General features: G+C 42.8%; 3 protein-coding genes across 3 annotated transcripts in view; 2 read left to right on the top strand and 1 right to left on the bottom strand.

The window, feature by feature from the left end:
* Nucleotides 1-36429: 36429 nt before the first annotated feature.
* Nucleotides 36430-51022, top strand: ATP1B1 (ATPase Na+/K+ transporting subunit beta 1). Its single transcript, XM_061453858.1, has 6 exons — nucleotides 36430-36706; nucleotides 39314-39442; nucleotides 46220-46375; nucleotides 47104-47288; nucleotides 48918-48998; nucleotides 49616-51022. The coding sequence occupies exons 1-6, from the start codon at nucleotides 36607-36609 to the stop codon at nucleotides 49880-49882; spliced, it is 918 nt and encodes a 305-aa protein (XP_061309842.1). The 5' UTR covers nucleotides 36430-36606; the 3' UTR covers nucleotides 49883-51022.
* NME7 (NME/NM23 family member 7) lies at nucleotides 50834-125177 on the bottom strand. The gene is made up of 11 exons (XM_061453856.1): nucleotides 125046-125177; nucleotides 121876-122042; nucleotides 116978-117088; nucleotides 113153-113203; nucleotides 110553-110760; nucleotides 107210-107315; nucleotides 91468-91532; nucleotides 90452-90520; nucleotides 86556-86657; nucleotides 68208-68315; nucleotides 50834-51096 (listed from the first exon to the last, which is right to left on the bottom strand). The coding sequence occupies exons 1-11, from the start codon at nucleotides 125046-125048 to the stop codon at nucleotides 51064-51066; spliced, it is 1023 nt and encodes a 340-aa protein (XP_061309840.1). The 5' UTR covers nucleotides 125049-125177; the 3' UTR covers nucleotides 50834-51063.
* Nucleotides 125178-143168: 17991 nt separating this feature from the next.
* BLZF1 (basic leucine zipper nuclear factor 1) overlaps nucleotides 143169-144179 on the top strand; it is an 11631-nt gene continuing 10620 nt past the window's right edge. Inside the window, exon 1 of the mRNA XM_061453854.1 lies at nucleotides 143169-143296. The gene's annotated coding sequence lies outside the window, so the exon portion shown is untranslated. The remainder of the gene's footprint in view (nucleotides 143297-144179) is intronic.

Here is a 144179-nt window from a genome sequence, read left to right as displayed (position 1 = left end):
GACAGAAAGAGGTTGCTTGGGTTCTGTAAAAATTATTTATCTTTGTGTTAACAGAGCCTAATTAACATATCTCCTCCAAAGAGATTAAGATTGGAGTATCTGAAAGTCCTGTCTAAAGTCCTCAGTGGTGAAAGGACCACGCTTTGTCATGTTCCCATTGTTAATGGCTTGAAAGGATGGACTGTTTAGCCAGGTTGGTGTGAATTGATAAGCCTCAGTACAGCTCACAATAGACTGTGGTTGGTCTCACAGCTGTTCCACATGAACACCCTTGCTGAGTGAGAGTCTCATTCTGAAAAACCCTCAGGCTGGGAGACTTAAAACTGAGGCAGCGTGCTAAGGCTGCTAGCCGGCCAAGGATTACAACTCCAATTCCAGACTCCTGCATCCTGTGTTGTAATGTGATTAGATAGATGATATTTTTCTAGGAGTCCCCTAGATACAGCAGGTGGATGTGACTTCTGAGCTGTAAAGACATCATGAGAAATGTACTTCATAAGCGCCTTCATGGGATGTTCTTAGCACAGGTATAACTATTGTAAAGATAAACTATGTTGCTACTTCTTTTCAGATTACAGTTATTGTAATTGTTGCTCCCTGCTACTTGGTCTCTCTCCTGTTTTTTCTGTCCCTTCCTTCCCTAGCTAACTCAGATCTGAAAACAGCACTTTGTGGCCTAGCAGTGCATAAAAATAGTTGTACTGCATCTGCATTTAAACTGGGTACATCAGCATAGCAGCATGCTGCAGGGATCTGTGGAGGAGCCTTGGCACAGCTCAGCCCTGTCAGGAGTATCTCTGTCCCATACTCCACAGTATAGTGCAGAGAAGCCCAAACCTGATGTGAAATCCACAGACCAAACTGTTTCAGAGTTCAGATCCAGCCTAGGGTCTGGATGTTTGCCACCACTTGTCTGCCTATCACACCTTTGTTCAGCATAGCCCAGAAATTAATTATGCAGAAGACTATTTGAATAACATGGCCTCTGCTTGCTCTCAAGTTTCTCAGATGAGCAGTAGTTTGCTGTAACACACTGCAGCACCAGTAATACATCTAGGACTATTTTTCATCCTTTTCTTGCTTCAGAGTAGCAGGTCTTGGATCACTGAAAAAGATTAATGAAAATGCAGAACAACATCAAGTACAGAGCTACTGCCTTAGAAAAATGGAGACCCCCTGTTTTCTGCCTCCCCCATGCAAGCTGCATAGCCTGGATCTGAAAGCTGGTTAGGCCAGCCTTGCTGGCGGTCAGCTCTTCGCAGTTCATCAATCCGAAAAGATCTAATTTGGTGCAGAGCTATAAGGCCATGCACAGATGGTTACTCAGAACCCAACCAACACAAGGTGTTAACAACTGAGAAGGAAAACCACTGGTCTTTCACATACACTTGCAATTCTCCACTATTTGCTCTCCTCCCTATTCTCTCCTCCTTCCATAGCCTCTTGGTGTGTAAAATAATCGTCCTTACATTGCGTAACTTATGGTGTGGATGCATCTGTGGAATTTGGTGCTTGGCTGTTGGATTTTCTTCTTTTTTTTTAACGAGATGTAGTGATTAGAATCAAAGCAGTGATCATAGCTTTAAAACTTTTGTAAGTATGTGCTTGTGTCCAGATTTTCTTTGTGTTTGTTCAGTATCTGATTCAGAACACTTATCATGACTTCAGAGAATGAGTGGCTATAGAGAAGCATGGGGTTGAAGTTTGGATTTTAAAAGCCTAGTCAGATGACTTAAGGGCAGCAAATTTGTATTGTAGGGTAAGGCACTTTATTTCTTAGGATATTGACAACTGGAAAATGGCTGCCAGAAGAAATACGATCTCACAAATATTGATAAGGAGGCACGGTGTCTTTTCATTTAATTGGTGAATCAAAGCTAGCCCAAGGCTAGTGAGAACTATTTGCATTGAACTTGCTGGGAACTGTGAAAGAAAGGCTCAAATACGAGTGCCTGGGTTCCTAAACACCAGGTCACCAGCAAAGGATCAGGAATCGGTGTCCGCCTTTCCTTTACTTATATGAGATGAGGAGGGGTCTCAGGAAGAGGAATGAGGAAACTGTAGCTTAAGTGAATCTGTTTCTGTACATCTAATTTATCTGCTTATGTGGAGATGAAATAAAGTGTCCCACTGCGGAAAGTAGGCTAGGTCACATGAGGAGGGAAGCCTATCCTTCTGTATGTATTTGATATGTTCAGTTCTGGGGGGCTGTATTAAAACCACACACCCCAGGAAGGAGAATTTTAAAAGAGCTGTTTTTCCCATTAGGCTAAAAATAGTATATCTCATGTTTCATTTTGGTGATGCCTTTCCTTGTCATGTCTGGCTCTGCCTGCAGTTGTACTTATTCCAGACAAGGAGTGCCTTTCTCTGGTTTAAGGTAAGTAAGTCACTTCTGTACTAGGTTATAGGTCCTATTCAGTGTTATCTTGATGGATCTCTTCAGTACTGTTCACCTTTTTAATGACCATCTTGTCTCTTCAGGTCTCCTCTCTTAGGGCTGACAGTTTTCTTTCTCTGCGCCTGCACAGTCCTTGGAAGAGCCTCTTATCATGACAAAAAGAAACGGTATTTTTGGCCATTTCCCAGCATGCATTCCTGGGCACATGCAGCAGGTATGCCCTTGGGAGCTGTCAACTCAGAGCCCGCATTTCAAAATGTGTTCTGGGACACATTGTTCATTCTGGAGAAACCATCAACAGGTATTTCTCAGACACCTATACCTCGTTTATCAGTTCAATGTCATTTGACATTTTCTTTCATCCTTTCACCAGAAAGAAAAAAGGAGTGCACACAAAAGGGTCAATGTTTTTGAAAGGTCAGTAATTCCAGATGAAATGCAAACCTAAGGCTTTTAAAAAAAAATAATCTTGGTTGAGCAATAAAGCACTTAGAGTTTGACTTTGTTATGCAAGAGAGAAACTTTCCAGCTGGCTGGCAGTGGTTCCAAAGGGTGTCTGTGTGGTTATTGATTAATTAAGTCTATTGTTACTCATGTCTTTCATTAATCCAAGTGTTTTCTCTTCACTTGTGTCCCTGCACAACCTTGTTTTAAAGACGTGGAGTCTGTCAGAGACAACTGCTTTGAATATCAGGTTGCTTATTTGAAATGCTAACTCTTCCTGTCTCAGAAATTTCTAGGTGTGGCATTTTAGACCTCAGAAAAATAAGAAAGCTGCTTGAAGTTGAAGGTGTCTTCAGCCTCCTGTTCAGACCTGGAACTCTGTCCATGCATAACAGAGAGGAAGCTGCAAAAGGCTAGATCAGAGAGCTGGCTCTGCTGCTTTCTGCTCAGTTCCAGTGCCGAAACACAAATCTTGTAGGGGATTCCCTGCTGAAGTGAGGGGCAGCTGCCTCTAGTGGGTTGACACTTGCTGTTTGGGATTATAGATCTCTGGTGGAGTTGTGTGGATGGAAAAACAGTATCAGGAAGCCAGCGGTACAGTTGTTCTTCTCTGTATGCTCACCTCAGCCTTAATATTTTCATTAGCCTTCCAAATAGCCTTATACCCATGCAGTCCTCTGCTCATGGTTTTGGTTATTACCAAACCCCCTGAAAAGCATTGCTGCCCCAGCTATAGGAGGCTATGTCTAAAACCCCAGAGAAGAACCCAGCATTTGCCAAGCCACCCAGTCCCTGGCATCTGTTTGCTGTACTGAGGGTGCTTTGTTCTCTGGTCACTGGCCCAGTGCCGCTGACTCATGTCACAAAGGAAGCTGAACTCTTGCCAGCTGGGAACTGCTTCTGGTCACTATCTCCAGTCATCAGTTCTTGATTGGAGCCTGTTAATCAGGCTTCTGACCTGCCAGCCTTGCAGGTCCCAGGCATTTGCTTTCCCTTTCAAGCCCTTGAGATAGCAGAATCTGTTCTACCAGGATGAATGCATTTAGGAAGTGCCAAATCTGAACTAAGCACCGTTGGGTACCAGGAATTTTTAGCTTCAGGACTTCAATCCTGAGTGGAAACACTTGCCAGAAACTAGGATGGACTGAGTTCAAGACCAAGAGTAGAGCAGACCTCTTTGATAAATCTTCCCCACAACACTGATGCTCATTAAGAGATTCCTTATCGCAGCAGCCACAAGTCATTCTTGCTTCCTTCCTGCTGTACACCACTGTTATTTCCAGTGAAATGCAGGGGTCATTTCAAGGGTAAAACTGCAGCCATCAGTCAGGTCAAGAGAGCACCATCTCCACCTTTCTGAAGCAGGGAAAGGGAGGAGATGCTTTCAGTTTGTGACTACTTGGCTGCTTTATAGTTTTGTTTGGTAGAACATTAAAGAGATATGGAAATTTCAGAGGGCTATTTTAGGAAATCCTTCGCAAGTTCCTTTAGAAGAAGGGCTTTACCTTAGGAATTCAACTAATTACAATTAGTCACTTGATCCTGAAAGCAGAAGGAAATTGTATCATGCATATTTCATACAGGATTTACTTAAGTATTCTGTTTTCTGGCTCTTTAGCACCTGCTGCTAGTCCTTTTGCCTGTAATTTCAGCTGGCAATACTGAACCTTTTGTACCAGACGAGTGGGCTTCCTCTTCTAAAACACTTAACAACAATAGTGTTTGCTGGTAAGCTCAGTTCTTGTAAAAATCAGATGCAAACGGAATATGCATAGGTTTGTCTTCCAGTCCAGTCAGATACACAGAAAACATTCATGCCTGGGGATGTCCTTTCCCCATCAGCTATATTGGTGGGCACCCCAGATTACCCTGCTGGTAACAGTAGATTGCCCTGGTTAGAGGAGTCCTGCTAATAAACACTACAGTAAACCTTCATGCAACATTGTGCAAGGAAGGCCCTCTAATTCCCTAAAGCATTCAAATATTGACTTTTTAACCATTTCCTAGCCACAGCAATGTGTTGGCCATTGTGAGAATCCCTCCAGGGGAGCTGAGGCTGTGGATGGGGGCTCGCACAGCAGATGGGGGGAGCAGCTGCTGACTTGTTTAGCTTGTGTGCCTCGCAGTATAAATGTGTCGAGCGCTGAGGAAAGTAGCAGTCAATTTGATGTAAACAAAATAATATATTTCAGCATAATTGCAGTAATTATTCAGGGACACTGCTTTTAACTAACCAGCTGTTACCTTTTTCTGATTCAATTAAATAGTTATAAGCTTCTAAGGCTTGCTATTACTCTTTCTTCCTTTCTTGCTTAAATCCTTTTCCTGTTGTCTGTTTTATCAATCAGTGATTATGCCTGAGGATTTTGCAGTGTCTCTCTTAGTCAGATTAGAAATGTTTGTGGTGTCTTGCTTTCTAAAGCCTTGTGCATACAGGGTAAGTTCCCTGGAGAAGTTCCTCAGCCACCTCAGAAGTGCCCTTGTGCAGCCTGTGCTGTTTGTGGAAGGACTGATTCTGGAAATCAGTTTATCCTGATCTGAATAAGCCTGTCAGTAGAAGCAACCGATGCTTTGCTACTCATAACGCAGTATCTAACATGTAAGAACGAAAGCTCAGCATTTCCCAGAATGGAGTGGTGCTTAACCTGCTTTTGCAGTTGTGTTAGCGCAGTGTAAGGTGCTAAGACCAAAGCAGATTTAAGCAAAACCATTTAACTTTGTACTATATCAGCTGAAGAATTTGACTATTACCATCTTCTAAAGAGCCACCAGAAGCAGTGGCATGGGTATTAATGTTCACAAACTGCACTGCCTGGTAGCCAGGGGGTAGCAGGAGTGTCCCTTCCAGCCTTGTGTCCCTTCAGATAATTTTCCCTTGCTTTCTCTTTCAATGTTTTCCTCATTGCACTCTTCAAATATACCTTTGTTGGTATTTCAGGTCACCTTAGTGAAGCTGGAATAAAAACTACTTCCAAAGGAGCAACAGCGATAGTCAGCTCAGCAGCACGACTCCTGTGTACTCAACTACACTGGATTCCCTCGAACACAAGTGCCTGGCTCCACCTGACCCATGGCCCAAGCAACCCTGTCTTTGTATTGGCTTAAATTTGCTGCAAATAGGCCACCCTATCCAAGAAGGACCATAAGAAAAGAATCCTAAACATTTTAATTCACAGGCATTTCTGAACTGGCAATACTCTTGGACAGTGCACAGTAGAGCTTATAAATAGCACTTCGAGTGTCCGTGATGTCACAAACCACAAGATCATCTGACCTGTGATTTATTACATGAGATCATGGCTTGTAACCTGCATCTTATTTACAGTCACTACACCCACTATTATTCCTGAGCCATCCCAGTGTTGAGCAGATACATAAACGCTGCCTGGAACTGAAACAGTAAACAGCCAATTAAAAGTTTAACCTCTCCCTTTCCAATCTCTTCCTATATTATTAACTGAGGATACTGTTGCTTAAATTAAGGTTGTGTCAGATAATGACAAATAGGTGTTCATTCATTTACCTGTATATCACATTTGCACAAACAATACTCATAGATTTTGTCAGCATTTATTATTCAAAAATAGTTTCTCATTGAAACTGCATTTATTTGAAGACATGTTCTTTCCTTCAGTGCAAGATTGTTGTTTTACAAGATTTCCTAGAATAAAATAGTGAAAGTCCATTTCTAGCATTTAATGAAAGAATAATTTTAGTTCTCTTTATAGCTCTTGACACTGCACACATATGCCCATAAATTGGTTTACCTTAACAGCAGTTTGCAAAACCAGAGTTGGACAATGTAACTAGAAAGCAAAAAGCTTGGAATTCAGATTAGTTAAACTAAGTAACGTTCAAATTTTATGTCACAGGTTACTGTAGAGCACTCATAAATGTATCATTGTGATTTAGTCCCTCTTTTAAAAAAATACCTCATGTAAGTATAAGGCTATAGGATAAGAAAAGTAGTTAGTAGTACTAATGTCCTGTAAAATATCTCAGTCTATGCCCTGCAGTTTCATTGTCTGTGATCTTAAAAGCATAGCCTACGCTCTGAGATCAGAAGCTCCTTTTATATTCTCATGGGACAAAGTACCCTAAAGCAGCTAGTTGAACAAGATCAAACACTGCACATCAGTGTGATCTGCAAGAGGGACACAAAGGAAACTCTTCTGTAGCCGGCTGGTTCTTTCTAAACATTCATTTCTATTAATTAAAATATCTGCAACGTTAGCAGCCCTCACTGGAGTTGGGACAGAGTGCAGATAAGATGGTTCAAGGTGCATGAGAAATCTGGTTTAGTGCAGTCTTTTCTGTACAGGTTTTATGTTTTATATCTAGCCTTGCTTTGTAAACAGTGAGTTGGCTAGGAAAGGTGTAGCGGTGGCCGTGAAAGAGAAATCTACTGCACAGCATGTCAGCAATATTACTTCTAGCTGGGCTTACACACATCTGTGGGTGGCCTCAAAGCTGTTCTTTATTTGTATTTTTACCGGACTTGCTTTTGAATATGAGTGTTTTCAGACTTTTGCTGAGGTAGGCAGAGGGTTTAGTGGAGACTCTGGGAGCACTGTATGGTTGCTGTCTCTGAAAAGAAGAGCCAAGGTGACTTCAATGTCAAGAAAAATGCTAATCTTTGTTCAAAGGAAAAATATTTGTGTGTACTGCTACTAACCTCAGGTATTCAGCCATCAAGGAAGATGCCTTCAAATTTAGAAATCAATGGATTATTAAAGAATAAACGGGGGGGGGGGGGGGGGGGGGAATCCTCTTTTATGACCTCTGGTTATGAGTGCATTGGTGTACAGAGAAGTTCTGTTTTCAGGCTTTTCTATGCAGTTGTGACAGTTCAAATCCTATTTCCCTTTGACCAAAGAACCAATGCAACCCTTTGATACCAGGAACTGCAGCTTTAAGCAAAACATTGCAAAACTTTCTCTATGAAAGTATGCAGATTTTTTGTAATGTTTATCATTCAGTTCCTGGTACACTGCCACATGCACAGGGTAATGCTGGAGGCTGACTGGGTGCCTTCAGCAATTCCGAGTGTGTCTTTTCCTGTGTCTTACCACCTCCCTGGACATGTAGTAGCAGCCACTGTCAGAGCCAGAGCAATGGCGACATAAGCCTTTGCCCTGCTCTGCTGGGACCCTTCTTATGTCTTATGTTGTAAGAGTTAATCAACACACAGATTCATTTTTCATGCTCTCTAATTAGATCCCAGAGGGAAAATGCCACAAGCCTCAACTACGTCCTTAATCTCCTGAACAATAGAAACTGTATTAAAACCACCTAACTGTCTTCCTGGGAGGGGTGGATGCTACTCAGTGACCCAGAGCTGGGTTTCTGGTGTGAGGCTTGCACAGGCTGGCCAGGGGCAGTGAGTGTGGCGGCCTGAGACTGTGGGGGCACCTTCTGCTTAGCTGGGCTGGGCTGGGCTTCTGACAGGCAAGTATCTGTGGCCCCAAAACTGGCAGGGCGCTTTGCAGTGGTATGGAGAGGCGTCGGGGAAGGGGGACCTTGGCAAGGCGGGCAGGCAGCTTGCTCACCTCTGCAAGAAGTGGCTTTCTTCCAGGTCAGGAGTGCTTTGGCAGAGGGACAGGGTGGACGAATGCCCCGTGCTTGCCCAACTCAGCTTCTGGAGAGGTGCCTTGCCTCTGCAGGTCTGTCAACTCCCCAGCACTAAAAATACTTCTCTGAAACGTGCCCTTCTCTGCATGCAGCTGTGCAGAGAGCCTCAGATGGGCTGGCAGAAAGCAGTCTCCTGGGGTTTTCTGTGCACTTCAGGAAGGGCACAATCAGTTGTCTGGGACCATTATCAAAAGAATTGGGACAGAGCTGCACACCCAGCCTCTCCTCTCTTCCTCCTCCCTCTGACTCAACAAGGGGTGTAAGCTGTACACAGCAACCTTTATTTTGTCCTTTCAATTGAAAAGATCTTAATGAGCACAGACTGTTATAAACAGCTGTTCCTGCCTCATACTAGAGCTCATCTCCACCATAGTAGCTCTGCTGAAAAAAAGGAAAGTGATTTCCTGGTGTGGGTTCAGTCCTGTGTGAGCTTTTGCTCTACTTTCTTCTGTGGGACTCTTGTTCCTTGCCCAGAATGGGCAGCCTGCCTTTATCTACCTCCCATCTGCCCTGGGATGTCCTATGTTACTGCAATCAATGACATGACGTAGCCTTATCTTGTATTAGAAAATTATAGAGCTATTAGAAATGTGGAAAGTACTTTTTCTCTCCCTCTTCTCCCACCAGTCAACCGCAATCAGTACAAGCATTAATGTAAATGCAGTAGAGGCAAAAGCAGCCTTTTTACTGGTGTGGCTTATGATTACTCTCTGAGAAAATAAGGTACTAATGCAAAACTGCAGTTTGCTAGTGGCAGTGCCCCTGTGACTGTAGCTTGTTTGGTGAAGACAAAGAATGAGATTTGAAACTGTGCAACTGGTGAGGCAGGAAAGTATTTTATTAAAAGCTGCAGCACGCTGAGGAGCAAAGATACTAAGTTATAGGCACCTAAGAAAAGCATTCGATAATCTTTTCAGGACATCCACATGCACATAGGGCCTTTCTAATGGGAGCTTCACAAAGATTCATGTGTGTGGCCTCTCATCACATCTTGCCTCTGCTGGGATACCATCAGGCCTTTCTTTCAGAAAGGAACTGACTGCAGTAAGTGGCTGACTCAGTTTCAGCCTGGTGGCCTCCTAAAACTCTCAGATGTGCTAGATGTAAGGAGCTCTTCATCATGCAGGTATCTCCAAAGAATCAAATTGAGGCCAGCATATCCTGGCATGCAGAGTACTAATCAATCCTGGCATGCAGAGTACTAATCAGTCCTCTGAGGCTGAGTCACCACCCATTCTCACCAGACCAGGTTTTGAATCAGGTCAGAGGATCAGTTGTTTATTATCAAAATCCTTAAGCTCTCTATCTCCCTTGCCAGTAAAGCTATTTAGCTTTCTGCTGCTGTTTCAAACTGTTACTCGTCCGAAGTGGCCTGTGCTTGACTTAATGCTGCTCTCTGGAGAGAAGCAAACACAGCGTCACCCTTGGTCAGGGCTGGGTGCCCTGTGTCCATGACCTTTACCATGCTAACCTGCCCTCATCCTGACTGACACCATTAACTGCCTCTTAGGGCAAGTTTGTCCCCAGCTCGGGGAGGTTAAGACAGACAGCTCATGCTTCTGATAGTTAGGGACTAGTAATAGCCAATTTGGCAATACCAGAATGAGAGAAGGAGAGGCTAGTAATACCCCTGCTTCAGTGCCCCATTAGAGTGAAGGAATCCTCAAAATGTGGGTTAGTTTCAGCTGAACCCATTTCCTCACTGGCCTAGGCTCTTCCTCATCTTCTGTTTCAGCTCTGCACCACAACCCATGTGAGGAGAGCGTGATGCTATTTATTCTTGTTTCCTCCCTCTCCGGGGTCCTATCAGAAACACCAGTCTGAGTCAGACTAAGAGGCTGTGGCTGAAACAAGAGAGAAAACTCGGAAATGTACAGATTTCAGCCTAATGCAGCTACCCCAGCTCTGTGAAGGAAAACTGGGCCTCAGAGAATGTGTGAGATACTCAGCAAAATAGCAGCTAAATAAAGACTATGTGAATTAGAAACTGCCTAGCAAGCAGCACAGAAGGAGTGGCTGGCTTGTCATGGGTAACGAACAGACTCAGAAGAGTGTTATAGCATGGGTGTTACGTGACCTTCTACCCTCTTGCAGTATCTGCTATTTTTGGACATTTGCTGAGAAGAATCCCTCCAAGATCACTCTTTTGTTCTATTGGGTGGTGATACCTGCATTTTCCAGCACAAACAGAACTGTGCTACAGTGAGAAGTTTCCAGCAGGGATACTTTTTCACACGCATTTGGATGAGAAGTCATTAAAAAACCTACTCTCTGCATTTGGCAGGTAGGGGCAGGGTACCACAAACCAGTAACTCATGACAAAATATTCTAGTCACAGACATGTAAATCTAGCTTCTTGCAGTGTGTTCCTGTTGTACATTAAACAGCACAGATCTGGAAGTATCTGGAAATACCTTCCATATCCAGATCTCCCCAGCAAGAACCATGTCTTAGGCAGATCGCATTTTTATTGCCTTCACTACCTTGCTCAGATATCCCAGTGCTTAAACTGAGCTGCAGGAGTAATTGGACTTCAGTATAATGGAGCCATTCGCTTCTGCCCAAGTGAACTGGTGCTTAATGGCCTGTACACTTATATGACCTCTGGTTGCAATCTGATCAGATATCACAAACTAAATGGAGTCTTGCTGATTATTATGGGAGGAGAATGGAGAGTCTTAGGAGGAAGGGTCAGGATCTGGGGTATTGCCCAAAGTAGGGACAACTGGTCAGTAGGTGGCAATCTTATATCTGAAGCGGGAAAGGCCCCACAGCGCTAGAAAAACTCATGGTACCCCACTACCTACCATGTCTTCAGTGAAATGTGTAACTGTAGGTCTGAACACTTTGTGTGCTGGTTCTAAACACATAGATTTATTTTTTCTTAAGTTCCAGATGTTACAGTTTAGTTTCCAGTCCCTCAATTCTTCTGTGCTCTATAGTTGCACATCTGATAGGTTATATATAGCCTTCTCCTTTCCCACACATCAGTATGGAGCGAGACATGTAGCATTACTGTTTGCAGCTAGTAAGCTGCAATGGAATGGAACGGATGCACCATGCAAGAGTAAGTCATGGATTATCATTAACCAAATCTGCCATTCAGATGTATGAGAGGAGAGCACCTCGGTCCTTACAGAGATGAATGACTTACAGACTTTGCTGGCCTGGATTGTCCGTGAAAGTCAGCCAACTGCAGCAGTTTGATCAACAACCTCCTTTAATTTAACACTGCAGCTTAGGCATCTTTGCTCATACAGTGCTGACTTGAGAAATGCTTTCATTTGGGGCGTTTTATTACATGCAGAAAAAAGTGCTTCAAACCACTTCCAGAGCATTTGACCTCATTTTCAGCCTGTCAAGTGGGAGAGAGGCTGTGAAGCATAAGGAGAGTGGTTGGGATCAGGCAGGGAGTATGCCATATTTATGACACGTTATCCTAACAACAGCAGCCTTCTCTAACCCCAGATTTCCTGTGTTAAGATCTTGAGGAATTTTCAGGTATGGCCTGTTACTTGAAAGGCGCTTTATGAACTTGTGGAGAGGGAGGAGGCGAGAAAAAACCCTCATGATGCTGCTTTAAAAGTGAATTTAGCAGTGCTGAGAGTAACCTGTTCACAGCCACAGAGCCTAAAGCTTTGTTTTACCCACAGGGCATGGGAAAGAGGCAGGGCTGGAGCAAACACTCCTGTCCTGCATTTGCTCTAGGTGTACTGGGACCTTCCATCCACGACAGTGCAGATGAAGTCCTGCAGGAAAAGGGCAGGTGTTAGTTCTAGCCAGTTCTTTCTTGTGGAGCCTTCTGGGATGTCTGTCAGTGTCCTGGGTTCAGCAGTAGCAGTCATTTTTCTCCTCCTTAGTAGCTGGTGCAGTGCTGTGTTTTCAACTTCAGTCTGAGAACAAAGCTGATAACATACCGATGTTTTAGTTGCTGCTCAGTAGTGCTTACCCTGCTCAAGAACTTTTCAGTCTCATGCTCTGCCAGTGGGGAGGAGCACAAGAAGCCAGGAGGAAGCAGAGACAGGACGCCTGACCCAAACTAGCCAAAGGGGTATTCCATACCACTGCACATCATGCCCAGTATGTAAACTGGGGGGAGTTACTCAGAAGGCCCAGATCACTGCTGGGGTCGGGCTGGGTATCAGTCATCTGGTGGTGAGCGGTTGTATTCTCTCCCCATGTTATTTCCCTTATCATTATTATTATTGGTGGCAGCAGTAGTGATTTGTGTTATACCTTAGTTACTGGACTGTTCTTATCTCAACCCGTGGGAGTTACATTCTTTTGATTCTCCTCCCCATCCCTCCGGGAGCAGGGACGGAGGGAAAGAAGAGGGGGAGTGAGTGAGTGGCTGCATGGTTTTGAGTTACTAGCTGGGCTTAAACCACAACAGTCCCATATAATGGCCAAACTTCATGCAAGCCTCAGAATAAAGCCCTCAGTACCTTGCAGAAACAGTGCTTACCCTGATTTCAGGAACACAAGGTGAGGAGGTGACTTGGGCATGGTTATGTGACAGGTTTGTGGCTAGGCAAGCAGTTATGCCAAAATCTCCCCACATCCTGGCTCTTTCTCTTGCGTTAGAGCAGTTACAGTTGCCTGTTCAGATCTCAGCCAGACAGCTAATTTGGGCCCATTGCAAGTGAGGTGTGAACCACTGAGTCCTAAACCTCATTTTTTTCAGCCTGCCAGCAGCCACTGACTGGAATTCGACTGCTAAGCACTACTAGTCTGTGCTTGATTTAAGCTGGCAGTATTCTTGCTGAAGTCAAGGTCAATGGGAGTAGCACGGGGAGGTGAAGAGGCTATGACAGCACACAGGAGCCACCCAGGCACTCACAGGGGGTTTCGTTTCTCACCCCTTCTGTTGATTGGTTTTCACAATGCACATCCACAGATTTAGGTTAATAACCCCAAAAGTGTTGCAACAAGTTTCGGCTTGCAGAACTATTTGCAATGTTTGTATGGTCTGCCTCAGGAGCAGCTAGGGCTGTCCCAAGTACACCACCAGCAATGCAGACTGCAACAGCTGGATGGAGCTCCCAGGTAGTGAGCTGGGCTTTACCTCCTGTCCCACTGTACAGTGAAACTGAGACCTCCCTACTGGGGTGTGCGCTCCTCACCTGAATGCCTAGGGCCTTTGCCCATTGAGCTTTGGACACTGCAGCAGTACAAATCAGTGGTGCATGGGAAGAAAACAGTAAGCACCAGAGCTGCGTTGGCTTGGGTGGCTGCTCACACCCTGCCCAACAAAGCAGTGATCTACATTCAGAATCCAACCTGAACCCCAGCCTGCTGGGGTTTCCAGCAGGCAAATACTCAGTGAGCTGCAGGCCATGGCAAACACATTGTCAAAGCAGTGTTGCCAAATGTTTGTGTCATTTGTACCAGAGGACAATTTTCTCTTTCTGAACATAATGAAAATGGAGGGGAGGAGGGGATAGGCATGGTTGTGACTTTAATACGCCAATTATGAATGGGAATGTGTGCCTGGCATAAAGCCAGTTTGATCAGTAATGCTTATGTTGCTTTTATGCTTGTAAAAACTTCCCAAGTGGATCACCAGCTAGAAAAGGTTAGAGGCCTTTGCTTCAAGAGAAGGGCTTTGACCTGGTGGTGTGAAATTCCTGTGGTTTTAATATTTTGCCTTCATATCAGACATCTGCTCTGCATCTACCCAGGAGCTCTGACCCAAGCAAAAGTCTCTCATGAAAGTCAAGCTCCCATCACACCTAAGCACAAGTAGAGGATATAATATTTTCTTTCATAAGGATGAGGAGGAAAAGCTGTGACAAACACAACAACTGATAGGAAAAAAATCACTCATTGTAAACCAGATCTCTTCCAGCCTGAGGAGCGGGTGCGTGGCTCACCATGGAGTGGGGTAGTGCTGGGATGTACAAGGGAGTTGAACCACACACCGGGCCTGGTCCTTCTCACTTCTGGTAAAACACTAGTTGTTTCTCTCTGAAAGACATTTGCTTTCTACCCACCGACTGTATCAGTCCTCAGAAAAGCTTGCTTTGGAAAAAAATGCCTGGTCATTAGCCTGGTAAGTCAGGCTTCAAGTCTCCTCTCCCAACTTTGTTTCCAGACAGAAACACATTTGTGGCAGCGCCCCAGAGTCCACCACTGAAATCTCTGCTTTGCCTTCCCTGGAGCCTGGAAAAAAAGTAGAGCATTAGAATAGGGAAATGAGATGATGGTGCAGGGAGGTATCAAAAAAATGGCTAGAGAAAAGGAGATCAATGTGTGATCCCTTCCTACAGGAGAGCTATGTGAAGGAAGGAAGGCACAGGGCTTTTGTCCATGTTGGAGAAGTTTTAAAGGGAGCTATCTGTGAGTCAGGGGAACTTCTACTGGACAGGTCTCCAAGGCTGAAAGATGTCAAAATGCTGTTAGGAGCAGGGAGACAAAGCTATTCATCTTGAAAAATGGGAGGCATGGGGATACTTATGGCCGTATGGAGGGAGGGCTTCACATTTATTTCTTTAGGCGGCCCTTGCTTAACTATGCTGTGTACCAGTACTTACAGCATAGCCTTGCTTATGCTACAGCTTCAACCTGCAATGTTGGCAAGCAACTGTAATGGCTGGTCCCAAACCACGGGGACTGAGGTGCCACGTGGCTTTCTTTTTTGGATAGCACCCAAGACAGAGCTGTAGCAACTCCATAGGTCCCATCCCCACCCCGTCTGGGGCCTGGAGGCCTCCCTGTGTCCCAGCCAGCTCAGCATGGGGGCTGGGAGGACAGGGGTGCTGGTGTAACTGGTTTGGTCAGCATACCATACCAGACCAGAGCAAGTGCCAGACAGCACTGCTCCAGCCCTGGGGCTGCTCCTCCAGCACCTCCTCAGGGCACAGCAGCAGCAGCAGCAGGGTACCAGCACCCTGCACCTTCTTGGGCACAACGTCGGGGCCATTAAGGCAAGGGAGAAGGTTTTTACTGATGAAGGGCCCTGTGCAGGCGCACGGGCGGTGGAAAGCCAGTGGGGCATCAGAAAGCGCAGGAAAGAATATGTACTGGTGCTGAGTCCAGCTGCGGGTCAGCCTGGGTGACCGGCCGGGCAGCAGCACAGCTATAGCACATGAGGTGCCTCCGCAGGGCCGGGTGGGAGGACGGAGGTGCTTTACGTCAGCCTCCAGCCGCGTGCACATGGGGTCAGAGCACGGCACGGCCCCGGCACGGTCACAGGTTTGCAGGGGAGCGGTGTCCTTGCAGGAAAACGACACTCACTTTTGCTGTCCCAAGTTGCCCTTAAGGCTAGTGGAAAAAGCCGAGCGGGAAGTCCTGTTCTGCAGCATTTTCTCCTTGAACTCCAGAAAGAAAGTTGATGTTGTAAATGCAGCAACACATTTCGCCACTGGGGCATTTCTGTGTGGCTGACAGGGATTTTGCCTAAATGTCACGCAGGAGGCCACAGATACGTGGTCCTAGCCTTTTCCTGCTTTTCCTGCCCCTCCTGCTCAGAGGACTGGCATGAAATGATGAAAAGGGCATCAGGCAAGGACAGCTAGCCCCTGTCTTCTACCAGCTGAGGTATCAACAGGAGATTCTAGAGGTCGTAAGTCAAGGAAGCCTCCTTGAAACAAGCAGCAAAATCCTGGTGATGACCAAATCCTAAGCCTTGAGCTGAGACTTGGTCTTCACCATTATCAGGCTGGAAGGACAAAGTCAGACTGGAAGATTTCCTTTTGTTTTCTTAATTCCTTTTGTCTCAAGGCCCAGACGCTGTGGAGAAGAGTATGAAACTTCCCTTGGGGCCTCTCTTCTTTGGGCTTTTTTCCATGCTGCCTGTATTCAAGGAGCAAGCAAACTTCTCACCCCTCTCACTACGGATTGTATTTTTTTAACCCCTGTTTTGTGCAATGCATTCCAGTGAGAGACGTGTCCTGTAAGCTCATTGTCTTAGATCATCCTGTCCTCCACAAGCCAGGACTTGTGGAAAGGAAATCTATTTGGGCCAGGAATGTGTTAACCGTTGCTGCCGGCTGTCCCATCAGGGGCTGTGTGCTGTGCTGGGGATTTTCCACCGGCTCTGCCTGTTCCAGCTTTTCAGCTGGGTGCATTTTCCCACAAAGACTGGCCTCAGAAGGGCCATCTTCATTGTTTAGTCACTCAGGTAAAGAAAATGGTTAGAGCATGGTTCTCAAACAGTCTCGTTCCTACCAGGCACTTGGCTTTGTCTTGCATTATAACTGAGACTAAATCTTTTTTAAAAACTATGTGTCAGCACTGAATTATTTATAGCCATGTCAAGCATTCCTGAGTATACGGGTAAAACCCAGGGTAAAGTATCCTGGTAGGCCACTGATGACAAAGACATGTTTTGCCAGTCAGAGAGCTGATAAAGATGTGATGTAGACAAAGATGTTTTTGCCAGTCAGAGAGGGGAGGTTTATTGTAACAAAGTCAAACCATATGTTGTATTTTATGATTATCTTAATAATCACATATATAATAAGTTGGGGCTTTTTGTCAGCAGCAGATTGCAGCAGGAGATTAAAGCCTAGAATTAGTTTGTGAATGTGACTGGAGAAGGTTGCAGTCTGTTCCCAGGCCATGTTTGTTCTCTTCACCAAAGAAAGTGTTACTTAAATAGAAGGCTGGAAACACTGTGCTGCAGCTGAACTCTGACCCTTTAGAAATGCCTGAGAAACTGCAATTAAAAACTCCAGAAATTTTATACAATTTCTCCCAAATAAAAGTGGGGGGAGGAGAGGTAACTGTATTGGGACATCAGTTACGAATACAGATCTTGCATTGTAGCTGCTCATTTTCTTGCCCTTTTTTAAAGACTACCACAGGCCTTATCCATGTGCATATAAAGTGTGCAACAGTGCATGGTTATTCTGCTTGTCCTTTATTAATATTATATTTAAAAATCTCCCAGCATTTGGAGTGCTCATCTTCGTATTCAAAAATTGCTTGGCCTTAGTGGCTGCTCTCTTCTATTCTCAAAATAAGTAAGACCTCCACATCTCTAAATTTTTAATCTCATTTTTGTCTATGTTCTGATGGATATTGACCAGCCCACTCTCACTGCCCTCCACTAGAGGAACTGTCATTGATAGTTCATGCCTTTGGTTAGAGAAGGTCCTTTGAGCCTCTCACCATGGCCATTCAGAAATTCTTACTCCCTGCTTTGTTGTTGAGTTCTCAGTGCATTGCTCACATAAATGGATTGGACACTTGTCAAAGGAGTGGTTAAATTTCAGCCAGGCCTGAGAGGATTCAAGTGAAGTCTCCAAGGACAAGGAATAACACAGCCTTTCAGCCATTTTGGTCTTCTCAGTCTCATCATAGCTATATGTGCTTTCTTGGTCACCCCCTTTTGAAAAAGTCAGTCTGCTGAAAAACCTTCAGTTTGCTCTAAGTTTAGGCAAAACTGATCATGATTCCTGGACTGTAGAAATGCACGCATTTCTTTCCACCTTTCAGTTAAGAAAGAGCAAATCTGTCTGTAATAGTGTAATATTTTACATGTCTGATTAATAGACAGCTAGAGCAGTGAGGGAAAGCTATTTAACCTGGGTCTTCAGCTAGATTCCAACAACCCTGTATTTCCTTGGAGATAAATTTATGCATTGCTGACAAGTCACTGCTGGGGAGTCCAGGCACTGAGGGATGCGCAGCTGCTTTGCTGTCCTGTAGAGTTTGCAGATTGGATTGTGATTTCTTGATGGGTTTAGTTCATGGGTATAAATGTATTTTCTGGTAATGCTTTGACAGAGGTAGAAACTTCCCAATTATAAAGGAACCATTGGCATCCTCACGTTCCTGAGGGCTGCGGACAGACCGCTGAATGGCAAAGTTAAATAAAGGCTGGAAAAATCAGAGTTACTGTTGCTGGCTCTTCAGCAGAGCTGTGTGGCTTCTCACACTGACCTGAATGCTTTCCCCTGGGTTTGTTTTTCCCTTTCTAAAGGATAATGGTGATATCGATAATTGCATATAGATAGTTTTGCATTGAAAACTTTTGTCATCTGTGTGGGCTATACTGTTTGGGAGTATATGGAAGAACACACAATCAAACCCATATCAGTGCTGGCCCTAACATAATTTCAATTATGCTTGCAAAAAGGAAAAAAAAAAATATATAGCTTAGTCTATTTAGGTAGCTGAGAAAATAACTCCTTCAGTGGTATGAATGGCATCTCTGTTACTGAAATATTTTTGTCATAGCTCCAGCAATGTATATATACATGTGCTGGAAAACTCCTGTTAGTGTAGACACACCCTAGGGGAACTGGGTGTCCAGGCTGCTGAGAAGGTCACCTAGGTACCTAACATTTAAGTCACATTTCAAATCACTACCTAAAACCTATTTTTAACTTCTGAAATGATGGTTTAACACATTTCTCCATGTTCCCCTTCTCCCCTGTGAGGTTTTTATGAACAATGTGGTATCATCTTCCCTCAATCCCAAATCCAGCCCACCTGTTGGTCACCCTGCCTTCAGTGCTGCACCTCAGACATACCCCAGACAGCAAAGCTAGGGGAGGAAGCCTGGGCTGGGCTGAGGAGAAAGTGGAAGCGTAGTACTAGGCTTGTCTACAACAGGCAGCAATGTTTTTAACTGGCAAATAGAGGGACATTTCCCTTTAGCGAATAGACCTGCCCCTGTGATGTAAATAAAGTGGAAGATTTGCAGTGTTATACCAGTGGGTGTAGATTTCACTTGTTTTAAGATGCACAAATCCTAAGCCTATTTTTCTCCTTGCCTCTGGAGCTAATGTGTTTAACTCTCAAAGAAGAGACAGCTGGTTGTTAGCTTCAGCTTCTCTTGATGTTCATTTTCTTTCTAAGTGAGCTTGCATATTATCCGAGCTTAATTAGATCTTTCTGCAGATAAAATCCTTGGAAGGGGTCCACTCCCCTCCCTCCATTCTGTTAGGTTCTTGCTCGATTTCTTTCACATGTCCCTTACCCAGTGACTATATCTGAATGTTATGTGGTGTTAATTAAGGATCTCAATTGCATATTCCTCTTTGGAAAGCTTGCCAGTGTGTACAGGCAACTGTGATTGATTGACAGTACATGAAGAACAATGGAGAAGCCTTAACAAGTCTTGGCAAAGCGATACAGTGGTGAGCATGCAGAGGGGAAGAGCTTCACACAAAGACTTCAGGAAAATCTGTGCTTGTTGACTTTTCTTTCTTTAATCAACAGGAGGAAACAGTTCAGCCCTGCTGCAACTGGTGATAAAGTAGCTTGCCCAAAGCCCACCACTAGATGAAGTAACCACATGGCCTGAGGTAGAACAAGCTGTTCTGGAACATACAGTTGTATGGCTATTCAGGGAAGTCTTAAGAAACTGTAGTTCTTCCCAGCAGTGGCGTGGTGCTGGGACATTTTGGTATTGGGCTCTGCAGCTGTGCCAGGACAAGGTGTTTGTGATGCTTGTACAGAGTCCTGACTAGCTGACCCACAGTTACACAGGTCAGCCATCTATTCTGCTGCCATTCTAAGGCAAAGTTTGGGCAGAGGGGAAGTGACAAAGCCTGGATGTACCTCAGCACATGCAGGAGGTCCTCCATAAGCAAAGCGATCTTCAGTTGCAGCCACCTGCCTTAGACTTCAGGGGAAAAGCTCTGTCTGTCCAGTTCTGTCTCAGTTCTGTCCAGCAGGCATCATCCATGGGGCTCACCTGTCTTACATGCTGTGGTGGTCTCTAGTACCAACAAATCGGAGCATCTCACAGCTTCTCTCACATCTTTGTGTTCTCCTCATGTTCCTAAGGGGTTAAAAACAGCTGCAAGCCCTGCTTTACAGAAGAGAAGCTGAAGCACAGAGATGTCACCTCCTCAGTTTTCCTAAGCAACGATGAAAAATCATATGGTAGAACCAGGAATTAAACCTGGTTTCCCATTGGCAGTCCTTGGGGAGTTGCCACAGTGATTTCCTATGCACAGGGACAGGACTAATGCCTGGTAGCGCATACTAAGAGGGTGCAGTGGTTCAGGCAAGACTCTGGGGAATCACAGCGGTCTGGGATCTGTTACATTTGGGAACGATAGCATTAGAAACTCTTTTGTCTCCATCTGTTATGACTGGAGTGGCATTTACGCAGGCAGATCTTTATGCCAAAGGGTCATGTTACAGCACAATTCTCTGCTTAACCATGTTACTTCATGTTTCTGCCTCACCTGTGTACGCAAGTCCAATCCATGTTAGAGCTCCAGGAGCTTGCTAAAACAGAGTTTGACCTTATGCATACCATCAGTAATAACCACTACTGCAGCAGGATTCCAAGGCACTTTGGTTTTCCGTGTGGAGAGGACTACCTACACCAATGAAGGAGGCTGCCAAAATGAGGTGTGCACTGTAAACTTTAGTGGGAGATGATGTGCAGACCTATAAAAGTTTGCAATATCCTTTTAGCCAACTGCATAATTGTTATTTTTCACTTATTTTATCACCTCCTCCCTGTCCTGCACTTGTCTCCTGAGTTGAGAAGCAAAACAGATCAGGTGTTTGGGCACCAGCAAAGCACTCTGGAGACCTGGAATCAGTACCTTTGCCTGCTGCAGTCCTTTGTGTCTGAGCTGGATGAACCCTTTAGGGCATGTCTGAACCAGGTGAACTAAGTGCTTGAGAAGTTCTACCTTCTTGTAAGTAAGAGCTGGATAAATTAATCCAGGGAGAACATGGCCTGACTATCTCCCTACCAGTTCAGACCTTGTCTCTCTCTTGAAGTGGTTGTCTGGGCTGCAGGGTGGCTCAGCTGCTTATGAAGCAGTTGGTGAACCACTGCGGTTGACAACCCTCGTCATTAAGGTGAATGAGCACATACACAGAAAGTTTTAAATGATAAATAGTCATATTGAATCACTCTAAACATGGCTAGTCTACTATCCACTCTTCATTGGTGGTCAGGAGCAGATGCTTAAACCATATGAGAAAGGCAAGCATGTAGTGGTAATTCTGTGATGTATTTGCCAGGCTGTGGGTTCCTGAAAGCTTCCTAAAATCTTGCTATTTAATAGTGCTTAATAGATCTGTCCACAGCTTTGTCAAATCATTTTTCAAAATCTATCTTTGGCATTCGCAGCACTGTTGGCAGCAAGCTCCAGAATTTAATTAAGCATCTGATGAAGCATTTCCTTTTGTTAGCTTTTTTCATTAGATTTGGTGAATCTGCCACCTTGTAACTTCATTTTATCCTGTTTCTTCTGCATAATCTGCCATGTTACCAAGCCACATGGAAGTCTTTCCTTAGGCTACTGTCTGAGTATAGTTGCATGCCTGCACAACTGTTGTGACTATGTGTATGTGTCAGGGGGAGTTTGGTTTTCACTTAACCAAGTCCATACCAATATAACTTCCAATTTTAAATTTAATTACAATAGCCTGAATAGGCCTGCTATTGATTTAACTCTTCTCTCATCTGGGAAGTGAAAGCTTAGACAATGTAAAGAACTGATTTCTGAGTGTGACCACACTCACTCAGTGTGCAGGTGTAGTCAAAAGAGCCTGTCTTTCATCCACAGCTTTATTACAAATGCTTTTCCAGCCCTAGTGAGTTTTACCAGGTGGCTGTCTCTGCTGTGGAGATAGATAGTGTGTTGTCAAAGCTGTGCTCCATACCAGCCTGTAACCCACAGGCACAAAACAGGGTTTTGCTGCAAGCGTGATGCCAGCAAGGCAGCTCACCCCTTTTCTGTCCAGACCAGTATGTCCACAGAGGTCTTCAGTGATGCAGCCTTTGGGAATAAACCAGCTTGACAGGATGCAAAGCTGTCCCTCAAGTCATTTGAGAGAAAGAACACGAATACCCTCATGATGTCCCTTCCTATACTAAGAAGTCTCCCCACTCAGTAAGTGTACTAATGACACAGTATTCACTGAAGGCCTATGCATATGATTTGCATAAAAACCTATGTCTCCAAGACTGTATCTGACAGTGTGATAAAAGACTTGATTTTTCAGGAACCCTTGAGTTTCTATTAAAAACAGTGAGAGAGATTGTGAGTTCACTCACTGGAAATTCAAGTCATTTACTCAGAAGTCTAAATATGGATTTGGACTTTCATTTTATTGTATATTTCCCTTTACCTTGGGCTGTTGTAAAGCAAACTTGATAAGCTAACAACTGGCATAAAATTTTCAACTACTTTCTAAATGTTACAGCAGCAGAGAACAAAGCAGAATTACCAAGAGGTCTAAGGCATAGATTAGAAACATCATTAAGAAATGGTAAGAATTGCAAATAAGTTTTAGTGTCTTTGTTTTATTACTTCCCTGTCTCAGTCAGGTCTGCAAACACAATGATTCACGTTTAACTGAACAACAGCTTCATTGTGAAACCTGCCATTCTTAGCTCCAGTATTGAAAATATCTTCAAAAACACCACCCCCACTTTCTAACATTGTTCAGACAAAGAATTACAGCTCATCTGCCATAGCATATACACTACAAATAGCATCATCTTCCTTAAGTCTCGTTTTCTCCATCATATGTGGTGTGACAAACAGCAGTCTGAGAAGCTGCGTGCTGTGTGTACCTCTGTGTAAGGTCTGCCTTGCTGACAGCCTGCAACAAGCCCTCTCCTTCCCCCACCACCCTCCCACTCTTCACGCTCCTTAGTCACGACCAACCTCCTTTGGGCCAGTGTTCCATAGCTGCAGACTAGGGCAAGGCAGGCGATGCTGAGTGGAGATGTGCAAGAGTGACCTCCACTTCCAAGTTCCTAAAGCCTTGTCCATGGTCTGGGTTGTGCACAAGAAAACATGCCTTCCACTTCCCTGAAAACAGCACAGGATGTTCTGCTTCCTTTGCCCATGGGCTATGTATGCTGCAACATTTGCTACATATGATCAATCATATGTATTTGACTGTTCTCATTCAAATAAAAAGGATTAGCTGGCTCAGAGCATTTGGCCTACATTTCACCATTTTGGACATGAAGATGAGCTGGATAGGAGAGTGAAAAAGAACCCAGAGCTTGTGAAAGCCCTGGTGTTGACACAGTTATGTCAAAAATTTTGTCTGGGCAACTTACTTCCTTTTGAGGGATGTGCTCCTTTGGTGCTCTCCTTCCACTGCTGTACTGCCAAGCCCTACCTCAAGTAGATCATGCAGTGCATGGATGATAGGGTGTGCGGTCCAGCTTGACTGTGACTCAGGCTGTATAGTGCCAGCAGCCGCTCAATCTAGGTAGTAGTCTGATGACCTTGGTGCAACTCCTAGGAGAGGTATGCACCTATTGCAAAGTCTAGGCTTGTGAAGAACACGTGAGAGGCTTCTGATCTGCCTGTAATTGAGGACACTGCAGCCTTGTGCTCAAGAGTGCATTCACTTCAGCTTATTTCAGTGTTCACTGACAACACACAGGGCACGGTGCAGTGGAAAATGCAGTGGTTTGGAGGAGAATGGATGAACCTTTAGGACAGATGAAAGATGCAAGCATATATTCAAGATGCCCCATGCTATGTAATACATGCCTTTATCTTCCTTAGACCATGTGAGATTTCACAGGTCTAGTGTCACCATAATGTTAACTCTAAATTGACTTAACCAAAGCTAAAATTGACAGCTCAGTACAGATAAGCCCTTCATTTTTAAATTGGTTATTTACATTAGATCAGCCTGTGTGAGTCACAGCATCTGACCTGAACAGCCCATTGCACTACCTTACAAAAGTAAGGATTTGCCTTTTTTAAACTCCTTGTGCAGTCAAGACTGGTAGAAGGAGGCTTGAAATTTCTCTGGAATGGTGGCGCCTTCCTTCCTGCTCTCAGTTATAACCTTTAGTCATTTAAGTTTCAGCCAAAATTGCTGAAAGCCCTTTCCTCCCAATCTGTGCACTAAAGATTATGAAATACTAATGAGAAAAGCTAAAACTCATTTGCTCAGAAAGAATAATTCCAACTGTCTCCTGTGCAAATGCGAAAATTAGACAAACATAGCACATTTGTCATAGACTCAGATGAATACACTATGTTTTATTCAGCTTCCTGTAAGGGTACTGTAATAAAGTCTCTGACAGGTTAATGATGACTCCAACATTGTTTCTTCAGGGCTTATCAGAGCGCTGTAGTTTTCCAGGTAGAAGACTGGCAGCCTGAGGAAGCCTTGTCTGGAGCCAAGGGATCCTGGCAATAGAGAAGGTGGGATGGGTGGGTATCCATGAATGTTGCAAGAGAAGATCATATCCACAGATCTCTACCTAGTGACTGTACCCAGCTCTGCTTTGGCCAGATGGGTCTGTGAATCAGGGTGCCAGACATATTTAACTGTCATTTGACTTATGGGTGTTACCCCTAGTTCTCTAATAAACACCTGTCCAGTGTGACCAAGGTCAAGTCACTTTTCCCATTTCTCAGTTTCTGCCTCAGGAAAAGGAAACAAATAGTCTTGTCTTTAGTATCATGTTAACATCCAGCACTGGAACATTTCTTATATATATATGTTCTGAACATTACTGATGATCTCAGAAGGCTGAGACAGTGCAGAGTAGTAAGTCTAGTTTAATAACACTAAAATATTTGTGAGTGAATTACCTATCCTATAGAGGCTGTTCTCCATTTTTCTCTCTTGATCACTTTATGCTTTATTTATACTTTAGTCTCTCTGGACTGCCCAACTGCATGCTGCCATTTGGGTAGGGGAAGAGAAAAAGCTAAATTCGTGGCCTTTGAAGCTCCCACCAGTTATCGTTTTGGCTACTGTAGAGTGCCTGAGGCTGCAAACACCTGTAAAGCTCACAGGTTTTGGTGTTCCTGTTCCAGCTGCTTTGCTGACATGGTGAGGTGGACAAATGGAGCCACTGTATGTCCTCAAAAAACTAGATATAGCAGTGACTATAAGAGACAGGTATTTGAGCTGAGGAGAAATCTGCGTTCATGCTGGTGCAATAATTCCAGACCCCTGGAAAGGAATAGGGTTTTGTACTCTTTTTTTTTTCTGTTTAAGCTGCTATAGACCAGAGCTGCATCCCTGAGAAAGCAATGACTATGGATTTGCACAGAAACAGTCTGTCAGAGGGGAAAAGATTATAAGAAAGTAGTTTACTAAAATGAAAATTGGTTTCAATGGAAAACATGCATCCATCAGAATGCCTGGAACAATCTAACTGCAGCAAATACCTGACTTCGTGCTTCAGTCAATGATAAGCTATCAGGCTGACTGAGGAAGTAATGGAATGAAATTATACTGTCCCTGTTAAGCCGGAAGGGCAGAATGAATGATCCCCAGACTTTGCAGTCTCAAAGGGCTGTGTCATTTTCATGAATTTTCTATGCAGTGTTGCTTGGAGCCAGAGGAGACACCTGCTAGCTCGCTGTTCATGTCTGGCCTCTGCTGTTCGGGTCTCTTGCAAAGCCTCGTGTGGTAGGGGTAGAAAAATGGTGCAGTAAGGCTACATCTGCAGAAAACATTTCCAGCAGTGATAGAAAGGCAGTGGAGAGAAAAGCTGCTTCTCTGAATACTGTACTCCGTGTATGTCTGGGCTCCCCTACTTCTGCTCCTGGCACTCACATGATCCTAAACAAGTCCCTCTTCTCTCTCTTGTATGGCTTCTTTACAAAGGAAAACTGAGGAAAAAGTCATCTAAGTGAACTAAAAGCATAAATTTCAAATAGATGAATCAACTGCATTAAAGTGGACACCTTTAGTAAGAATTAGGGTGAGCTAAATAAAGTGTTCTACAATTTGCTTTGGAAGTATACTGCAGAAATAAATAAATCTTTACGTTAAAATGCCCATGTGGGGCTTTAATATGATTTAATTAAGTTTTTAGAAGTTTGGTTAGCTTGCAGAGTTCATTCAGATTGGGTTTCCAGAGCATCTCTGTGAAGGCGAACCCATACTTTCTCCCACCGATAAAATGGGGACCTTTCTGTCTTAGACAAGTGGTGCAACTGGACTTAGTCTACCTAGAAAGCACTTTGCCCTGTGGGAGGCATGAGGCCAGACGTGCACAGTTCTCTCTTGGGTGCAGCAGACACAGGCTGTGGGTAGCTGCATGTTGCTCTGTGTGAGGCTCCCAGCTGCAGCCTGCTCCCAGGTGCCTGCCAGCTAGCAAGGACAGTGCCATCATCTGCGCAAAGTGCACACCTGAGGCAGCAAAGCACTGCTTCTACTCTTCCTTGTGCCAGCAGCTTCCCATGGATCACACATACCCACCAGCTAGAAATGGGGCCATCACAGTGTATATGCGTTTACTCTTTAATGTGCTCTGAAGCTGAGAGAGGGGAGGGGGGTTCTCAGGCCTGTTGTGAGCACGTGATGTGGGTGACTTTCATCTGCCATTTCATTATGGGAACTCAACTGCAGCAGATTCCTGGAAACCTGATCCCTGAGATAAATGTGGGAGAACTGAAACAGCAGTATCTGTCCAGTGCTCCAGACTTTCAGTTCAGAGGCAGGTCAGAGCCTCCCTGACCTAGAACAAGGCTGTCAGTATAAAGATAGCTGCTCTCAATGACAAGCACCCAGTGGGCCTAGGAGGAGGCAAAAGTTACATTAAACAGCCATGCTGCTTTCAGAGTCACATGAGACCTACTGACATGCATTTTCTAAGAGACTGATGATATTTAAAGCTCTTCAAGTAAACTATTTGCTTTACATTTATAGCAGGATATTCATCCTGCTGCTTGTCACTGGAATGAAGGACACTGATCACCATACCAATGACCAAACATTTGCCATCTCAAAATTACTCTCCTGGAAAATAAAATATATATATCTTCATCATTAAATTCTGCCTCATCAGTAGTGCTGAGACAGATTCTCTTACAAAGGTATCAGGTTTAAGAGAGCACCCATCTTACTAACCACACAAGCCTTTTTCCAGATGGCATTTTGCATACAATATAGACAGGTGTTTTGCTAACCAATCCATTATTCAATTAATTAGACTTATACATTAAGTATGTGCCTAGCAGAGTGTGTCTTTCCATGTGGCAAGCCTCTTATAGTGTAGAAGGAAGGACAGTGAGTCAGTGCTGCCCAGAGGTGACATGCAGGCCACCTCAGTAGGTCATCTCAACTGAAAAATGATAGGCAATTCCCATGTGTTAGGAGGCTGCATCCGAAGAAGGAGGCCAAAGATTCAGAGCTCTTTGTATACCCTTATGTTACAGGCTAGTATGCTGTTTGGTGGTGTTGACATGTGGGTGACTGCTCAGATACCACCATGACAGTAAGACGAACATGCAGCTCTCTCATCAGATAAACCACTGTGTCTCCACTGAAGTCTTATGGTCCACTTGTTACTTCACTCCCCATGGGAAGGCTGATCTGTGGGACCCCTGAGGCTGGTGGTGACTTACATAGCAAGACTGGAGACTGCTTTAAACCATCTTGCTGAACCACGATGAAATGCCTCAGTGCAGTCAGCCCAGTGCAGACAGTAGCTGTTCACGTGAGACCTGCCCTCACCTCTGCACAGTTGCTGGCCTCTAAAGCTCACTCAGGTGAACTTGCAGAGGCTGTAGTCATGCTGCTAAGCTGGAGGGTGAGGTGCAACATGCCGGATACAAACTGCCTCTCCAAAGTGAGATACAGATTAGGTTTGGGACTACGCCCGGTTTATTTAGCTGTCAGTGTACTCCCTGGCTTGGGAGATCACAAGGTGGCAGGCTGCTGGCACCTGGGAGGTCACATTGGTCACTCTGTACTTGACCTGTTCTTAGGCTCTTTTTCTAAACGCTTGTTACTGGCCACAGCTGGAGAAAACATATTGGATGAAACGGACCTTTGGCATGATCCAGGTGTAGCCTACAATTGTTCCTACAATTGACAAAACTAGCTAGTAATGAAACAGGTTAGTTGAGCCTGTTTTGGTATTCAGTGCTTTGAACATCAGGTGACAGTAGCTAATCTTCGATTACCAGCAGTGACTGCTTTTGTCAAAAGGAAATATGGGTGGGGAGGAAAGGGAATTTCTGTTCAGTTCACAATCTCGGTTGCCTGGGGAATACTTTTAACACGCAGAAGAACAGATCTGCATGTTGGTATTCTGGGGATGTTTCCCATGAGAAAAGAAGTGTAACTCAAAACTCTAGCTGACTTGGGGGTCTTGTCACGATTATATCCTCCAAGGGTTTGTGTTTATTAAGCTGATAAATAGGGTTTAGATAACAGAAAAAAAAAGGCATTGCCTTATATAAATGACAGCAGCATCACCACATGCGCTGTCTTCCTCTACCTGTCCCGCTGTTAGACAAGACGTAATGATTTCCTCATGGTGTTCACTTCCTTTTGCCTGTAACTCGTGTTGTCTTATTCAGCCAGAATTGAGAAACACCTGGTGTATGTGTGGGCACCAGTGACACGAGTGCCCAGCTCCCATCATGCCTTTGCAGAACGGATGTGCTTTGATACAGGTCTGGTACAAATGTCCATGTCAAATGTACCCTGGCTATCTGAGCAGAAAGGCTGAACTGTGGAAAGGCAAAGCAGATTTTCCAATGTACACAAGCATCTAAAAACACAAACTGAGGCCCATCCAGCTTTTCACATCAGCCATACGAGTCAGGACCTTAACTTCTCCTTGTTGTAATGAGAAAGACTTCAGTGCATTTTAAACTCCTGTTAGATGTGTGTCTGGCCTACATGTGAATGCCTCTCAGGCTGTGTGATGTGCTGTGGTCCACAGGGCTGGTTAAAAGAGAAAAGGGAATTTCAGCCTCCAGCGTGGTTACCACAGCACCAAGTTTATGTCAGGAGAATGAAGGCTGACAGTTCCCATCACAGCTGCATGATGTCTTTCATCACCGCAACTGGATGTCGAAGACTTGGAGAGAGATTCTCCAGCGAAAACATGGTTGTTTTCACATGCATTGTGTTACTGTGTTGCGGGGGAGGGTGCTGTGCTGGTCACCGCAGGATGTTGCAGAGGAACCAGACAACCCAAACCAAAGCAGAGACCACCAAGAAGTCCACAGTGGACGGCAGGCTTCCTGGCTTGCAGAGTCATCTACCTTCAGTTGGTAAAAACCATTACTGTGGACAATGCTGGAGTAATCTTAAAAATTATCACAGACATCTGTGAGTGGTTTTTAGGGAAAGGACTTCCCATGAGGACAAGGAGAAACGCCTCTGGCAGGCACTGTAAATCATGTAGCATCCCACTGTGGCCCTGGCTGAACAACTGAAAGATGTTTAGGAACAAGTCGAACCCTAAGTTACCATTCCCATTGCCAGCTCCTGTGTGGTGCTGCTTAGATAAGTCTTGCTCCAGATGGCTAAAGATAGAAACGTTTTTCCACTCTGATTTTGTTTTCCTTTTTAAACCCTATTAGAGCTGGATCCAAAATAGTTTTGGAATTTATTTAGTTCACGTTCTTTGACTTGGTTTCACACTGGATGTCCCAGACTGACTGGCCCTGGAGACAGAAGAGCTCTAACTGGGGCAGCCGAGCAGGCTCGTGCCCAAGTACAACCTGCCATCAGAAATGCCTTACAAACCATGGTTAGGAGTGAGTGGAGAGTGAAGCCTTGTGATCTTGCTGCCAAGACAGAAAACCATTTTAATGGTGCATAGTGCTGCTATACCCAATAGAAACTGAATGGGGACCATTTTTTTTTTGACCAACAGGGTTGAAGCCAAAGCAGTCCCCCAGGCTTGCAGCTGCAGGGTGCATCAGGAGGTCATGTAGCTGCCTGAGCTTGGTGACTGCTACTCCCGCATGGGCTCCAGGTGCCCATTGTCACAAAACGTGCTGCTTCTTGCCAGCTTCACAGCTAGTTTCTGGGTAATGCTGCTTCCCTGTGTGGTGGTCATTTCCAGATGTGCCAAGGAAAACAGGGTGGATTTCATGCAAGAAAGTATTTTCTTATTGTTTTCAGCAAGGAGATGAGAATAATCTTTCCTGCATCAGCCAAAAAGAGAAATTTTGGCAATATGACTTGACTTCTGCTGCTTTCCCAAGTTGCCTCTGCTTCCATTAAAACTGGTGGCTGTGCTCAGCCAGAGGAACTCTATACTGTCCAGAAGTACATATCCCAGTTATCAAACACCAGGAATACAGCATGTTGTCTCCATTGCACATGCCCCTTTCCTGCTTCTATCTGCCAGCCAGCCCACCTCAGAAGTCCCTTGTCCTGCACTTAGTCTCCAGTTCAACATGAAGTGAATCTTTTCCCGCTGAGCGTATAGGCCTTCTTCCAGGATTGGTAAAATCTCCTATCAGTTGGTCGTTGTTGAAGGGAAAATTGGCTCAGCTCACGTAGGTTAAACCAAATCAGGATTGAAATGGTTTATTGATTTATTAAGGACATGTAATTAACTGACAATCAGTGAACTATACATTCAGGATCTGTGTCAGCAGTTCAACCACATTAGATACTTAGAAAACACTAATAAATTCCTGCAAGCTTCTAAACACCCTTCTGTAACTAATACCCAGAAGTTCTCTTCCTACACATGCAGGCACTTACCCCTCTCTCATTGGCAGGGGGATCACTTATGAAATGTGGGTCCCCACGCTTAAGCCCAGCTTCCACTCAGATCACGGCTGGGCCAGCTCTAGGGGTGCTTGTGCTATTCCCTTCAGTCAGCTAATGCACCCACTTGTGGGAAGGCATCCAGGCAGGTCTCCCCCCAGCCTCCAAAGTGTGGGTCCCTACATGCTGCTCCCCACAAGGTCAGGCCATGTGCTGGGTGTTGGCTGCTGACAGTGTCCTATTGATGGGAAAGCTGCTGCATCTGGTCTCAGCAGAGGTTGTAATGTGCCAGACTGGGTTTGGACTGCTGCTTCATTGCCAGTCTGAGGCTTCTCCCTGCTTCATTACAATTTTTTGTGCTTCTTTTATACAGCTTTTCAGACCAATTGATTCTTAGTTTCATAATTGTCTTTGCCATTCCTTGGTTACCGTTTAATCCAGCTGATGGCTGCCGTCCTCTTTAGCATGACCAGCTGAGGACTGATGGTCGTTCCCCTCTTCAGCAAGATCAGTTTTGGGCAAATGCCCTCTCAGACACTTGGGGTTTTCCACCTACACATGCTGTTTACACTTACTTACCTATCTTAACAACTGTTGTTTTCCACATCATTTTGCCAAGAGTGAGCTGTGCAGGCACCCCCACATGTTATACATACAGCTGTGTAGATATTACACAACTATCAAACAGATACTAAGGAAAAGAACACTGGCCCCGTGGCTGGATTTAGGGGTAGGTTATTTCAATATATATTTAGTTTCTCAGTGCCTACCAGTTCACTTTTTTTTTTAACTTGGTTACCTCATCTTGCGTAGCTATATGCAATTATTCTGTCATTGTGCTGAGGGGACTAGCCACATGTATCTATAAGCTTAATCCCTGGTGCCCCACATCTGGTGGCGGGTGGGTGACACAGGACAAGAAGGAGAAGGAGAAGGAGGAAGGCTTGAAAGCTATTTTTGTTATACTATGTCCTGGAGACTACACACCCTGCTTAAGCCAGTGTAATGTGCAGCGGTCCTGAGTGGGCTCCGTTTCTCCTGAACTTCCAAGGCAGAACATCGGAGGACAGCGCAGAGGCATTGCACTGCAGGACCAGGGAGCTGGCATGGGGACCAAAGGCTGGCACCCGCCTTTCTGGGACAGTTCTCAAGGGTCACTCCTCTCCCCTTTGCGGTGCCTTGCAGCTCCCAGAGGAGTGTACAATGCCCATGTGCTACCCAGCCTCTCACTTACAGTCTGCAGGGCCACAGCAACTCCCGTTGCCCGTTTTGTTCCTCGCCCTCCCTCACCTGTTGTGTGTAGGGCAGGCTTGGTGCCAAGGAGCTGCCCTTTCCCAGCTCCCAGCATGCCAGCCTGAGGAGGCCCAGCCTCAGTTATTTGCAGTGGCAGCCCACGAATAGTAACTACTTGAGGCCATTTTGCACACTTCTGTCATCTTGTAATTACCACTTGGTCCCTCAGTCTGTGAGTCCCTGCCCACTGGCATGCCTCTCTCCTTCCTCTGCTGCCTATCACAGCATCATCCACAGCCACTTTCAGATATGTTTCTAGATCACACGATACCCAAAGTTCCTGCCTGTGACTGTCAGCTGCTGAGTCTCATTTCCCCCCACAAATGGAATTAATGTGCAAAACAGTCACCAAGCTGTACAAATCCTCCCTTTGCTCTGCTCTGTATCAGGCACTTCTCTTTCACTGCTTACACCAAAAGTAGCTGTCCGCCATCCTGCACCATAGTGAGACACCTCTCCTTGCCCTAGATGCTTTCTCCCAGTCCTTCAAGGCAGGAGAAAAAAAGGAAGCAGGGATCTCATTGGTAACTATACCCAAACCCACCGCAGAAAATCAGAATGCTCTTCACATGCCAGCTCCTCAGGGCAGCAAGACAAACCCTTAGCAACCTCCATCCTGCAGGTTGTTCCTACCTAGGTGCTGGTGTGCAGCTTTCCCCGGCCCTGTACTTCCTCCTGCAGCTGATCTCCTGGGCATGGATTGCTTTGCACATTTTGTTCTTGGCAATTTCAAATGTTGCCTCAGGGCCTTATCGCCTTAAAAAATCAGAGCATATAGTGGTGGCCTTAGAGGCAGCCTCATTGATATCTAGGCAGCCAAACAAACAGCATATTTGAATAAAATTTGGTACCTTGTTAGTGCTGCCGATTCATTGACAGCAAGTGCGTATCCTGAGCATTCATGGGACTGAGGCTTTGACTGTCTAAAAGGGGTTCCTGGAATGGTGCACAAAGCCCCTTTTGCTCATTCCAAATCTCGCACCCTCCATCCTCTGCAGTCACAGGGATTCGGTATCACTGGCTGCTGCCAAACAACAGGACCTCTCTGTGTATGTACACAGAAATACAGACGCTTGCAGGAAGAGGAGAGAGTTTCCCGGTGGTCCTTGAACAAACGCCGATGAAGCCAGGAGCTCCTGCAGCTCAGCTTCCACCAGCACCACTAGAGCTTGTAGCAACCATGAGAACATACTCGGAGGAAGGTACTGTTTCTGGGTGGTCATTTACTCTGTAATCGTGATACAATTATTCTGATATCTATAGCTGCCTTCTCCAAACTCGTTCTCTATGGTTTTATGAAACAATGCGGTGGGAGAGTGTGCTCCCATTCAAATCTTCCCTGATTTGAATATTGCCATGAACCTGCCGCCATATCCCATGCCTGCTTTATTTTGGATGACCCCATTGCTCAGGCAGAAGGCAAGGAGGGGAGGGCTGCACCACTGCTGCTGTTGCATGTGCCCTGAACCAACTTGTGTGGTGCTTTCCTCTGCAGACTAGGTGGGCTGAGTCCTGGCCCATGGATAATGCCAGAGACAGCATCCAAGGGGCAGGCCAGCTGATGTGTGGACTTCATGCTTGGGTGACAGCACCGCAACACCTACACACAATTTCCAAACTGCTGCCCTTTGTAGGGTAGCATACATGGGCTGTGAATCACATCCAGGGCAGTAGGAGAAGATCTGGTTCAGTTCCTCAGTGGCCAGCACAGACCTGGTGGCCCAGAAGCCAAGAGAAGCTGCCTAGCTGGCGACTGCAGCAACTGTGCTGAGGTCTGGGAGTTAAAAATGGCTGTTTTTTCCTCCAGCGGTGCCTGTGTGTTTATTGGCTTGATTGTAATCACAGCCGCCTTAACTTGTAACTGATACCACCCTCCCTGCAGCACAGATGATGTTCGCTTGGGTATCAGATACTGCTGTCTGTGTTTGCATTTGTTATCACCCACCATCAGCAGGTCTCTTTTAAAAGACCAGCTCTGACCAGACACCAAGGAGAAACTAGAGATGCCATTTACCCTCTTCCCTCTAGCCCATCTTTCCCCGTCATATAAATGCCATGGAGAGCTGATTCTCCTGACTTAGGAGGAAAATCCATGTGGCAGACCTGGATCCCGTTGATCAGGAATAATATATTGCAGAGTGTTCAGCAAACCGGGCACTCCCAATTAAACACACACAGCCTTCTAGGCACATGACTTCTCTGTACTTCCTGTGTGACACCTGTCCTCTCCCTAACCCACAGCCCTGCAAGGCTTTGAGAAAGAAACCTGGTTGCATGCCTCAAGCTCAGGAGGCCATGCCCAGCAGCTGCCACCAGCAGTGGTGTGACATGGAGGGTATCTGGCCTGTGTGGCACCAGCAGGCCAAGGCCAATGGCCTAAGGAGCAGGTCTGCCAGCCGGCTGCCTTGGGGGCTGGTTCTGGGCTGTAGCCATGGATCACTTGGAGAAAGGTGCCATGTTATGACTTATCCCCTGGTTGGGAGCTTAATGGCTTAGGGAGGGTAGGAGGTAATAGCGGCCAGACTGCTTTTCTAAAGGTCATGGCATGGTGACATTGGTTGGTTGGGTGGTCCATGACTTCAGGCTTAGGTCATTCTTGCAGGTAACATCCAGAACATGCATCTGCTGGGTGGTACCAAGGGAAAGCTCACCTTATATGCATTCATCCCGATTCCATGACCAAAATAAAAAAGGATAGACTTGAGAGAGCCTGACAGTAATTTAAGGGCATACTGAATTTCCTATTTGGTTTCAATATTGTTACATGAGTAAATCCAAGTATGCTTGGGTTTATTCATGTAACTTTAACTGTCCCATAATGGGGGTCAAGGCATGTTAGCTATCGAGCAGATTAATGAGGGTGCATTAAACACCCTTTTTCTCTTTTTTCCTGTTTTCCTGCAAGGTACAAGCGTAAGATTGGTGAGACTTGGGCAGAAGAAGTTCCCGGGTTGAGATGCAAGGCCCCTCGCGTTCTGACCCCCCTCACCTCCTTGTCAGGATATAAGGTAACCCCGTATACACCCCACAGCCCCGGGAGAGTGGTGCTGGGCTCTGGAGCGCTGTGCAGCTGCGGCTTCATTGCCCGCGAGGTTGCAAGGCAGACAAGGGAGCCGCAGGTCTCTTGCACAGGCGGGAGGTCGAGGCGGCTCCGGAGGCCTCACCTGGGCAGCCCCGGCGAGGGCCCGCCGGAGTTGGAAGCAGGGGCAGACGGGTGGGTATCCCCCCGGGTCTGTGCCTCTCTGCCTCTCCCCGCGGGGACTTCGGCTGCGCTGCAGCTGGGCTCCGGCCTCCCAGCAGAGGTGTCCCCGCGGGGAAACGGCAAACCCCACCGGGCCCGGCTGGCTGTTGTGCGCCGCTGGGGCTGCGCTGCCGGCAGGCGGGTATCACGGCCCGGGGGGGGGGGGGGGGGGGGCAGGGGTTGTGCACCGCCCTGAAGGTCACCGTGCAAGGGCGGCTGCAGCCTCTTGCTTGTGCCGCCCCCCGCCCCATCGCTGCTGCAGCTCCCCGCGGTAGGTATGCGGGCGGCCAGTTTCTGCCACCACGGCGCCGGCCGCGCCCCGGGGAGCCCCTGCCCGCCCGCCCGCCCATCTCTCCCTGCAGGTGCTGCCGGCGCTGGGAAGGAGCGCTGTTTGCACTAAGTATGCCGCAGCCGCCTTACACGTGAACCACGCAGAGCGTGGCGGGGCCGGTGCGGGTCAGCGGCAGCAGCGGGAGGCGGAGGGGGGAACGCAATGCTCCGCTCCCGGGCGACTGTGCTCGGCGGCGGGGCTGTTAACGGGGCGATGCGGCCCCGGTCCCGCAGGGAACCGGAGCGGGAGCCGGGGGGGCGTCTGACAGTGCCGGGCGGGGCCTCGCCGCGCCGCGCGCGCACCCGGGCGCACAGGTGTGCTGGCGCGTGCGGAACCACCTTGCACGCGCGCACATGCGCACGCGCACGTGCATGCGGTTGCGGACGGGCAGCGGGGGCGCGCTCCCGCCGTGTCCCGTCCCGGGGCAGCGGCACAGAGACCGGGGACGCGGCGGGACCGACACGCGCGGGCCCGCGCCGCCGGCTGCCCGGTGCCGCATCTCCGCCGCTCCCGCGGCCGGCGCGCCCCCCGCCGGGCCCCGGCCGGCCGCTCGGCCCCGCCCCCGAGGCCCTCTGGTGGCGCCCATTGGCGGAGGCGGCGGCGGGGCGGAGGCGGCGGTGTATATGAAGGGGCGCGGCGGTGGGGGAGTGCGGTTTTCTGTACCGTGTGTGTCTCGGTCGGTGCCCTCCGCCGCTCCCGCCGCTTTCCCCTACGACACCGCCGGGTCAGCGCCGCCGGCTGCCCCGCAGCGCGGGCGGGCGCGCACGGACCTCCCCGGTGCCACGGGGCAGGGTGTCCGGCCGGGGCCTGCCCGCGCCTCCCGCCGAGGGCTAGACTTCTCCCCGCCGCTCGCCCGCCCGCCCGCTCGCCATGGCCCGCGGGAAGGCCAAGGACGGCGACGGGAACTGGAAGAAATTCATCTGGAACTCGGAGAAGAAGGAGCTGCTGGGCCGCACCGGGGGCAGCTGGTGTGAGTGCCGGGACGGGGGCGGCGGGGCCGGGCCAGGGAGCGGCGGCGATGCGGTGGGCGCTGCAGCACGGCCCGCGGCGCCCCGCCTTCGCCGGCTGCGGCGGGGCTGCGGCCCCCGGGGAGGGGGCCGGGGCAGGCGCGTACCCGCGGGGTGAGGGCGGGCGGTCCGTCCTTGTCCGTCCTCTCCTGGTGTCCTGTGGGGGCCGGGGGACGCTGCCCGCGGAGGTGCGGCTGCAGGTGGGGCTGGGGGTGAGGCACGGTAGGTCCTCGGCCCCGGGATGGAGCCTGGGGCGGCCCGACCTTGGCGAGGGCGCCTCGTCCTTGGGTCTCCTTACCCGGCGGCTGGCCCGGACCTGGAGCATCGCCGTCGGGGAAGCCTGCCTTAGGCTTCAGGGTGGCTTTTTTTCCATTTTCTCTGGAGAAAGGAAACTGAGCTAATGTTACCTCTTCCAAGGAGAACAATTGGCTTTTAACGTCCCTGCAAGAAGGAAATGGCCATATGTGCATTTGTGATTAAATGTTCATGATGTATTTATTAGGTGCTGTAAAAATAGCACTTGCATCAAGATGCTTGTAACATTTTCTCTACGCAAATATCCAGACTTGTAGTTGCTGCCAAGCTCAGCCAGCGTGTTGAGCCACCCTTGAGATGTTGAATCCGGCTGCTGTTGTAACAGATCGGCTGGAGGTGCCACATCCGGAGCTCTAGCTCTGGCGGGTGGACTAGAGCAGGCTTCTGCTGTATTTTTACGTGAGCAGAATTGGGCTGTGGGTGCGCATGGATAGGTACTTCTCCTCCTGAGGCACCAGGCAGCTGCGCAGTGCTTCAAACAGAGAGGCTGAACGAGGTCTTGCCAGAGTGCCCGTACCTATCCACCTAGGACCGATTTCCATCTGCAGGCTGATGATCATATTCCTCTGTTATAAGACTACCTGTTGCGGGAAGCTTCTTGTTCAACCCTGGGGTGTTGGGTTGCCAGACCCACTGTGCATTTTCTGAGACCTTGGAGTGGTTTTGACCTTTAAGTTGTCTTTGGCGTTAAGAGCATCCTGGCTGGGAACCTGATTAAATAAACCATCTCCCAGCATTTGGCTTTTGATGTTACAAAACTCACAGGCGTTACGCTGCAGACAACAGCATTAGTGTTTGGTTTGTTACAACAGCACCTCCTATGACCGTGCTCTGGAAAAAATTTCCACACGTCCCTGACGTCACGGCCATTTGCTTTACGCTGCCTGGATACCAAAGAGTGCTTTTAACTCCTGGAGCACCACATTACGGCACCCGTTTCTGCCCTCCAGCCCTGGCTACCTCCTGTGCGCATGAGGAAGACAGATGAGAGGATGGAGCTCCTTTCTGACAGCATCGCTCAGCCTCCCTGTCACTGACTATCCCTCTTCCTGCTCACCTCTGTCTTTCATAGACGTAAAAAGAAAACCAGAACCTCCTGCTTTTATCAGGAGGCTTCTCCAATTATGGAGTTTTTTCATGATGGGACTAGGGAGCAAGGAGGAATACTTCCATCTGCTGCTTCGTCCTTGTCCTTTGTGGTTTGTCACTAGAAGTCCTTCAGATAAGCTGCCTTATTTTTTTTTTTTGTTTGTGATTAGATGAGGACAGTCTGAGATCAAGTGGGCTCTCTTTCAAGTTCTTCTTGGCCTTTGCTTGCTCCCGCAGCCTGATTAGCATATAGTTGCTTGGCATGGGCTGGCTTACCCTTCTGTAGACAGCCTGGTGATGCCTAGTACAGCATGTTACCGTGCAGTTAATCAGCTGAGATAATCCTTGTAAACTGGTAACTGATACCCAGTGTGAGCTATGCTGTGTCTCCAGGCTCTTCTCCACTCCGTCTGTCCCAGTCGTCATTTTCCCCCCCCCCCAAAGTTTATTCTAGACATCTCCCTTTAGACTGAAACTAAATTCAACCTTTCATTATTATGTAATTGACTTTTTAATTGATATGAGCAGTGCTGGAGTGCCTTTGCTGACACAAGGCTGCTAAATGTGCAGTACTGTGACATGGCTGAGTACTTTTCCTACATTTGAGATGGAGCACTGGAACTAATTTGGGCCTGAATTCTGTTCCCATTGTCTTTAATGGAAGTGAGGAGAGATCAGACTTTACAATCGCTTGTAAACCTGAATGGAACATTAACTGTAGACTTTCCTGGAAACAGATCTGAGGCCCAGAGCTTTGTGGAATCTGTGTCCTTCAGAGCACACCCTTAGTACAGCTTCTTGCTGCTGGGCACTTTCTTCACTGCAAGTCTGTCACCTGTAAAAGCATGTGATGGTAGTGCAGGGTCAGCCAAGGGGTCCTTTAAAATATGGAAGAGCATGGTTTAATACTCATGTACATACATCCCAATTCATCCATTTTAAATTTTTTTTAGGGGCTTATGCTTCCAGCCCCCCAAGCAACTGGGATGATTACTTTGCATCAGGGTGTAATCTTGCTGTTAAATACATGCCTCTGCAGCAGGGCTTGCATCTGAATTCGGTGCACTGGGCTCTTCCTTGTAAGTGGCAAAGGTTGGAAATTTTGTCCTGGAATGTGACTGCCTTGAGGGCTTGTTTTGATTCCTCTTTCTGTTTTTCTCTTGCAGTTAAGATCCTCCTCTTCTATGTCATCTTCTATGGTTGCCTGGCAGGTATATTCATTGGGACCATCCAAGTGATGTTACTCACTGTCAGTGAATTTGAGCCCAAATACCAGGATCGAGTGGCACCTCCAGGTAACTAAATAGGAGGCCCGTGTTTGACTCGGTGCAAGCTGTTCTGGGGAGGTGGGTTGGTTATTCGCCTCAAGAAGGAGGATGAAATAAGCATGTCGTTGCTGCAACACATATTTGTAGGGGGTGGGTATGTTCGCAGCCTTCTGGGGCTTGAAGGCAATCCTGCGAGTATTAAAGGTTGCATCACATAAAATATGTCTCCTGCCCGAGAGGAGCTCGGACCTGGGTAGTTCTTCTTCCCTTCCCCTAAACTGAAGCAATGGAGTGAGGCTTAAGAGGCTTCACTTGGTAATGAGCTGTATGAAAAAGCTGGATTCAGTTTTTCTTCATAGCCACTGTGTTCCCACGGGTAAGTGAAGGAATAACATAAAATGATAGCTTTGTCTGTGAAACTGGGTGCACAAGGAGAAAGGGGACACTACCGATTCTGGGTGAGCTTGAATTGTATTAGCCAATGCTGACTTACACTATGCTCTTGAGGAGGTGGTGGCATTTACTAATGGGCATTTCAATTTAATGTGCCTTGGGAGGCTAAAGGTGGGTCTTGTAGCTGCTGATACACGATCTACCCTTAACTAGACAAAGTAAATCTCTGCTCAGGATTGAAATGATCACTTGACTGCCGTCTGTGGCCAGCCTGCCTTGGGCAGGAGCAAACGGAGTACCCAGCCCTTGCAGCAGGTTCCCCCCTCTGCTGCGCCATCTGATTGCCAACGCCGCCCGCGGCAGCTCAGAGCGCGGTGGGGGAGCTGCACAACTGCCGCTTTCCCACATTGCGGATGACCTTGAGGCTGCTTGGCACTGGCGATGGTAACGATCTGTCTCCAGTTGCTCTGTAAAACAGTTCAAAAGCTTTTAATAACGGTGGTATTTAAGTGACAATTGTGAGGCTGATGATGGCTTGTAGCTACAGGAGTTGGCTCTGGTGTTGCACAGTGTTTTACCAGCCCCACTGTCTGCAGCGCTATGCTGCAGTTATTGCCTGCTCTAACAGCACAGGGAATGTTACCATCACCAAATGGTGTTATGTCTCAGCAAAGAATAATCTTTTTCAGATAATTGCTCTTCCACTAGCACTTTCCAGAGACAGAATAGAAAATGGAACTGCAGTGTCGGTGTGTGGCACTTCCTAATCTACCAGCACTCTTAAGCACTGGAGGTGGCTGCTGCTGTCTCTGCAACAGGCTCTGACATTTGCAGGAAAGACTAAACTGTTGCTGATTACTGCCCAGAGCCATTAGCTGCATCTGGAAACCCACCATGGCTAATGGGGGAATAGTTATTTTTTGAATAATGTGTTTTTCCCTGGCTGGAGCGCAGTGGTCTCACCAGATGTGAAATGAGTGAAGAAGCCCATGGATCTTGGGTCACATCCAGACAGACCTCCTGTTTAGCCTGATGTCACATAATTACTCATTCTAGGTAAACAGTTTGCCTTCTGTTTAATAGCAGTTTGGGATCCAATTTCAAAGCAAGTCTGTAGTAGAATTTCTGTGTGAGATTTCAGCCTGCAGAGGATTTTTATTTGCCTCTCAATTGCAGACTGCACCAGGTTTTCTGGGGCTTACCCTTTTATTTCTAAGCAAAAAAGGAACTGAATCTCAATGCTCTTGGAGTGTGTACTGTGGAAATCGAAATGGAGGAAGAATGAAAAGGTCATCAGGGCTTTCAGGACATATTCTGAAATCAAGGGGAATGGAAATCCACCTCCTTGAATATATGACAGTGGGCAGCCAATAAATAAGGGTTTGAACCAAGCCCCGATGAAGCACGCACACACAACTTCAAGGAAACAGTTACCTGTTAGTAGCACACAGTGCTTTGCAGGGCATCATGTGAGAGTGCTTTCTGCAAATGTGGACAAGCAGCTGGTGAGGTGTGGTGGAGGCTGGCTCTTTACATCAAGTCCATTTCTTGTCCTGTAGCAGCCATTAGACCGTGAATCGGTGTAGGGTTTCCAAGAGGGGGGGATGCTGTAGTGAGCTGCTGTGCTTCAGAGGTCAGCAATTCCATACTCCTCTGCTGTGTAGGGCTCTTTCCTGCGCTACCAGCACAGCTGCTCTTCTGACAGCAAACACACGTGGGCATGTTCACCCCTGCTCTTGGTGAGCATCGAACTGTTTGTGTGGTCTGGGACCCCTGCAGACCATGAGTTACATACAATACGGTGTTGTGCAGTTCTTACTCCTGATTCTTGTGGGAAGACTTGCAAGCCATGTACATTGGCAGCTTGATAGAGACCTGGGTTTTCTAGGAAGCTAGAAAACCTGATCTTATTCTTGTTACAGTGCTCTGTCCTCGGGCAAGTCACTGTTGTCAGTGCAAAATGGCTGGGAAAGGGAAAGCTATGCTTCTCTTCAGGATTTGCAGGGGAAAATGCTGAAGGGTCTGCCATTATATCATTTTTGTTCTGAAATGCAACAGCTTTCATAACAACAACCTACAGGATGTTTTATTGAATTATTGACATGGATGTAACATTGAAAGCCAGAAAGGGCTATTTTTATAGCCAAGTGTCATTAATATGCTAATTGGTTTCTGCACTGAACACAGCAGGAATGTGATCCAGGGCTTCAGGCCACGCTGAGGTTTGTACCTTTCCATGATAGTATTTTTTTTCCTCCTCTTTTGTCTTGGGGCGGGGGAAGAAACTGTGCAGCTCACCTTGTCCAGCCTTGCCATTGCGACAGCCCCAGCTCCACTTGTGCTGCAGGCTCTGACTCTGCTTTAAGCACAGAGGAGCTACCCTGCTAACAGGGAAGGATGAGGATATGGCCACTTAAACACAGCGCACTGAGTGTTTGAAAAATACTCCATTCTCCTCCTCCCCTTTCCCACCCCAATATAAATTGGGCTGTGTATCCTGCCATCTTGTGGTGTGCATCCCGTGAAACACAGCATCCCATCGCGACGGCTGGTGAGGGGCCAGAGTGCCTGCTGCTGCCTAAGGCTCTTCTGGAATGTCAGCTGGAAGGAATAATCCCTGTTCAGGCTGGGGGATTTCAGGTGTCCCAGCTTCAAGTGCTGCCTGGCTGTGATGTGCCTGGGCAGTGAGTGTGTGTCATGGCAAAGGCTGCTCCGCCATATATTCCCCGCTTGGCTTGTTTAGCTTGGAGAGCAGCAGGGAGGTGGCAGCAAGGGCCTGTTTTGGGGATGAGGTGTAGAGTGACTGGAAGCTTGTAAGGGCATTGCTCGATATGGAGACTTACAGTCTATCGTCATTTGGGGGGGTGTAAATAGGAGCAGAGTAGTGATCACTCCGTTTTTGTGTGTCATCCCAGGAGTGTTCAGACTCGCTCTGAAACAAGATTACACTGTCCTTGGAAATATGCATTGCATGATGAAGCAAGAGTGGTTTCTATGGACTTCCACAGCCATTACTAATATCAAGCCCGACTTCCCATTTCTAGTTTCTTCCTCTTCACCCTTGGGACACCATTTTTCCTGAAGCATACAGTGATAAAGGCTATCTGGAAAACTTGGTTTTAAATGAACTTGAATAAATGCAGTTTTAATCTGCAGTGATGTTTTGGAAGTGGAATTGTGGCTGGAAAAACAATCGATGACTTAACCAAAAGGCAAAAAATAAAGACATGTACCTTTGTACACTTACGGAGCTGGAAAGCCAACAGAAGGTGGTGTCTGTTACCGAGTCAATACATCACTCATCATTTATGTGGACAGTGTCAGTCAAGTGCAGACAGGAATTGTAGCTCCCAGCAATGACTCTTAAGAGCCAGTTGCAGAAAATTTCTAAAGCCTTTAATCATCATTTTAGCAATCAGTTACTTGATTCTTCCACATGTGAGGAACAGCATCACCACACATGACACCATGGTGCATCTCTGTGGTAACAGCATGAGACACAGAACTGTGGCAAACAGGTTATAGTCTGAAGCTGGGGAGAGGGTTGGGTTGTTTGACTCCTGGCTACGAAAGCACTTGGGACCTTATTTCTTTTTTCCCATGTGATTTCCTTATGAATGGCTTCTTCATGTACAAGAAGCCCCGAAGAGGCTTTATTCATGTCTGTAACTTACTGGAGCCACACACTCCCTTGGGTGGCTAGCAACCCATGGTAGGTAGCACTGGAGTGCTAGTTTCAGTTCCCTAATGGGGATGAGAGGTTTCAGAGGAGTTCTGCAGGGGTCACCTCCTCCTGTTGCACCAAATCAACACACTTCTTTTTAAACAGGATTGCCTAAGAAGGATTCGGTGATAGTGCTGCTCTGACAACAGCACTTGAGCTTTTACTTTGGATGCGGGATGTACAGATGGAAAGCAAAGAAGGAAATGATAGATCTGTGTTGAGGGCTTTGAGCCTGGTCAGTTGCAGATACGTGAGAATGGAGGTTGTCGTGGAAGCCAGTAATACATTTTTAATCAGGATAAAACTATTTTTCATAGCAAGTCTCTCATCTCCACGAAAATTACTTCCTTGCTTCATAAGTGGGAAGATTGATCTCCACTTTTCTCTGTTCCTGAACAAAGAAAGTGCCTGCTGTACCAAAGCCCGGTGCAGTCTGGCTCAGCCAAGTACCTGCAAATGCCCACAGTTAGGCTGAAAGCAATCTATGGCTGCAGGCCAAGGCTGCCTGGCAGGAATGGCTGTTCTCTTGTGCTGGCCACTGGAACAGCTGCACGGAGGTGCTGCTTGCACGGGGTACTGCCTGGGCTTTGGTGCTGTTCTGCAAAGATCTGCAAGACAAGGAAGCTTTGGGATGGGAGTCACTTCTCCTAGCCAAGTCACTCATCTCATGGTTGGAGGGTTGGCTTTGGGCTGTATATATCGGGGCCAGGCTGTCCTAACCAGAGAATGGGGATATTCTGCGAGGTGGCTTTTATACACCACAGGGTGCCTGTTGCTGACCTTTCCGTTTCCTTTGCCACCTCTGCATGGGTACTTCTATGCATTACCTTGGATAAGACAAAAATCAGGTGGAGAGTTCCTTCGTCATAGAGGTCCTGAGCAAAGCTTGACAAGCCTGCTTGATTCCTGTATGCGCACACTTGAATGACCCATCTGTAACTTGAACTCAGAGAAAGGCAGACCCAGGAGGGGAACCAAGGCCTGGCCTGCCTTTGCTGCAATTCCAGATAGCCGCTTCAGGTGACCCTGAGCCCGCTAAGCAGAGTGGTAATGTGAGGAGGGTTTGGCAGGATGAGTTTGAAGTCCCTTATTAAAATGGAACGCAGCTTATTTTAGATATATTTATTGATAACAATTTGTGAAGCAAGAAATCAGGTGATTGTTCAAAATTGGGATGAAAGCCTCTGCCTTTGGAGGGTAGGATGTAATTCTGCTAGTGGAGTAGTAAGTTGCTTCTAAACTAGTAACACTCAGCCTGGTCAGTTTGTACCAGAGGGAGTCTTGAGCAGTTAAAGCTGCTTCCTGGAATAAAACTTGAAACCCCTGAGCTGGTCGCTGGATGTCTCGCAATCTTTGGCGACCAGGAGCTGCGTTAAGGGGAACAAAGCTAATCTTTGTCCTAGGTTACAAATTCCAACCTGGTGGGGGGTGGGGGGGGGGGGGAGTGGTGAGCTGGCTTGAGGAGGGACTAAGCAGAAGCACTTAAGTGGCTTTGGAAAAATTGCTGGAGTCACAAGCTCTTGTGGCTTCGAGCCAGCCAGCTAAGCTGCCTGAGTTTTGCACCAGGGAAACTTGTTTGCAACAGGCCCGCTCCGAAAGCTGTCAGAGCAAATGCTGCTCCCCTGCTCCTTTTTCTTGTTCTTGTTAAAATGAGGATGACAGACTGAACAGGAGTTACGACCTCAATCGTTACAGTGGCCGCCCCAAAAGCAGCATGAACTGTAGTTCCCATTACTTAAGTCTGAAGTGTTAGTCATGCATTGATGCATTCAATTAAAATGTGACCTGGACATTGTGAGGAGCAACTATTTCCAACTCCCATAATGAAGAGCAAAGGGGTTAGTACTTTGCATCATCTGTAGGCATTACTTGTACCTAGTCCCTTCTCCGTGTGTTCTTTTTCTATTCATCCTCCTAAATTCCAAAGCGGGGCTAGTTGTACAGCTCAGAATCTAGGAAGGTCTTTAAAATCTCTTCCCTAAGGTGGTATTTCCTACTCACCTACTCGGTGATGAGCTTCTGATTAGCGAGCTCAGAAGGCTCTTCCTGCAATGAGAAATACCTGCTTATGGAGTGAAAAGACCAGAGAATGTGATCAGGCTGATAACTGAGTGACAAAACGTCTCCTGCCCTGCATCCTACAAGGGTGATGTGGATTACAACCAGCAGAGTGTGACTATACCTGGCTTGGGGAACCTCTCTCATCTTTTATTGCAAGGGTTCACAAATGGACAGCTCTGCTGTATCTCAACACACAGCATGTTTTGCAGACTTCCGAGGCAGCCTACTGGGGATACCTGCATAAGAGTAGGCAGCTGTGGGACTTTATTTCATGCCATTAGTCTCACAGCTTCTCTTCTGCCCTTGAGGAGGAGGCAGAAGTTGGTAGAGGACCTGTGGCTGACTGTTTTTCGTGGGGAAAGCCTTGGCTTACAGCTTCTCCTTTCAATATTTGTCTGCTTAGCAATGCAAACATCATGACAAATACTCTGGGCTGTTGTCGGAAAGAGGAGACAAGAGCCCATCACAGCCTCCCCTCTAGGGAGCTTAAGCTGTTTTGTGCAAGTTCTGAGGTTTGAAAAATAGATACTAAAATGATTCCCATTCTTGGTATGTGCTGCATTGCCCGGAGGCTGTGCAGCTCTGAAGTGTACTTAATGTTTGCTTCTTGATTTTGCTTTTCTTAGGACTGACTCAAGTCCCCCAGGTACAAAAGACAGAAATCTCCTTTACTGCCTCTGATCCCAAAAGCTTTGAGGTGTACATGAAGAACATTGAGAAGTTCTTAAATGACTACAAGGCTGATCAACAGACTGAAAACATTATATTTGAGGAGTGTGGGGGTAAGTCTCGATTGCGTCCTGCAGCTGAGGGCTCTGACCACTGCCGCTGCGTCAGGTCCATCAGAAGCTGAGGGTGAGCAGTGGTGTTGGTCTCTGTCTTAGGCTGCTCCTTTTATTTTTTATGTTATTTATATAAATATTATAATTTGTGTTCATATAAATATTTATATAGTGGCGTATTGGTAAACTGTCAGGCTCTGGTTTCAGTCATACGGGTGCTCATGAAATCAGTTTGGTCAGAGCAGATTTGGCCAGGGATGTATCTAGAAGCTTATGGTGGAGGTTGTTGTTGGGAATTCCCAGATTTCACTTGGAGAAAGTTCCAGCTGACTGTCAGAAGCACATGGCACTGACCTTATCCTATCTGAAAGCCCTGGGGGTTTTACTGATGACTAAAGATAGTGTTGATCCTCTTGATGTAATGCAGCAAAACATCTGGGAGGTACTGACTTTTAAGAGGTTATATGTAATACTGTAAATGGGACTATCACTTTGTAATACGTGCATGTAAAATCTGAGGGCAACCCACTTGTCCTCTGGAAGAATCCTCAGTTAAAAACCAAAAGCGCTGCAGACTTTGGGACCACGGTGGGGAAGGCTGGGCTCAGGTCTGGGGTGTCATCTGTTTGGAATGAGGGGGAAATCCAAACTACACAGTGAAACATAAGTGTTGCTGTTCCTGACACACAGAAGATCATGGTTGTCTTTTCATCCTTCCGCCATGACAGACATTCCTGCTGATTACAAAGAGAGAGGACTATATAATGATGCCCAGGGCCAGAAGAAGGTCTGCAAATTCAAACGTGAATGGCTGGAAAACTGTTCTGGAATAAATGATCCCACCTTTGGGTACGCTTATGGCAAACCATGCATCCTCATCAAGCTCAACAGAATTATCGGCTTCAAACCTAAGGCAAGTATCTCTTCCCGTTCTAGCAGCAGCTACTGAGGAGGAGGAGGAATTGGCTGCAGATTTGCTGTTCCTGCTTTTGTGTCTCAGGAGAGAGATCAGTATTAAAGCCCTTCTGCAGAGGCGAAGCTGTGAGATAAATTGAGCAACTGGCTTTAAAAATACTCTTCACTAAAAAGCAATGAGAACTGCACCCCACAAGTTGGTAGCAGGTAGCAATGATTGCAAACTCCTGCTTATTTGTCTGCTAACTTCAGAGCCTGCCAAGTGAATTGCTGTAATGGAGGATTTTCTTCAAATGAGAAAACCCATTTTAAAGTTCCTGTGTGTTTCAATGGGATCATCCAACTCTATCTGTAGTAAGATCAGTACACTGTGTCACGCTCCAGCCTACTCCGTTCTTTCCTCAGGCAGTATGGAGCTGCTAAAGCCACTTAATGAAATGAAGTAGTGCTAATATTAACTATCAGCCTGAAACACAGGCTATAAAGTGTAAATGACATCTGTGTCAGGCACAGCTCTTACTGCAAGGAAGGTGAGGACATCTTTAGTTATTTAACACAGTTTCTCAGATGCTGTAGGATGTCTGTCACCCACTCGCTCCATGCTGCACCTGAAGGCATGGTTGCAGTGATGCTGAAGAGTGTCAGTCTGGACAAGAGCTGCTTTTATTTCTAGTTTTTTTTCAGTTGAATAAGATGGTGTGCAAAACCTGCCCCTCCATCTTCTGGATGCTAAGCAGTGCAAACGGTGTGCTAAGGGCCTTCACCACTGTCCGTCAGTGCAGCTGAGGACAAGAACTGATGCTGTCTAATGAATTGTTAGGAACATTTTTCTTTGAAGGGAACCTGTCTGCTAAAAGAAATGAGGTGAATTGTGGCTCATCTGATCCAGGGTGGAAACAGTGGGCACATTTTAGCAGGAACTGGTATGTGGTGGCTGTGGGATGACATAAGATGTGCAGGTTTGGTGACTGGGGAGGAGATTGGCTTGGTGTGTTCCCCTTTTCTTTGCCACAGAGCTCTGAAGAGCTCCAGGCTGCATTGAACAGAAGGGCCTAGTCAAGGGACGATTTTACATGTTTCCTTGAGCAGTGACAAGTGTATCCAAGGCTGTATTTTTTTTCCTTATTCCACACTCCAGCAGAGACCCTGTGGCTCTTGTTTTGGGCAGGGTGCATGTAAAGCAGTATCGAGGCTTGCAAAGTTGTGAGGCAAAGCTGCTGCATGTGTTTAGAGACCAGTTACAAATGCTGGAATTGGTGCTTCTACCTTTCCCCGACATGCTCAGACCCTTTGTTGTTCCCTGCGGTCGTGTCGAAGTTCAGCAACGTCAGGGTGTGACTGCTGCTCTTTGTTCTGTCCTGTGGCTTTCCAGTCCTCGCTCATGCACCTGGCAGGCAGCTGGCAAATCCTTCCTGCCACTGCCTGGCTTTGCACGGGTGACACCACGAAATTAAAACTACTCTGATGTGCTTGCCTTGGTACCCACAGCAGTAAGGCTATAAAGAACAGACAACAGCTCTGCTTGGGTTAGGTTCCCCTGCTTCTAGCTGTGTCACCGCTGCTCTTCTGTCACCACCGAGAGCTGCTGTCTGCTGTATAACATCTCTTTGCTTTGGGTTTCTTCTAGGCTCCAGCAAATGAGAGCCTCCCTTCAGATGTTATGGCAAAATATCACCCTTATCTCATCCCTGTCCACTGCACTGCCAAGGTAAGTTGAAATACACTAGAGCAGAGCTGGGAAGCTGCAGGGGAAGGCTGAGTCTTTGTCTGAGTGTAGCTGGTCCCTCTGCCTTCCTGCAGGCAGTGGGGGTGGTTCTTACTTAGGATATCTCCCCCTTTGGGACAGGAGCTTCTGAAAACTCCACTGATGATGTCACATAGCACAGTGCTGCCCTCACAGGGAGGGGTAGGAGCAGGGCCCGGTATTAGAAGGTATCCTCAAAAGTAGACATTTCTGCTTCCAAGCACAGATGGCTGAAAGAAGGACTGTTTTACTTAGCACTGGTGAAGCAGCAAACTGTTTTTTAGCCAGAGCTAGTGCACTGGTGTGACAGGAAGCTGTGGTGGTTTCTGAATGCGTAAAGGGGTTGAGGTTTCAAATAAAGAGAAGTCATTTTCTTGGCTGATGTGTGCTGGAAGGTGTTTCATGTGCAGCTACTGGTTAGACAGTGCTATGTGTCCTCCCTGTCCCTGGAATGCCCTCATGCTGTTGAGGTGAGGGTCAGCAATGGCCAAAGAGAACAACTGATGCTGTGAGGAAAAATGGCTGCAAAAGGTAGAGTTTGGGTGAATACCGATGTTTTTTATTCCTTTTCCCGCCTCTAGCGAGAGGAGGATGCAGACAAAATAGGCACAGTGGAGTACTATGGGATGGGTGGCTACCCTGGCTTTGGCCTGCAGTACTACCCCTACTACGGGAAGCTCCTGCAGCCACGGTACCTGCAGCCGCTGGTGGCAGTGCAGTTCACCAACCTGACCTACGACATGGAGGTGCGTGTGGAATGCAAGGCCTACGGGCAGAATATCCAGTACAGCGACAAAGACCGCTTCCAGGGACGCTTTGATATTAAATTTGACATAAAAAGCAGCTGATTGTAAGCACAACTCTGTCCTCCCCCTCCCCCCTTCCTCCTAGCCATTTTAAAAGGTTAAAAAAAAAAGAACAAAAAAAGAACAAAAAAGAAAACCTACTAGTCTTGAACAAACTGTCATACGTATGGGACCTACACGTAATCTATATGCTTTACACTAGCTTTCTGCATTTACTAGGTTAGAATGTAAACAAAGTGTAGCAATAGCGACAAATATTTATTCTACTGTAAATGACAAAAGAAGACAAAATTGAGCCTTGGGACATGCCCATTTTTACTGTAAATTATGATTCCATAACTGACTTGTAGTAAGCAGTGTTTCTGGCCCCTAAGTATTGCTGCCTTGTGTATTTTATTTAGTGTACAGTACTATAGGTGCATACTCTGGTCATTTTTCAAGCCATGTATTGTATCTGTTTTCTATTTCTCGTGAGCAAAGACTTTTGCTGTCCAAGGTGTAAATACTCAGTGGGACTAGAACTGGCATGATACTTCTCATCATTTTGTTCCTTTTCCAAGAAAGGCCCACCTGTAAGACTCTGTTTAACAGCACTCCATAAGGCTTCTGACTCTTCTGTGGTGGTAGGGTGTTTTATTTGGAGGGGTGGCAGGGGAAACTGACTGAAGTGACACTAAAGAGACGGTTGGATACTGTACTGTGCTCGGTAGTGAGTGCTGTCTCTCCACCTCTTCCCTCATGCTCCAGTACGTCATGTGAGAGACTGGGTCAGGCTATCGCTCTCCTCAGTGACAGGCGTAACTCTTTGCTTTGTATATTTTCTTTTTCTTCTTTTATTCTTTTCCTGCTGGAGGCATCGCACACTGTGGTGCTAATGTCTTTATTGAATGTTTTAACCATTTTCATGGTGGAAGAATTTTATATTTATGCAGTTGTACAATTTTATTTTTTCTGCAAGAAAGTGTAATGTATGAAATAAACCAAAGTCACATGTTTGAAAATAAATCTTTATTTTAAACTTTATAAAAGCAATGCAGTACCCCATAGAATGGTGTTAAATGTTGTCTAAAGTGCAAAACTCTATGTTCTAACATGTAATAATAGCCAGGAGTACAGTGCTCTTGTTGATCTTGTATTTCAGTCAGGTTGAAACATTGGACAAATAAATAAATGAACACACCATTATGTCTGCATGTCTTGTGAGTGGGTTGGGACAGAGGCTGTCAGTTGTCCAGAATCTTGAAGAAGTACTGCACCTATTACAAACAGAAAACAGGCCTTGATCATTCCCAGGACACCTTGGCTGACGGTGGCTAAAACATGCACTGGGGTTGCCTGGCAGTGCTGCTCCTCCTGCCTGTGAGCAGTGGTGTTTGTTACACCCAGCTCCAGTGCAGCGTGCTTTGGTGTTACCTGCCTCCCCCTGAGCTACATGAGAGGCTCCTGAGGCCCACCTGCCTCTGGACACATCAGTCATGAACCCAGAAAGTCTTCAGTGTATCCACCATTACTGCAAGTCCTCCATGGCTAGAGGCTCAGGCCATACATGCAGTAGTAGCTGCAGCTGAAGTGGTTTATCCTTAGTGTGGATGAAAGCATCCCCCAGCAGCACACGCTGCAGGTCCAGAGGGAGGCTGCACGCTTGGTGTCACAAGCAGAAGAAATGGGAGTTTCATGGCAGTGACTTGCTCTGTGCTTCTGCTGGGCCAGCAGCATGGTGCTGAGGCCAGGCCCTGCCTGACAGGGCTGCTCAGCCTGACGGGATGTGGCAGCTGCCTTCCTGTGAGAGTCAAGATCACTTTAGGCTATGTGACACGGGCTACGAGGGGGAACTGCTCTGTGGTAAGGTGACTTAACATAAGTATTCTAGAGCAAGCTGCTTGATAAAGCCTGCCTCATCGGAACGCGTGATACTGGAAAAACAGCTGCTAAACTTCTTCCCATTTGCTAGAAGGAAAAGCTCAATCACAGTACGCTGTGGCAGCCAGTGCACACATTTGGCTGTTTGACACGGCTCCCTAGGAGCAGAAATTTCCCTTTCTACTGTTCCATTTGCTGCTGCATGTTTGCAGTGAGGCAAGGAATTAACAAAGACGCGTGATTAAAGTGCTAAAATACTCCTTGAAGGAAGCTCTGCCTGCACGAGGGTTGCAGGAACACTGAGCTGCCAGCAGTTGCTGGGTGCCCTACTGACACTACCCTGGGGGGGGGGAGACGGGGGTGGCAGGGGCATGGCTCAAGGTTCAATAGGATCGACTGCCCCTGCTATTTGCGTCTTGGGTGCAGGGCTTGTGACAGTTTAAAAACAAAACCAAAAATCCCCACCACCACTAAAACCTGCCCCCGAACTGCTTCACTTATAAAAGGCCCAAGTCACAGGTAATTTATCTCAATTTACTATATGAGAACAAAGTCCGAGTATGAACTAGTAATAAAGATAACAGCTTAGTGCAGGGGTTGGGACAGCCACTGTAGAAAACTTAATGGTGCCCATGCTGGCTCCATGGAGCCACGTCTAAAGAGGTCCCCATACTGTACTCTTGGCAACCGCATCTGACACAAAGCAAAACCAAACCTTTACCTGCCCCAACACTTTCTAGCACCAAAGCAGTGAAAGCTGGGGGGCCTGCACTGACCGCTAATTAACTCCTCAGCAGTAATGGCAATAGCTACCGTGGCCCTGCACCCTGCAGCCATCAACTGCCAAGACCCCACTATTCACAGGCCTCATGACCACGCTGTAACAAATGGGCTGTGCCCCACCAACCCCCCAAAAAGAAGCCAACACAACCCCCATAGCCTGACACATCCCCTCTCCCATTAGAAATGCAGCTGTAATGTGTCAGACCAAGGGACTGCATTAAAAGGCTCCAGGAGAGTTAAAAAAAACCAGCAACCAACCAAACCACCAAATGCTGCTACCGCAGCCTTGCTCTGCTTCACGGCTGGTCACTGGCTGGGGGCAAGCAGGGGAAATGGTCAAGCTGTCACATCTCATCAACCCAATGTAAAAGTTGCACTGCTTTCCATTTTATTTTTATTTTTTTTACTGTTTTAAATCTGTGCTGTACTGCCCATGGAAAACCTGCTCTCCTCAGGCAGGCACCGCTCTCCTTACTGCCTGGTAGGACATTATGTTATAAACTGCCAGTGCGAACATGTTGTTCTTTCTGCCAGATTGGCTCAACGTAGTTAAATATAATTGTAGCCATTAAGGAGAATTTTATCTCCCTTCTTGTTGATACAGGACAGCTACATTTCAAGGTCAGAGACACACAAAAATGCTAACCAAAAGTGCAGAGACAGACACGCACAGACACATTTAAGGCCCAGGCCCTTTAAGGCTGTGTCCGCATGAACGCCTGCACTAACAAGCAACCTGTTTTACAGCTCTGAGCGCTGGCACTTGCAGGCTTCTGTTCACAGCCTTGCTCCCAGCCTGGCTGAGAGCAGCCGGCACGGGGCAGGCATGACACTCAGCGTGTGTGGTAACCTGCGCCACGGTCACAGCACAGGCTGTCCTTTGCGGGTCCTAACCCTGGGTCCAGCCTCAGCCTGGGGTGCCCACACAACTGCTGCCACCACAGGCCCCACGTCCCTGCCATGGGGCACTTTCAACGGAGCCGTGCCTACTTCCACTGCTTCCTCTTGGCTACCTTGGCAAAAGCAAGGGTTCAGGAATGGTCCACCCCTGCGGCACACACTGATGCATGCGAATGCTGTCCTCACCCAACTCCCGCTCCCTGGCTGTTAGCAAGAAAAGGCATTACGCTGTTTCAGTCCTTAAAATCCCCTGATTTTATGCAGCTGATTATCCCAGGCCAGGCTGAACAACCTCAGCCTGCTCACAACCTATGGGAAACCCCTTTCTCCTCAATTAGCTTTTATTGGATTGTTGAAGGTCCACGCAGACAGTACTGGCAAGGCTTGGACATCAGAACAAACATGCTACGTATTGTATAACATGCAAAACTAGGTGCCGGTATGTTCTCTCTGTGTATAATTATCTTTATGTGGGTCAGCTGCCACCCAGCTCCCAGTAAAACCAGTTAAGAACTGGCATGTATGTGGTACACAAGAAAGATCTCTCTAACAACCTCACCCTTGGGAGTATGGCATTGCTGGACAAGAAATATCAAAAATAAGGGCCATCTGTTAGTCTGCTCACACGACAATACTTACGATGCTTTGCAAGGATTTCAGCACTACCAACAGTTTTGGGGTGCCACTATTTTATGAAGCCCCAGATGGAGACACCTTGAAGAATCGCATTCTAAAAGCACCAGGTCCTTTTCCAAGGGGATCCAGGACCTGGAGGTACTTGCACCAACCAAGCATCCAGATGGGGGTTAGGTATTCCAAAGCCCTCTGTATTTTAGGAAGTCCAATTACTCACTTTCCCAGGCTCCGAGTACACTATAAACCACCAAAAAGTAAGCTGCGCTTGTACAAAACATCTCAACAAGACCCATGGCAAGGTCAGCTTCTCAGAGCCAAGTACACCTCTGATCTCTTTACAGGACCCAAAAGTGGCAGAGACAAACCCACACAGGAACTGATCTGAAATGAACCAAACACATTTCACAGGCGCCACCCAAATGTCCTTCAAATGATGCCAACATTCAGGTGTGCTCACTCCTTTCCAAGGATGAAACAGGATTAAATTTAACATCAGTATGTTACAGATCCCAGGAACCATCTACCTGCTTTATAGCATGCAGCTATGCCTGCTCTAGCGCCTGGTCAGGAACAAACAACAATAATGTTCAGGAAGTAATAACGGGTGAATAACTATAACCTCCTGGCTCTGGCCAGAACTGCTTCACAGGAGAAGCTGAGAGCTGCTCTAGCTCCGTGAAGTTTCACTTCAGTGACACAAGTTCCATGCAAAACTCACGTTACTGAACTGGTTGCTCCCTCCGTGTGCTTCCATGCATTACCACTAAGTTTCAGTGGTTAATACAGCAGGCAACAGCAAAATCCAGTTTAACGGCCTGGCTGAGCACAAACTATTGTCATCTGAACAATGTGGGCCCTAAGAGCATGGAGAGGCCAGGCAAAATGGGAAGCAAATCAAGTGAGGAGCCAGTCTTCCATAGGAGAGCAAAAAGATCTTGGTAATAACACAGGACCCAGCGCAGGCACAAAGTGAAGATTTCAAGTATAAGAATTACAGACGCCTACAATTTAATTCTCCTTCTGCCCAGAGAAGCAGTGCTGAAGAGAGGTGCCAGCTGAGCAGCTCTGGAGTCAGAACTTTTGTCTACAGAAGAACAGACCCAGGTATGCGCTGAATGGTATCAGCCTGAATGGTCCTACAGGCACAACTACAGCTTGCCTCAAAGAAAACCCTGTCACTGAAAGGGACCTCAACATTCATGGTCCACTTCCCCTGTTCCCCTGCGCTGTTAGTTTTCAACAAGAAGCCCTGTTAGAATCATTCACAGCAGAAGCAAAGGGGCTGATGGGAAGACATACTGGTAGGAAATGCTGAGATCACAGATTCAGTTCTCATCAACCACCAGAATGATGACAGCAATTTCAGTCCTTCCTCACCTCTGCTGAACCAAAATTGGCAGCTGGGAGTTAGAAGGCTTTTTCACCCCTGTATTAATTTAGAGCCTGACAGTCATCTCAGTGCCTTTCATGCACCTGGACACGTCCTCACCAGTACACTCTCCCCAAAACTACCACAAAACTGTAGCTCCTTGGTTGAGCACAGGTATCTAGGCATATGATCCAGAGAGTCTTTGCTGACCTCCAGTTTCAGCATCACTGCGCTCTCCCTGAACACTTAAGCCTTATAATTTTTTACATGTTATCTCAGTTTGAGGTCTCTAGTAGGAGCCAAAAATCTCTCCTTGCCCATTAATCTTGGTTTGTACATCATCATAAACCTGCCAACTCTGTTAGCAAGTGCACTTGCTAAAACCTAAAATGTATTTCAGCTACAGTTCACACTCAACTAAATAATGACTAAATCACTGGGTTAACACACTGAAACCCCATGGATTCATACCATCCTTCCAGCCACAAGCAGTCCACAGACATAAAAAATGGTTGTCAAAGAAGAGGGTCTACTTACTCACTGTTTTATTCTGAAAAGAATTATTTTCCCACATTAATCTGAGGAGGGTTTAGTCTTGGGAAGTTTGTTCAGAAAACAAAAAAGGAAAGTCAGTCACCCCTGCCTCTCCCTCAAGCGTCACGCACTGCAAGAAATGAAGCCGGTCAGGCTGCCCAAGGCAGAACAATGTGTACACATGCACTTCAACTGTCCAAGGTAATTTCTTAAGTACAAGTAGGACAACCCCCCAATACACACCAAAAAATAAAACTTTGCAATGGAAGGTTTTATTAAAGAAACACAACAGGCTAACACGTCCTGCTTTTACGCCATGTGCTGTTAACGCAGTCACCTCAAACACTGCATATGGTTAAGATCAACCCTGAAAATACAGTGAAAGAGGACAAGGGAAGCGCCTTGAAAATTTTACCATAAAAAGATTAGAGAAATCTCAATTTCAAACAGGATGTAAACGAGAGGACAAGACAGTAATTTGTTACAACACAATCAAAACACCAAGAAAGTGAGTTTTGTGCTATTTACTTCGTTACATCACAAGAAAATTAAGTGAACTTGAAAACTCACTGAAAATAACAAAGTGTTGTTTTTACATCATACATAACTACTGTGCTGACTCAGACTACTGATTTATGAAGTACAGATACTTGGAGATTTAAAAAGAAGGTACATGTTCACTGAATCTCCCCATTCCATGGCATAAGCCAACTGCTCAGTAGCTGGGGCTGAACACATTAGCCCAGGATGCTCCCACCTAGAAACTCTACTCCTCCTTTAGCAATGCCTTTGGTCATCATCAGAAGAGATCACTGGCCTGGCAGAGCTACTGGAATGAAATAAAATGAAAGGTCCTGGCTCCTATCACACATGAAAAACTACAACATGACAGTGAGTACTGCTTTCCCAATGATCCCTCTGAGTCAGCAGGATCACTGCCTCTGCACATTATGCTCATGTTGAGGGACACTTGTCTGTCTCAAAATCAGGAGCTCCTGTGGAGCTCTTGTAGGATGCCCCTGAACCAGTCAGATGATAGGTACAGACAAGACACTATGGAAGTCAATGTAAGCTGCAAGCATGTCCTGAACACTGGATAAAAACACTGAAAAGGGCCCCTGCTGAAGAAAAGCCTGGTCTGAATGTGTTCATACAAGCCACAGGCATCGTGGAGGCTCCTCACCAATGCTGCGCTAAGGCTCTCCAGCCTGCTCAGAGTGCACTGACAGTCATGGTCCTCACAGGCTACCAGATTATGGCCAATAGAGGTTGGCTATAAGTGGTTGTAGAAAGAGACAAGAACGTGTTTCCACCCACATCACAGATTCATGCAACCATGGAAGCAACAAGCAAATATAGGAAGTAGAAGGCAGCCAGCATCTAAAGCTCTTCCTGAGCAATACATATGTTCAGCAGGGTACTATTCGGCCAGGATACCCAACAGGCTGTACCTGGCAGCAGGGTAAAAGTTGTGACAGCTAAGACAGTAACAAAGTATCCTGAAAAAAACCCCAACCAACTAAGCAAAAGCATCACCTGGCCCACCACTAGTGGCCTTGCAGGCATCATCACAAGCCCCTGTGTAGACTGTAGCTCCCTGTGCTGTCAGGAAATATCCCACCAAACCAGCAGCATAAATTCCCCCAGCACAGTGCTCAAACTTCCTTCTAAGCAACATCACTCAACCTAGAAAGCTCCATCCCCCCGTGGAATGGGTCAGTGTTAAGGGGCCAAGAGTTCAAGTCTGAGCAGCCCTCTGCAATTTCCACACTCCTGCTGTGTACTAAACTATGTATTATCATGGCAGGACTAGACTCTTGACACCTGAGTGACCAAGTTTCTCTTCAATACCTGGACTGAGTAAGGCAGCTACTAGAGAAAGCCCACAGTCCCTGGTTTGTGGCTGGATAGCCCCAGCATACAGTCTCTGCCCAACAGCACAGCAGTAACTACCACTGATGACAGCATGGAAGGAAACTTGCACACTTAGCAACTCTGGCCACTTAAGGCCTTTTGCTCAGACTTGCCTATATATCTTGGTATATCTCAGATATACTTGTAGACATATCATTCCTGCCTATACGCCAATGCACTTAGGGTTAAAGACAAAGAGGAAGGATCCAGCTCTTCCTGAAACCAGAAGATGCTTGACTTCAAGGAGCCCTAGACTACAGCCAACACCCCTTCAGGTGACCCTTGCTATCTTGCTCTGCGTTTGCTGCTAGCACAAGATCATCACAGCCAGTGTCTAAGCCCTCGGTATTACCACAATGGAAAAGCAATACTGGTATGACCCTACACTTGGAATAATTACTACTTATGAAATAAGAGGCTTCTAGAGCTTGAAAAACTCTTAAGATATCCCATGGTGTTGATGTCCTATGAGTGAAAGGAAATCTTGTTCACAGTCTTCTATCCATATTAACACATTCGACTTTGTTTTTTTCCTTCTATGTTCCATACACATTTCAACACATGTATGCGGATAGCAGACTTAAATTCTCCTCTTAATTACTGCTGGTTTACAGTAGTCAGTCAAGGAGGTTGCACTGATGAGGGAAGGGGTAAACCTGACACAGGAAATACTGACATAGCTAATCATTTGCCTATTCCACCTCTGAGAGAGAGGTGGGAGCTGTAACTGATTGAGGTCAATAATAGGAATCCACAAAAAAACGCATGTGCATGCCACAGCAATGTGTGCTACACAACAACCACGCTTCCCTTATCCCCAGTAATGGTGTGGGACCCCTTGCTCAAGAAACAAAAGGAGATTCTGAGCATGACTGTGCAGCTGCAGTGCCCCCTCCCCTTACTGCTTCTGCTGTATAAGCTATTCCCTTGGGATTCTTTTCTCTTCTTTGCTTCAGTCTACCCACCATGCAGCTCAGTTGCAGCTAAGTTGTTGCTATTCTTAAGCTGGAAGAAGGGGGGTAATGGAAAGAGGGTCTGGGCTTTTTGGTTCAAAATGAGATCATGCTGAGGGAAAGAAAGAAGGCAGTAGCCTCAACTCAAACTGGGCCTCAGATGAGTTATCAAGAAGTGTCACGCCTTCCCTCTGCCTTGACCTCCCCTCCACAAAATTACCGTGTTCAGCGCAGCACAAACACATGCCAAAAGCCAAGCCCTGTTTATCACATAGGTTACCTTCAGGATCAGGTGAAACTAAAAGAGCTTTGGAAGCTGCTTGGTTCACACTTGTTAACTTCTCTCTGGCACTTGTAAAGCTCAGACTTGGCAGATCAAGGGGCAATTGGACCTCAGATCTTACCCAGAAGTGGAAGCACAAGAGCTGAACTATTTCACAACTCTGTTTAAACAAATTTCTAGTTTAGTTTGCCTGTCTGGCCAACAGGTATAATAATTATGCAACTTGTGTTCAAAATTAGGCTGTGAGTGACCTAATAATACCATGATTTATTTTTTTAAAAAAGTCACCACCTTTTTTGTTCAAAATCCATCCCTCTATTACTGCTATCTTTAATCTTCTCTTCAGATAGGCCTAGGCAAACATATTACTTATTTCTCTGTACAAGTGTATATACAGCATCAGGCAACATTGTGAGACAGTGCTGGCTAACATCCTTTGATATGCAAAACCACAACCAAATAGGATGAAATTTTCCCACACTCCAGATTCTTTCCAACCTGTTCCCACAGCTGTTGGATAAAAAGTCTCAGAAAGTTAAAATGGAGAAGCACTCGAATCATAATAACCATTATCTGACAGATCTCTCTAGAAATCATTTTGTACCAGAAGGAACTGAAATTTCTAACTGACAGCTAAAGATAGCTCCTGCTTTGATGAAAACTTGCAGAAAAACCCCGCCAAAAATCAACCTCATCCAAACCCTCCAATTTTTTATTTCTTTTCACTGGAGATGATTAAAAGCATCTTATCCAGGATTATGCAGCTCAGTATGGGCCCCTAATAAAAGACTTCATGGCAAAATTGCTGTATGACTGAGTGAAACAGTGGCTTCTTTATTAATATTTTAAAGACTCCTGAGGGAAATGCTGTACAGCTGAAATGCCCTCAGTGAAAGGTTCATTGCCATGCTATGCACTTCTGCTGTGTAATGTTTTACAAGCTGCACTATCCTGTGAATGAGGAGAGTTAGTTCTCAGCTGGTAGAGGCAGCTTGCATAATACCAGACAAGTTAATCGGTAACAAGCAATGCAGGAGACCTTTGTTCCGAGTGTGACATACACAAATTCCACACTAAGCACATTGACGCTTCTAAGAGTTACTCATTGACATGCTCTATTAAACTGCTTGTACTATATGTTGATGCACAAAAAAGATTAACAGAGCTGCATCCTTCTGATGCCTTCGACCCTAAACTGCTGCAGTATAACCTCAATCCGAGGCTCAGATCACTTCTGGTAAGAAAGCATGGGTGGATGATAGGAAGCTCCTTGCAGCATGCCCATGTGTCAAGACAATGCAGGCAGACAAGGAAGCAGCAAACAGAAAAACTCAAGTTGTCAGCCAGTGGGGAGCTTCTGTAACAGGATTCTCTCCTTACGGAAACGGTTATGGGAAGTATTTGTCGTGTGCCCTTGCTGCGAGGTGAGTGCTCCCCTGTCCACTCTGAACAGCTTGCTAAACCACCACCCTCTCCCCAGCCTTCCCAAATAAAGGCAAAGGGAAAGGAGTCATAACACATGCTTCTCCTGGCACTAATTGGAATGCCAGACCAAGGACAGCTGGCTTCTAGCAGGTGGAAGAAACGCTGCACCAAAAGCTGGGGACCAGCACAGCCCTTAACGCTCATCAGAGAGTTTAATTAATACCAAGTCTGAGGAAAAGGATGCTGGTTTTCCTTGTCCAGCACCTGCCCAGACAAAAACATCCTCTGAACTGGCCCACCCTGTCACAGCTTATCGTACAACAGCACCTCCCATCTCCCCAAGGCTGGATCCAGCCAGCTGAACTTTCAGTGTCAGAACTGGTGCAAGTCTCCCTCTGTCAGACTGCCACAGCTGATCTGTACAGGTAGATGATGCTACTTGTTTGTTTAAATGCCTCAGAAGCAGTAAGCCAGTCTCACCACTGGTGCAAGGCTGAGCAAGGGGAAGAGCTTCCAGTAGCACATTGTACAGTCTGCCAGTCCCCAGCCTTACTTTTAAACACTAGTGAACATTTGAAATTCAAAGGAGTGATAGGGAAAAAACCATCCATCATGACAGCTCTCTCAGAAGAGAAAACCCACTCTTTGATAACAGCAAAATCATCTCCCTTAAATAGGTTATTTTCATGTCTATGGATGCTACAAATAGCTCTGAGACAAGGGAGAAGGCCAGCAAATGATACTCGAGGAGGACCTTGCTACTGCCTGGCTGGAAAGCTGCCCGTGACACTGAAAACTGACACATCTCCCTCCACACAGTCCCAATGCCCAAGGCAGAGCCTGACGGCACCCAGCAGCCATGCACAGGCACACCCGGCACACACGCTGCACCCTGAGGAGTCAGTGGAAAGAGCGCCCATGGGGATGCAAGGCTGGGAAGGCAGCTGGCACATCCCGCAGTCCTGTGAAAACTGGCTTTAAGAGCCCACCCCCCTCTGCAGTTCCACACATAGCCTACCAGACACGCAAAAGCATGTGTAAGGACATTCCTGAAGCATTTCATAGAATAGTTAGGGTTCGAAAGGACTTTAAGATCATCTAATTCCAATCCCCCCACCACATTACTGTCAGCTAGAAGAATTAGTCACTTAATAACTGCATCTTCCTTGGCATGAGGGAGAAGGTTATTTCACCCAGAACTCAAATTTTACGCATCTCACAGCAAATCTTTTTCATGCATATCTTGCTGAGGGCAGCATCTTCTCCCTCAATATGTAAAAACACATACATATACATGTATGGTTATTAAGCATTTTTTAATTATGCAAATAAACCCCATAAGACTGACTGGTTGTCCAAACACCAAGGCACAGGAAGATAGAGCTAGCATGGGTGCCTCAGACACAGCAGGCTGCACCTCAACAGCCTGTCAGGCTATCCCAGATGTGTGCAGTCTGTCATCCCGGAATGTTTTACTACAGTACAAATGCCCTTACAGAACTGCTAGCAAAAAAAGTACACCTTGAACTGCCCAGTATGAGCCACAATTTACAGGCAGAGCATGCCAAACCTCAGTTATATTGGTTTTGTTATAACTGCATGGCTAGGCTACCAGCTTTTTAATGGGTGCAAATAATGTGAATTCCTGCATAATCTGAAAGGTACTCAGCCACTTGAGACCCAGGGAGCTGAGGTGCGTGTACAGCACCACCTCCTGTGGAAAATTTTACTCACTGTACTTTCAGTGACGTGAACAAGTGGTGAAGGCAAATTTAAGGAAGCACATAGAATCATAGAATAATTAGGGTTGGAAAGGACCTTAAGATCATCTAGTTCCAACCCCCTGCCGTGAGCAGGGACACCTCACACTAAACCATCTCACCCAAGGCCTCGTCCAACCTAGTCTTGAACACTGCCAGGGATGGAGCATTCACAACTTCCTTGGGCAACCTATTCCAGTGCCTCACCACCCTAACAGGAAAGAATTTCCTCCTTATATCCAATTTAAACTTCCCCTGTTTAAGTTTTAACCCATTACCCCTTGTCCTATCACTATAGTCTCTAATGAAGAGTCCCTCCCCAGCATCCCTATAGGCCCCCTTCAGATACTGGAAGGCTGCTATGAGGTCTCCACGCAGCCTTCTCTTCTCCAGGCTGAACAGACACAACTTTCTCAGCCTGTCTTCATACAGGAGGTGCTCCAGTCCCCTGATCATCCTCATGGCCCTTCTCTGGACTTGTTCCAACAGTTCCATGTCCTTTTTATGTTGAGGACACCAGAACTGCACACAATACTCCAGGTGAGGTCTCACGAGATAAACCATGAAGTCTGGTTGCCACAGCACCTTGCATCAAATATTTCCATTAAAACTACTCCAGAAATGACTAATGTCAAGGAAACTTGTTTTGTCTAAAGAATGATGATTCATAAGATACAATGGTTTGCAAGCTCCTGTTTCAACAAGGTATTTATCAGAAATGTTTCTCAGATCAAAGACAGCGAGTTGAGAAACAGAGTCATCTTTCACCATGTGTACATGAAAGACACAAATGTAAAAGTATCTCTAGTCTATTAAATAGAGCACTCACTTGGCATATATAAAACATGCAGGTTCCAGTCTTTGCTCTACCTGACTCAGAAGGAATGTAAATGCAGGTGAGCAGCGTAACTGTTTGCTCCAAATAGTACCTGCTTTATATAAAATAGAAAAAAAACCCTGATGAGAGGTACAGCAATACCTGCTTTGGATGTTGGAAACAAATGCAAACCTGTGCTCTGAATGAATGTCCTACACAGCATCAGTTGATCAGAAAAAAATAAGAAACTGTTGGCTTAGCTTTCGCTCATGAAACACCATCATCTCATAAACAGTCCGTCACTATCAGACCCCCTTCTTTACTTCCTCCTTTCTTTCCTCTCCTCATTAAAATGAGAAACTGATGACAAGGCTGAGGAAACGGACTGTCCTGAGCTATTCATGCCTATCTATTGTCACTTGTGAAAATACATTTTGTACTGAATTGAAGACATGCAAGTCTATGAAGTTAATAAATAAATGCCTTACCCAGTAAGTCACAGAGCTCATCCAAGAGGCTTCAGGGCAATATTCACCCTCCTCTTGCATCACAAAATTGGCAATAAAAGCAGCAGTTAAAGCTTTACAACTGAAAATACACTGATTTTCCCATTGCAGTTTACACTCAACTGCATCTCCCTCCATTGAGCCAAAGTGAGTTATTAATCATGGTGTGCTCCAATCACTGCCTGAAATTTAAGTAGTTTGTAGAACACGGACAGGAGTTAAGGGTCAAACTGGTGGGAGCAAATGCCAGTGTTTGCTTTTGGGGTTTGTTTGTTTGTTTGTTTGTTTGAGGGTTCTTTAAGACCAGAAGTGAACTTTCCTTTTTCCAGATGCATGGAAAAGAGGTCTAATAAACAAATATGGAAAAACTGCTGTACTACATTAATTAAACAGAGTGTTCTAAAGCTAGGTGCACAAACTCATCCTTATCTAGTTAATTAGTCCTTGTCCCTGAGACAGCATTGTTCTCTGTCCTTTCCCCGAGTACTCCTTGGTCATGATTTTGGGGAGAAAGGTCACTACCTTGCCCTTCCTAGTGACTGTCAGCTGAGTATGAGCCACCAAAGTCACCTAGGGTTTGGTTATTAACTTCAGCAAGCATCTGATGTAGCCCTCAGTTACCTGTCTCATCTCCTCTATGAAGTCTCCATTTGCTGACAATCAGACAGCAGTTGCCATTACAAACACTTTTCAAATTTCAGTTTGATCATTAACTATGGGTCATTAAAACTGCAGAGAAGGGTGGAGAAAACATAAGCACTACCTGCCACTAAGGACACCTAACTGAGCCCTCAGGAAAGCACTGGTGTGTTCTCTTCTACAAAGGAGCACACCTTTATTGTGGTTCCAGTAATACTGTGCATTTAAGGCCCATGATGGGATAGATCAATCAGATATCTTCCCATCTCTGTTTGATTCTGGAAGTTCAAAAGTCACAATTAACACACAGACCAACCTACTCTGCTTTTTTCCACAAAACGGCAACAGTTCCTCCATCTTGCCTCCAAGGTTCTTTGGGCACTGCTGACCCTGCCTGCAGATGTGCTCACAGAACATGCAGCCACAACAGAGTCAGGACTGTGACAGAGACCTCTAAGAAGCTGCTTTAGCATTAACAACATAAGTGCTCCACATGCCAGCCAACAGACACAGCTAAGGCTTTCTTTGTAGGAAGCCACTGGGCTCAATTCAAGCTCAGAAATACTGGGACTTCCACTCTGCAGCACTTAGACCTGTACAGAGAGGCTGCATTGGAAATGGGATGGATTTCCATCTCTGGAAAAGGATGGTTCAGCTATCAAACATGGTCAAGGTTGTACAGAAGTTTTGAATCAAAGACGGTAAACAACTTTATTCACGGTGTAACACAGTGGCTCTGCCTGCTTTTGGGCTGTAACAGTTCCCTGAGGCCCACCTCTCTGGTTTTCCAAGAGTTTCAGAAATCTTACAGCATCCTCTCTCCAAGAAAGCTTACTGGGTTTCAGAAGAGTAACTAACTGAGCTATGTTCTATTCTGGAAAAAAAAACCAACCCAAAACCAAAACACCACTACCACCAAACAACTCAAAGCCAACCAAGCATGCAAAAAACAAACCAAAACAAAAAAATCCCCACAAAATGCCAAAACCAACCAGCCCACCCCTCAAAAAACCCCACCAACATATATGTAGCAGGAAGTAGGGGGTGGGGGAAAGTGCGAGAAATCTTGTAATAATTTGTAAGAATGATTCTGCAATTTGCTTTCTAAAATCTGTTGCATTTAGTATTTTATTTTGGAGAAGATAAATATAAATCAGAACATATTCATACAGAATTTCAGAGCCAAACACTTTAATGCCAAAATTTGCAAAGTGGCTTAACCAAGCTCAGATAAAATCAGCACGAGAGATAGAAATGAAACCCTGGAGTTCCTAGCTCTTGTGCCTGAATTCAGATTGCCAGACTTGCCTTTCATCGGCAAAACACAAGTGCAAGAATTTGCATATAGGCTGGGTTTTGGAGCTATACTGGGTAGTAACTGCAGCAGAGTATTAACACTGTACAAAAACCAGTGCCACCTGAAGACAGCAAAGAGACTGCTAGGGATGAATCAATTTTCTTTGGGGCTTTAAAAAGGATCCTTCACCTTTACAGTATAAATCTACTAGAGTCAGATTTCTCTCTGAAATTTACTCCAGACTCCTCCTCTACTAATCAGTTGTCCTACAACAATACTGTAAAGCTTTTATAGCAACTGCAGCATTACCATCTCAGCAACATCTCCTACCAGAACATGGACATAATGAACACACCTAACTCCATATGGAAACAAGAAAGTTCCCCTGTGCTACCACAGGCAAGGTCATTCTCCTCAATGACAAGTGCCCTGCCTATCTCTGAATTCACTTGAATTCCTCCAAGGCTGAGAATAATTGCTCTTTTGAAGGCAGTATATTAGAATATTGTTATCCACTGAAGAATGAAAACATTCACTATCATTTACTGAACAGCATACTTCTTAAAAATGTCTGCCTTAGTTTCCTTGTACGGTTATCTTGGATGTCACACAGTCACTCTGCTCTAGCCCAGCACATACAGTGCTGTTACAGTTACTGGGGCTGAGGTAGGGGAAACATCTGGTAACTGCTTGCCGGCAAATGAAACCTCTGTAACTGGGTTTGAGTTCTCTTACAGAAAAGCTTAACAAGGAAAAAGTCCTTCCCAAGAGTGATCTCCGTGTATAATGTATCATTTCTTTTCCATCAGCTGTGACAGACCCCTGCACTAAGGCAAATCCAGAGGTTCTTGCTTTTTGATTTTGTATTTTTGATTCTGCTTACCTACATTTTCAGGCAACTACATTTCTTACAGAACACAAATCTAAAGATACTCCAAGAATTAAAGTGCTAGAAGTAAAAAAGTTTCTATAGTTTACATTATAATGCTTATCTGCCAAACAATCAGAATGAAACATTCACTTCTTTATTTACTCATTAACGAACGTTAGCCAATGTCCTTTACAACTTCTGGAATGTTATAAAAGAAACTACAGATAAAGGGCCACATTCTGTGTACACTTATGCCAGGGGAAAAAAAGTATTTTACACACACACCACCACCCACCCCCCAAAAATACAATCAACAAATGACTGCTAAAATGACCAGCCTGCAATGGAAACTCCAAAATGTGTAGCCGATGTAATACTAGATCAAGAACTTAGCTTATGATTCAGCTGTGGGATTTAAAGGACAAACATATGTAGTGGAGACCTTAAGAAAAAACTCCAGTCTCAATTTTTATTTTGGAGAAGCAATCCAAATGCTTTGTTCCACCCACCTCAATTATAGTAGCTGTGAACTCAAATTGAACAACAAAACCAATTTAAAACCCCAGCAATATGGACTTACACCTGCTTTGCATCAGCATAAGAGACAGATTGTGGACACGTGCAAGAAAGAATTCTGCTAAAGTTCTAAAATGCTTTTATTTTTTCCCCTGTAGGATTTGCCTTTTTTTTTCTGCTGCCACTAAAAAGCCATGACAGAGGGAGCTTAGGCATGTTGTGACAAATACTTGCTTGTTTATTTGAATCTAGTCCCTTTGGGCATAAACTAAAAGTTATCATCTATCTTCTAACGGCAGCTTGGAAGCGATTTAAAAAGCTGCAACTTTGTTGATACTGGCTGCCATTCTCAGCGTTGGATTTCAGTAAACCAGATGCAATTTCCTGGGAAACAGCACTTTAACCCACAGATGGGATTTTATTTCATGAAGGGAGATGGCAGTGCAGTTAGCTCTTCCTCTCCCCTCAAAGAAAACACCATTTTGGCAGTGTAAAAGTATCCAAGCCGGGAAAATTCTTGCTGCTCCATCATTCTGCTATCAGCAGTCTGACAACAAAGCACTCACAAATACATGTAGACAGTAAAACAGAAGCTATGCATGTCCTGGAAAAACATCTGCATTGATGCAGAGATCCATCCAAGATACATTTACACACTGCATCAACACCCTTGTACAGACCTTAGTCTTGAGGCACAGAATTGAGTGAGCTCGTTCTGGTTTTCACAGTATTTCTGTCTTTCTAAACTCCCTTAATTTAACATTTTCCCATTTTATTGGACTTTAAAGAAAGACTACAAAACCAAAATCAGATAATAATTAGTAAGTTAATATAAACCACAGGAAGTATCAACTGATGTGCATAATTATGAGTGTCTACAAATAAACCTGGACCCTATCTGGAGAATTTGAATTCCTGCGTCTATAATGTTCCAAGTCCCACACAAGCTCACTGTAGAGACAATCCAGATCATGGTGGTTATCCAAGAAAGGGCTAAGAAGTTAGGAGCTGATATGCAGTCTCAAGGACACATTTGGCCAAGAGAAGACTCTTGACTTCCATCTCATTAAATACTTCCTTATACTTTATTCACTCAAGGAAACTTGCATGAGTGAATTTTACAGTATCATAATTAATTGAGTTAAATACCCTCAATAAATTCTTTGCTTTTGTTTCTCAGCTGGTCTCCAATACAGCTACTCCACATATAAAACACGTCCACAGCTTAAAAAAGTGTCAAGTATAGCTTTTCACTTTAAAATTTTCAATGACAGAAAACCACATGTTTTTCTAGCAGGTCTTACCTCCAAAAGTCCATCTTCAGGTAGGTCTGTGCAGTGTACAGCATTCTGAACCTTGTTCTTCCCAAAGAGAGCACGCAGAGTTCCAGGTCGGAGATGACGAGCTATTTCCTATTGAACACAACAAAACCAGAAGACTGTTTTGAACCACACTCTTCCTTTATATTGTGAATGCAATGGAGTCTTATAAAGTAAAACATTACCGTGCTATCAAAATATGTGTAGTACACTATAAAAGAAAACGAAGAGAGAAATTCCAGCTTGCATTACACACATACACAGCTGTTGAAAAATCATGACCAAGACTGTGAAAACTAACTGCTTGAAACTGGCTAATCAAGCCACCGCGGTTGACATGCAGGACCCTTCATATTACAGATACAACTTCCTGTTACTTGTATTAATACAATTAGCTCATGTTAACACCTTTCCAGCTCTCAACAGAATGTCTGCCCTTGGGGAGCAGACACAAGTACACCACCTCCCCAGCACTGAACTATTTGCTTCAGAACCTGATATTTGTGAAGCCCAGCTGCTGAATAGACTCTTGGTCTTCTCCTCTGCAGTGATTTTCTGAGACTGTGACTAGCACCAACATCTGATCCCTCCTGAGGATCAGTCCAGACTCTCTCTACCTTTTTCTCTGTTCTTTGAAGTTGACATTTCAATACTCTTCTTCATCAACAAATATGTCCTTGACCTCTCTGTGTTTCTCTTACTGCAGCAGATACCACTCATAAGATTCTTCCCCTACCTCTCTGTGATGGCTTACCTCCTATTTTATGCCACAGAGGACTGCCTTCATTGGCTCTCCTGTCCACCATGCTCTTTCTTTTAAGGCAAAATGCAGTTCTGCTGTAATTCTCCGCACATGTATTGTTGTCTTTTAACCCCTTTTCTGTGCCAACTGTGCTATACCTCGTGGGCCTCTCTTCCCAACACCCTGAAACATTTCTCCAAGCCTACCTCATACACAGTGTGCTTCCTATTAACATTCAGTGGTGATGGCATTAACCCAATTTTCCCTCCTTAAAACCATTAGGACATTCTTCAGTGAGTGCCTCCTGAGCACTGCTGCCTCTGAGGGGTCAGGCTCACAACAAGCTCATGCTACAGCTACTGAATTGAAAAAAAAAGAAGCATTTTTCCTTGCTAACAGAACCTACATCAGCCCCTTTCTGAAGGGGCACTGGGGACATCAGGGTGTAATCACTTTGGAAGTGGCCAGCTGGGTTTCACTGTGCCACTCCCAGATGTTTGTTTTGATGTCACAGCTGGAGGTTACCGTCCTCACAGCTGAGTCACCAGCCTGGATCATCCAAGCATTTCTTAACTGCCAGTGTCAGATGGGTTCAAAGTGACTTCAGTATTGGCTCCTGGCTCAGCTGGAAAGCTTTGCACAGGTACAGGTGAGAACCACTTGCATGATGCCCACTCTCTTCTGCGATGGCAGTGAATGTTTGAAGCTAGTCCCAAAAGCATTATCTGACAACACCCTTTGCCCACTTTCCAGCTTCACCCACTTGTCATGTCTCGTAACTAAACTAAGACAATTGGATTTTCAAGGCAAGATCTTATTTTAGCCCAGCAAGTCCTAGATATTTTCCTGTAATAACAATTAACAGTTATGGTGATTTGTTACCTAGTAACCTAGATCTGTTACCTGTGGTGATCTGCTACCCACCAGGAAGACAATTAAACCGCTTTCATGCTTGAAGTATGTCTAAACCAAAACATGCTGTGAGCAGAAGTTTCAGTTCCCCATTGTTACTGCGGGTATGTCACAGGTTGTACAGGATCTTTAGATATGGATGTCAAGCATATTTGAATAAGATACACTCAATATCAAACAGGACAGTTCAAGAGTTTGACTTTCAAAAAAAAAATCCTCAAGGAGAAAAAAACCCTCCTCTACACGGTCCTTATAAAGGCTTGTGATAAGAAAGTCTGCTGGAGAAACAGAAGTCACATGCCAGTTAACTATAGCTATGTGACACTTTAATCAAGTCTTCCTTGAAACAACTCTTGATTCCTGTAACAACTAGGTGTTGGGAAGCCGGCGATAGCACTCGGCTTCCAATTACTTTAAAGAAAGTTTGGGCATATTAGAAAAAATTATTGTGACTATAAACTCTTTGGGAACAATTTAGCAAGAAACAGCTCAGATCTAAAAAGCTTAACCTTGGTATTTCATACTCTGTTTATTTCCCATCCATCACACTCTTTTGTTCAAACTGTTCCATCCTTCAACAAGGCCAAAAATTCTGCTTCTTATGAAACTTTCCCAAATGCAGCTATGGCCTCGTGACCTATAATTTTTCCTAAGCTCTCATTTCTGCTTCATGACTTCTTAACAGAAGACCTCATGCTTTTTCTCTGAGACTCACTCTACCCCACTAACACTGGCAAAAACTCCTACTGTTGCAGTTCCTTCAATTGTTCAACACGGGTTGCTACACATTCTCTTGCCTTCCTGAAACTCATCAGACATCTTGTACAAAAAGGGACTCATTCTGTTCTGCATAGGATTGCATTAGATCAGAAGTACACAAAGGTAGGTTGTCCAGCTCTCCACACTGTTAGCACCTGCTTAGTAAGAATCTAAAGAAATCTTTCTTGTCCTTAGTTAACAAACTGGACAAGAGGTAAAGCAGTCTCTGCTTATATTCACACAGCCAAACAAAGGACAATAATTGCCAATTCCAAAGTTTTTCTATTCCATTGCTTTCTTACTAGGCTAATGAGGAACCCTCAGGGAACAAGGCCTCTGTAAATGATGGAGATACAAAGAGTTGTATGGATCAGCCACAACTGTCCTTGGGTATGTACAGGGTTTCATCTGCAACAACATGGAAATGCAAAACCTCTTTTTCCTAAGCTTTCCACTATGTTTATTTTCTGGAGTATGTGCTTTGTGCATCAGTTTTCAAAAACTTTTTTGAAAGGAGAGTGGGATGATGCAAGAGTTAAGAGCAGCTACAGCTCTATCAGATGCATGAGAGGAGGGTAACGTCTGCACTGGAACTTCACGTGCAGGTATAAATGGAGGTGCCACAAACTTGAACCTCACAAAGAATACACTGTCTGCAGTAAAACAAACCAGTGTTGCTGTACCAAAAGGCTTCATATCCACTTTGGTCTTTTTCAGCAGGCTATTTGATCACACCCTACAGGCTGGGCTTTGATCTTCACCTAGCCCTTTGAAGATCCTTGCCCTACACAAGTTACAGATATATTTCATGTATCTATCACTCTATAGCTGTGCACAGTGCAATACTACCTGTATGAAGTACTTAGCACATTCTAAAATCTTTCTATTTCTATATGAGTGAAGGGAAACAAATGTCACCCATGCCAGTAATATGTCAAAAAGAGACTCAAATATCATAAACATACTCATAAGCAAAGCTCATTAACTGCTTTTCCTTCAAATGTCTGTCTTTTCCTAGGCTGGATGGGAAGTTATACAGTAACATGTATTCCAGCCAAAATTTCAGATTTAAAGAAAATGTCAAGAAAATGTATCTGCCATGAGTATTTAATTAGGTATCTAAAAAGGCCAAAAGGCCTCACTGCCTTTAAACATTTCAGCGTGCTTTGTTGTTTAAATGGCATTTAAGGAAAAGCCAAAGAGGCGACCACTGACTGTGCAGCAACCATTCCCTCCCTCATCACTGGGAAACAGCACAAACTCTGAATGCACCAAAGTTACACAAAGGAACTTTTACAGCCTAAAATTCTGTTCTATTTGAACATGAACTAGAACAAGGGAACCTTGAAAATTCCTTACTATTCCTCTTGAGTGAATTAGAATAAAAATATGAGTTTGTGATCAAACTGTCTGCTACCCATGGTGTGCTCCCAAGGCAGGTTCACTCTTTCACATTTACTTTCAGGCCAGCATCATTCATGGGCTGCAATAAACTGCACAGCCCTCTCAAAGCCCCCAGTAAAACACCTTGTTTTCCTTCTCTATCCAAGCCCTGTGTTGTCTACTCCTTGGTCATCTTAATATTCTTCATTCATCACTCTTTCTGAAGGCTCTATGTTGACTTGATCTCCCCACCTCTGCTTTCCCCACCCTGCACTCATGAAGCTTTTTGTTCTGCATTTCTCCATGCTCCACTGCTGTCATGAAAGAGATGATTCCTCTTTTCCCTTGAGGGTGCCAACTGATCCAGAAAGCAGTAGCCAGCCTCAGCCAAACAAGCAAGTGCCTTTCTCCTTTTAAAGACCAGCTACACCCTTGTCAAGAGAACAGAACACACATTAACTGTGAACAAACAAAACAATGTAAATTCCACCACTCACTGTGGAATTTGTCTATCTGAACGTTAGCCATCAGAAAGCTGACTGCCTCAACCAAGTCCAAGTGAGGCACATGAGCTTCCTCTGTAGCACATGGAGGCTGATAAGCCTTTTCAGCTAAAAAAAAAAAAGGCTCCTGCAATACAACAGCTATGTAAGGTAGGTAGGATGAGTGCCTCTCTCTTCTACTCCCATCATCACAGCTCTTCAGCTGGCTTTTACTTTCAGGGGATTTTAGCACCATTCATATCACACACTGCTGGTTGTAGCAGGGAGATGTACAAAATACTCATTCCTACATAAGCCATCAGTAAGAGGTAAAATGATAAAAGCAACACATTCTCTGTCATGCAGAGTACCATACTAGATAAGCATCTCCTGTAATGCTAATTCAAACTAAGAAACACCTTCACATTATTGTTACTGTAGGAACAACCTCAGTTGACCAGTCTGATATATCCTTCACAGATGTTCCCATCTAAAGACAAAGGCTTAACTGTCAAAACAAAATCTGTGGTCACAGATGATATTGTGCACGATACCACAAGGGCTGACTTGCCTCACCTTGACTGACATGTTTTCTTTGCAGTTCATACTCCTTCCAAACTCTAGCCAACCAATTCTGATGTGTGCCCTTCCCTACCAGTTACTTCAGCTCTGACTTGGTTATGTTCCCCAGTTTCATGCAATAAGGCACCTTGCACTCAGCATCAGCTGCTGCACAACACAATTTTCTACTCCTGTGTCAATTCAAGGTCCATTTCATCATCCCTAAATGTGGTGTTAAGCCTTCTGTCTATCTCAGAGAAAAATCTACGTAAGGTGCTGCTGTTACCGCTGTTAACTCTTGGTCAATGTTAAAGAGAATGCAATAGGTTTCCTTTTGCAAACCAATGCAGAATAGAAGTCTGTTGTCGACAGTGACACATTTGCTCTTTTCTTTGTGTTCCACATGAGCTGCACCAACATCCTGTACAAATATGGAGTCAGTATCAACAGCCTTACGCACACTTCCAAGGGAGTCAGTGCTATCAGAAAGTCTTTCATACTTCCCACATATCACAAAAAAATAATCAAACTAAAACAACCTCCTCCAAACATACACACACACTAAACACCCCTCATCTTTTAATCTTTATCACAAAACAAACTGATACACAGGTTCTCAAGAATCTAGAAAGATTGCATTGAAAGTCTCTGTAATATTTAGCTTAATCTTCTGTCCCCTGAGCCCTGTGCATTTGACCTAGACATTCAGGTTGTCTTCTCCTGACTGATGGCAAAATATTTATGCCTCCAATCATTTAATGGCTGTCCTGACAAGTTTCTCATATCTTTATCTGAGTCAAGTCTGTGGGCATATAGTTACGTACTTGAAACAGTGTGGCTGTAAAGGTTTGTTCAGCAAATTAACTTAACCTGATCCAGGCAACAGCAGCCAAACCTTTAATTGTAAGGCTCTGAACAGTGCAGCCCAGGATCACCTAATCAAAAAGTTCTGCAACAGTAGCAGCAAGGAACCAAACCACAGTTTATTTTGTTACAAAAGCCTACTCTGGTCTGAGTTAAAAAAGAAAAAAAAAGGAAGAAAACAAAAATCCATCTTCTTTTCTGTTTATTTTAAAGCCAGCCTACCTCTGAACTACTGCTCTGAAGGCCTGTGGCTCTTGGAAGTTTTGGTAAGGGACCTAAAATTATCTTCCGTACTCCAACGCCGGCAGTTTCCCGGAAGCTAGCAGGTCTGTAGAAGTTGTTACACTCTCCTTCTCACACTCTGCCCCTGAGGCGCTTTGGTTCTCTCTGCTTCACTCCCACACTTTCCCTACCACTCCTCCTCTCTGGCAGCCCGAAGGTGCTGCACCAACTCTCTGCAGATTCTCTGCTGTGGGCAGCAAACGTGGCACATTTGCCAGCCTGAGATAGCATTTTCACTGGTCTTGGTGCTTCTGGTTTATACTTACGCAATTCTAATGAAAACTACCCTGCTCTGAAACTTATTTACCATCGTATTTGTGTGCCTATCTGCCGTTGCCAATGGGCTGAATTTAGATAAGAGCAAGCAGCCACACTTCTGAGTGAAGTGTAAACTAGATTTGATGGTGAAGCCTTGAGGATAACTTACATACCAAATGTGAGTTGGTTGCAAAACAGGAATGAAGATAAAACAGCTAGCTATCCTGTTGTATTATCTGGATGCAGTAAGGGATATTTACATTACTTGACAAGTTGGAAAAGGGAAGCATTTAACAACTGAAAAGCAACTAATTCCATAAGAAAGCACAGTGTAATTAAACTTTATTAATAGCTGCTTTACTTTAAGCTTTAAAGGTACAATACTGGTCCTATTGATGCTTTTCCAGCACCTTCAAGGCATTTAGAATTTCATCCATTTACTAATTCACCTGTGAAACAAGGATAAAAAAATACTAGCCTGCAAGGGGTATTTTGGGATTTCATTAATAGATGTTAGCAAAATATCTGGAGAGCATTCAATGAAAGTCACTATGAAGTTGCAAGACATTATTCTTAGTCCGCAAATACCTTGGCTGAGTTTTTCCTGGTAAGAACAATTAGAAATTATCTTTTCCTCTGAAATTTTTGAGATCAAATTTTACATTTGCTTAAGCAGTCCAGAAACCTGAGTGAGGCACTTTGCAAAGCAGAAAAAAACTGCTTTAAAATTCTAGAGACGCCCCTAGTTAAACCAACTTTGGACCATCCACTTCAACAGAAGACACGGACTGAAAAAAAAACCTCACAAGTCTGCTGCAAACCCCAGAAATCCTTCTCACTTGGGGCTCAGCATGGGAGAGCATACTCTGTGCCCTCAAGCCTCCCCAATCTAACAGCCAGCTTGTGCTGCCATCTCTTCCCACACAGTTGTGAGTAGCCCTGCTGGATGGAACAAATCACTCATAATCTGTGTTACAACTGTTTCTTAAAAGCCCCTGCTGTGTTCAGGACTAGCTGTACTAGTCAGTGATCCTATGCACGGTTCCTGGTCTGTAAAACTTAAATGAAGAGACATAAAGAACAGAAAATAGGAGCAGAATGGACCCCATTTTTTTTCAGAGTGAGAAACCAAGGCAGGGAGACAGTACTTTCTCAGGGGCACAAAAAAACACAGGTCACAACAATCACAAGTGCGACATCTTACTATTAGCTCAGATGTCTTGAACTCAAGACCAGTTCCTTCACTATTCTCTCTCCCTGTTTTAATGCTGCTTTAATTCCTGTGTAGCAAGCACCCTGATGATAAACCACAGTCTGCAAAATACAGGCCATGCCAGGGTGACCCATGGGAACTTGAGAGCTGCCATGGAAACCTGAAGAACAACTGCTGCTCACCCATCTTCCACCACAACTTTGTTCTAGTCCTTTGATCTGGGAAGTCAAGGGATGCAGACAAAGGGAAAACATCTTGGGAGTAGTCCCATGTGCACATTGGATGCGATCTATCATGCTGTAAGTGAAAGAAGCTACTAAAAATTCTGCTCAGGTGGCCCTGCAGTAGAACAGAGAATGTCGCCTAAACCAAACAGACCAGCAAGCAGCACCCCAAGTTATTCAGCAGGTTTTCAGCATTTGAATTAACCATTTTATATCCAGTTTTTTAAATGTCTTTGTTTAGTTAACAGTGTCCACAGACAATGAGACCAGTGGTACAAAATGAAAACTATTACTGCAGCTTTCAGCAATTGCAGAGAGGAGGATTTAAAATAAGAACAACAATAATAATAATAGCAGCCACCATCATCAGAAATGCAAAACCACACTACTGACTGTTACAGAAGGGAAGGCTTAGGCCACAGTATCTGTTTTCACTCACTTTGAAGCCTTTAATAAGTAGCTCAAGCAGAAAATAAGTGCAGATATGCTCTCTCCACAGCATGTATTTCTTGTATTACTACAATGACATTCAAAGCACCTAGGCAATTTCAGTCCACACACCCCCTGTTGCAATGTACGGTATAAGGATATCAGCTATACTACCTAGAAAGCCAACTGATCCTTCTTAGGGGAAACCCACTCAAGAAACTGATAGATCTCTTTCCAGCAGTGATCAGATCCACTCAGATCAATCTCTTTCGTGTACCAATTTATCATCAAGAGTACATAATAAACACTTTGAGCTGCAGCTCCTTTTCTGTTTGGTTATTATTAGCTCTGCCACCAAGTTATTAACCAAGCAGAGCCTGAATAAGCAGTCCTCTAGGATAAGAAAAAAAGACACGCACATCCAGGAATTGATTATTCATAAGCTGTTGACTGAAAGACATGAAACTTTTTGGGACAGCTGCAGCCAACTTCATGATTCTCAAGATCACAAAATCATCATGGTTATATGGAAAAGTGCTCTACTGTCCTTTTTCTACATGCCTATAACTTCTTATAGTGCACATTTTCAACAAGCACCTTTGTGTGCTGACTCTTGCTAACTCCCCTCTACAGTGCTCTAGAAAAAGCCCTTGCAGCCTGTTCTACCAAATTCTACCTTAGTTTATTACTTTCTTATTATTTATTCATATTATTTCATAACTTGAAGTATATGTAACACTACTACAAAACTACTATGTTCCAAAAGAAGTCAAGAAGAATACAAGTAAAGGCCAAGGCTCAAACACACAAGATCACTGTGACCAGGATGCCAAGTAACTGGAGGAGAAAACAACATTTAGTGCAGTAACAGTTACCATTTTCTTTCCCAGACAGTGACCTCAGCACTTCCCGTATCTTCCTGGAAACACCTCTCCCTTTTTCCAAGGAAGGACTGAGGCTACAGAGAATTATTTTTTTTTGCCTCAATGCTTCCTTTCAGGGATTAATTTTTCTAGATTCAAAAACACTGCTGTCCAATGTGAACGAGTGATTTGCTGTCTGCTGTAACCAAACAGAACATAGGGGAAGCAAAGAAAACAATCACGTAAACTGAAATTAACCCAGAAGCATCATGTTCTTGAAAAGGCTCTTACCTACGTTCTCAAAAAGGATCCTCCCTAGTGCCTTTATGGACTGTATTAATTAATTAAATCTCAGAAACCACAGCAGCTACTGCAAAAAACAGAACAGTCCAAAGGAGGAAGGAGCTCGGGAAAAAAAAATAAATCAAAATCACCAAGGATGGCAGACCTCCTATGACTGTAGGAGGAGACTACAGCCTAGGGCCAGGCCTGTGTTTTACTGACAAAGGCTGTGTTTTCACAAAGGGGAAGAAAACTTTTACTTTTAAGAAGTATTAACACACCCCACACCCCCCCCCCCCGGCAGGGTAAATTGCATTTTAATCCAGTGTAGGTGGGAGAAACAAGCACTAGACAGAACCCTGCGGATTACCTTTGATCAGCCTACCACTGTAAAATTACATTGTGAGCTTGTCCATACCAGACTGGTATCACACAATCAGCTGGTATGTTAGAAAAATACCTCTTTTTCTACAGTATTGAGAAAAAAACTTTTCTCTTAATCTATTTAAGATATGTAAACAGAGTTACAACAAAGATAAGGTATTTTGAAACATACTGAATGCATGAAAGTATGATCCATCTGTATGAGATACTAAATCTGTAACACCACTCTCTAAAACATAGCAGCTATTCAAAATTTGGAGAACATAACAAGGAAGACACAATACAAACAGGATATGGAAGCATTCATTTTGCAAAGCAAGACCTGCAAATGGACAGTTACAACCAAAACCCCACACAGCCCAAAAAAACCACCCCCCCTCAAGGCTGAATAGACAAATTCATGCAACTCACAGCATCTATAAGAATCTTGTGGTCACAGATGCTTAAAATACCACTTTTTAATAACACCCACCTACTACTTTGGGATGCACTCGGTCTGAGTGCAAAGGGAGCCTTTATGAACCCTAAACCAGTCTTCCAGGCTTCTTTCACACCTACTAGACACAATTAGGCTTTGTGATTTCAGATTAGGCTAAATGTCTTCATGTGTCTGCAGAACTGAACGGTGCAAAGTGCTTGACCAAGAAATCAAGTTTTCTTAAAAAGTAAATATTTTAAGTACAGCTTAAACCCTTACAAAAAAGGCTAGCCCTGTGGTGCTTTGCAAGGAAAGGCCTAAAAACCTAGCTCCAGGATACCCTGGCATGTTACCCATTCTAGGGAGTAGCAAGGAGGTCTCTATGGCAGCACAGCAAGTCAAGGAAAATCAGTAACCAGTGCTGTTAATCTCCTGTAGCACGTCCCTGCTTTCTTTCAGTCTCTCCCTCCACGCACATTCAGGGCTCAGAGAGCTGGGGCTGTTCAGCCTCAAGAATAGAAGACTCTGGGGAGATTTTATAGTGGTCATTCAGGGCCACTTAAAAGGGAGCTATAAGAAAGATGGGGTAAGACTTTTTAGCAGGGCCTGTTGCGATAGAACGAGGGTAACTAAAAGAGGGGAGATTCAGGCCGGACATGAGGAAAAAATTCTTTACAGTGAGAGTGGTGAAATACTGGAACAGGCTGCCAAGAGAAGTGGCGGGTGCACCACCCCTGAAGACATTCAAGGCCAGGCTGGATGTGGTTCTGGGCAACCTGATCTAGTTGGAGATGTCCCTGCTCATTGTAGGGGGGTTGGACTAGATGACCTTTGAAGGTCCTTTCCAACCCAAGGTACGCTATGATTCTATGATTCTCCCCTTGCTAAAACAGGGAAAGTTATTCCAGCCTGGAACCATGCACAAGGAGCCCAAAACCAGTTCAAAGTCACAGACAGCCCAACATTAGGGAAAGACAGGAACGCAGATGGGAATCCTGAGGCTTCTGAAGTTGATGATACTTTCCGGAAGGGCATACAGAATCTTCGACAAAATGCTGATAACTTTCTGAAAATGCCCAGAAATTGCAGTTAAGAAGGTGCCAGGTCATCAGAGGATACTAAAATGTCAGTGACAGGTAGCAGAAGGAACTACAAGAAAAACCTTCATAGACTAGAAGGGCTTTGGTAGCCAGCTGAGGAAAAAAAAAACCGACTAAGCAACTGCAAACAAGATGCATATGTGCTTCAGTTTCAGTCCTCTCCCAGAGGTTCCCAGTCCCTTCTCTGCAGAGGTTGAAAGCAGCAGACTCCTCCAGCATCATACCTCTGTGGTGGTAGTGGGCTTGATAGCAGACAATGCAGTATCTTTTATTATCTACTTTACCAAATGACATCTCATCAAGGATTTATTTAGGCAGAAAAAGTAGCACTGTTGGCATGTTCAAGCCAGGTAGCTCTGGAGCCTCAGACAAGGAGTGGCAGATACAAATGGGTTTTTTCAAACTGTAACCTTGCCAACATGCTTCAACCACATTGGATTTTAAGCAGAGTTTGGTCTTGAGGGCTTTGTCAGCATTTAGTCTCCTGATGGAGACTGCCAGTCATTACCAGTAACAGCAATTTTCAACACACATGCAGCTGCCTATCAAGAACCAAAGTAAATGTACAAATTCCAGCTCCACATGACACTGAACTGCCATTATATGACAGCAACCTTCCGGCAATTAACAAGCCACATTTAAAGCAAAACACTTGCAAGCAAAAGGCTCCTCCACCACTACTACTCTGATTTTTGTTCTAATCTCTGCACATAGTTCAGTGAGGCTGAAGTCTCTATCAAAGGACTTCCCGTCACCTCCAAAGGGTGGCTTTGAGAAGATAGTATGCAAGAAGAAGAGCTCAAAGCAGGTCACCTCAAAATTATAACCAGATCACGCATGCAAGCATGCCACAACAAAAGCACATACACACACGATTAAAGCAAATGGGGCAGCAGAGGGAGGGTATCGGGGGCTGGCAGACCACTGCAATCCCCATTCAGAAGCAAAAGAACCACATCATGAGAACTTACTATGAATACTGAGTTCATGCCTGTAAAAATTTATTATTGGATTCTTGACTTTCAGGTGCCCCTGGGGCAAGGCATAGCTTTGGCAGGAAGAATAAATATGACACTTATGTATCAGTCTTGTTTCTGGTGCAGCCAGTGCAGACTCCATCCATTTCATACCGGGAAAAGCAACTCACTGCCACAGGTGTGGTGCTTGGCATACACATAAACACAGGCTTATCTCTGACAACACACTATAACTGGGCTTTATGAACCAGCAGTGTCAGGTCTGCAAAAGGGGGCTGCACTAGAGGGAACAATCTCCCTCCACTTACACCTATTCAGTCAAAAATTACCATATCCCTCAACTAAGAGGCCTTAGCACAGTCCAGAACACATTTTCATTAGACCTGCAGAGGCTGATGTGGAAATTAAAAACTGAAAGGACAGAGTCAGATGACTGACCCTAAATAACATTTAAGCAATTCAATCATGTCTCCCACTGCAGGCTTAGACAGCAGGATATCGTAACTGGTATTGATCAATACGTTTGCTACTCTAGCTGATAATGCTCTGGCACTGAATGAAAGTTTTTATTATCATTACATGACTCAGGCTATCTAAGCAACTAATCAGTTATATAAAAATCTTCTTCATCAAAGAATTAGATTAATAAATCTTATTTCTCTTGAAACACATTATGTACTTCACTGTCAACACTCTTAGCAAAGCTCAGTAGGCTACAGGAAGAACTCATACTGAAACAGCTATGAAGGTATCTCCAGAAAATGAATACTTGGGAGCTCAAAAATAGTGTTAATATTTCTTTGTATCTTCCTCTGAACTACTTTTTATGTGATGTAATATGAAAATGTTGTGCTGCTAATGTAGTTCTAGGAATGAACAGGAACATTTTTCGTCTCACATGTAGATATTTTTCAGTGCTAATGTCGTTCTAGGAATGAACAGGAACATTTTTCATCTCACATGTAGATATTTTTCAGTGCTAAAGATTCACAAGAGGTCCATACAAACAAAAATCTTACAGCAACAAAGCTCTTCGGCTTATACTGTTTCCCTATTTAACTGATGAGATAACTGAGGCAGAAACGTATTGAACTTTTTGTCCAAGGTCACACAGTGAGGTCAGGAATGGAGCTAAAGCAGACCCCAGCTCTTCCAGCTTTGTTTTAAACCAACTAATCTCCCTTTTAGCTCTTTGGCACTGATGAAAAAGCACAAGGGACTAATACATACCTTAAAATTGCAAATCCCCAATGTAAAAAGAATGCAGGTTAGGATATAAAGCAAGTATATGAAAATCGCTTTTCAGCCTACTGGATGCAGAAATATTGCGGCATGTTCCATAGCTTTGATAATATCTCACAGCAAAAGGTACTTGAGTCATATTTAGTGTATGGCCACTATAAGTTATGCAATCACCCAGGAACAGGTACCTGATGTAGACTCCCGGAATCACATGTTCTAACCAACTTTTCCCTTGTGCATGAAGAAAGTTCAAAATAAAGGTAAAATAATTTAAAAAGAAAAAAAAAAAAGCAGAAATGTATCTGATTTCTACAGCATTTTCCAACTGTCTTACAAATACCAAGTAACCACCTCAATAATCCCATGACAAAATGTTACCAGCAGCTATTTCAACATAGAAGCTACATGAAGAAGATATGAAAACGAAGCCGTAGCTTTAGAGCTCAGTAATAACAAAAGGCCTACAAGTGCTCTATCAGGCAAAAATACACAAACACCAACTAAATGAAACATCACTGCCAGCAAGCTCAAGCAGTGACAGGATTCCATGGCCACCATCCCTTTGTTCTGAGGTCTTCAATTACAACCTTTGCTTCCTCATCCATGTGAAACAACATCAAATCAATACAGAATAGGTTGTTGGGTTTTTTTCTTACTGCTCTTAAACAAAACAGCTTTCTTGATAAAGCACACTGTGCTGCTTTTACCCCTACCTCTCCCCAGTCACTTCAATTTCTTTACAATGAAGAAGAAACATAGCTTGTCTTCTGTTGAACTTTTATTCAAGTGGCAGCTCTTATTTCTAAGTGATAGAGTGTATCAAAAGTTCAAAAGATTAGTGTTCTGTAGCAATCTGTTTTAATTAACTTTTTAACTCCTCTTTCTAACTTTCTAGAGCTACCTCTTTGCCATAGGTGTAATTTTTTTCTTTCTCGATGTAAGAACTGCATCAGTAGAAACAGAGTGAAATAGCACCCAGCACAAAAAATGTAATTTAACAATCTGCATAATAAGATTTGATAAGTCTATCTTGAAAAAGGGCTTAAATGATTCAGACACACCATGGAAAATCAGTGGAACTCAAAGCCGTTTCAGAAATCCCACTCCTATTTGAAATTTAAATATCTAAATAAAAGTGCTCAGCTGCTCATAAAATCTCAGTGTTTCAAACCTCCTAGCTTTAAGTACATAGCAAAGGCTGTGGGTGCTTCCACTCCTTGAAAGCTGCAGTCTTGTGTGGACTTCAGCCATCCTTTCCAGACAGCACTTATTAATGTTGTAAAGAAACACTATTTTCAAAATGGGCATCGGAATGGCCGCTGGCCTTTTATAGGGTTGCTGCAACAATTGACTGATTGATGGCTTGGCTTTGCAAATGAAGATTTGGGAAGGGCTTTACCCATGCTTACTACAAGCGCAATTATGACCAAAAGGGCAATGTGGGATAGGCAAATCCGGTTGGAAAAAAGGCTGCTTGCTCATTCAGGATGTTTCCGAACAAGACTTTTATCTCCTGGGTCAATCTTGAACGACCAATGTCCTGAACCGCCTGCATGCAGGGTTGGGTCTGTGGCTTCCAGTGCATGAGCAGGATTTCTATTGCAATGACACAACAACAGTAGGGTAAAACATCTAGGCACGATTCTGACTTAGAGGCATTCAGTCATAAGCCCGCAGATGGTAGCCTCGCACCACTGGCTCCTCAGCCAAGCGCAACAATAAGTAAAGAGTAAATACCTGCTTATTATAGCAGATGTGGAGAAAGTCTTCCATTTTTAAGTCCTACACATTAGCCACAGAGGCATTCCAGGACAGAGAGAACGAGGTACAGAGGGATGTCAAGAGCAAGTCACACAAGTAGTCTGGGACCTGGCTGTGAGGAACAGCTAAGCTAGAGGCTGCAATCGGAAGACAAGAAAAACAAGCATCACTGCTGACCTGAAAGATTACAGAAAGTCCTCAGCCGAGACCACCAATGACACAAAACAATCCAGTTGCACTCCGGAAGCTTAAGCCAAGCACAGTTAAAAATTCTGACAGGACAGCAAGACTGCAGTAAGCCGGCTGGCCACTCACTAGAAAAGTGCCAGCATACAACAAGAATGCATGCAGCAGCAAGACCTGCAGAAAAGCATTTCTCCTAGTGTATATACTACCCACAGGGACAAATGTTACACAAGCCTGCAATCCATGACACTGAGCCCTTCAACCAGGTCACAGTAATTGTGAGGGTGAGCATGTCCAGCACAGCTCCTAACAGACAAGTATCTTTATCCCACTGCCAACTTTCCAGATTTGACAGGCCATTCATATGCTGCTACAAAAAGGGTCAAAACAGGTTTTTGGTAGTAGTCTTCTCTACAACCACATGAGAAATTTTAATGAAGTATTTATAAGCTGGTTTATAATGAAAGATATTTTTGGCAGAGAGTTATACTGACTTGCAGTGCTAATAAATTATTACCTTGTAAGCACAAAGTTCCATTTCATTTTTAGCATTGTCTACTTGGTACAAATTGCTAGGTTATTAAAGTATAATCCTCAAAATGGAACAACTCTAATTCTTCATCTTTAAACATCAGGGACTTGGACAAACCCAAACCTATTTCCAAATGACATCTTGCTCTGATTTGGGAAAATCTGAATCACCTCTTTCTGGATGCCTTTTACTGAAGTGTACCCCAACTGTCTCCCTGTAAAACCAAGAACAGACTGAAAGGGCTGTTAACATTCATATCCAGTTTAGATATCTGACTTGCCACAAAGTAATTATTCCATTTGCTATGTATCTAAGATGTAATTAACAGCACATGTGATTGGGAGAGATTCACTATGTAAGTTGAATTCTAACGCCTTTGCTCACTTCAAACAGTACCTTGCTTTGAGAGTAATCACAGTGATTTCAATGGCACTACTTGTCAGACAGAGTATTCTTTAATAGCCATAGTGACCCAAGCAGGTACATTTTGTAGGGAACTTGGTCTTCACCTATGTTTATAAACAGGTTGCACACACATCAGGATCTAGCATATATAAACAAATGAAATCCAGATCTCTCAGTGATAATGCACTATTTGCACAACTTTTATCACCAGAATATCAAGTCCATCATATCTTCATAGTCTGCATATAGCCTTGCTAGATAATGAAACTGCTCCTATGGTTCCTGCTACTCCTATTTGAGACAGATATTCTAGCCACAAAGTTCACTTGTGAGCTTCTCTGATGATTCTGGATGGGAATGACAAAAAGACCACTGAGATATCCTAGTCCCTTCTTCCTCAAGGTCAACTTAACAAATGCTATCCAAAGAGAAAAATTTCAAAGATCACCCTTCAGAGCAGTTGCACATATGCTCTATGTGCCCGCAGAATCAATTTATCCACAATCCTTCTATTTCAATAGAAAACAGTAGACAGAACTACATAACACAGCTGCCTTTCAAATGTACCATTAGTACAGCTGCTATAAAGTCAGTGCCTAGAACTTACAGCCACCTGCTTCCACCAGAAGCAGACAGGTACTCATTTTCACTTCACAAATCACAGTTAACATTTAAACCGGAAAGACAAATGGCATAGCTAGGTCACTAGAAAGAGAGGAAGAGATCTGGCAGGCAGGAATTTAGTTATCTCCTTTGCTCCTTTCCTGCGCTACCCAAAGAAGCCATCATTTTATACACCCCTCAGCTCTTCAGCTCAACAGTTCCTTCAGTCACACATGTTTTATGGCTATGACAGAGCTTTTCATATGATATAGTACAGCAAAAAAGGGAAATTCCCCTTGCATAGGTACACTGCCTATAATAACTGAAAGCAGCTGTGATGTTTAAAAGCATATTTTGATTTTAACCTATCAGGAATCAAACAGGCAGAAACATGAAAAGGGTATAATAGACCTGAATAAAAAAAAATGCACCTTTGAAAGCTTTAAAGGTCAGAAACCTTAAACATGGAATTTGGAGCAAAACTGAAACCACCACACTGGGTACATTACCACTAATATCCTGCAGGTAAAACTAAGTCAGATAAACAGGTTATGCTCTGCTTACAAGATGCTAATCCAGCAGAGAAACATTTGAATGTCACCAAACAGAAGGGGGGAAAAAAGGTTTGGATAATGCCTTTAGCTTGAGCTTTCTGTAATGGAAACTCTGGATCTGAGGAAAAATATATCCTGAACAACTTGTTCTCCCCTCAAATATTAATCTGGGTGGATTCTTTCCATGGAAACTGGTAAACCCACTCAATCTGCAACTAAAACTTCAATTCATAATCAAGAAAACATACAAACCCTGACCTCATTGTCTCCATCTTGATATTTTACCTCATGGATACTGTGTGGTATAATAGTCTTCTCTGTTTAACAAAAAACTGCAAATTTTTAGAGACAGCATTTATTGCCTGTCTCCAAATCACATGCAGTGTCACACACATCCAATTAGTCACCTCAAGAAATGAAAAATAAAAGCTAGAAGCATTACCATAGCAAACAGGTAAAAGAACTTTTACATCCTTTTTGTTCGCTTCCTTCTGAAAAACCATTCTTCTTCTGAAGAACCAGTTCTCCTTTTATAGTTTCATCCTAGCAGAATGCCATAGACTGTGGACATTTGATTTACATTTGCATGCACAAGCAGTAACTATTTGTTCCAGGGCTCTCAAGCCTTGTGCTAGAATATATGAATCTTCAACAGAGATTTTTGTCTAGATAGCTTTCCTTTCACATAAATATCATCACAGTATTTGATCATCTCTTTTAGTAACATTAGAAAAGTTGCTAGAGGATTTGCAAATTGGTCCACTAGGACTAGCATTTGACCTCCATACCAAGATGATGTTCATGTTTCCAATGAATTCATCAGGTATGTGGCAACCATACCCCACCTTGATATTTTAATTCACATCCACAGCATATCAACTTTTTAAGCACTCCTTACCACTCAAGGAAGTACTTACAGGGTCAGAAGGACCACAAAACTCTCTGAAGACTTTTGGAGGCTCAGGCTGTATAATCTCCATTGCTATGCAAGGGCCTGAACACAATTCTGTAACCATCTCCTGAAAGAGAAAAAAGAAACAAATCTGAGCTTCTCTGGGCATTAGCAAGGGTTGTATTCCTCCCCAGAATTAGACCCAAGCTTACAGGACAGGAACAAGTGAGAAATATTGGTGCATTAGGGAAAGCAAAGACATTAAACAAATACATCATGAACACAGAATACAACAAATACAACAGAAGAAATGTTTTCCGTTTTGCTACTTGGTTTAGGAGGTGGAAATTGAGGTAAATTGGATATTCACCTTCAACAGGATACTGAATAGCATCCCCAGTACTTCAAATTCTTTTGTGGGTATATCCTTATTGATCTGGGCCTGGATTTCACAGCAGTATCCCATAACTTGTCAAACTAGACTAAATCAATAGAATACACTTTACTGGGCACAAGCCTGAAAAATCACACTGTGTTCAGCCAGTTCCACAGGCAGCAATGTACTTTGCAGTGTTCCCCACAGGAAGCACAGTACACAGCCTAAATTTGTTTCCAAATATGCATTCTTTCGATGGCTTTTAGTCATTAAAATGTCTTTTGGGCTTTTGGTTTTCACTGTCTTTTCCTCATGCATTACTACAGAAGCTTGAAACACACAAAGCCAACAGAAGCTGTGCCTGTGGCACAAGCTGTTAGGGAAAGGGTACTTAATCTGGCAACATTCTTGAGGTGTACTGTTACCAGAGTCTCAGTTACACCAAAATCATCTGCTTCCCTGTAACCTCCTGAAGAGTAAAGAGACATAGTCAGTTCTAAGCAGATGCTGAAGATGGGTCTTAGTTTTCATAACCTTAAATTAACCCTGGGCGTTAGTGCAATTTGGAGTCTGTTAATAAGAGGTATAGGTTTCACAAGCAGAAAGAATCTATTTTGATGTTCTAGTCTGACTTCTTTTTCTAAATCATGTCCTTATAATAGTACACTTGTCTAGAAATCTGGCCAGGCAAGTTTTAAACAAATCAGGACAATTAACAGAATCAAAACCAATGAGGAAAGAGGAAAGGAGAAAACATTGTCAGGAAATAAAGGAGGACAGGAAAGGATAAGCAAGGTACTGCAATCACACCCACCAGCCATGGGCAGGTCAAGGATGAGTAATAGCAAAGAACAAGAGCATACAGAGTGGGTAAAAAAGCAGTAGGAAAAGAAGGATTAAGTCCTCTGCCATTTATGAACTGCGATGGAAACTAAACACACAAAGACTCCAAGTTGATCATCATTGTTCCAAAAAGCTGCTGTCTTCAGAATGGATTCCATGCTGAAAGCATGGGCTTAGTCTCCCCACTTAAAGTAAGGAGAACAGTATATTAGCCAAGTGCCTCTATCATTAACCTGATCCTACAAAATGTAAGGTAGAAGCATTCCTGAGAAGGCATGGAAGGAGTGCAGACTAGTTTCATGGTCTATAATAGGAATAAATATTTTATGACAAAACTGTCTTATCACCAGCAGATTCTTTTTAACAAAGGTCAGTGGGCAATATATTTCATTCTATTCAGAAACAATAAATTGCCACAAACTCACTACTCTGTACAGCTTCATTGAATTCTGTCATCTAAATAACTATTAACAGGAAAGTGGAGAAAAACCATGCTTTTAACTTTAATTGAATCAACTGAATTCCTCCCTGCAAAATGTAGGTTGTTTTTTTTCTCTTGTTTCTCCCTTTTCTATTGTTTCTGTATCAGCACTGACATCCCACCTGCAACTGCAAACAACATGAGCCAAGTTACTCCTGACTCCTTCATTACAACAGAAAGCTGATGAGTCAAGAGCAGCTGCCATCAACTACGGCTCAGAGACAAGCAGTACGATGTGAGGAAAGCTTGAACTACCTTATGCAGTCTCACTGAGTCCAGAGTTGAATTTAAAGAGCAGACACTGTTTCTTCGGTAAGACTCCCAGTTACAGCTAAATCAAGTTTTCTTTAGCAAATAGTTTATCCACCAAATAACGTGGTTTGTGGTCAATCAGAGCAGTTCCTGGAGCTGGATCAAGCTCGAACACTTTTGATTAACAACTTAGATTCTGAGCTGACCCAAAAGAATGTTCCTCCTTTTTTCTCCATTTTCTATTCTGGCTACAGTGGGAAATAGAATGCAAAACAGCATAAAACCTAATCAATAGTATGCAAAATTTCATGCAGGAGATACCAACACAGCTAACATTTTGGGCAGTTGTTGAGCTTTCTCTTTTCACAGAGAAATGCTTTATATAAAACACAAAGCCTTTATCTGATTGACTTCACCAGAAGAAAGGAGAGTATAGTTTTTGAAAAGGATTTCTGGATGCCAAGTACCTTCTGCACCAAGTTATTTTCAAATGATAAATAAAATTCAGATCAAAACAGATGGTTCTGAGTCACAGATATAAGAGGTCATATTCTTTATTCAATATCCTATTTCGCAACATATTTCTTCCTATTTGGCCTGCACTGACAGTATCTATCTCTGTTTCCATATGTGCCTTCTCTGGATTCTGTTGCCATCATCATTAGCTTTCCCACGTTTTCCTGTTTCACAGATATCCTGAATGCACGGAGATATTAATTTCATTTCAACTGAGTGCATCCAGCTCATATGGCTTGCAGGACAGAGCCCTAGATTCTCACTTTTCTTCAAATTCCATCTGCAACGTATCTGCTTTATTGACTTACCCTGTTTAAATGTCACCTTACCTTCTGAGTAACTCTCTAATTAAATTATATAACTAAAATTTGCAACTTATTAGGGGGTCAGAGGCTGTACAAGAGTTGCAGAAGATGATACAGCATTTCCGATTTGGTTCAAAGCAGAGAATTTTGCAGTACCAGAATTCCTCAGGCCCTGAAATACTGGTCAGGTATCACCATATTTGAGTTCTGCCACATACCCATAAGTCTGTCTGTCAAATCTTCCTTTGATCCTTGCCAAAACCAGTATTATCAGAGGAGACTTTAAGAGTATTCCCCAATCTGAGAGTGAACTAACAATTTAAAGACAATTCCACAGACCCTGTTGAAGTTAGACTAAACATTTATACAGAGGGAGGGGAGAGGGAACAAAAATGTCATGATCAGAGTAATATTAGCAACTAAAGCAATATTAGTAACTGTGTAGAAAACATTTAAAAACTTAACCATTTAAAAATTAAGGATAACCTGCATAGTACATGACAGCAGTAAAGGTAAACTTATTACTATTTCTAAAATGAACCAAAATTCTCTGATAGACAGTTATATAGAAATGCAAGCTTGTCATCGTGTATTTGTTTTGTTCTGCCTGCAGTCAGGAAGTTCTATGTGACAGTACAACAAGACATAATAATATATAGAGTCTTAGACATGCATTTGTATTACAGCATATCTTAAACTTCTCAAATTTTCTGAAGATCTACAGAATTCAGATCAATAAACTTAATAGCTAAAAAATGCCATCAGGAAAGCATTCAAATATAGTAGCCCCATTGTAAACAAAATAATAAATCTATATTCTGGTCAAAGCCACAACTGTAATATCAAGTCAAATGAAGGTACAGAAGTGACACACTCTCATAGCTCTACTACAATAAAATAACTTATCCAAGGGGGGAAGGACTTCATTCTGTTGCATTTTACAAATTCCTTGGCGGAAGAATTTTCACAAGAGATCTCCTTTCTTACAACACAGATAGCACAATTTTCAAGATGAGTTAGTTTATTTGAGAACAAATTAGAACCAGTCAATACCAGGTCCATAAAATACATCCTCTCCCCAGCCCAAAAAAGGACCATTTCCTTATTTTTTCTTATTTTAAACACATTCTTCTCAACCTTATGCTTACCATGTATTCAGAGACGACACCTTTGTAAACCTCGTAAAATTCTTCCACATTTGCACGTTCCATATTGAACTAAGAAAACAAAAATGTTAGCCAGTCTGCCTTAAACAATAACAAAACACAGACACATACCCCTTCTTAACCAGCAAACATTCAGAATACACTTTTAAGTTTTAATATGCAAAAGGAATGGGTTTACAGCTACAATATGAAGTTTGTCAACAACATAGCAAATGACACCACAGACAACACAGCAGACAGTATCTTCTTCCACCTTAAATATAAGTAGACAATGTAGTGTTGGCTGATGCCACTAAGACATGCAAGAGGATCTGACAACACAGCAGACAGTATCTTCTTCCACCTTAAATATAAGTAGACAATGTAGTGTTGGCTGATGCCACTAAGACATGCAAGAGGATCTGTTTGTTGCATAGTAAAGGAAAGGGTCTATTCTTCATCTGTGGTGGGGATTTGGGTCACAGGGGGATTTCAGATCCCGAGACTTCCACAAAAATCAAAATACAGGACTACTCTTGGGAACAATCTCTGTGCCAACTTCCTTTAACTGTTGAGTGTGTTTGGGGTGTCAAAAATCTTTTAAGTATCTTTTAAAACCTTCCCCAAAATCACAATAAATATATATTACGAAAAATTAAGGGAGAATATTAACTATCTTTTATTTAATCTTGGATTAATTTTGTAAAATCTTGTAAAGATATCTCAAATTGCTTCTGAATAGACAAAAATAATTACCCCACTTCTAATTATAGGAAAACTAAGATACACAGGGCTAAAGTATCTTGCCTCAAGGTCACCCAGCAACAGGAAACAGAGCAGCTGATCAATTCAATAATAAAACACTAATATCACAAGGACAATGCTGATCCCAAGACATTGCTACACAGTCTGCACAAAAGTTTTATATTGCAGGAAGACACCTATGTGTTGCTGTGAAGCACGTACAGCACTTCTCCAACTTCTGTTTATCAGAAAAACATACACAAAAGGAAACCCACCATCTGCAGAGCTGAGATCTGAAATCCTTCATTGATGATGGCTTTTATAATCTTTCCAGCTAGCCCTGAAGAAACATAGATAAGACAGTATCCCATTTTAAAAAGCGTAATTTACAACTAGAAGGCATTTATGTCAACATATTACTTTCAAAAGCGTGCCATGATGTGAGAGGAAGCAGAGAGCAGAGCTAAGTTCATATACTCTATATCCTGTATAGGGATATATGTTGATGGTTCAACAACTAAATTCCATGCAGCTGAAAAGAATCTCTACCTAAAAAAAGTTAATAAGTGAAGCCTTTGCTTTTCTCAGTCCAACTGCAAAACACCCAGTTACTGCAAGATCAAGATTTCTATTTTTAATGAAGTTCCACTGGCGACACTGATGCTTATACAGTAAACAATTCAGGACACAGGCTGCCTATTTTGCCTTGATTTTTTTTTTTTTAATACAAAGTTCACCAGAGCAGGGGTCTTACTTTAATCTAGAAACAATGTAGGATGCTAATAAAAATTGTCAATAAACCAGCACAAAAATTAATGTGCTCTGTGGGGGAAAAAAAAATCAGTGCAAAATAAGCTAGTGTTTCTAAGGTTATAGCTCTCAAATATGCTATTACTGACTGCACTGCTTGCTCTACTCTCTCCAGAATGCATCTTCAAAGACTGAATGACATTGTAAGAAAAACCGCACTAAACTTCTGAGAACAAGAACCATTGATTTTCCACTGAATGTGTATTTTAGATTTGCCTGTGCTTACAAGGTTAGTCCAGTTTGAAGACTGTCAGCCAAGCACAGTACACTGTGTGAGTGAATTTCATAGAATCACCATATTTATAGAATGTAAATGCCTGTCCTCTAGTACAGTTTGTAAGAAACTACAAATTCCTGGACATTTATTTAGAACAGAATGTGATAGGTTTATGGAGTGACAGAAATTATAGGGTATTGAAGAATACCCTGTAACGAATGACAACAGCACGCTTTGACTCCTGGTCATTAAATCCTTTTATTAACTAGTCTTTAAACAGCAGGATATTTTAGCACTGCATAAATTTAGTAAATGAGAATATAACCAAAGTTAGCATCTAGGTTCTAGCATGCTCAAGACCTTGAATTGTACAGTATGCTAACATCTGTCATAGAATCATAGACTAGTTGGGGTTGGAATGGACCTTAAGATCATCTAGTTCCAACCTCCCTGCCATGGGCAGGGACACCTCACACTAAACCATATCACCCAAGGCTCTGTCCAACCTGGTCTTGAACACTGCCAGGGACGGAGCATTCACAACTTCCCTAGGCAACCCATTCCAGTGCCTCACCACCCTCACAGGAAAGACCTTTCTCCTTATGTCCAGTCTAAACTTCCCCTGTTTAAGTTTTAACCCATTACCCCTTGTCCTATCACTCCAGTCCCTAATGAAGAGTCCTTCTCTAGCATCCTTATAGGCCCACTTCAGATACTGGAAGGCTGCTATGAGGTCTCCACGCAGCCTTCTCTTCTCCAGGCTGAACAGACACAACTTTCTCAGCCTGTCTTCATACGGGAGGTGCTCCAGTCCCCTGATCATCCTCGTGGCCCTCCTCTGGACTTGTTCCAACAGTTCCATGTCCTTTTTATGTTGAGGACACCAGAATTGTACCCAATTATCCAAGTGAGGTCTCACGAGAGCAGAGTAGAGGGGCAGGATCACCTCCTTCGACCTGCTGGTCACACTCCTTTTGATGACAGCCCAGAATGTCGTAGGATTGGTGAGTTTCCTATGACATTAAAAGATCAGTGGAAGCTCTGAGTAAATGAGACAGATAGCTGGAGGGCTTTCAAAAATTGTATTTACTAATGAAAACAAAAAAACCTATCCCTGAAGTATCCCCCACTGTATTTTCACATTAAGATTTACGTAGAAAAATCTCCCCATATAAACCAGTGCATACGTCTTCCAAAATCTTCAAACTACTAAAGGAAAAACAGTTATTTTGATACATACCATGGCCATGCAGCTCTTGCTGCATGGCAGGGGCAGTTCCTGTCCCATTATGCTGTTACAACACGGCCCACTAGCCCTGATAAGTTTTCTTATAACACTTCTGTGAAACTGGTGAATAAAATTCCACATTTTTTCAAGGTGAAAAAAAAATCCTGGCAGCAAGAAAACAAAGGGGCTTGGACAAGTTTGCCCAGAAAATAGAAGACCACATCCGAAAGAGAAATCAGACCTCTAGTTTCTTTTTGTCCTCACTACTGGAACTGCTGAGCAGCTCAGATGCTTACACACAGATCTGCTCACAGACTGAGGCAGTGAGCCTACAGTCTTGACTTCAGAGATGAATGGCCAGTTTATAAGAAGATTAAGTCACTGGCTGGGGATCATTCAGGAAATAAATAAATGAATAAATCTCTGTGACAGAGCATAAACATTTCCTTATTCTTGATCTTCAGAGCAAATAATCCAGCCAACAGCCACTGCTTCACCAGAAACCAACAAAGATGAAGAAAGGGCACTGGCAGACAAACAGCGATTGCTGCTTGCAGGGACAAGGCTATGAGAAAGGTATGAAAAAGCTGCTCTGCCCAAACTCCATTTTACACTTCAACAGGTAAGAACAGGACACTCTAATAGCTTTCACAGCCAGCAAACATCTAACTAAAACAAATCAGGTATTGGGCCCTAGATTCTATGGATCTGCTTTTTACAGAACTCTTGTCCTCAGCAGTTTTACCAGCCATTAGCAAAATCAGTGCTTGAGAAAAATGAAGGGGGACTCAAATATTCAGCTTTCTGCACCATGTCTCTACTGAAGTCATTAAGAGTTTTCTTCTCTGCAGAGAGAAGACAGGCTCCTTTCATGATAGAAAACGAAGTAGGATGCATAAAATTTTGCATAAAGGTCTTTAATGCAAGGTTCCTTTAATAATTAGTTGTGATAAACCTATCAAGATTTTCCTCAACATCGTATTCCTGAGTTCATTCTCATTCATCAGAGCAACACAATACCTTGTTGCTCCAGGGAGATTGCCCACAACTGCAACACCCAGAAAGCTTAAGCAAAGGAACTATTGTCAGCACTGTACACAGATAGATGCCTTGCCAAAAAACTTCCAAGTACTGTGAGGAAGAGGCATGTCATCTCATTTATGTTTGCAAAGCAGGATATTAAGCCAGCTTTCCAAATGTGGAAACTGAAGCACAAGAGGGTAAGCAAGTTGCCAGGCAGTACAGATCTACAAAGCCAGTGACTTGGCCTCCCTTGTCCCAGTTTAGGCAATACACATATCACTTCTCCTAAGGACACTTTCCTTTCAAATTCTACCTGAACCAAAATAGAAATAGAAGGCACAGAGGCAATCCCCAAGCAACAGAACAGTAGAAGCTCAAGGCTCAGCTTGGGATCTGCTTCAAGCTTTCAGCCAGTTGCATGACTGAATTAGGACGTGTCCTTTCCTCTGTAGGCAGATAAGGCTGAGGAAAAGAAGAACTAATTAGATAGACTGCTATTTCAACAGCTTTAAACAATTTGTTTGCCACTTTAAAATCCAAATCTGTGGTAAAGCACCAACTTTTTAAGGACCCTTCAAACAGGGCCAGCACATGCTTAAAATGTGATTACTGTAAGAATCCAAATCAAAGCTAGAGATTAACTCCAGTTATGATGAATTTTCAGTCACAAAGCACAAAAGAATCACAAGCATTACTAAATACAACTGGGGGAATTTAATACTAATCCTAACAAATATGAGAGTGAGAGAGAGAGAGAGAGAAAGAGCGCGCGGGCACAAGCTTTATGTCTCCTAGGCAGCATTATTATGTTACTACGCACCTAATGCAGGACGGATAATTTTCCAACACATTTTTATCAGCTAAAATGATAAGGCACCAAGACCTCCTCAGTTACACTGAACGTCTACAGTTTGTTGCTTTACAACACACAGTATTTGAAAATTGTCCTTCACTAAGAAGCAGAAAGCAGCAGGGAAGACATCACACCGATAATGTTACAACTGTTTGCAGAATTATGGATTGGAAGGAAATCAAACAGCTCATGAAAGTCACTTTTAACCTAACAGCACTTTAATTAATGGAGGTAACAGTTATGTTGCCAGGACCTGCCAGTCCCAGCGCACTACAACCCACCAGCTCTACAACTAAGGATGTTACATTCTATTCCCTTTGTTCTTGGCCTATTTCCCAATTTAACCATTCCACTGTTAAAAGCATATTAAGCAAGACACAAAACTGCCTTCAAAGTCAAGAACTAGCTCCCTCATTTTAACCTTTATATATCATTTTTTGAATACCTTTCCAATGAATAAAATTAATTCCTCTGGAACAACAACCAGTTTTTTTGACAGGAATATACAGACTGCCATGACTGATCAGATCAATGAACCACCTAACTCAGTAACATATTTCTAGAAGTAACCAGCAACAGATGCATAAAGTAGCACTAACTATAAATAGCAATTTCATTTCATGTCTATTTTTGACATTTTAAAATTAAATTTTGCAGATACTGAAATCACCTGCCTCCTTACTTCCAAGTGTTACAGTCCTGTCCCAGAACTCCAGAGAATCATGATCAGGTATGATTTCAAGCAAAATCCTTTTTGAATTCCAGAAGAGCAAAGAGTGGGATTGAGAGCGGGGCCCTTCTGCAATATATTTCTGCTGAAGTTCTCACTAATCTTTGCTTCAGAAAACATTGCAAAACACTGTGCAGTAAGAAGCTGACAGATGTTGTTCTTAAATAGTGCACTTCTTCCTACCAGTTGGTCAACCTATCCCCTGAAGAACAGGGTTTCTCTATCTCTTCTCTTTTGCTTTTTCTACTTAGTAATAAAACAACTCCAGGCATTCTTACTATGCAACATAAACACACCATTTCTACACTGGCCAAAAGTATGGCCATAGTTATAATCTGCAGCTACTGATCTTCCAGTCTCACTGCCTACTGTATGAAAAACGTATCCAGTCATTTTTGTATTTGTACTCTGGAGCAGCAAGTGAGTCACAGAGGGTCTCCTTAGTGATGTACACTGGGCCAACAGAGAGGAGAAGGGGAGCTTAAAAGCTACCCATGCTAACCACAAGCAAGAAATAAAGCCAAGTGGATAAAGACAGACGGTAAAGACAAACGTGAAGAAATTATGAGGGAATATTGTTCATAGTGATAGAATCCAAGATTTTCCATCATTCCTCACTTCTCTCTAGGCATTGTATTAAAGAAACTCAAGAAATTTAAAGGGCAGCTTTACAGATATTTATGGAGAACTCTGTTTATGGAGCGCTCTATACTGCAGCACTGATGTAAATCTTTACTAACAGTACTCATCTGAAAATACTAAAAGGGCAAAGATAAAAGACACGACCACAGCTTTCCTGGAAAACGTAAGTTAGCATTTTGCTCGCACAAGAAAAATTATGCATACAGACAGTAAATCTTAGGGGATGAGCATCTGATGTGACTCAGAATGGGAGCCAACAGAAAGATTCAAAGGGGGTGAAAGGTTCAAAAACTTAATCCTAGCTGCAACTTTCTGAACAAGGCAAGACCACACTTGTGAATGTCAAATGGGGCATTAAGACTCAGAATGATGAAAATCTGTAGGAAAAAAAAAAAGGTATTTGTGGAATTCTTGCATGGGAACAGATGGGAACAGTCACTTAAAATTCATATACAAAAACTCATGCAGAAATTCAAGTCAAAGATCAGAGCCAGGCTACAGAAAATATATACCAATTTGGTCATACAGTATGTGCTATCTAAGAAGGGAACGTGAAGAAAGAAAGACTAAGAAGGAAAGATTAATACCTCTGCAACAGTTATGCTGAACTCAAACTGATGGTTGCATATTTACCAAAAAAATCCCCAAAACCCCCAAATCAAAAACTCAGGGTTTTGTCTTTCCTCGTTCTTGTATTAAGAAGAAATACCAAGTTGGTTTTTATTTTAATTTCTTTATTTTGAGATATTAGTTATTTTGTATTCCTTCAACAAATCCACTCTGAATATTTTTTTCTCCACTTCAGAAGATTATGGTCAATCACTAAGGAAGTGTTTCTACAGCTATAAAATTTTCATTTATTCTTGCTTATTTCTTGAGTGTCAACAAAACTAAATGTGAAACTTTAGTTGAGGCTGTACCACTGGATTAGATGATGGCATTCAGTACTATAATTCAAACCATTCATATGCTTACTAATTTTATTTATTTATTTTTTTGTTATCCCTACTGAATAGTGAGCATCGGACTTTTCATGAATGGTTACAGTTACAGAGAGGATGTGGTTAAAATTATGCCTTTGCATAATTAGCATGCATTAGCCCATAATTAGTGTGCATTAGCTCATAATTATAAACAAGATTTTTAATCTACTATTGCACTGTCAATTAACTTTGGAGGTTAAAACCCTCATGAAATCCCCTATCACCTGCTCCAGCCTTTACTAATTTTATATTCCATTTCCTGTGGAAGGTTTGCCAACTCACTGCCCTAAATCAATAGTAAATATACTGTAAGATCTATCATTTATTTTCAACTTGGCAAAAGACTATCACATATTACTACATCTGTGTGTTGGCTCTTTTCAGCCCAAATACCTTGCCTTTCTCCTTACATTCTGATCTGAAAAGGGCAGTAAGAGAAGAGACTTCAAGATATTTATCTTTTGCTCCAAGGTACAGTGAAGTTAAGACTATACATGGCTGCATTATTTAAATTTTCCTAAAACACTCAAAAACTTCTGGTAACAAAGGTTCCATTACATCCGCAGATACTCAGGACAGACTATACTTTGAAGATTTCCTTAGTGATTAGATGAAATCTTCTTTCATCAAAATTAGTAAATATGCATGTATTTTCCAAATTTACATACAGAAATCTGTATAACACTGTCTTCTCCATCACAGGTTAAATAAATTAAACCTTTAAAGTTTTCATCACGTTTTCATCAGCTAAATCCATTATTCTTTTTGCTCTCAGTTGATTATGTTATTTTTTAAACAGTGCCCAGACACTGGACATAGTACACAAGTTGGGTTCTCACCAGCACTGAACAGAACTAGTTACTGATAAAAACCCCACTAAACAGAGCGTGTCCAACATTGTGAACAGTGACTGTACTTATGATATATCACTACTCCAACCATTTCTGTACAGATACCCTTCCAGTTCTTCTCTATTTTATATTTGTGCATTATTTCCAGCCCTCCATAGTAGTGCTGCGCAGTTTTTTATACTCAGTTTCATCTTCTTCACTTTGCTTCATTTCTGCAGTTCATTAGGAATGTTCTCAGTTTTAATCACATTCTCCAAAACTGTAGTAGGCACTTGCTACCGTTTGCAAACACTGCACTGTTCTTCCTCGTCTGTCATTACTGACAATATTGACAAGAACTGGCCCAGAGATGGGTGCCAAGCCTTCACTTGCAAAGCCCTTTTAATTTGACATGCTCATGGACTGGAGTCCAGACTTCAGAAAAACATTTAAAACTATGCAGATGCCTATGCTGCACCGATCTAAACATAAGAATTACTTCAATAAAGGAAATCTTTGGTTTTCTAACTGCAAGGGACTTTGATGAAGGCACTGATGTTCAAGAGAATTAGACTATCTGGCTCTGTTTCACTTTCCTTTATGGAAAGTACACTTGGAGAGTTCAGAGATCAGCAAAGTGTAGTTTCTTTCAGAAAAGAGATGCTGGTAAATGTCCATCATGTCACTAAATGGTTTAAATACAGTTATAGATTCTCGGTTCATCAGTTTTCCTGGTATGAGAGAAGCTTCATTAGCATGAAATTCCTCAGATCTGTCTGGGAATTAACTTTTAGAATGAAATCCCAAAATGCAGCAATAAACACTCATTCCTAATGCCCTTTTGTTGTTTTTTTTGTGTTTTTTTTTCTTTAATGTTAACACCATCATCCCTGCACAGAGACTATTTTCAACAACATGAGCACCACTAATATAAATCTGCTGAAACCTCTTGGGAAATAATCTCTTTCCAGTAGTAGGAAGACACTGGATCTTCAGCAAGGATTGGCTGTGCATTTGATCTTTTTTTTTTTTTTTCTTTTCTAAATTATACTTCCTCCTCTTCCTTCTAATGAATTTCCAGATTCAGTTCATCTCCCCCTATATCTTAAGCAGTTGAGATGTAAAATACATTTTCCAAATGTCAGAAGAAATAAATGTCACTTCCCCACTAGCCACTGAAATCCAAAGTCAGTCTAAGTCGGGAAGACAATGCCAAGCCAACTCAAACTTAAATCAAGAAACAACACAGGCTTGGTTTCAAAAACAAACACTCCAAGCAAAGAATTTCCATCATTTTACAACTACAGCACAGAATTAAAAACACGCTTCTCATGGAAGCTAATGTTTTTTCTAGAAAACGCTGGTAAAGTGTTAAAGTAGGTTGCTTTTATTTTAACCACTTTTTCCTAGCTTCTCTAAAAAGAAATCCCCGGTTCCACCAGACACCACCCAACACTTCAACATGCTATATATAATATATTCAAGGAAAACATAAGAAATGAAGTGCATTTAATTTTGCATAAATATGTCTTCTGTCTGGGTATATCCATTAAAAAAAAACAAAAAAAAAAAACCAAAAAATCCCACACCAAAAAAGCCTGTATATGAAAGCATTGTGCTTTACTAGGTAAGTTTCACATGACTGCAGTTCTAAGACAGCCACACTGCTTGCGGGAATATCCAGAGGTCAGATCTTGCACGATCCACTGTACTTCATTGAAGTATCTACAAGGATTGCCTTCATCCCACCTTTTTTTCATTTCCATGTTCTATCTTCAAATAGTTATCTATTTTAGACTTCTACTCGTCTTCTACAAGGCCATCACAGATGAACCCTGCACTCAACCTTGTAGACAAGAAAGGTTCTGCCTACACCGAGAAGTCCAGAGCATCTGCACTTCACCTTTCTATTATGCATACTTATCACAAACAGAAGATATAATTTCATATTACTTATGAGAAAATTGCATCCCCCTTTTTTTAAGTCATGCATGAGAAAACAGCTTTCTGAAAACTCTGTTCTACTTCTAAGTGTCCTGAAAATAAAAATCATGAGTTACTCAAACCTATGTCTAAAAACACAGGGGGTGGGAAGAAACAATTTCCAGAGTCGTTTACAATTTTTATAAATCTTATCTAATGAATACATCTGGATAAAAAAATATAGATAGATACCTAGTCATGAAAATAATGACAATTTCCACCTCTTCTATCCCATCTTCTTTTTCCTTCCAGCTTATTTCATTTCCTAACCACACACATTTAACTAAGCATAATACAGAGGTGAACTGAGCATTTTCTCAGTGGTGTGGAAGTGTTCTTCTCTCTTTCAAAGAGCAAGAAGTATATTGCATGTCAGAAACAGTTCTTCAGCTGTTTGCAGCCAGACACAGAATCTACCACAAAGCTGGATTCCCACTCTCTAAAATACTTCTTTCCCCACCCTCTCTTATAAAGTGACTTCACTTGAGATGCTTCATAAGTAAACCTCTGTCTGTACCTGCTTGAGACTGAGCTACTGTCCTTGGTATCTTTTTTGTCCAAGTTAGGTTTGTCTTTGGAGCAAGGAATTACTCTCTCAATTTTTTTTCTAAAGCAAATAAGGAAATATGATTCTTATGGTTACTTCTCATGCAGCATTTTGTGAATCAATATAAAGACTTATGACTTTCTAAAGATGTCCACTATGTTAAGATAGGAGAGCTCTGTGACATTATCTACTCAGAACAGGTCTAAAACCATATTTCCACAGAATCCCTTTTCCACTTAGAAAGAGCCCACTCCTGCTCTGTTTTCTATGAAACTTAAATTCTAATTGAAGAATACTATGAAAGACAGCACAGTAATTATTTATTTTTTTTAATTACATAAGAGGAACAAGGGTATAATTTACCAAAAAGGTTAGAACAAAATCTCAAGCTTAACACACAGAAGAATAAACCTGTCTGTGTTGCCAGACACCTAAGAGCTCTGAAGACCATAGAGGCTTCCTTATCAACAGGCAGACATTTTTATTGGCATCAGGTCCAATGAATTCCTGACTAGCATTTTTGCTTTCAAGTTTATGGCACAGTTCTATCCTCAAATTTCTCTTGCAAAACCCTGACACTAGGAGAACCCATGTTTCAGCTTGGGAGTGCAGAAATGGAGAACAGGATTTCACCTTTGGAACTCTGTGCTGTAACCTTTTTACAAAATGCAAAATATAATACACTTCTGACCTCAGCATTTATACTCCTATCGTAACTGTTTTCATAAATTTTTCCTGCACATTTTTCAAAGGAATTAAGTAAAGGCCACATCAAAGAAACTTTAAACCAGGCATGAAATACCAAATTCTAATTCCTACAGCAAACATGACTAAACTGTTAAACGTAAATACATTAAAGTTAATTCTGCCCCGTGATCTACAAGGTGCTATTTCTGCCAACAAAACAGTTGAGTCATAACTGTCCTCAGGGCATTAAATTGAAGTTCATCCATTTTGGTGCATTTACAATTTTGGCTTCTGAGCACCTTTGCTAATACCTCCAGATCTAACAATATGAGGGCAATTACAAAAAAGAAAAAAAGAATGTCTAAGTTTTCACAACAGTGGTCTTGTATCTGAATTATTAGAAGCTTCAAGCACAAGAAGCAAGGATTACAGATCACAGATCCACACTAAAACTTTCAAATTATTACACAATTAAGCCATATAACCCTAGAGCTATGCTTACTAGTTACCATACTCCTTGACTGAAAACTAGTCTCAGGAGAAGAGAAGAAGTAGGCTGAAAAACACTGAAAAGTGTGGCAGGTTCTAGAAGGGTCAAACCACATTGTGGCTCCCCATAGCACCCCTGGTCAGTACAATTCTGCGTGGAGTTCCTTTTGCATTCTTCCAGCTCCCAGTAAAGAGGAATTGGACTGCTCGTGCAAACCTTCTTCAGAATTAAAATACAACCACCTCACTGCTGCCAACTTCTCAGTCAGTCACAGAAGTGCTTCATCTCAACTGGGAGGAGCTGCTGGAGAATGAGCTAAAGATGTCTAATCTGGAGTGTCAGGCTACAAAGCCTTCAAAGGCCTTCCCAGCTGTTTTCCCACCTCTGATCCTCCACAGAAAACATTATGCTAACATCAGACTGACAAAATAGCTATTGCCTTACTTTTTTAAGAGGCATTTATAAATACACATCGTGAAGGACCAGAGACGCCACCCCTTCAGCATTACCAGCACCTTTGACAGCTGAATTGAAACCTCACGTAACTCCCCCGACACTCTTTATCAGGCTCCAGGGTGCCTCTGCAGCCTGGCAGACACTTTCAGTACCCTAGAGCGCTACACTAGTCCCTGCTGCAGGTGGTCAGTCTGCACATCTACAGCAGCCTAGTGACAGATGTTCCTGTATGCCTGTCAGGAGTGGGTCAGCAAGGCCAGAGATAAAACCAGCAGTGATTTTCCACTGCTTTGTCACTGAATAGGAACCCTATAAACCCTCCATGGTCATCAAAGTCAGTTTCTAAGAAAGCACTCTCCGTGAGAATTAACCGGCGTAAACTAGAGATTAGATCCAGCCTCTTGACAGCAAGGTAAACTTTCTGAAAAGCCTCCTAGCTTATGGCTATGGTTAAAGCAACCATCTTCCAGGACAGAAAAATAGAAGATTTTTCCTTCTAAGAATCAGTTATGCAATGGACTCTGACGGAAAAAGAAACACTGGGGAAAAAAAAAGACCAGAAAGGAAAATTCAGATTATGAATTTGGTCAAATGCTTCTGCAGAAATAAAGACTAAAGCTCTTTACAAGTGTACATAAGTGTACACAAGTGAAACTTCACATAATTGTAAATGTGTAATAAGAAGATTATATTCATGGTAATTAGTTAATCAAGTTCAAAGCCTCAGCAGTACACTGGAAATGGCAAAGAGGTTTATTTTTAGATACTCGATATTGAAAATTTATGGAGTACAAATCAAATCTGCAATGCATAATAGGCTCTGCTGCTTTGACCCACATAAATTCTACTCCACGCCTTTGCCAAACCACCTTTTCACACTGATGGCCACACAGGATTTCCTTTCCTCTGCAGATGCTGTTTCCACATACAGTCTCCCCACCAGAAACAGGGTGGACAACCACAGCTAGAAGCACTGTTGCTGGGGGTAAGCAAGTTGCTTATTTTTAAGACCATGTACACAGCCTCCTACATGCAACTCTGCCAAAAGGTCAACTCACTAGTTGCTATAGCACCTACTTCAACTGAGATAAAGGAGATGTTGCTGATATAATCAGAATGTCTGGAGTATCACTGGTTGCTAACAGCCCTTAAAATGGAGACAAGATGAGCAAGCCCCGCACCACCCTCACCACCACCACCCCCCCCCCCCCAGCTCCATCATGGAGCACTGAGCCCAAATAGGTCAGCCCTTCCTTTCTCAAACTTTCTGCCTACAGATGCAAAATCCACGGGGCCAGCCTACTCCACAGCCGTGTCTCTGCTCTCTAATCCCTATAGCAGGGCTTCTCCCTTCTTGTCTTCCTGCTTCAAATGGGCAGCTTGGAGCTCTCGCGGGCAGATTGTTCGGTCCCCCCAGTTTCAGCATACCAGTCCCGGACTCCAAAGTAACCTGCACAGGGATGGAGGAATGGTGGCATTTCCATAGAGACAACCTGCCATTGCCAAAAAGCATGTTCAAAACTTTAAAAGCTTTACAATCTTCAGCAAGCAAAGGCCATGTTCCTTCAATTTTAAAACAGGCAATTCAATCATAGGAGTAATTTCAGAATTAAGACTTCAAAACAACTGTTGCAAAGCTAGTGCACAGCTCCCGGTTGTGCATGGTTCTTTCAACTGTGATGATGCAAAGCACTTTATAAGAAGACCAAGCATACAAAAGAGATGCCACCCAGTGAAATTTTTGTCGTTACAAAAATAGGCTGAAGTAGAACATGAGAAAGATTAAGGAAAACAGAAGAGGACAGGCAAAGAAAGCCAAATCCTCTCCCTTGTGACACTCCTGGCCCACTGGGCTGATGTTGGAGAGTTCCTGCAGCCTTTGTGGCAGATTCACCTCCTGTCAAACTGCAGACTCGTCCTTTTCCTAAGCCCAGCTCCCTGTCAGAAGCCACACTTCTAGAAAGTTTTACAAGACCTCAGACTCATAACCTCTTTAAGAGTTGCAGTACCTCTGGCTTTTGAAGCATTCAAAGTAACATTGGAGAAGACAGACAGGAACAAGAGAGCTTACTGAGGTAAAAGCATAACCAGTCTCTGAATGCCATCAATCTTGATATTAATTTAAAACTACGCAATGGTTTTGGCTGGGGTAGAGTTAATTTTCTTCATAGTATCTAGTATGGGGCTGTGTTTTCATTTTGTGCTGAAAACAGTGTTGATTATTCAGGAATGTTTTAGTTACTGCTGAGCAGTACTTAACACAGAGCCAAGGCTTTTTCTGCCTCTCACCCTACCAACAAGTGGCTGGTGGCGCACAAGGAGCTGGGAGGGGACACAGACAGGACAGGTGAACCCAACTGACCACAGGGGTATTCCAGACCGTATGGCATCATGCTCAGCATGTAAAGCTGGGGGAAGAAGAAAGAATATGGGGATGTTCAGAGTGATGGTGTTTGTCTTCCCAAGTCACCATTACATATGATGCAGCTCTGCTTTTCTGGAAATGGCTCAACACCAACCTGCCATGAGACGTGGTGAATTAATTCCTTGTTTTGCTCATACATGCAGCTTTTGTTTTACCTATTAAAATGCCTCTATCTCAAACCACAAGTTTTCTCACTTTTACCCTTCTGAATCCCTCCCCCATCCCATTGGTGGGGAAGTGAGTGAGCAGCTGTGTGATGCCTAGTTGCCAGCAGGGGTTAAACCACAGCAAATTGATAAAACGCTTTGCTAATTTAGAATATTCAGGTTTTACTTTTCCATTCTGTTGAAAGTAGTAATCAAAGCTGTATGGATGGAGAAAGCTCTCACAAGGTAAAAGCTGTATGGATGGAGAACACTCATACAAGGTAAAAGCTGTATGGATGAAGAATGCTCATACAAGGTAAAAGCTGTATGGATGGAGAATGCTCATACAAGGTACACTTCACCTTTCAAATTTTAATTGCTGTTTGGCAGCTTGGGTCTGCCTTTCCAGCCCTCTGGTGTGAGGAGAAGGACTATATAGTGAGGACTATATAGTGGTTATTGATCTCAACTTTAGTCCAGTTTTTCTAGCACTCACATTGCAAAGCTGGGTGTACAGTGGTTTTCTGTACCCACACCTCTTTCTCTCTCACCAATCCCCCCTCCTCCAGACACTCACACTCCCAGAGAGGCATGCAAATGGAACCAGAGACTGTCCTTTGGTGATTCAGGAAAATTCTGAGAAGTTCAAGAAAACAGAAAGAAAGTAACAGACAGGCCACTATGAAAACTACATAAATAAATTAAGATTCAAAGTGGGAAGAGACAACCTAAGCTCAATAAGATACGCGTCTGAGGCCTGATACCCAATAGAAATTATATCTTAACAAAGCAGAGCCCAAGACATCCACTTTGTTATTTTCACAGTCAAATTAAGGACTGTAACAATTTTTCCAAGAAAAGGTTTGTCCTCTGCAAACACAGGTGAAATCTTAGTCCTAGCTGCTGCCCATATTTTTGTAAAAGAAACATCACTCCCTCTTTGCTGCATGAAAGATTTACCAGTAGCAGATAATCATGCAAGGCCTCAAACAGATAACAGACATATTATCAGCAGTGAGCATGAGACTCTTTCTCATGAAAGCATGTTTTTTTCAGCAAGCTTTCCAGACATCCCACTTGAGGTGTGAAAGGCCTGGAAACTGCTATGGCCACTTCTGCTGTTTCCATGTTAGCTATCAGCAGAGAAGTGATTAAAATGTTGCAGTGTGCTCTGTATCTTACTAAGAAAAATCTCAGTGTTCTCACATGGCAACATTTATTCTACACTCAAAAATGTTCCTGCAGTACCAAAGCCAAAATATTTTACTGTACTCACTGCTCCTACACATACATGCTCCTGCACCTGAGTACAGGACACAAAGTGTGATTGTTTTTGTACGGTAAAAGCTGGGCACTAAACATTTCTGATACTCCTATGGTGAGCTCACAGAGCATTTGCCAGCACATAAAGCATCGTGGAGGCCAACAAATGCTTTAGGTCTCTGACTCAGTTTTACAGAATAAACAAGCCTTTTCTACTTTTCCATTCTCACTACTTTCAGCAGAATGAGATTCATACCAGTAAAAATCTCCCTTTGTAAGTCGTTTCAATGTAATGTATTACTGCCTGAGTGGAAGGCCCTGCAATATGGCCAGGTGTTCTGCTTTCAGACTGCCTTGAGGATGCTAACCTCCAGCAGAGGAGTGTGTTGGGTAGAAAGGAGCACGGACATGGTAAGCTGTCACATTAAGGTTCACCAAATCTCATGTATACTTTTATCCCCCTTTTGTATCACCTCACCCTTCTTATTCTAAAATTAACAAGTATCCACATGGAAAGCATGTGACCCACTCTTCATGGAACTGAATTGCAGAAATATTAAAGGTATATATCCACATGCTTTTGTATGTACTATGAAATATACCATGTGCTTTTGCAGTCTCATTCTCCCAAAAAAAGGTGCAGGAATTATCATGGATACAATGAAGCACAGATTGCTTTCCCCTCCTCTATTTTCATTGCTTACCTTCACTAACTGCATGAGGCTTAATAATGCAGCAAGTACAGTTTGTGAATTTTGCACTGTTGACTGGTCCACGACCTCCACTGGAGGGAAAGAACAATTCCAGCTCCTGAAAAGAATTGCAATTGAATACATTTTAGAGTGATCTAGCTGCATACATCAGCCTTTATCATAAGTAACAATATCTGAAGTATCCACAGTTACAGAAGATAAACCACAATTACAGGGTTTTTTTGTGCTACAAATACTTTTTCCCTATAATATTCTCTCAAACATATCTTTCCCTCTCTGGCACCACAGCTACAATCATAAAAACATGATTAGAATTCTTCTTGCAATGTCGTTCTTTCCCCTCCTGTAACACCATCCATTTCCATTCAGAACATCCAAAGCACTGCTGCCACAGCCACAATCATTTGGGAAAGGTGTTCCCAGTTTTCTAAATTCTCTCTCTCCTTCCCCAGTATCTTTCCCAAATCTACTCCCACATATGTATATTTTATCTTCCGTCTTTTCACATCATCTTTTCCATTATAAGAGCAAGTATGCAAGTACCACACATTGTTCAGTATGTTTTCTTTCCATATACAAAGCTGACCTCTATCCCATTTATTTATTTCTTTCATTTTGTCTTAAACACTAGAATTATTGACTCTTGCCTTAGTGACAGTATCTTTCTTTATTTTATTTTTTTTAATCTTACTGAATTTGAGCTGATGAACTCAATTGCTCTGATTTTGGGATGAACCTCCTTGCCTCCAATCACTTCCTTTCTCCCCACCATTACTATTCAGATATCATACAGCTTGGGTCTTAGACCATACTGGGGTGAGCTTGACAGCCAGGTTTCTTTCCTCAGTGATATTTTTTCACTGTTTACTGCCAGCTTCACAGGTTTTCCATACCATTTATTCACATATGTTACACAATCTGCCAATTAAGATTAGTTAAATGCTCAGAATGCAGATTCCATTTCACACCTATTGGTCAAATTCAGTAAGAGTTGATTGATAAATTTCTATTTAAGGGAAATAATAATATCCTGGAAATACTATTACCAAATCTATTTGATTTTTTTTTCCTGTGTAACACTAGCAGTGTTAAAGGCCATTTCCTGAAATAGTCTCATTTCATCTACTAGCTCAGATCACACGGAATAGACTTAGATATCTGCCAGTCTTTAGCTCATGACACTCTGAAAATTCCTGTAATCCTTACTTGGAAAGAATTATGTAATTCAAACGAATTCATCTTTCAATTGAAGGGAAAAAAAATTTTTTCTCCTAGCAAATAATCCACATTTTAATTGGGCACATCTGAGACAAAAGGGTTCATTTCCTACATTCTTCTGCTGATAAAATGCTGCATGTTTCAAAGACTTTGTCCCACTCTGTTAACTAATGTTTATTTTAAAAGAAGGACCCAGGAAAAGGCAGCAAAATATTTACAATATTTAAAGCTTTGTTTTATCCATTAAAAGGATAATCAAAGGAAAATACCTGAACAATGATGAAGCACTAAGATGATGAAATGACAAACTATAAGGAAGTGGAGCCTTAAAAAGAAAATTCTTTTCCTTTCCCTTTACTCTTTATGTAAAAAAACTCCAAAATTTGGCCTGCTGAGAGACACCAGATTAGAATATATCAAAGGCACGTTTTCACATGTCATTTAGCCACAAAAAGAACAATGCAGGCTTCCACAATTCACAACACATTCATTAGGTGTGGCTGATACCATTTTTTCTTCAGAAGAGTTTGTTTAGGTCCCTGTATCTTATATTTCTTCCAGCAAAGATCTGTCAAGGTGCAGCCAACTAGTTTCCATGGCAACTGCTATGCATCCATAGAATACTGGGCCCACTAAATTAAAATAGGCACAAGGGCACAATTTTTGTTGATCTATTGAAGGCTGGTATCAGTAACACCACAAAGATGCACACACCTGCAAAAGTTTGGCAAAATAATCCCACAGTCATAAATTGCTGCACGTGAAGGGGGCCTTCAAACAGCATTTAAAAAATGACGAAATGCAAAACCAACAAACTTAAGCCAAAGCACTTATGCTTCTAATCAAAATTTTATGCTAACAGACACATTGTCAGTTCAAAAGCTGGCAGAGCTGTCACAACAGCACACAGGAATAACGAAAAACTTTCACCCTTATATATGAAGACATCTAGTTATTTAACCAAAACTACAAAGACTTTTCTGACTATAATTTTCCTTCAACAGAAAGGATCAATTTCATCCAAACTTCTTCTGACTCTGTACCATCTTCATCAAGTCTGCCAGCAAAAATGGTATTTCAGGTGCAGCATATGATTTCTTGTCAAAACCAGAGGCACATGGAGAGGATCCAGCAGCCCAAGCACGGCACAGATACACGAGATGAGTGCTTGACCAGCAGAAAATACCCCATGTTTTGCTATGGCACATAGAAGTTAACCAATTCTTCCCTCACCACCGGGATATAATCTCTGTGTATACTTTCTAGTATATAGTAACTGGCAGCTTATTAGGTATTCCACGGCAGATTTCTTTCCAGTTATGCTACTGCCGCTGCTCCAATTTTAACAGAAGAAAGACTGGGATCAAGGAAACAACAACTGACATCTTCTCACCACTGGTCTAGAGCTAAGATACCACAGCGCAATATCAATCAGTCATGAGGCAAACTTCATTCTTGCCAACGTTTACCAGCATATCTACCCCAAAACCAGCATATCTACCCCACAACAGAGCACACAGATAGTCACCTCAATTCTGTAGAAATGCTCATAGTATCTACCGCCCTGTCCCAGGGCTTTTTCTTACCACTAAGGAAACACACACTTGAAAACAAAGCAAAATAGAACTGATCTCCTCAAAGCCAAGCCCACTGTACTACCTTTCAAAACACAAAGCACTATGAAGTGGCCTGTTTTCATAATTATTCATTCTGAGTAATAACAGCAGAGGTCTACTGAAGACTATGGAGGAGAACAGGTAACTGCAACACACAGGATGGCACAAACAATTTTGTTTAATCCCTTTGTTTTTGTGATCAACATTGGTAGGCTATAGGTAGATAATACAGGCTATGCAATTAGCTCAATGTCTGTGATGTACAGAAGACATTAAAAATTACCAGGCATGCTCTCCCGATCAAAGTGCCCAAGGTTCCCCTTTGTGAAAGAGATAAACAAGATTTTTCTTTTCAGTTTATTTTTCCACTCTAAAAAGGATCCATGAAGAATATCTAAACTAGTTCTAAACTCAAGTGGGGAAAAAAAAAGAGGAATTCCTGACCCAGCTGTTAACCAGATAAAGTAAAAGTAAACGTCAGTCAACAGTCAAAAACTTACTTGAGCAGCTGAAGCAACTGAATCTGGGCCATGAGCTGCATTTCTTAGGCCAGTATGTCCAAAGTTCCCTCTAATGCTCTCTGGTGTATCAGTCTGTGCCGCTGCAGAGTTTGCTGGCCCCAGTAATGTTTTCCATTTACAAACTGCATCATCACCTAAGATTTCCATAGCAACAATGGGACCACTCGTTATGAACTGGAGAAGTTCACTGTAAAATGGAAACAGTACATGGTGATCTATGCTACGAAATAAAACCAACAAGAACATATGATCCAGTGGAGACGCTCAGAACTCAACTCGGCAAGGCCTTGAGCAACTTGATCTAACTTCAAAGTTGGCTCTGCTTTGAGACAGGAAATTGGACTATGTGATGGGAAGATGCTCCCTTCTTATTATGGTTGTAGAAAAAGAATCAGATAATACAAACTCACTCAAGCTACTGTATGCCATGTTCGATTTCAAAAGAATTTTTAAAAGATTGGTACTAGAAAGAGCCCCTGCTAACCATTTGCTTGGCAGGAGCAATTCCTAAGCATGTCTCTTCTGCACAGCAGGACAGAAGGATTCTTACACGACCTGTGTGCTCCCCACTCGCACAACTTCAACACTGCTGCGAGGATGGAGTGCTCACTGCCTCAGGGATCTCTCCCATAGATTTTGCCCAGCCAAAATCCAAAGGGGGAGAGAAGGGAGAAGCAAGATTTGGAAAGTTTGTGGGGAAGAGGGGTCTTAACTGCAGTTATCACATCCTGACATACGCAGAAGTCAAGTGACTTTAATGGGCTGAATCTGAGTAAGGAGAAGAGATTGTCAGGAGCAGCCAGTCTTCTGTCCTGACTATCTGACAAAGAAAACAGTCACACAAAATTGGAAACCCAAACACCCTATTAAAAAGCCCCACTGTAACTATAATTCCGTATCTTTACAAAACTTGCATAACAACAAGACTGCCTTTTCACTGTGTCTGGACAGAACCAATAAAGAAGAAAGTTGGCTCAATGCTTTTTGTACTACTTTCTCATAAAAAGAGCTTCGCACAATTGTAATTGTGGATGTGTATGCTTCTTCATCTTCTTCCTAATGATCATTTATGCAATGATCCATGGGGAAGAAGAAAAGAGAAATCTATTAGTTTTTTGCTAGAGGAATGATATTAGAACTATGAGAAGTTACATAAAAATAAAGAAACTACACAGGGATAAGCTGTTGGGACTCAGGTTCTATTGATCAGAGACTGCTTGTTTAGAATATGGTTAAATGGCTTACACATACACACACCCAAGAAAAAAGCAACTTCTATAACACTGCTTACGGTTCAGACTGATCCCAAATATAAAATAATTTTTAAAAATTAAATTCTTTAATACGACATTATTTTCCAAACAAGTAGAATTCACTAGACTAACATTGACTAGTGAACTTGCAAACCAAATCTGAATTTAAAGACAAGTAATACAACGCTAAATATAATTGAGTCAGAGTTTTTACATTTCACTGCCTTGAAGATTCTTGCCCTGTTTGATCTGTAATGCTTTATAACTATTTGTTTCTAATTTAGAGAAAAATCCTACACAGAAGACGTAGCCAACGGGACTGTAGCATGGGAGACCAGCACCTCACAGGACAAAGGCTACAGTTTCTCAGATAATTACCATTAGCATAGATAGACATCTGTGAAATAACACTACAGGTAAAGTTCCTGCTTATTTACCAACATATGCAAGCAGGCTTATTCAGCAAAGAAAAGGCAATCCTAAATCCTCCTCTGATCTCCAGCATGGTCAGATGTAGCCTGGGACCATGTCTCTGTGAAGAGCTTGAGTTTGGACCCACAATAATCAGTTGCTGTTGCAGGAGAGCAGCTGGCAGATCCTAATACTCAGAAACTTCATGACAGTACTGAAACCAGGTCTTTTGACCAACTGAGTGCAAACCCAGGTTCCAGCATGGCTGAAAAACACAAGGCAGAGCTGTACCCTTTTCCTAGAAGAGGCAGACTGCCAAATCCAGAGGGAGGAAAGGAAAGTTGTTTGTTGGTACCTTTAGGCAAAGCAGAAATGACACAACCTCTGGTATCAGTCTGGTCAGTTACGACAAGACCAGGTTTTTCATGTTAGGTGGAGCAGTCTAACACCATGGAAGTTCGACGTTTCGTCCAAGGGTAGCAGTACTCTAAACAACTACCCCGTGCACTATCCTTTCAGTTACTTACAATTTGGGGTACTTGCTATCAAATCAATTCTCACAGCTAAGTGTTCCCCCTAATTATCATTATCTGCAAGCTCCACCCTGATCCTGAAGATGCTCCTTCCCTTGGCTTTGAAGTTTTGCCTTGGTAGAAGCATTTTCACTTCTAAGAGACCAAAGACATTGCCCTGATACTATCAGGCTGTAAAGAGTGTGAGTTAAAACCCTGAATAGCTGAAGTAAGGATCTGTTCCTGGAGGAAGACAAACAGGGTGCATGCTCTGCAAAGGGCTCCACTCGACTAAGACAAGTTCTGATTTTCCCGTGGTCCTGCAGTACCAAATACGATAAATGAAGCTTGTGCATTCATTAAACAAGCTTACTGCATGTCAAGCTGAAATTGATATACCTACTTATAAAAAGGTTTTGATTGATGGTCTACGTAGAAATCAGCTGCTTCTTTTCTGAAAGAGTAAAAAGACATATACAGATATATACACACGCACACACATATACCTATATATGTATATATATATAAACACACATATATATATATGTATATATATATAAACACACATATACCTATATATGTATATATATATAAACAAGCTATCATTCATCAACATGTTTCCACAGGTAATGTCTTCCCAAGCTGGACAGCTTCTGGAATGTTCATGCTCAATAACAGAAACTACATTTAATTTTCTATCATATTTTGTGTCGCTACAGGTATAGCTTGTAGCTGCCACCTCCTTATGCTCCTGCTCTGGGAAGGAAGTAATTACTGAAGCCCATAGCATGGACTTTCAAGGTCACTGATAGTCCCCACATTCTCAGTTTGAGAAATAAATGCAGTGGAGTCACCTTGCCAAACCATTCACTGACGTCGTTTTCATCTTTCATCTCAGTTTGAGTGTGTACGTTGGATACTGAAGTTTGGTTTTTAAAGCATAAAAAAAGAATTTAGCTGCTTCACTGGAACTTATTTCCTTATCAAGGCTAGTGTTTGATTATTCTGGTGCATAACAAAATATTGCATAAGCTGGTTTCTATTCAAAATCCTCTAATGTTACAAGTCACATCAGCAGCACAATGCTCTTCAGATTAAAACTTGTTTTCTCCCACACTTTTCCACTTGAAAACTCAATTTGGTCTTGCACTTTCCCTCAGGGAACACAGCAGTTACTACACAGAGCTTTCTCCCAAAGCAGTGGGGTTTCTGTAATGAGGGGGCTCCTTACACTGCCAGGCAAATAAAGGCCACCAGGCATAAGTCTGTACCACAGCTGTTACTTAACCTTTACTCAGGTACTGGAAGCAAAAAGATACCTTTTCAGACAGGGTAGTGGCCCTCTCCAAGTTCTGCATTGACACAGCCACGCTGCTAGCAGAACTGGGCTCAGCTACCCAACTACACAAGTTTCAGGGACCACGACACACACTCAAGATCCATCCACAGGTGGGCACACCATTTCACCCCACCACCCCTGCAGCTAGCCAGCCTACTCTCTTCCCTGCTTCTTCTCCAGCTGCCTCTCATACTTAACCCTTGTTTACGGCACTGCTTTTTCTGCATGGTAACCGCTAGAAAAATCTGTGGACTTTTTCAAGTCTAAAGATGCTATTTCGCAGCTTCAAAATTCCAGGTCAGAAGCGCAGGCTTGCTCTTGACTTCCTAAACCTGGTGTGTACCACTTTCTGAATCTGGACTTTGTGGAAAACAACAAGCTCTTCAGGACAATTGACAGGTGAAAGGAAGCAAAACTACTCACTCCTATTCTGGATATAAAGTTCACAATTAAAGCAGAGCTGCAGGAAGAGTAAAAGACTCCCGCTTGGAAAACTGTTCTCACCTGCAGAAACAATCTTGTGATTTTTTTTTTGTCTCCCTGATTTTGCTGACTTTGAGCAGCTGTCTTGGCTGAAAGAAGTTACCTGAAGGTTTTTTAGATAACAGATTCCAGGTATGAACAAAGGCACAGTTCTGTCAGCTGCTATGGAACTTTTCACATCTCTCTCCCATTTGCAGTCCAGACTTAAGCCAAATATTGCCAGAGGAAATAAATAACCTTAAGAAAAACTTAAGGAGAATTTAATTTTCCTAACCTTGACAAATATTTGAACAGTCACCGTTTTCTCCAGCTTTTTTATCAAAATGACCACCTGATCACTGGAAATGAATAATTCCTGGTTTGTTGCTTTTAGTTCAGTGTATGAGCCATTCAAAATTCAAAAGATTTTCACTGGCCATACAGCTAATATGCTTTCCTTTCATTTCATAACTAAGGCAGAAACATGATTTAAAAATTATGCTAGTCACAGAAACTCCTGCAATCTCAAGCTTCAAACCTATACTCTGCAAATAGCCTGAAGTTTTTGCTTACAATTCACTATTTCATCAGAAAACCCGCTTCTGAAACTAATCCACCAAATGATTTTGCATAGCAAATATGAGAAAGCTATGCAAACTGATTATGTATCATCATTTCTGAATGTGAAGAAATATTTGAGGGATCTATTTCTGAAACAAATTGAGCTCTACTACTCAGTTAAGAATTCCTATTGCAATAAATATAAAATTGCAGTTGTGCTGTATAACTTAGGTCCTTTTAAATTTTATCTCTCTTGTAAGTTCTCTGCTTTTAAAGAACAGAAAACAGCATTCATCTGGGAATAGTAGACTGAACTGATGTATGATTACATGAAGAGACTAGAAAGCTGATGTATCAAAGTAGGTGCCTGCCCTCACTTTCATATCCTGGCTACAATTTTTGACAGAACGCACAAATCTACTTAACAGTAGGCATGAATCTACTTAACAGTGATTGAAAAACAAATGTAAGTAATAACCCATTTAAAGAAAGCAGTAGATGATGACACTGGTTTGAACAAGCATGCCCGCAGAGACCTAAAGGTTGAAGATTTTGGCAAAGCCATTGCTCTATCATTTTAAAATGGCACAGTGCCAAGAAACAGAGTACACAGTAAGCAGAGAAACCACAAATATTCAAGACTTCATTATTTTTTAAAGTATAACCCAATCTTGTGCTTTTTAATAATTGCTTTCAATTATATAAGAGAAGCAGAAATTTTTATATACTAATAAGGCAATAGAAGTTCAAATCTCAAAGTTGTCTCTTCAGTGAGTCAACTCTAAAGCACATGGCCTGGCTCGACAGTTCTTCAAGTTCTCAGACAGGCACTGAAATACAGAACCACCCAACACAACACTGCAGGATCAAATCTCTCAGACTGCAAAGGCAGCAAGCCAAAAACGCTGGCTTGAAAGACATTATCAATTGCAAATCAGCATTAGAAACCTGATTGACCTCAATGACTGGAGTTCTTTCAGGGAGGATCTGGGACCAGTATCATCCAGCACCGCAGCAGATGAATGCAGAGACAAGAGGTGGAAGTCACAGTTGTTTTATCAGCACTTCTGAAAGCCAAAAAGGTTTTGAGGTAGGAGAAAATTGTTCCTGACCTCACACAAACCATAAGAAGACATGACCATGGTATTATGTAGAACAGATAGGTTTTCTTTTCATAGACAAGTGGTATACGAACACGTTTGGCAAACCAGCAATGAAGAAATGATGCAGTAACTTTAGGGAAGTTGACTAGGGTAAATTAAATGTTTTCTTTCTTCCCCAGCATGCCTTTTTTTAAAACTCATGGCTCAATTTGATAAGGGAAGAACAGTGAAGGTTATGGGGGATTAGGAAGATGCAAAATCTGTCTACCCCTGCAGAGCCATCAGAAGATCACTTTCTTTGCCTTAGACTTCCAGTGATAAAAAAAATACCAAACAAGTAAGTGTGGGTCTGAGAACACAAGTTAACGGATAAACTGAGAGCAAACAAATCAATGGCATTTTAAAGTCAACCCAAGTAAAATCAGCAGTATGGTTAGTATCAGGAAGCTATGAGGTAAGAACATACAGACATGTCAGTAAACACTGCTGTATTGCTAAAACTATGGTAGTCACCTTGGATCCATACAGAGACATTATACATTTAATGACACTAGGCTCATTTGCACAGAACTTTTTATCTCTTAGCTTAATTCTCTACATGCTTTCAGAAACCTACATGATTATGAAACCAATGAGTCCCCCCTCTGTTATCCACTGGAATGGATTTGATGTGCAGAACAACAGAGGATAGCTTCAAAGTATATTCTTATCTGCAAAAAACCACATTTAGATACAACAGAGCTAACCTTAAAAAAATCCTTACCTTGAAAGCACCATCATTTTGGCTTTAGTTATTGTAAATCCTTCATTAATAATGATATCAATTAATTCTCCAATCTTGGGCACTGCATCAGGTTTAATCAAAGCCAGCGTTCTGGGAGGAAAAAAAAAAAACAAAAGTAGAGCGACACAGCCAACGTTACTTTCCTTAGAGCATTTGGTGTGCACGTTGAGTTTGCATTCAGACAAAAAAAACATCACATCAAAGGCAGAAATTCTGCCACAGTCAAACATCCAGTCCCAGCGTCTCATCAATTTCCACACTGTCCTTGAATGCCTGCACAAGACATTATTCTGATAAGAAGGAGCTTTGCACATTACAATTTCCTCAGCTTTCTAACCCAACTCAGCCCGCAGAGTTCCAGCAGTCTTTATTTACTGACTTCTCCCTTCCCTCTCAGAGCATACAATCTGACCACTTCTTCTTTAGCTAGTGTATATCCCTGCAGCTCCTCAGCCATGGCTCTGGGTTAGACACAACTGTTTCGTTAATGTCTCCCTATACTTGCTCAGTTCCCTTTTCCCCTAATTTTAATCATTATCTACATAAAAATGAAGCTGTTAAATTTCCGTATTTAAAAATACTACTTAAACCTGCATCTCTTTAAAAAAAACATAATACAATAAAAAAAAAAAAATCACAGTGAAATGATCGTTTTATTACTCCTTTTAAAATATTTGGAGGCCTCAGTCAAAAGAAGGTCTTATTGTTCTTCATACATTACAAACACCTAATGGTATATAATTTGAATGCCAAATAGCTGACGCTGTTAATAGACACAATAAAAGACTGGCAGAGGAGGTATTACGTCTCTTATACTGACTGACAGCTATATTCTAAGGGAGACAAATCAAAAAATTTCTACACTCTCCCCCACATCTTTGTTTCCAAGTACATCCTGTCTTCTTGGTAATTATCTTTTTATACTATACATCCCCAAGGCCAGGACTGTTTTATTAGCGCACTCTGAACAGCACCAAGTACACCATCAGCATTAAGCGTATTATTAATCAAAAATAACAAGCACAAAAAGAAGGTCTGTTAAATGGCATCTTCTATTTGCATTCATATTATGGTGAGTCAGCTTCAAATGTGCTCAGCTTACAAATCAACAGATTTAGTTCAATCCTGTATCTCAGAAACTCTACGTCTCCAAGAATCCTAAAGAGTTTTGTCCATCTTTAACACTGTTACAAATAATGAAGGCTGTCCAAGATGGAATTTCTCACTGCAGTATTTCCCTAGATGAAAGGCAAAATAATTGCAAATTTCTCATTTCATATACCAGCATAGAAATGGAAAGCTGCCTTTAGGTTAGCAGTAATATATTCTAGCCAGTGCATTTATGCTTAGGTTGTAGGAAATAGACAAACTTCCACAACATTTACCTTGAACAGTGACCCCAGATTGACAGATACTTTGGGAACAGATAAATCTAAAATATGGGAGGTGTTAGGACCAGGGAATGTAATGAGAAAGATTTGAACATATGCAACATTTCATGTGAAACTAAGGGGGAGACATAGATGACCTTCAGAGCTCAGAAACAGATTTCCTCAAGCACCAGGAAACTTACATACATGGACCAGCTTGGGCCCAGATCCATTGGGAAATACGACGTCAAAAGACTGACGGACTAAGGATAAACTGCATGACAGTAGTCAACCAAGCCTATGCCTCAGTCCATCGCAGCGCAAACTAAAGTCAGTTTAGCTCCATGTTCAGATCAGGAAAGTCTGACCTCTGGCCAACATTCAACACAGTTTGCCAGCATACTTCATGCAGCCTATGGCCCATAGCCTGTTCATCTCTTTCCCAAGGATTTCACAGCTCCACTTCACTTTGTGGTATTTATCATACAACAGGGTGTGCCACACGCATGAAGGCGCAGGAGCAGCTGTGAACTTGACTGATGACACCTGTTCACATGATGCATGACCTGCATCCTGGCATAAGAGGTTCTCAACTCTGTTGTTTACCATGAAGGAGTAAATGATTGAAGGTCTCTACTGCCATTCACATTTCCTTGAGGAATACTTTTCTGAATCTGCATTATTACACAGGCTATTTGAGACAGACTGCTAATGCTAGAAATAAATTGTCCCTTACTTTTCTATTCCAAGCTTTCTAGTAAAATTAATTCCTACCAATATGTAATAAAATATTGCATTATGAAGCAATTTACTTACAAGTCATTAAGGCAAACTGCAATGAGCAACTCCTGTGACACCTTTTTTCTAACACTGATATATAAACTTTAACATTTCAGTGTGAGCTTCTCAGAGGTATGCAAGGTAAAAAAAGGTATAATTCAGCACGCTAAAGACTGTATCTGAGATTGGATTTTGATTCATGTGCCCTATTTTTAGTTCTAATGAGGAATACGTTTCTTGTGGTTTAATATGATGCAGTCTGCAAAGTACAGTTTGAAATAATTTTACGTCTAGGAACAAAGGACAAAGAATGAGAATTAAGCTCATTTACTTAGATTTTCAGAGGAACTGTATGACTGTACCGCAATGAATACTGAAACAACAGAAGATCAAAGGAACAATGCACAAAACATGCTGCGGCTATGCTTTTGAGATCTACTTATTCCTAATAATAGGACTATTGCATATACAGTAGCTTATGTCTTGTAGGGGAAGAAACGCTGATTATGTCAATGACAAGAAGCCTAAGAATAACATATCCCAATCAAAAAAGAATTCAAATATTTTTGGTTGATACATAAGTTTTCTAACACCATTTTTAAAACCAGTGATATTAACTGACTCCAGTCTACTTAGACAGGACACACTAGTCAGACAAATGTTTACCTCAACTTACACCCACCCAGGATCACAAAGAAATACTACAGAAACAGAAATTCCTGTCCCACGCCAGTGATTCCTTGTGTGATACGCTGTAAATAAGCACAGGCTTACTTAACCACCATTTTAGCTACTGTTTGTGAGAGTTTCCTTATGATACACAGGGAGGGAAGCAAGGAAGGCAAATGATCAAATATGGCTGTATTTAAAAATTGGAACCAAAGGTCCCTAATTCAAGCCATTCAAGATTTTTTATATATACTCCTCAGTTTCCCTCAAAGCCTTTGCTGAGCCTGCCTGCATAGAAACTCAGCAACTAAAGAAAGTATTTCCAAACCCAGACTAAACTGCTGATAGTCCTGTACAACACAAAGGCAAGAAAAAGACAGGAAAACATTCTGCCTTGTACAACATCCTTAAAATTATTAATAGAACTCCAACTACAGATAATTTTAGGAATTATCAAGTATTGCAGAAATTTTACTATATCTGTTTAACTAATAATTGCTGTAAAACCTGCTGGGAACAGGTCAAAAGGGCAAATACCTCATATGCAACTCTTTTGCCCAAGGACTCTTTTAATATGACCCTGTTTACCCAGTGAAAGCTTCTGTGAAGAAACTGGATTTTGAGAATCCCTTGCCTGCTTAAGACACCTTTCACTATGTTCCTTTGGGCTATTCTGAATATGTAACACCACTTGCATATCTATGTTATCTTTCGGCTGACATTCCTAAAATGTTTTCCAAACAGCTGACATGTCATAAATTCTCTCCCTTCCTTTTGTAAAGCAGTACAAAAACCCACTCCCTCCCAGGACCACTTCACTGACAACTATAGTGTTGCTGTATAGACAGCAACTTCCCTTACAAGAAGAAGAAAATGTCACTTTATCACAAGCTGCCTTTTCTTGGTATAACTGCATCAGCACCAGGGCTTATGCTAGTTTAGGCAGAGCAGGAAATACACAACTATAAAAAGTGACATTGATATAAAAACCATAGATAAGACAGGCTTCACTGAGGAAGAGAGAGAGTAGCCACATTTACAGAAGACACCCTCTGGAGTTCTCCTCCTCCTTTATGACTCTTCCACCATGCCCAACCCCAGCTTGGAGAAAAAGTACCAGGAGAACTCTTTCTGGAAAGATATTATGGCAGTCATTTCCATGGTAATGTTTTTTGCCAGGTTAAGCAAATATGTGTGTTAAAACTTGCAACTCTTCCTATGTTTCTGGTTATGTACAATTCTCCAGAAAGAGTTCAAAATAAGGCCAGTTAGTGGGAGGGAGCAAGAAAGCAGGCGAGCAGGGCTCACTGGAATGTGATACCTAAGAAAATAGTCTGTGCTCTTTTTAAAAAAAAAGCTAGAGCAAATTATGGTAATTTATTAATTTGCAAATTCAGCTATTACTTGCATTGCACTCAAACCACATTTAAATTCCTTGTAAATCACACACATGGGGTTTAGGAGATGCTGAAAAATTTCTCAGAAAAAATTCTCCATAGTGGGGAAAAAGCAACGGAGAATGGGAATGGGCCTCTCTTCTGTTACCACTGTTTTCACTTACTACTACTAATACAGAGCAGAACGGACTGATAAGGCACTAGGCTTCTGCACAGATTCCAGACAGACAGGTGCTAGCTCTGCAAGATACAGCCCTTTCAAGGCCAGCAATCAGGACTACCAAATTCTACCCCAAAAGAATCTCCAAATCACAAGAATTCTACTGTTGCCTGCCCCGGGAAGTAAAAAGGCAGAGGACCCCCTGTTTTCCTCCTCCCCTCTTCTCTCCCAAAAGACCTTGAGGAGGCAGCAGCTGACACCATGGAGAAGCTGACCTTGAAGATCTTTCAGCTAACAACAGTAGTCATGGGTTTGCCCACAAGCCCAGGCCAGTCCACTTCACTCCAGCTATCAGTATGCCAGATCATTTCAAACTGCATGTAAACTTGTAGCTGTCTCCTTCTCTCCCATAGTACAGAATACTTGTCTCATTTCCATCAAAGAACAACTACTTTGAAAGCCAAACTACAAAGGACCATTTAAAAAAACATGCATTCTTACTTCTCTTTACGGCTCCCCAGTTTGCGGGCTGTATATTGATCCCCATAGTCCACTAAGTTTAGATGACGGGAAAAAACAGTGATTTTGTTGCCCACAAATAAATCCTCAAGGTGTAGGCTCTCATACTTGGTGCGCTTCAGGAAGGTGCGATGATTCTTCACATCATACTGCAGAGAAAAGAACATTAAAATCTACCATATCAAGAGATCAAAGCTATGGGCAAACTCAACATAATTTTTAGTCTACCTTCAAAAATTTCCACAGTACTGTGGAATTGAATCTGATCACTAAACTGATTTAATTCCTGACCCTTTGGACTTAGAGGTGCACCAGGAAAGCTTAGAAGACTAAACCACAATCACAAATTTATTGCATTTAAATACTCTCAGGATGACAGCTATCTTTGCATTTTTCATTTCATCATTTGTTTGTGCTAATTCAAGCTGTGATAAATGGTTCAGGTGCCTAGTGGATACCTCTGCCCAGTCTCACTGAGAGTTCCCCCTACCAGATCTCTGCTGTTTCACAGACCAATGGCTCACACCGGGATCGATGAAGATTTGCACTGTGGCAGGTCTCCAGAGAATCATTCCAATGATGACATGCTTTATTTGACTGCACAAGACTCAGAATTAGGGACGGATGGGTGACTGCAACATTAGGTTGAGACATTCTCACTGCCTAAAGCTGCAAGCTCAAAAGCCTGTCAAGACAATTCAGCTATATATCATCATTCCAAGCAAGATCCAAGATATTAATGTGTAGTTTTCTGGGTGGGCTGCCAAAGCACAAAAGGCAACCTGCTGAACAGTTTCTTCACTGTATGTGGGTATTACAGATGCCTTCTGTATCCTAAGGAAGCAGAATCTTATCAAAGGAAGAGTTTCGTCCTCCTCAGGCCAGACTTACCCTTCTCTGTCTTGAATTACATACACGTACTGTGCTCCACTGTAATGGTGTACAGACTAGAATAGCATTAAAAGGAAGAATATGATTCCCACAAATTTTGGAGGGAAAAAAAAAATTAAGAGTAAAATTACATACTCGTTACATACAAACAGACTGTGTCCCTCCTGCCCATGTACTTGTTGAAGTAAACCATGCAAAACAAAAGAGTTCTCTACTAAGAATCTGTCCTTTCTAAAAATTTCTGCTCTCTTTTTAGGAAATCTCCTGCAGAAATAAAACCTGTCCAGGCTGTAAAAATTCCCCGTGAGAGTTATTAACTACGGAAACTTCAGAAAATGGGGCATCTCTTTGTCATGAGATCCTGTTTGATCATAAGAGCTGCTTGCTGTCATGTGCAAAAACCTATATTGCCCTCATTCAGCTGCAAAGCAAGCTAGAAACTTGCTTCATTATTCCCACTGTCCTTTTTCTTCACAGGAACCAAGACATGAAGGACTAAGAAAGAAAAGGAAAGCGGAGGACTTCACACAACACAAGCTTTAAATAGCTCTGCTCCACCCTCAGCTGAGGTGTGTGATAAAGGAGAGCTATTATCCAGGAGATGGGGAAGGGGATGAAACATCTTTCTCATAAGCAGGGAAAAGCTGGCTCATATCCATTACCTCCCTTATCCTCAGATACGTTAGAGGTAAGAGTGGGCTGTCATCTCCTCAGCAAGATACCAAAAGATACAGAAGAATTAGGCAGTAACAGAGAATCGCTAAATTCTGCAGAAATTAAAAAAAAAAAAAAAGTCCAGAAAGAATTCTTAATATAATATCTGTCCACAAATTCATGGCAAAAGTGATTTTGAGACACTCTTTCTATAGAGGTATTACATGCATTTTTGCTTTTCTAACTCACATCCTGATCACATGCAGTCCATATACACTCATACCACATACTACTCATACGCACACACTATACTACCGTAACCTAAGAGCACACTAGCAAAATGCAAAAGTCTGCTAAGCCATAGGTATTTGATGCTGAATGCATTAAGAAGCTTAAGAACACCTTGAAAGCTCTTGGGTTTGAGACGTCTAGGTGAAATGAACAACAATTTTGCCAGCCTACACATGGTCGTGTAGGAAGATGATTATGGCTCCTGACTGATTAACTAAACTGTCTCTGGGAAATAAAAACTAAAAATCCTCACCTTTTGACAACTGTGCACACACAGATATCATACAAAGAACTAACTTAAAAGGGACAACATCATGACAGTTTCTTTAAAGAGACTATCAATAAAAAATGCAAAGAGCATCACCTCCACACATGCGGGTACCATGGTTTCAGTGAGTAGTAGTTTGGGTAAGAACAGGCAGATTCCACTAGGTTTCTTATTTCTGCATTTGAGATTTATAGCAGGAAAACTAAAAATTTTATTGTAAAATTACTAAGTATGAATATCCAAGTCTAGGCTATTCTGAGGCCCCTAGATCTTCATTAGAAATTGGAAAAGATAGTCCAAACCATTCATTCCTAAAAGGAAGAACAAAGCATTGGTTGGCTTACTAGGATTATCTTTACATTACCTCTTACATTTAAATATATATATAAATGTAATATATGTATATTTTTATACATGCCTATTGCTGCAAAATGCTTGTTTTAACATGGTATCAATAAACAGTGGGGATTAGTTGTACGAACCACAAGTTAGAAAGATCTCTGCAAGCACCACTGATGGAAAAATTTAGATCCCACTGTCTGAAACATGCTTCCTTTCATTCAAAACAAATTAAGAGCAATTTATCAATTCTCTACTCTGAAAATACTTTTATAGTTTACTCTTCAGAGAATTCTGGAATTTCTGCTGAAGCTTATGCCCCTATTTGGAATCAGCTTCAAATTAAGTTTCTCAAGCAGCAGGTCAGTGTTGCTGAGCTTCAATTCTGAAACCCAAGCAGAGATTGAATAAGAAAAGATTTGTGAAGATGAATTTCTCCAAGTGAAAGCAAGCTTTAAGAAAAAAAATTATAAACACGGAAGCTATTCCACATGCTTCACATGCTGTGAACTTGTATTTTTGCTTTTCTTTTAGTTTTAGAAACAGAGCAAGATACTTGATAAATTACATTTTTTTACCATTTTTTCCTTAAGTTACATTTTCCTTACATTTTCCATCAATAGGTATAGGCAGTAGCTTCCCACTTTGTAAACTGCTTAATTGGATATAATCATTATGATAATAGATACTTTTCTTCTTTTATTCTCACCATTTCAACTGATCCGTCTTTTGGATAATACAGAAGTTCATAACGCCGAAAGAGTGAAGCATTTGGGTCATACCATTCAGCAGTGAAAGCAAACCTGTCATCTTGACTCTGGAAATAGAAAAGGGGAGCAAAAGGCTGTTACAGAAAGCATACATGTTTTATATGTAAAAACACACCAACAGAAAACTTCCTTGCATTTGTCATCAGAAAAGTAAAAAAAGGGGAAAAAAAAACCCACTTGAAATGCATTTGCACACTCTGCGTATCATTTTCTGCTTACCACATCTGGTGACATATTTTCACTTTCAGCTATCATGTTTTAAGTATGATGGAACAGCATGGCAGTTTGCCCGGCAATCTCAAAACTTACTCTGATTTTATCAGACACGAAAGATGGACCGTTGTAGGAGTTGTTGTTAGACTTCTTCACTTTGTGAAGTATTTGATTTACTTTAATTTCTTAGAAATAATGTGTTTGCTCACAAATGAAATACAGAATCTTAAGATATTTTCTATTCATTCTACAATAAAACACCTTCCTCTTCCTGAGCAATTATATCTGAACAGCTGTTAATGATGAGATAAATATATTAAAGTTAAGGACAACATTAGTTTGATTGACTACTTCACATACAGCATAAATAGCCCAATCTCATTTACAACTCAGTTTCTGCCCCTAAGGAGTGTGACAAGAAAGGTAGACCGCAGTAATCCTAAAACTGTAGCTACATGCATAGCTCATCCTTCAGAGGACAACTGTTTGCAGCAATGTAAGCACAAAGGCGATGTAATGCATGTGGACCTGCAGTTCTAACACCTCTTAGTGGCATATGTTTGTTAGCTATCAATACCGCAACATCAGTTATTTTACAGCTGCTAGATGGAATTCTAAATTTTTATTTTCTACACCTCCCCTAAATCTCATTCTAGTCCTGAGGGTAAGCACAGTCCTGCCACAGGCTTCCACTTCTTAGACGTATCTGTGCTCTTTTATATATCTTAAATATTTAGACACAACTTGGAGTTCAAGTTAAAGCAATGTAGGTCTTTTTAGTACTCCAGATTTTAGAGAACAGCAGCATTTCAGCTGTTTCAAAGACTGCTCAATAAGCAACAGGACAGAAAGAATTTCCACAGGCTTCCATGAGTATTCTGGAACATCAGCAGGAAAAGAATAATCATTTTCCTAGTGAGTACAAGCCTACAGAGATACAGACATTAAAAACAAAACAAAAACAAAAAAAACCAAACCAAAACAAACAAAACAAAACGGCGAGAGTGATCTTGTCAGTGCATTTTTTCTTTCAGCAACTTCAGCTTAAAACTGACTTATGACTAAGTGCTTTTGCAGGTTGAAGTCCTAACACAAACAGCAGCTGGAAAGGATGAGACAATGAAGAACAATTTCCTGCTCAGTTAATAGCATCATGGCAAGTGCCCCACCCTCTTGTCAGCCTTTATGGTACCCTTACACTGCAAAACAAAGATATGATTATATCAGAGAAAGACCTATGCAATGGGGGCAGCACACTGCTCTGTGAAGATGCAGCTTTCACTTCTACCTGTAGAATTCTGTGCAGCACCGAAAGCCTTATTTACATGAGCTACTGTAACTTTTGTGTTATCTCTACTCTACACACTGCAGCCTTTGACAACACTTAAAAAATCACGTTTTATGTGCAGTATCCAGCACAAAACCTCCCTAGGGCTTACCCTGGTTCCTGGCCCTGACTCAAGCTAGACATGCTTGTGTCTTCATTGCTGCTGCTGCTGCTGTCCTGGAGATACATCAACCAGAACAAATTCTTTCTTATGTCAAAATTCATACCTTAATTTTTCTATATTGACAATAAGCAATAATAATGGCTGACAGACAACAATAAATTACTGATTTCAACCTTGATCTTAAATACACACACACTGCTGGAAGACATCTGATTGATTAATTTGACCATCATCTTGTCAAGAATGGATGCTACAAAAAACCAGTTCTCTACCAAACAGGCTGTCTAAAAAGAAAAATGGCCCTGTTTCTGGAGTACTGTTTAAGAAGCTAACTAGTGACTGATCCATGAAATAAATAAAGATGCACCATTCTTAATCAGGGCCTCCTCACAACATGAAGACATCTATAATTGCATTACGTCATGCTACTTATTTCATATTATAGCATCACTTTAAAATATATTTTCTAGGTAGCAGTTGCCAGAGCAACTACTAATTTTCATTTAAGCAAACCTTCCAAAGCCTCTAAATGCTTACTTGTCTTGGAGAAGTAATGTGTTTCTGTGAATAAGCAAAGAAAACACCATTAGATTTTCGATTAGTCACCAGTATCAGTAAATGGCATCTTCATGTTTACAGTGAGAAACTACATTGTGTGGTGCAGTTTCTCACCAGAAACTACATGTCTGGTGAGGAATTGGTCTGCTTTTTTTCATTTAAAGCAACCTTGGTTCGAAGATTCATTTGAAATTCATTTTATAAGATCATAATGAATGTCTGAGCTATTAATATTTTTATTCAGCAAGCTCTGCTGGCCAGGGCTTCTTACCCAGCTGAATGGCAAAAACGAACATTCTGTATTATCTTCTTTTAGCATTGTAAGCAAATGCAAAGTAACTTAGACTTGAAAAACACTGCAGACCTAACCCCTCAACGCCCAGTAATGTCATCAGCAAACAGGAAAATTTGAATCGGCTCTTATTCTGTATCTGGAAAATGTGGAGAGCTAACAGTTTTCTGAAACAACCAAAACAAGGTCTGTAAAGCTTCTCCTGGGCCATAACTAGAATTTCTCCTGCTTTATACACATAAAATTATCACAATATATATCTCTAAATGTAAAAAATATTATCAGAAGAAAACTTAAGTGCTTACGGGAAACACTGTAAAAATAATTTGGAACAGACTTTGAACAGGTAGATGGTTTCAGAGGCACACGCAGCAAAGTGAAGAAATTCCACATTAAAAGCAAACTGAAGATCATTCCAGACAAGTATACTGTGAAACACAGTACTGTGAAACACAGGACTGCAATTTTGCTATTGCAGATAGTCATTAAAAGACAATCCTGAAGATAATCATGACATGGAGTAATGTGAACATGGTCTGGTGAGCCCTTGCCAGGCATCACTGTAAAACTGCCACTCCAAGTCAACAACCAATTTAAAATCCTGAGTTTAAAAAACTGAGTACATACTAAGCTCATAATACATCTTTTAAAATAAGAACAAAGACTTTTAATAACTTATTTAGAACAGGAGTAGGATTTTTGAAGGAAAAAAAACAAACACAAAAACCTGTCCCCTTCCCATTACATACTGTAAAGACTGCAATAAAAATCTAAGTCTTCACAGCCCTGAAATCATCTTTTCTGAACTCTTACTTTCAATCGATTTACTGCTCAATCAACAGAACTGCTATGGCAAACAACCTTCTTGCACAACCTTTCACTAGTGTGCCCTGGACTGCAACATGGGAAGGAGTCTCAAAGATGAGATAGTAATATGGGAGACATGCAAAGTTTCATCCTTGTTCATCCTCCTAACAAAGGAAACTCAAAGAGAAAATATTGTCCAGAGCAGAGTGATTAGAGAGCACTGATGGTGGTATCGTGTTTAATGCACCTCACAGCTCGAGACCAGTACTGAGTCCTGAAGTGGGAAGATTTCACAGCCCTTGACCAGGGAGCCCTAGCACCTCACTCCCCCAGGAAATGGCTGAAACACATTAGTCACTAGTGAAGTCACATCACTGTGAACAGCTTGAGTAATAATAAATCGACTCTATAAATACATTATAAGTCAAAAAATTCTTGCTTTAAAACAGTATTTTCCATTCATTTCTGTACCATGCCCTCATTAAAATCACACATAGCCTCCGCTCTCACGACTAAGCAATTAACCAAGCAATAACTAATGGGGGAGACACAATTTTTCATAACTTTTCACATCAGGGGAAAAACTACCAGCATTAAAAATCCCAGCAGTGACTGTGCACTTTATAGTTACATACTGATAGTTTTAGAGGAGCTGTCTTGAGCTCAATTTTTACAGCCCCCTTCCATGGTAAATTCTAAAGCCACTGAAATCAGTGATGTCAAGAGTTCACCCCTGTGAATACAGAAAGAATAATCTTTTTCTTCCTTCCTCTTTTAACAAACTGTACAGAAAAACATTTGGATGCATGTGTAGGTTTTGCTAGCTTACACTTTTTTGTTTATATTGGTATGTGTGAATATGCAGTAGGATGGCTTTGCGCACACGAGAAACATCTACTGAAGTACAGATGAATTAAAAAACAAAATAAATCTGGAACTTAGTTCTGAAAGTGATGGGGGAAGCAGTCATTCTCAGCTAGTATGGGAATAAGTTCTAGAAGCTAAACCCAAGCACTTATGAAAGAACTGTGCTCACAAAAAACTCTGCTGCAGAAGGAAATGTTTTCTCTGGAACATGGAGGACATCTTTGGCCAGAGCCTTGAGTGATATGGTTTAGTGTGAGGTGTCCCTGCCCATGGCAGGGGGGGTGGAACTTGTTGATCTTAAGGTCTTTCCCAACCCTAACTATTCTATGATTCTATAGCTGCCAAGGAAGCTCATAACCAGGTAGCAGAATGCTTAGCACGCTGGACAGGAAACGCTCTCTTGTCCTGTAAACCTTTTAGACTACCACAGGGCTTCTGTTCTGCAGTAAAACAAAAGCAAAGCTTTCAAAGGTTTTCATGAGAAGCAACTGTAGTAGAACGGCAGTTCAGGGAGTAAGCAACTTGCATGGGAAGGTGGACAAACAATTTTATCCCTCTCATCTGAAACGTGAAGAACATATCTCTGGATTTCGTTTTCCTAGCTTCAAGATGCCTCCTGACTGCCATTCTATTTGTCTCTTCTGGGGTGTGTACTTTTGTCCTCTTCCTCTAGTTCTGACTAGAAATTTCATCCTAGAGTTTCTCTTACAATGGAGGTCACAGGGAATCAGGAACCACATAACCATTACTGGTTACATGCACACTCAGCCTTACCACAGCCTAAGGAATAGTGAGATGATTCCCCTCACTATTATATGGGCAACATATTTTTACTAAGATCCTGCCTTTCACATGAGTTTCTTTTTTTTTCCATTATAAAGGTAATTCTGTCCCATCTATAAGCTTAAAGTTAGTATTTTTCTGCAAGTTTGTCACTTTATGCTTTTGAGCTGTAATCTCTGTGATCTGTAATTGACTGGAGCAAATACATGTACCTAAACTAGTTATCAGCCTGCAGCTTATCATAATCCCTTTAACTTAATACTCAAGACAACTTCACATAAAACAGCATCAAAGTATTTCTTAAAATTAGAAAACCTCCAAGGTATCTAGAAAATGCATCTTTACATGCTATTAGCAATCTGGTCTCTATAAGGCTTATACACGTTATCAGGAACTTCAACATGCATGACACCTCGACACAGGCTCACGGCCTGTTGCCCACATATTTGCAAGCTTAGGAATCATGAAGAGTATTTCTACATTGTAAGTAGGCAGCTTCGTGTCTGCTGCTCCTTCGATCTTTTCAGTGACTCAATGACTTTGAAATCAGACCAGAGAGAAAAAGAATCAAGTGAGCTGAATCAACTCCCAACAAAGCAATAAAAAGACTGCAGGAACCTCAGTAAAAGCTGAATCATAGCCAAAAGGATCCATCTTGATATCTGTACTCTGTATTTTGTAAAACTGCTATCAAAGGGAAAACCTGCAGTCAAGCACTGATCTAAGAATTAAGCTGCTTCTATGAAAATAACTGGGAACAGGATGGACCAGCAGACAGGAACATATTACACAAAAAAACCCAAACTTTCTGGAAAAAGCCTGTTGAAACTTTCTAAAATTCTGGCAATAGTTTCAAGAAAAACATTTCTTTTACAACCTGTTCCCCCAAACCAGACTGGTGGCACTCTCAAAAATATTTTGGAAGAGCAAGAATGTTTTTATGAAAATTAGAATGGTATCAAAAGACAAGGATATAAATTATTTTAAAACCTTTCTGGTGAAGATATCAAGAAGCTGACTGACCCCAACATCAGGTAGTCTGCTTATGCATTAACATTTACTTACCTTATGCTTTTAGGGAAAAAAAAAGATAAAAAAAAAAAAATCACAATTGTATGTGAGTTTGCCAGCCACTCTCTTTGGCAAAAAAAAGATAGCATTTGTTGAAATGGCCGATTAACAGGTATCTTTCTCCTTGTCTTACCTCTTTGTAGGTTTTACAAAAAAATTACTATTGTTGTACATTTTGGCATTCCTTAGCCACATGTTGGCCTCATGCTCTTCAGACCACAAGCTGAAGTGGGGAACCTGACCAGCCTTCATCAAGAATATTATTCTCAGAATTGGGTCCAGAAGTTACTGTTGTAGACATAGATAAAACTCTAACAGAAGGTATTTAAGTCCTGCTACGAATTATTTGAAACAGTCCCTCAAAATTCATTAAGTCACCAATCCCTCATCTGGCAGACCATTCATCACTGCAGAGTTTACTCTGCTTTCTGGTTCTGCAGAGGACTCCAGCACAAATGAAAAGAAAGTCACTGATAAACTCCTTGGCTGAGGAGCAGGTCATGAATTTCAACCAGATCTAGCTCCACCTTCCTCAAAGACACAGTCTTATACTCCCCCAGCAGGCCAAAGATAAAAGCACTGTCACAATACCACCTGCTTTCTTAAGAGCCCCAGAAATACTTCGCATTTTGATTGCTCTAAATGGTTCGCTTATTAGCTGTCCTGTTCTCCCATTCTAACATCCCCCTAGCTTTGCTTTATTTTCAGCTGAATGCTTTCAGGTGCATCTATCCAGGGAACTGCAGGCCTGGAAGGATGCCCAGCTTTCCAAGTAGCACTGAGTGCTTACGAATTCAGAACACCACACAAAAAAAAATGGAACTTCAATTAGGCTCAAAGATGGTCTCAGCTAGTGGATTAGGAGTGCTCCTCTTTCATGTAAGGACATCTTAAATCTGAGAGGCCCCTGCAAATAAATCTATAAAGCTGAAGAAAAAAATAAAATAAACATTTAAAACATTGGAATCTCTAAAAAAAGTTACATAAAAAGTCAAGACATCAAACGGGACATATCTTAAGCATGAACTTAAACAGGGGATATTTAGGTTAGATATAAAGAAAAAAATCTTTACTGCGAGGTTGGTAAGGCACTGGAAGAGGTTGCCCAGAGAAGCTGTGGCTGCTCCATTCCTGGCAGTGTTCAAGACCAGGTTGGATGGAGCTTTGAGCAACCTGGTCTAGTGGAACGTGTCCCTGCCCATGGCAGGGGTTTGGAACTGGGTGATCTTTAAGGTCCCTTCCAACCCAAGCCATGCTATGGTTCAACATGAATCTTTTCATGGACTTCTGTGCAATCTCAGGCAAGTCAACTTCAATTTTTGTGCATCCTTTTCTCCAGCTGTAACAAAATCCTTACTCTGGGAGGGCTTGCCACTCTGGGCATCAGTAAATAAAAAGGATTCTTGTATTATAAAAGCTGTAAAGCAATTCTAGCTTATACAAATTAGGCAGCTTAACTTCCTTTTATACAATCTATGCCTGGACTGCTGCAGAGAGATGCATTTCGGAGGGCAAAGGAATGGTTAGCTAGATGTATGCTGTCTCCATCACAATGCAAACCACTTGCTTCTTCATCAGATGTCTGTATCTTCGTCAGGCTGAACAAGCAGAACAGTATGTTTAACTACAACAGGCAACAATCTTAAACAAATAAACTCCCAAACCACTATTTTCAGCTTTCCTCAGGACTACTTGTCATTACTAAATAACAAGTACTTCTGCAAACATGACAAATAACGAGGCCTGGTTCTCTATACTTATGTTTCTTGGCTGTTTTGAATTCAGCCTCTCTTCAGTTCAGGCATTTAATAAGGGCTCATACCCACCTGGACTCTCTGATGCTTAAGTAGGGCTGAGCTCACACTGAAGTCTTTCTGTAAAGATTCTTTAGGGGATTTTCCCCACCTCTCCCCAATCTTGTAAAACCTGGAGGAACATCATTATCCCTCTGCTAAATCTGACTGAATCTGCCATTAAATTTCAAACTTCCCAGGGGAAAAAATTAGTGGTCAGATACACACCAACAGACTGTGATCACAAACTTTGGTTTTCTGTGGCAAATAGGCTGAAAGCAGCTGCATGAAAAAAAAAAAAATCCATTTACACACTACAAGTAATTCTCCATCATCAATAATTCTTTTTTTCTTTTTTTAAATAAATCCGTTTGTGAAAGAAAAGGGAAAGGCAAAAAAAGTGCAGCCACTAAATGTTAACAATTTTGCAGCAAGGCAGAAATAAGAAACTTCAGACATACTGGTGGTATTTCACAAATGACAATGAGTGCCAGAAAAGTGCTCTTTTTTTTCAACATTGTAATGTACCTTAAATACCCACATGAATCCCCAGCAGTGCACGCCTATTAAGCTGTGTTATTCAACCCATCTTCTACCTTCACAGTTCCTCTAATACAGGATATTTTCCAGGCAAAACTTAAATCTACAATACTGTGTAGATAGAGCACTCAATTAGCTCTGTCTCTTAAAACTCATTTTCCTCCTCCTCTTCTATTCATGTTTCTGACACATGAGCTGGTATAATTTTTAGAACTCCAATTCTGTAGCCCCCTCACTGCTGTTGGACCTCCCACCGCTTTCTTGACAGGCTTTTCTTTGGTCAAAAAGTAAAATCAGAAGATCACTTTTCCAATGGAGAAACATCTGGCAACTGCAATTTCCTTTGCAGTGTCTTGACTGCTGACGATTCTCAATCCAAACCTCACATTCAGAAATTCACTCATGAATTTTGTAAGCTTATCTCTTTTTATCCTCCCCTTGTAGAAAACAAATTGTACATATCGAAAATTTCACACAAATTCAAGGTAACTTTTTTCAAATTAATTAAACATTGCTTAAAATTATTAAAACTCTTAATAATCTTTGGAAATCTATTAAATGAGTCAATGAAACACTTGACTGCATTCACATTCACCTTCCTGCAAACAGGTGCTACATCCTTTACATTCACAGTTTTCTGACTCCAAATATTCCTGGTGCCCAGGCTTCTCAGGTGCCTTTTGTACTGTTATGCCTATTGCTGGCTGACCATCTGTTGCCAAGTAACACAGGGATACTTCTGCCTCTGTAGCACTAACCAAGTGAATCTCGCTCTTTGACTGAGATCTCAGTTCAGTAAATCACCCCCATATATGCTCAAGGGTTGTGATGAACACAGCTCTAAAAGGCTGAAGGCCCCAAGTTTTCTTACTAGATTTAGGAATCTGCAATCCCACCTCCCATCCATGAAATTATCTTGCTGTTCTGACAATTTACTAAGCAAGAACTGTTCTTTTACTATTAGATTATGTAAATTCTGTAAGCTTCCTATGAAGTGTGTAGGCATGATTAGTGTAACCTATTCTTTTTTCCTCAGTCTCTCATAAAAGAGAATCAAGAATTCAAATCTTCAACCATTAAGTCTAATCCTCTGCAATTATATATTATAGTTAAGTATTTAGTTACGGGATTCATGTTATTCCTCTAATTACGGAATATAATTTCTCTAAAGCTCACAAAGGATGCTGTACTGCTGTTGACTGCTCTGACGACAGGTTTAGCTTTAGAAGGCCAGGTACACCTTGTCTTCAGGGGAATGTGTCCCCATTTAATGCCTGTTTATAAAGCTGCAGATCATAAATTACATTACTGTACTCTTAATTACATGATCACATGCAATTCCTCTAAGAGCAGTCAGTGCTTATCTGCCTCCACTAACTCAAGAAGAGTCTGACAATGATACCAGCAAAAAGCAGAGATGCTCTCTGACTCATAACAGTATTTATAACACGTCATCTCACCTAATTACATCTGAGCACGAAGTTTAGGTGCTTTGCACCAGTCCACAGTAGGAGAAACTAACACTACCATGGTCAGCTGCTGAATGCTGGGTCTCTGACTTTGAATATGAGGTTAGTGTCTGTATGTGATCCAAATACATTGAGCTACCTGGGCACATCCCATTACAAGATCCAATCTATCCTGTATTTACAAGAAAAAACATTTTTGAAAGGCTCAAAACTCGGCCTCAAATTAGAACTGATGGCAATACTCGAAGGTAGTCTTCTTTCATAGAGACCATTCCTCTGACAAACATTCAGCTTTCAATTTCCAATCTTTTCAGAACTAAAGTTCTTCAGAGGAACACTGAACTTACTTTTTTTATTATTAGGATCCTGAGATGTTTTCAATTTTTCTTCCTTCCCCTCCCCTCCCATTCTTATTCAAGTCTTCCATTATACTTTCAACCTCCAGTAGAAACTGTCTGGAAAATTTCAAGCCGAATGGTTAAAATTTCAGAAAGTTATGAGCAGTTGGAAGTAGAGGTTTGATAAGGGAACACCTGCAAATCCTGAACCAAAGCTATCAACAGCACTTCAAACTAGCATAATGCCTACAGCATCTTCAGATTATCTCAGCTCATAATAATCTTCTGAAAAGCATTTTTTACAAGAATCAGTTGGTTGCCTTGGAACCACAGCTAAGGGGGAAGGGTCCTTTAGCCAGCTGATACCACGAGCATTAGCACCCAGGAGGTTGTGCGAATGCTCTAAAGACCACACATCCTGCATCTACCTTGAACAGTCAGAACTTACAACAGTCAAGTAACAATTTACAATCCCGTGAAATAGACAAACAACTCTGCTGACACATTTCTTATTCACTGCTGTGGGCACTTAACACAAGCATTTTGTCTGCACTGCTGTTTAACTAGATGTTGACATTAAAATACTATTTTTTCTCAGATTGCCTCAAATATTAATTCTGAAGTAGTTGGACTAAATGCAGATTTCAGCCAGTACAGATGTCGTGGTCATACATCCTTCATTCTGAAGTCAGGCTAATGACAAGCTACATGTGAACAGAAGTTCCCGTGATAAAAGCTGTGATTCTTAAAAACATAATTAAGGTCGTTAAAATTACTGAAGAATTCCATGCAAATACAGAGGGTAAAACAGGCTCCCTGGAACACACCTCCGGAGAGAGCCACTTCTTTGCAAATACAGGAGCACCCTCTGGTGCTCAAACACAGGTTGAGCACCTTATTTAAACCTCAAGAATTAATTCACAAAATGATCTGTAAAAAGCCGTCTGATGGTGTCTCTTCCTCGTGCACCATGCCTCACAATTAATAACCTTATAAAAGGATTTAGAAACTACTAAATTATAAAGCACAGATCACCACAGTCTGTGTGATAAAGTCCTTTCACACAGGAAAACTGCTGACACACAAGCACGGGGCCTACAATATCTGGCCTCCAAAAATGCTAAAGCCACATGTTTTAAATGAGTATCAGAGCTGAGCACTCCAGGACAACTTGCAAGGGCCACCTCACAGAGGTCTTCTGATACTGAGAACATACGTCTTTATTAGGCATTAGTGTGAGAAACAAAGAATTTCTACCTTTTGTATGTGCTTATGTGATTAGGGAATATCCTGATACAAGGTCTCCAGGGAGACCTTATCACAGCATTCCAGTACTTAAAGGGGGGACTAAAAGGAAACTGGAAGTTTTTACAAGGGCATGTACAGTCAAGGGGAATGGCTTTAAACTGAAAGAGGGGAGACTTAGATTAAAAATAAGGAAGAGATTCTTCCCTGTGAGAGTGGTGAAGCACTGGCACAGGCTGCCCAGAGAAGCTGTGGCTGCCTGACAGTGCTCAAGGCCAGGCTGGATTGATGCTTTGAGCAACCTGGTCTAGAGGAAGGTGTCCCTGCCTGTGGCAGGGGAGTTGCAACTAGATCACCTTTAAGGTCCCTTCCAACCAAAAGCATTCTGTTTCTATGATATTCTTGTTATACATGCAAAAAATTGCTAAGCTGTCATTCTTATTACTAAGCTGCAGCAGTGTGTCCCAGAGCCCGGCTATACAGATTTTATTCCCTTTATCAAACCTTACACTGCTTTTTCTCTTTTTCTTTCTATTTTGTTGGCTGGCAGAGAACTACCATGTTCCACCCACAAAACACAACTGAGTGACCTTGGTGTGCTGCTTACGCATCAGTGCCTCTTGTTTCCATCTGTCTAAGGAGACAAGTAAACACAACATAGTTTGGGAGGATTAGGCCAAGCACAGTGCTTACTTCCAGGAAACAGTACTTGTGGTGATTATTCCTGGTAGCAACAATTCGTGGAAACAGCCCTCTTCGGATTCACAAAAACAGGTTTTCCCTACTATCACAGTTTCTCACCAGCCAGTTAATGATTGGCAGGGTATACTAGCTGGATATACTAGATCACCACAATGTTTTAGAAACTGGCACTAAAATGCTCAACTGAGCAGTCAAAAATGCTTTTCAGAGGCACACTATTCTGTTTGAATGCTATTGAACAGAAAAGATAAAACATTCAGGTTTTTGTGTTTAGCCACTGGCCACCAGGGTCTTACAAGACACGATATAAGGCTGGGAACACAGCCTGCTCAGCTCAGAGAATGCTGAGGCTGACCTTGCTATTTTCGACAACTACCCAAGTGAAGGACACCAAAGACAGGCCTAGACCCTTCTTGAAGGCGCACAGTGATAGCAAAAAGGACAAAAGTTGAAACATGGGACATTCCAGTTACGCATTAGGAAAAAAATAGCTCGAGGGTGGTCAAACGCTGGCACAGGCTGCCCAGAGGTGGGTGCAACCTCCATCTTCAGAGATGCTCAGAACTTGCCTGTACATGGCCTGGAGAAGCCTTGTCTGGTTAGACCTGTTTTAAGCAGGTTGGAGGTCCCTTCCAACCTAAATAATCAATCTACGATTCTTATTATAGCTTGGCAGCTCCTTGACCAAAGGTAATTACCATCCTTCCAAGCTTCCCCAGAGCCTACACAGATCTGCTGTGTGCATATATTAACAATGATTTAGATGTGCTTTCAAAATTTAAGACCTCTGGCAGAACATTCTTTAGTATAAATTTTATCCCTATCAAATCTGTCTGGAACAACTCCCTGAATACCACCAGCTATGTCATCAAATTCTATTCTTTTTTAGTTTCAGCTGAAAGTTTGTAACTTTTCTTTATTCCCAGTGATGGTTCACTGAGTAATTCCTGAGTCTCTTCAGTTTCTGACAATGTAAAAAAGAAATCCAACATACAATGAGAACAGAGGTGTCAAAGTTTTTAAGAACTGCACCTATAACCCAAAGGATCCAGAGAGACCTGGGTTTATCTGGGTGATAAACAGAGATGAGTACAGAATTTATCATTAGGTAATCCTAGATAATTTTGACTATTATAATGTAAACTCTTTGAGCCACTCCATCAGAAGAGCCATCAAAGCATCTAAAATTACTTTTAGAGGTGGCAATTTCTGCAAACCAAAGCCATGATTTGGCTAGAGTAGGAGGTAATTTATCCCATGGATTCCGAACCTGTCAACTTTAAACTTATAAGGTGGTATTTTATATAGCGCATAAAGATGGCAGCATCATACCCATTTGGCTGACAGAAGGCAAAGACTGCAATTTTATTGGCTACATTTTCTGCAATATACACAGCCTATCTGCTCAAGAAGTAAATTAACAGTATTTGGAAACACTAGTTCAAGAAGAAACCACATCATATTTTTGATGCTCATACAAAGACTCACCATGCAATAAGCATTTAAAGGCTACCTGATAGCATTTTGTTTATTCTTAACTCACGTTGCATACCATACTTTGTCTTTCCCTGTCATGAAATGTTGCAAATGACAGTTAGCCATTAAGGAAGGAAACCTGTCTTTGCAGCTGTTTTTGTCATGCAATCTTACACCTGAAAAGGTCAGGCCATGATGCAGCTGAAAAAAGTCAATTTAATCACCAGCTGGCACTCTAGTGAACTTGAGTCTTGTTTTAAGACCAAAGAAGCAAATCTTAAGCATTAGGAAATTGTCTTTTGAGGAGATTTTGAATCTTTTCCTGGAAGAGCTAAAAATGGTTTGTGTTTTTGATTTGGCTGTTAGTGTTGGTAGTGTTTTGTTGTTTGGGGTTTTTCTTTTTTTTAATGGCAATTAATTTGCAACAAAAAGTATATAATTTGAAAATTGTTAAAAGTTATTTCATAAACATGCACTTTTTTAGGAAAGTCTATTAGCAGGAAGGAGTTTTGTCTCTATGATCAGCTCTGAATGACAGCTCTTCACCAAAGTTATCCCATTTTACCAGTTAATCCAGTATGGGTAATATTACTGGTTCCCAAATTAAACTCCTGTAAACCAAGGTGTGTTGCACAGCTGCCCCATGAGCTACACTGCTTTTATAAAGTCTTCAGCTGAAAATGTGATTGCACCATGATATGCTGGACCATGAGGAACCTAGGACTCAACTTTTGTCGAGTTCTAGAAACAGCTGATTCACATCCTATTTTCTGACTTCCATTTTCCAAATCATGAAATAAGTCTTTCCACTGATGAATCAAAGTGTTTTAAGAAATTACTCATTTTTATTCCCTGTCTAAATTGAGAATTTCCATGTTTATGTTCTCTAAGCTGGGGGTTTTACCAATGAACTGATGGTAATAACAACAAACACGTAACATACAATTTGTAAAATTTTCTGTTGGAGTGAGCTGAACTGCTAATCTCCAGATATATTCAAGACCATGGTCAAAATTACAAGACTGCAAGCTCTGGCAACCTACCCCAGGAAACTTCATATCTATTTTCCCAACTTTGCAAAAAGAACTAAGGTAGTTGGACACTAAAATTCCACTGACCATGTGCTTCTACATCCAGAAAATCAAAGCCAGATGGCATCATATTAGACAAATCACCTGGCTTTTATGTGCCTCGATTTCTTTATGGTCAAGACAGAAATGTTTGTCTATGCTGTTGTTCAGAAAGTCTTTGTACTGTATGTTACAGTTGCCAAGTGTGCAGGGGTAAGAATAGTTGTTTTAAAGAGTGGAGAGAAAGGAAATAATCCAACTGCACCTGTGTACAGCCTATCCAATTGCAATAATGCTCTGTATCTGTGTGACACATTGCTTGCATACAGAGGCCATTATTTTCTGTCAAATGCTCTATTTCTGTATCTGTATGAAATGTGACATTTCGAAGCATGAGAGTGCACCAAAGCCATTAATAAAAAGACACTAACATTAACTTCAATATATCCCTGCATTTGATTATATGAAAGGCATCATTAAAGAATAATGAATTCCAGCAGCCAAGAGAGACTGCACATCTTAGACGAGATAAGCAAGTTTCCTTTTGGGAATTTACTGCTCATCACCCACAGCAGCAATGAAGACACCAGAATGCCTTGGAGCTGATTTGAAATACTGTCTGTGATCTGATGACAGTGAAAACTGTTTTCAATGATTAGCAGACCTTTAAGCCAAACTGCTGTCACAAAAAGACAAATAACTGCAGGATATTTCAGGTAATTTCTCCCCTTAGCTTCCACCACAGTTATGTGCCCAGTTTTACAAGATACACAACTGCTTCCAGTGTACTGTTTCCGTATGACTGAAGTACAGTGTCTAACACAAATACACTCCAGACTAATTCCACTAAAAAGTTATTGCATTTTTCTTTCTGTGGCTATGATATGACTTGTAACAGTTTTTTTCTGAGTAGAAATATACATTTAAAATTATGCAATTTATACTACTGTCTGGAAGCAACACAGTAGTAATGGTTCACTACTTTCAGAACATAATTAGGTTCCTGAGGCTAAAATCCAGCTTGTAGATCAATACCTGAATCCACTGGAAGGAGTCCTTTGATGAGTCAATTGAATCAATTGTTTGATTCACTGATCCTGAGAAAAAGATGTTTTCAAGATGTTTGAGATGGATCAGGCGTGTAAAGTCATAGCGTCTAACAGTCACATAACTTATCCCTTTCCCAGGATGCCATGTCCATACCTAACTGGGCAGCATGCATTCCCAAAACACTTATTTTCCCATTGTCTTTCAGCTACCAAATTATTTACTGTATTTTAGGAAACTGGCGGTAGGAAGAGCACATAAGTGGGAAAATGGGTGGCTTTGTAAGCAGAAAAGCAAGAAGCAGGGCTGTAACACTTGAAAGACCAGGGTAAACTAGAAAAATCATCATGCAATGGAATTATGACAACAGATCATGCAGTTTCTGTCACTGAAAGCTTTTCAAAACAAATTCAACAAATTCACCATTAAACATTTTGTAAGACTTAACACTGCTTTAATCAGTTAACTTGGTGCCACCTCAGAAATAAAGGGAGGTTAGAAATACATCACATTCATAGTGATAATCAACTACAACAAAGCAAACATTCCACCTAAGTGACATCTGTGCAAAGTCAAAAAGCAGGACTTCTGATGACATGAATAAATTCAACATGGAACTGAAAATTACAATTCTGCCTGGATTAAACCAGACTTGCAAACGTTATATTTGAAAACAAACACTAGCATTCCTTCTTTAGTGGCAGATGCTGATCCTGAGTTTGTGTTCTGAAAGCAAAGTGGAAACAAAGCTGCTACACAGACTGGAGGAGAGGGGCAAACCTGAGCTATTGAGGCAGGTATTTAAAGCTGAACACAGCAGCTGCATCAGCCAGGCTCTCATATGTATCTTGCGTATGTGTTCAAGTACAAAATTCGATTCAAAATCGCTGGGTTTTAATCAGCTTTGCAACACTGATTTTTGCTATCACCTTCAGCAAAGGGGACTCAGCCAGTTATCAATGCAAACTGATTTTTCATTAGTGCCCCTGCCTCAACATGCCTGCATTACTAAAAAGAAGATCCAGGCAAGGACAAAGACTGCTGCACCTGGAATGTATTCTATTCTTAAAATTCACCAGCTGCCTTCCCACTGGGTCACAGAACTATAGAACGGTTTGGGTTGGAAGAAACCTTAAAGTTCATCCAGTCCCAACCCCCTGCCATGGGCAGGGACACCTTTCACTAGAGCAGGTTGCACAAAGCCCTGTCCAATCTGGCCTTGAACACTGCCAGGGATGGGGCAGCCACAGCTTCTCTGGGCAATCTGTGCCAGTGCCTCACCACCCTCACAGTGAAGAATTTCTCCCTTATATCTAATCCAAATCTTCCCTCTGGTAGGTTAAAGCCATTCCCCCTTGTCCTGTCACTACATGCCCTTGTAAGAAGTCCCTGTCCAGATTTCTCATAGCCCCCCTTTAGGCACTGGAAGCTGCCCTAAGGTCTTCCCAGAGTCTTCTCTTCTCCAGGCTGAACTCTTTCAGCCTGTCGTCACAGGAGAGGTGCTCCAGCCCCTGGATCATCTCCGTGGCCTCCTCTGGACTCACTCCAACAGGTCCAACATCCCTCTTGTGGTTGGGAGCTCCAGAGCTGGACGTAATACTGCAGTTGGGGTCTCATAAAAGCAGAGGGGCAGGATCACCTCCCTCGACCTCATGCTGATGCAGCCCAGTTTCCCGAACTAGCCGGTTCCTATCTGAGGGCAGTTCGGACATGCAAACATCTTCCTGGTTGGGTCCCAACGAGACCTAACGGCAGGTTAGCACTACCTACTGACTGCGCCTCACAAGAGCCCTCAGAAAGGAGCGAGAGAACGGGCCAGGACATACCTTAAGCCACCCCGCTCACACCGACGAGCGCAGCCCCTGAGGAGAGCCCTGGGCCCGCCCTGCCGCCGTTATTCCCAGCTGCACTCGGCACCACCTGCCCTGGGGCTGAGCTTCGCCCCGCCGCCCGCCTCTACAGCTGCCTAGAAGAAAGAGGCCGGCATGACGGCGAGAAGCTGCTGCCACTGACCCTCACCCTCCGCGGCCCTGGTCCCGCTCGTCCCGTCCCGACCCAGCCCCGCAGCGGCGCTCACCATGGCGATGGCGGCAGCTGCAGGCAGAGCCCGCCTCACCCCGCTGCGGCGAGCGCGACGCGACGTGACGTGACGTGACGAACCCTTGGCAACCCAAGCCCCGCCGCCGTGCGCGGCCCAGCGATTGGCAGAGGGGACTGACGTCACCTGGGGGCTCTCGGCTCGCCGCGCCGCAGGAACCGGAAGTCGCAGGAGGTGGCGGCAGTCGTTGTGTGCTCCGGTAGCGTCCTCGGGGCTCGGGCCCGGCTTGCTGGGGCGGCCGGGGTTGCATCCGGCCTGGTGGCGGTAGGGCCGGAGCTCGAAAGCGGCCGGGGCTGGGCCCGAGCCGGAGGAGCGCTGGGTGCGTGTTGGCCGGTCCTGCCGTGGACGGAGAAGCGTCTTTTAAAGAGCGGTGGGTAATGTCCAGCTGTCGCTTACCGGCAGGCTGAGGGGGTTCGGTTGAACCTGGGGTGAGGGGGACACTCATCGCCCGTGGCAGCCGGGGCTGGGTTGTGGTGTTTTTCTGAGGCCGTGGTGTGTCATGGCTCAGTCTTGTTAATGCGGGATTTCCTTGCGTTGCCTGTCGTGGCGGTTCTGTAGGGCAGGATGTTAGCTGAGAAGTGCGGCAGTTAACGATTCAATCGGTGAAGGAGCCTTGCCTATAGGAATGGAATAAAAGGGGAATTTTGCCGAGGCTTAAGCTGAAGTTCGTACGTGTAGCAGGACAGTAAGAACAGTATTATAGCATGAGCATTAAAGGAGCAGGATAGCCAGCAGGTGGTCTCAGATGAAGCAGACAGGACCAAATGCTTATAGAATCATAGAATAGTTAGGGTTGGAAAGGACCTTAAGATCATATAGTTCCAACGCCCCTGCCATGGGCAGGGACACCTCACACTAAACCATATCACCCAAGGCCTCGTCCAGCCTGGCCTTGAACACTGCCAGGGATGGAGCATTCACAACCTCTCTGGGCAACCCATTCCAGTGCCTCACCACCCTAACAGGAAAGAATTTCCTCCTCATATCCAATCTAAACTTCCCCTGTTTAAGCTTTAACCCATTACCCCTTGTCCTATTACTACAGTCGCTAATGAAGAGTCCCTCCCCAGCATCCCTATAGGCCCCCTTCAGATACTGGAAGGCTGCTATGAGGTCTCCACATAGCCTCCTCTTCTCCAGGCTGAACAACCCCAACTTTCTCAGCCTGTCTTCATACAGGAGGTGCTCCAGTCCCCTGATCATCTTCATGGCCCTTCTCTGGACTTGTTCCAACAGTTCCATGTCCTTTTTAT

This window comes from Pezoporus flaviventris, unplaced genomic scaffold, assembly GCF_033815535.1.
Source record: "Pezoporus flaviventris isolate CSIRO_AGI_PZ_B2104156 unplaced genomic scaffold, CSIRO_AGI_Pfla_v1 ptg000015l, whole genome shotgun sequence".
NCBI lineage: Eukaryota > Metazoa > Chordata > Aves > Psittaciformes > Psittacidae > Pezoporus > Pezoporus flaviventris.
The sequence above is the reverse complement of the archived record's forward strand: the minus strand, read 5'-3'. Positions and strand labels throughout refer to the sequence as shown.

Excerpts from the sequence above, each read along its gene's own strand:
- NME7 (XM_061453856.1), bottom strand. Across the intron at positions 90,521-91,467 it reads AGATCTCAGCTCTGCAGATG|TTCAATATGGAACGTGCAAA; the intron begins GTGGGTTTCCTT and ends TTGTTTTCTTAG. Across the intron at positions 86,658-90,451 it reads GTGTCGTCTCTGAATACATG|GAGATGGTTACAGAATTGTG; the intron begins GTAAGCATAAGG and ends TTTCTCTTTCAG.
- ATP1B1 (XM_061453858.1), top strand. The coding sequence starts at position 36,607 with ATGGCCCGCGGGAAGGCCAAGGACGGCGACGGGAACTGGAAGAAATTC. Across the intron at positions 36,707-39,313 it reads CCGCACCGGGGGCAGCTGGT|TTAAGATCCTCCTCTTCTAT; the intron begins GTGAGTGCCGGG and ends TTTCTCTTGCAG. Across the intron at positions 46,376-47,103 it reads TATATTTGAGGAGTGTGGGG|ACATTCCTGCTGATTACAAA; the intron begins GTAAGTCTCGAT and ends CCGCCATGACAG.